Source organism: Carassius carassius, chromosome 31 (assembly GCF_963082965.1).
Source record: "Carassius carassius chromosome 31, fCarCar2.1, whole genome shotgun sequence".
In the NCBI taxonomy this organism is placed as follows: Eukaryota; Metazoa; Chordata; class Actinopteri; order Cypriniformes; family Cyprinidae; genus Carassius; species Carassius carassius.
In genome coordinates, this window is record NC_081785.1 from 9,377,555 (window position 1) to 9,509,216 (window position 131,662).

Genomic DNA, 131,662 nt, shown 5'->3' on the forward strand with positions numbered 1-131,662 from the left:
TATGCTGCTGGAAGGAACACGGAGCCGAGGGATAAACAAAACAAGGATTTATTAAATAAAACATAAACAAGGCGAGTCGTAAATAACAGGTGGCAAGAGGCAAGTAACAGGTGACAAGTTGACAAGTTGACATTTAGACGAGTAGACCCGACAAAACAGAACTGCAAGGACAAGGCTTAAGTAGAAGGGATAATTGGGGAAACACAGGTGGATGGCATGACTAAATTAACAGGGACATGGAACACATGGGGAAATGAAGAGACACACCTGGAAACTAATCAAACCAGACACGGAAGACAGAAACTGGGTCACAGGGGCAAAAACACACAAAATGAGTCCAGGTGTGTGACAGTACTCCCCCCTCCCGGTAGGTGCGTCCTCGCACCGTAGAAACAACAAAGGGAGGCATGGGTGGGAACTTGGGAGGAGGTTCCGGTGGAGGACAGCCTCCCAGGAGGGGGCCAGCAGACAGGGACTACAGAGGAAGGAGCCAGGGAGGAGATGACGGAGGGAGGAGCCAGGGAGGAGACAGGAAGGATGTGAAGCAGGAGGTACCCAGCAGGACCCAGGCCACAGCCATAACGGCCCAAGGTGGGGCCGACGGTGGAAGGAGCCATGGAGGAGGAATGGTCACTGACTCCAGGGACTCGACCCACGGCAACGGAGCAAGTGGAGGAGGAGCCCGAGGCGGAGACGGAGAGCCGAAGAGCCAGGGTGACGGGGAGGAGCCGGAGGTCCTAGGCGGAACAGATGGCTCTGGTGACTGACGCGGCGATGTGGATCCGGAAGGCCGCGGTGAGGCCAGAGTGACCGAGGACTGAGGTGTAGCCGAGGGGATGAAGGAGCCTGACGGAGCCGGAGGGACGGAGGGATGAGGCGAAGCCGGAGGAGTGGAGTCCCGAGGCATAGGATGGACGACGCCAGACCAAGGCGGAGCCGGAGGGACGAGGGAGCCAGGCAGAGCCTGCGGACTGCCGGGCCACGGCGGAGAGGAAGGAGCTAGGAGCCATGGTGGAGCCGACGGGTCAACGGGCCGAGGCGGAGTCCAGGCCTCAGAGGCTGGAGGCGGGGGTGAGGGAGACGCCGCCCAAGGCGTCGCTGGAGGATGGCGGTCCCGCTGAGCTCGCACCACAATGATGGTAGGCTGAGGGCGAGCAGAGGGGCAGCCAGACGACAGCGGAGGAGGAGGCAGGAGTGGGTGGGAGGGTGGGAATTTTGGAGGAGCAGGCATTGGAGTAAGCTCTGGGGCTGGAGCCCTTCCTGGGCTTAACGGAGGATCAGGAGCCCGTCCTGGGCTTAACGGAGGATCAGGAGCCCGTCCTGGGCTTAACGGGGGTTCAGGAGACCGTCCTGGGCTTAACGGGGGTTCAGGAGACCGTCCTCGGCTTAACGGGGGATCAGGAGCCCGTCCTGGGCTTAAAGGAGGATCAGGAGCCCGTCCTGGGCTTAACGGGGGAACAGGAGCCCGTCCTGGGCTTAACGGGGGAACAGGAGCCCGTCCTGGGCTTAACGGGGGAACAGGAGCCCGTCCTGGGCTTAACGGGGGAACAGGAGCCCGTCCTGGGCTTAACGGGGGAACAGGAGCCCGTCCTGGGCTTAACGGGGAATCAGGAGCCCTTCCTGGGCTTAAAGGAGGATCAAGAGCCCGTCCTGGGCTTAACGGGGAATCAGGAGCCCTTCTTGGGCTAAACAGAGGATCAGGAGCCCGTCCTGGGCTTACAGGAGGATCAGGAGCCCGTCCTGGGCTTAACGGGGGAACAGGAGCCCGTCCTGGGCTTAACGGGGGATCAGGAGCCCTTCCTGGGCTTAAGAGGATCAGGAGCCCATCCTGGGCTTACAGGAGGATCAGGAGCCCGTCCTGGGCTTAACGGAAGATCAGGAGCCCTTCCTGGGCTTAACAGAGGATCTGGCATAGGTGAATTGGAACCCCCCTCATTTTGACCCATTTGGCGCTCCATATTTTGCTCCCTCGTGGTGGGCAGTGTCGCCGGCTCTCGCACCTGGTCTGACGGGATGCTCTCTGGCTCTCCGTCATCGGTGGGCTCGGGCTTATGCCTCGTACCGTGGGGAGATTGTAGGCTGGGCTCTGGGTCCAGAGTGGACCTGGCGAGATCCTCCATTGGGCCGACCGTGAGAGGGGACCCATTTCTCACCAGATTCCACTCTATAAATGCGGCGAAATCCTCCCGAGGACCATCTTCGGGCGACAACGCTCTGCACCTAGGGTTCAGGCTGGCGTGATAAAAGGTGCAGAGCGCGTGGTCCGGGTAGCTGGTGGCATTAGCTAGCCAGAGAAACCGTCTGGTATGGTCCTCGAGAGACAGTCCCTCCTGCTCCAGCAGGAGGAGGAGGTATTCGGGGCGATAGAGGGGATCCATGAAACACTACGGAAAGAAAAAAGACTGTGAAAAAAAAACGGAAAACAAAACGGAGGGAAAACACGCAGTTTTTAACTTTTTCAGGTCGGGTCTTCTGTCACGGCTTATGCTGCTGGAAGGAACACGGAGCCGAGGGATAAACAAAACAAGGATTTATTAAATAAAACATAAACAAGGTGAGTCGTAAATAACAGGTGGCAAGAGGCAAGTGGCAAGTAACAGGTGACAAGTTGACATTTAGACGAGTAGACCCGACAAAACAGAACTGCAAGGACAAGGCTTAAGTAGAAGGGATAATTGGGGAAACACAGGTGGATGGCATGACTAAATTAACAGGGACATGGAACACATGGGGAAATGAAGAGACACACCTGGAAACTAATCAAACCAGACACGGAAGACAGAAACTGGGTCACAGGGGCAAAAACACACAAAATGAGTCCAGGTGTGTGACAGTGCATATGTATTATTATTTTATTATTATTTATTATTCTTATTTTGTGATTTTTTTTTTTTTGATATTTCTGATCTCAGCATCATCAAATAAAGTAATATTTGGACTCTTTTTTTTTTCAAATCAAATGATGCGGCACTATGTGTAGTTATTATTAAAATTTACATAATTTCATTATTTATTTATTATTTTATATAATAATTATATAATGATATGTAAATATTACATTATATTAGGCTCCATCAACACTACATAGGACAAACAGATTGGAGAATGGAAGGGTATTATGTATTGTATTGTATTGTATTGTTCCATATCGTATCATACTGTATCTAATCGTATTGTATTAATACAATAGTAATTCACCCGTATATGAATAAATTCAATGAAAAATAAAAATAAAACCATGTAATAATATATATACGAATACGATATCTGTCATATGAGCATACATCTTATTGCAGTACCATAGTTTCCAGTGAAGATGTGATCTTTAATAATGGGAGGTTGAAGTTTGGGTTAGTATGTAAAGTTAAAGGATAGACTTGGATGATGTTAGTATAGGTTGCATTTTAATGGGACTGGGTTTAGGATTTATGCTTTGCAGCGATGACCAACATAGAATGCTGATCCAGTAACATGTCCTGCATGACTAACTTGTGTGCCTGGAGAGGACCCACTTCTGTCTGGATAACACGGTCAAAGCTAAATTGGTAGTTAAAGCTTTTTTGTAACACAGATTGGAACCAGACTATCTGAGTGATCGCTTGAACCACTGAAAATAATTACATTTTGTGAGCACCAAAGAGAGGGGTAGGCCTAAATAAAAAGGATTAATGTCCTTCTCTTCAGAAGAGAAGGACAGACAAATAAAACTAGTTTGGTCCACTCAGATGGCCCTCCTGGAGCAGAGACAGGACAGAAACTCACTAATTTTGAAAAGAAAAGAGATCATCCAATGCTGGAAACTCTGTCTCTATTCATCCTTGTCTCCTTTCTCCTCTTTGTGTGGAATCACTGGGACCGAGGCTTGAAATGTCCAAGTTAAAATGATCTATGAGTGCTTTGTTAGAGTAGAGGCCATTGGGACAGACAGCAGAAGACAGTTATCCAGAAAACAAGCTGGAATAATGTACTGTAAATGACGAGCTATTCAGCGGCTTGGAAACTTGAATATCTCTGACTTCATCTCTCTTTCTCTCACTCTTTCACTCCCTGAGGTTACATTTTAGTGAGTGATATGGGTTACTCACAGTGTCATGGTAACAGTAACCGTGGAGAGGAGTGGGAGGGGTCAGCTTTCTCTGATAAACAGGTACCACGTGTACGGGAACCAGGGGCAACCTTAGTCAAGGTCACAAACTGACTAACCAATCAAACGTGGTGTTTTAATGCTTCAGGCATTTACTAGACACACCTCCAAATTTTCTAAAACACTTTGCATTTCTTGCATGTAGCTTACCGGTTTGTTGTGATACACTCTCCAAAAGTGGGCCAGGAGGAGAAACCTCCTTATTGCTGCTTAACTTTTCTACCTCTTTAAATATCCACAAAAATAAAAAATAAAAAATTTGGCTGTGTCCGTCAGAAAAAATTGCAATTTAAAAGTTTGTTTGCAGACCAGTTTTAGTTAAGGTAACAGGACGTGTATGCGGATAATTCAAGTTCTAATTGGTGCAGCCAAGTTTGCTTGTTAGGTTAATGGACTATATTACATAGTATATGAATAATGTGGTTATAGCATAGCATAGCATAGTTCTGGTTCTTATATAAATTAAATATTTGATTTGTGTTGTTGCTGTTTTATAGAAACAGTAGGCCAGAGTTTTTACCTTTATTATATTTGTGTTATTTAAATATTTTCTATTACATTTTATATATACTTTGCTGTTCAAAAGTTTCGGGTCAGTTAAGGTTTTTTAAAATAAGTCTCTTATGCTCCCAGTCTGCATTTATTTGATAAAAAAATACAATAAAACAGTAATATTGTGAAATATTATTGCAATTTAAAACAACTGTTTTCTGTTCTAATATATTTCAAAATGTAATTTATTCCTGTGATGTCAAAGCTGATTTTTTTTAGAAGTCATTACAGCAGCATGTCTCACATGCTAGTGCTTCTACTCTTAAAGTTGGAAACAGTTAAGCTGATTCATATTTTTGTAGAATCCATACTTTTTTTTTTCTTTGATAAATAGTTCAAAAGAACAGCATTCATTAATTCATTGTAACCATTACAAATGTTTTTATTATCACATTTGATCAACTTAATGCATCCTAGCTGAATATATATATATAAAAAAAACAATACTACTATTTTTAATATTTAAATGATATTAAATATTTATTTGAATACTTAAAATATTTTTATATTTAATTATATGCTTAAAATGAGTAAAATTATCTAAATATTCCAAACAATATTCATATAATAATAATAATAAGAAGAAGAAGAAGAAGAAAACTATATATATAAACATTAAAAATATAAAAAAATGTGTAGTCACATTGGCTCTCAATTTTAGGGAGGTGTTTATATTATTATTTTGTGTGTGTGTGTGTGTGTGTGTTAGTGTGTGTGTGTGTATAAATTTGTGAGTGTATACATCAGTTAAAATAATTGTTTTAGTGCCCCAAGTCTTTTTTCTAGAGGCTAGACACACATGCACACACAAATGCATTCACACAGCGCCTGTCTCTCTTACTTAAGTGCTAAACACTACTTTACCCTCTGTATGGCTTCATAAACACGCATATTTAAAGAGCACAGCCTGGACATCTAAACTTCCCTGAAGGCTTAAGAACGAAATCAATGGATTCCCACAGATAGAGCTCATCGTCTTCTGCCCCTTAACACACATCCAGTTAATGGCGGCCAAACAGCCACCTGGAGTCTAACCTGGAGAGACACACACACACACTGATAGAAACACACCGTGCAGTGTGCACGGCTGCACTCAGTGATTATAGTTAATGCTCATGCTACTCTGTGGTCTGGCCTGGAGGAGGTGGACAGTTGTTTGATCAGAGAGAGACTTGGAAGAAAGAGATGGAAGCATGGGGGAATGGAAAAGAGTGAATGAGCAAGAATAATTGGATGAGCTCAGAGATGATGTGTAAGATTATACGTAATATTTGGGTATTTCAACAATTACATAACAACTATATTATGAGGTTTCCACATATTAAACCGAAGTGTCTTAGAAAGATGGAGGAAAAATGCAAAAAGTATTATTATGATGAATGGTTTTATTTTATATAATGTCATGACGTGTGCTTAATCATTTCATTATTGTTTTTACTCTTAATGTTGCTTTAGTTTGTTTTGCACTCATCTCTTTATCTTTTTATTTGCATATACATGAGATAATTATATATATTCATACACACACACACATGTACAGTATATGAAGAATTGTGCATGAATGTAACAATATTAATGAAGCATACTCAACACTATATATACAGTACAGACCAAAAGTTTGGACACACCTTCTCATTCAAAGAGTTTTCTTTATTTTCATGACTATGAAAATTGTAGAGTCACACTGAAGGCATCAAGGGCTATTTGACCAAGAAGGAGAGTGATGGGGTGCTGCGCCAGATGACCTGGCCTCCACAGTCACCGGACCTGAACACAATCGAGATGGTTTAGGGGTGAGCTGGACCGCAGACAGAAGGCAAAAGGGCCAACAAGTGCTAAGCATCTCTCGGGGAACTCCTTCAAGACTGTTGGAAGACCATTTCAGGTGACTACCTCTTGAAGCTCATCAAGAGAATGCCAAGAGTGTGCAGAGCAGTAATCAAAGCAAAAGGTGGCTACTTTGAAGAACATAGAATATGACATATTTTCAGCTGTTTCACACTTTTTTGTTATGTATATAATTCCATATATAATTCCACATGTGTTAATTCATAGTTTTGATGCCTTCAGTGTGAATCTACAATTTTCATAGTCATGAAAATAAAGAAAACTCTTTGAATGAGAAGGTGTGTCCAAACTTTTGGTCTGTACTATATATATATATAAATAAATAAATAAATAAATAAATATATATATATATATATATATATATATATATATATATATATATATATATATATATATATATATATATATATACTAATTTAAATGTATTATGTGTATGTTCTATATAATATATTTTGTATGTAAGTGCTGTACTTTGTTAATATTTGTGCCAATCGTTGATTCTGACTCTGAAATAGCACAGCGAGATTAGATGACAGCTCCACAGATGGTTTTCATTTGCTTGTGCATCAGGGTGTGTTATTGAGGCTGTTCTCATAAAAGGCATGACCTCCACTTTGTCATCAGCCATTATAGAGATATAAACCAAAGCAGAACTCCAAAACACTGCAGACCTTTTCTTTCCTCTTTGGCCACAGTAATGATGTGCTTTGCCCTATGTTTGCGGTGGAGCAGTGCCGAAAGGAGTTCTATTATTGCTGCGGTAATGATAAAACATGTAATAATATCATTGTGGTAATTGTGACGGTGTTGCTGTGGTAATAATTAGAAGTGTGATTACACAGTGTGTGCACTCTGTGTGTGTGTGTGTGTGTGTGTTTATCTTCTTAATACAGACACATTGTACAACAGCAGTGTCACAGCTGAATTCAAACATTGAAAGGCTCAACATGGATATTTCAATAGTACCTGTTCTATTTTTTCTTTATTATTTATATGTAGCCTACTGCAAATTCTTAAATTAATCGTCTTATACATTGATATAAAATACAATTTCCATAACATGGATCCCTTGTAAATTTTTCTATATTGAAAACACTGGATAAAAGGGATAGATAGATAGATAGATAGATAGATAGATAGATAGATAGATAGATAGATAGATAGATAGATAGATAGATAGATAGATAGATAGATAGATAGATAGATAGATAGATAGATTAAATAGATAGATCACCATTTGCTAGCATTATTAACTCAATTTCACGATTTTTAACCATTGCATTTAATGGCCATTCAAAGTCATTCTCAGAAAGCTAATGACATCATTAAGTAGAACCTGAAGGACACATGCATTACACAGCAGACAATACTTGACAACGCTGCTCTTCTGAGCCGCTCAATGAAATGTTTCACTCAATAAAACATTACAGACAAAGGAAGGAAGAATTATTGAGGCCTCAAAAGATTAAGCTCACAATGAATTCTGCAGGGCGATGGAGAACACATTACAGCAGCTCCTTAAATCTATCATATTTTAAACCTTATATATTTTAAAGGTCACCAGGTTTAGAGTCCACGGCTAGACGGAAACTGTTGACCTTGACACATTGAAACCGCACACAGACAGCTGATGCATAAACTCATATTATAATTTAAATATGATATGGCCCACCTACATGTGCCCTGTGAGACATTGAATACACAATTTCCTCGCCACACACACACACACATTTCCGCCATTCACACACTCCATTCGTGAAATATTACCTAAGCAGGTGATTCAGTATATTCCAGTGACTAACTGGTATTCACATCTTACCAGGCATTTTCCAGTGCTGTGAGAGAGAACCTGCAGAGCTGTCGTGAACATGGCAGGTGAGAATTATTTCACACACGTTTTACACTCCGAACGTGCGATTTTCCATCGATGCAGCAATATTTGCACTTTGAGTGACGTTTTATGTCTGTGTTCGCAAGTCCATTTAGCTGCTTCCAGTCAGGCTGTTTTAATGTCTGAAGAGAACAGTATTGTTCACCATATGGGACAGCACGAAGTTTATTCTCATTTTGTGTCACTGTTCCTGTTAAAAAAATTTTTTTTTAAAAACCCAAGCACCATATTGGTGCAGGAATCTTTTTTCATGTCTTCTACTGGGTTCATTAAAATGAGCTCGGCTCTGTGTCTCACTGCAGCAGCTGAGCGCTGACTGTTTAACTTCTGTTTTCTGCTTCTTTATAATGTCCTTCTCCTTTGGCTCCTTTCTTAGTCAGAGAAAAATCTAAGATAAAAATTAACTCCAAATCTGTGAACTGCATAGAAGTGTATAAATATGTATAAGTGTGTGTTTCTGCTTTTTTGGTCATTCTTAAAGTGCCCCATGCATGAAGTTGAATAACATACATATTTTTAGTAGTGTTTGTGTTGTTACATGTAGTTGAGTTTAAAATAATAGTTTGATAGTTTAAGAACCATCATGTTGTTCCAAACTGGTCTGGCTCTTTTTCTCATCTAGAATGGAAAAGGAGAAAAATGTATGATTTACAAACTCTTTTTTTTTTCTTCTGAAAGTGAATTGTGACTAAGGGCTGTCAATCTCAAATACATAGTGTCATAAAAGTGGCCTATATGACTCATGCACTATATTCTGATGTTATAACATTGCGTTGTGTAGAGAACAGGCTGAAATGCTTCATTATTTACTGAAATTCTTACCATAAATCGGGCTTGACATCTGTGGTCACCATTCACTTTCATTGTATAGAAAAAGAGCTTGGAAATTCACACATTTTTATGATTGCAGAAGGAATATGAAAGTGTGTCGGAGCTAGAAAGGAACGCAACAAATTTGACTCATTTAATGAATTTTTCACTAAAATCTTTACATTAACGACATCTCAGTCATGTCTGTTGGGCCCTGAAACAACATCCTGCCCCCGGAAATAATTTCTCAGGTGTCGCAATATTAATGTAAATTACTAAATTAAGTTAATTAAATAAATTAACTCATTAAATTAAGTGTTACATAAAGCCTCTTTTATTCAACTCCAAAGTGGAGCAATATTTTTTATTCCTCAAATTTCTTTTTTCAAACTGTAAAACACAGTTCCCCCTCAAGTCCAGCGCCATATTGTCACAGTAAGCTAATTTCAACATTTGCTGTAATTCTTGCTGTAACTTCTTTTACTGAAGCTGAAAGCAGTCAAGAGAGGACACGATTAGCACTTTAAAGTGGAGGGAAACCCTATGTGAATGAATATAAAAAAGTGCTGCCTGAGATGAGGAGACAGCCTCATTCACATCAACTCTGCTAAACAGCTAAGTGGGTTTTGTAAGACCAAACAGCTTGACATTGTACAGTTGTTTGTCAAAAGCAGATAAAGCTGAAAATTAGATATGCGCAAATTAGAGATGGTTTCATATCATTTATTGGCTGATATTAGAGATTTCTTGTTTGTTGATATTGGATATTTACTTGCACGTTCATTTAAATTATTTACATTTGTATGCCATTACCCAATCTTTAAAAATGCTAATAATTTTATAAATATAATCTTTAACTAATTTTTTCCATTATCTTTCTTTTTTTACAAAATATAGAATTCCCATATCTGCCATTTATTAGTAATCGGCCATAACATGAAAATAATGATCCGTTTATCGATTGAGCCAGAATTTTAATATTGATGCGCCCCCGAGTGCACTATGAAAAAGAAAAATCCTGTAGTTTTTACAGAAAAAAAAACAAAAAACTAGAACATGTTTGCCAGAATAAATATGTAAAAATACTGTAAAAATGTCAAAAATACTTACAGAACTACAAAAAAATCCAACAGCCACTATGTTAAATGATGGCCACCGTGTTACTAAAAAATAAATAACAAAATTTTACCTTAACATATTGACAGCCACTATAATAACACCGGTGGAATTCAACTGTCAGGGTTTGGCAAGGGAGGACCCAGATGCAGAATTAACAGGGGGGAACAGTTTATTAACAAGCGTGAAACACAGATGGTGCAGTAAGACAGTCCACAATAGGGCAGGACACACGACAGGAGAACAGGCTGGTCAGAAGGAGGTAGCTCTTGACTCTGTGGCAAAAGGAGACCTGGTAGCAAGTAGGACGGGCCTGACCCAGTTGAAGGAAACCCTTGTAGCGCCACAATGTCTGACAGGTCAGAAGAACCAGCAATCAGGGAGGACTCAGGAAGTAGGGCAGGAACCAACACAGACACAAAGACAAAAAACAACAGGAGAGACAAGAATTTGACATAAAAGTAAACTTACAAACCAATGCCTAGGGAGAAAAGAAAACTAAAAAGGAAGAAACTAAAAGTAATACTGTAGCTCAGTTGGTAGAGCATTGCGCTATCAAGCGCAAGGTTGGGGTTCGATTCCCCGGGAACACGATTAGAAACGAGGAGGCAGGACAAGGGGAGCACACGGCCAACATAAACAAAGACACAACCATGTGCTCAGGCACAAAATGAAAGACACACATTAAACAGAGATAGGACGGACAAGACTGTCAGGGCAGGATCCTGACATTTAACAGTATTTTACTGTAAACATATTTTGCAGTGTTTTTCGGTTTCACATTTTTTTTTACAGTGTATGAATGGAATATTGAACAATTTTGTGAAATTATCTTTATGAAGAGTGTCATTTTCCAAGCTTTTGAGCAGATGTCTTTCACATGTCCTGATGAGAAAGGTGTTGTTTTGATGCTTGGGTGTTCTGTTGTGTGGTCTGGTCAACGTGGTGCTGTTTCTTCTGAAATCACAGCTGCAGGCACAAGCTGTGACCCATTCACTCTCAGTCACAGGGAGGCAAATGTCCATGAGGAAACTTTGATATGTTAGCCCTTCAAAAGAAAGAGTGTATCAACAAAGACAGAGATACTTGCTGAAAAACAACATTGTGTATGATATCAGAGGTAACTGTAGTTTCTGTTTTTCCCACAAAATCCTAACTAGGCAAAATGTAACTGAAGAATCAGTTTCTTGGGAAAGGGTTAGCTGTTTGCCTCCACTCGTTTGAGAATTGATTGGCATAAAGACAGGGCAGAGCTGGTGATGAGCTGTAAGCATTGTTATTTCTGCTTCCATGACTTCTCATTCTGCATATTTTCCAGCTGAGAGTGTGCATGTATATGCATGAGAATATGTGCATGTGTGATTTGTAATATCAGAAGAGCTGCTAGGCTAATTTTCAATTCCTTTGATCTGACTGGAAGCCACTAAAAACTGGCGAGGACCATCTGGAAAGTACATGTATTTATGAGAGTATAACAAGAACTGAAATGCCCAAGTGGCTTGCTTTAAACATTAGTTCCTCCACGCATACATTTTGGAGATTTTTCAGCGTGTTTTTTTTTTAAATTCTTTTTTAACCTTTCAAAAACCAGCATACTTTCTAGCCCCGTAGTTGTTGAGTTTGGAGTGTAGTCCTACAGAGATAATGGAGGTAGTGCTGGGATAGGCTTCAGATTGGATGGGAGGCGCACTACAAATAATGTTTGGTGTAGAGTAAAAACACAGATCTGGCAACCCTGGCTTGAACTACAGATAATTCATAGGGTCAAAAATAGCCTGCTTTAATCTCTGTAATTTTAATTGTTAATGTTGTCATGTTAATTTGGACAGCCCTAAATTAAACAGAGAAATTTTTTTCACATACAGAATGAGTTGCAGTCTAACACATTTTCCTACAGCCTTTTGAATGGCAGGGTATAATCGGTCTTGATCACTGGCTGATTTTGATATAAATAGATTTTATCATATTTTATCGATACAGAGTATTGGACACTACATCTGTGCATCTCTAGTTAGAACCATGCTTTTTCCTCTTTAACAGAATTCACATTTCATACAAAAAGTCTCTTGCGTCTGTAGAATCTAAGATTTTTCATTAAGAGTTTATTTGATTGGCAGGAAAAGAGAGTCTACCCATGCTTATGCTCATAATTACTATGCTAATGACAGGGTGATATTCACAAGGAGGTGAAAGCGTAGGCTAGAGTCTCTCTTTGAGAGAGGCCGACACAGGTTAAGAACAAAAACTTCAGACGCCATTATAACACTCCTGCTGAGAGATCTATTCAATGTGTGTCTGCTTTCATTTGTATAACCACAGAATGTAGCCAGTATGTTAAATCACAGTCTTTGATTTCTGTTGAATAGCATGCATTAGGCCCTCAGTATATGTCCAGCCAGTTAGAGGTTACCTGACTGAACCAAGCTGGACTAAGGTTACTTTAGATCATCGTTAAAGAAAACCAAATAGTCTGTTCTTGATATCTTGACAATTGACCCACGACCTCTAATCATTCTTCATGTGATGAGCAATCAAACACAGGCAAATTTTTCCAAGAAATATGCTGGATTTCTGGTAAGCACTGCACCTTGATTGAAAGGCTTCCTGTGTCATGCTAAACGAGAGGGTTTCTGATAATTATAGTAATTACCTTTTAAGTAGCCGAGCCCAAGACCATTAAAAGTTCTTACATAAATATGAAGCGGCAGTGCAACGTGTGCTGCGTTTTTGTGCTGGGAGCTGACAGCTCCTGTGGTCCTGCATGCCCACTCAAACCTTTCTGCTCAACAAACCCCTGCACTTTATTCACACTTACATGTGCAGACAGTTGCACATAAATCTCTCCCTTCATCCCATCTTCCTCTCTCCTCTATTCATCTTTGGTCCCTTCTGCACATGACAGACCACAGCTGGCTTTGAGTTCTGTCCCCATTACTCCCCTTATTTTCTTTCTTTTTCTTTTGCATACACATGCTTACACACACACACACACACAGCAATTTTCAAAGGCAATGAGACAGATAGGTTGATGGATTGTCTATTATAAAGTTGCTGGAATAGAAAGACCTGAGTATGGGAGTATTTGCACGAGTGTTATGAGTTTCATCTTTCTGGACATTGTTGGGGAATGTTAATGGAGTTTTAAACAAATTATTTATTTTTCCATTTAATCCAGTCAATAGCAAAGCAAATCACATCAGGGGAGGGTGTTTTATCTCTCTCATGGAAAATGCGAACACATTACATTTAAAAAAAATGTGTAATTTTTAATGGAATTCTGTATTGATACCTTTTTTATTACCGTCTGCAGGCTGAGGCTATCACTGGTCCACTATTCTTTCATTCTTGCATTATGATGTGCTAGTAGATGTGTTTGTTGTTGTTGTTGTTGTATTAAAGTGGTTATATGGTGGTGTTATCTTTTTTTAAAGTATAATTTATTCCTTTGATGGCATAGCTGAATTTTAAGTAGCAATAACTTTATGCTTTGGGTCACACTCACATGATCCTTCAGAAATAATTCTAAAATGCTCATTTTGTGCTTTTCTTTTTATAATAAATAATAACCAATAATGAACCATGGTCCATTTTTTGGGGTGGGGGGGGGGGGGTTCTGTGATGAATAGAAATTTCAAAAGAACTACATTTATTTAAAAGAGAAATATTCTATAACATTGGAAGGTCTAGATTAAAATGTTCCACCTGATTTTTTAAATAATACTCTATTTTTTACTTTGAACAAGTGTTGGTCCCACTTACACAATTGTATGGTCCTCACAATGTAGACATGCTCTGTTGATTGCAGTGACAGTGATGTAGTTTTGTTGAATCATGTGGACTCTGTAGGTAAATGGGAATACATAATGGAGAAGAGAGAAGTGTACATGTCACAAGGTGACGATCTTTAGGGGCGGAACCAAAATTCGGGAAGTTTGGTTCCGCCCGGAAGTGTTTCCGCCCGGACCGGAAAAACAGAACACCGGAACTTCCGGTAGCGCCGTAAGAAGGAAAATCAGGGAATTCGATGCACCTGTGCCTAGTTAGGGACAGCGGTTGGTGATTGGAGGATACGCTGGACAAGGCAGTACTTAAGGCCAAGTTATTTCACAGTCTAGGAAGCTCTCTTTGGTGTGTGTGAAGCACTGGGTTGTGCCCGTCTTGGTACGCTGCTGGTAGCTGTCTAACTCTCTCTCTCCCTCAGGCTGGAATTGTATGATTGTGAAGACATCGCGAACCTTAAAGGTTGAGAAGTGAACAGATTATACGGCGAACTGAGACGACGTGAAAAAGGGGATTGGAAGTGGCATTGATGTGAGTACTAAGAGCCAGTCGAAAGTGCCCTGTATATTGACCTGGCGTTGTGTAGATCTCTCCAGGAGGAGGAGGGTGGCCCTACCCCTAATATAGTGTGGTGGGAGAGCCGAAGGAATACTTATTGAAGTAGTCGCAACGACGACATCACTAGCTAGGCCGCATATTCCATCGCCAGATCCGAACCAAGCGAAGTGAAGGAAGACGGGTGTCCTTTCCGTACACTGAGTGTGGTGGGTGAGTCTTCGTGCTGTGAAAACCTATAATTTTGACGTGGTGTTGTATATTGCTGTGGGCTGCTGTGTATTGCCGTGTGTCCTGTCAGATAAACCCCCGCCTTCACGCACTTCGGCGTGGGAGGACAAGGAGATTGCTGGTCCTGGCCTAGTTCAGTACAGTATATGTTGTGAGCGTGCTTCAGATCTCCGGAGATAGCACGGTACGCTGTGTCCAGCCCAGAGGTGAAAGCCATCCAAAGCAGAGTAACTGTGTTTTGTGTCTAAGTTGATACCTGTGGAGAGGAAAGGAAAGAGAGTGAGTAACACAAGGAGAAACAGAGGAAACCTGTACTTACAGTGCGCTGTGTTCAGCCCAGAGGTGAGAGCCATTCAAAGCAAACTAACGGTGCTATTGTGCCCAAGTTGATATCTGTGGAGAGAAAAGGAGAGAGAGGGAATAACACGAGGAGGAATAGAGCGAACCCTGTACTTACAGTACGCTGTGTCCAGCCCAGAGGTGAGAGCCATTCAAAGCAAACTAACTGTGCTATTGTGCCCAAGTTGATACCTGTGGAGAGAAAAGGAGAGAGAGTGAATAACACGAGGAGGAATAGAGCGAACCCTGTACTTACAGTACGCTGTGTCCAGCCCAGAGGTGAGAGCCATTCAAAGCAAACTAACTGTGCTATTGTGCCCAAGTTGATACCTGTGGAGAGGAAAGGAGAGAGAGAGTGAATAACACGAGGAGGAATAGAGCGAACCCTGTACTTACAGTACGCTGTGTCCAGCCCAGAGGTGAGAGCCATTCAAAGCAAACTAACTGTGCTATTGTGCCCAAGTTGATACCTGTGGAGAGAAAAGGAGAGAGAGTGGGTAACACGAGGAGAGACTGAGGGAACCTGTACTTACGCCGCTGCCTGTGGAGAAAGAGAAAGCGAGTGAGCACCCAAGGAACGAACTGTGTGAACCAGTACTTACTGTGAGCTGTAATCAGCGAAGAGGTGAGAGCAAAACCAAGCTGAACTAACTGTGCCTGTGTGTCCCAGCCGCTGCCTGTGGAGAAAGAGAAAGCGAGTGAGCACCCAAGGAACGAACTGTGTGAACCAGTACTTACTGTGAGCTGTAATCAGCAAAGAGGTGAGAGCAAAACCAAGCTGAACTAACTGTGCCTGTGTGTCCCAGCCGCTGCCTGTGGAGAAAGAGAAAGCGAGTGAGCACCCAAGGAACGAACTGTGTGAACCAGTACTTACTGTGAGCTGTAATCAGCGAAGAGGTGAGAGCAAAACCAAGCTGAACTAACTGTGCCTGTGTGTCCCAGCCGTTGCCTGTGGAGAAAGAGAAAGAGCGTGAGCACCCAAGGAACGAACTGGGTGAATCAGTACTTACTGTGAGCTGTAATCAGCGAAGAGCTGTTGCCTGTGGAGGAAGAGAAAGAGAGTGGGCACCTCGAGAACGAACTGAGTGAACCAGTACTTACCGTGAGCTGTATTCAGCGAAGAGGAGGAAGAAGGAGGGCGCTACGGATACCTAAGACTCAGGCCGGGGCCCGAGCCCCACGCTCCGGATCCCCGTGGCCCCCTTGCTCCCTGACCTCTTCCCGGCCATAGCCCATCTGGAGGGCCGAGTCAGAGTTTAGTTTTAATTGCCCTTTCCCTATTCCCTAAGCTATTTTTAAATATTTAAATAAAGATTGTTTTATCACTTACTTGTTCTCGTGTTGCTTGGCCATTGGGTCGGGTTTGGGGACCTCCTCGAGGTGGAAGTTGAGAAGGGGTGTGGCTTAGTTAAAGCATAGCCAGCCCCTGGGTGTGACAGATTTGGCGTAGTCGGCAGGGTTTCCACCTCGAGTTGAGTAACCAAGGTCGTCCAATGACCGACAACGCGGGGCTTTCAGCCCAACCCCGTGCCATGCCCGTTTTTATGGGGAACCCCTGGATTCAAAAATATGGGGGGACAGAATCCGAGGTACGATTGTCTGAATGGAAGGCTCAACTAGAGTACTTGGCCGACCTACAGGGCCTTAGTGCAGCCCAGCGGCTTCAATTTGTGTTAAACTCCCTGGATGGAGAAGCGCGGCGAGAGGTGCATGCCGCCCCCGAAGCCGTTAGAGCCAACGCCCAAACCGTGTTCCAGTTCCTCACTGAACAGTATGGTGACCACACCCCCGTAGCTGTCCTTCGCTCCCAGTTCTTCAATTGTAAGCAGGGCCCCCGCCAACCGATTAGAGCTTTCGCCCTGAGGTTGCGAGAGCAATTCGCCCGACTACAGACCCGTCGGGACCACGGGTTGGGAGATGGAGAGACTCTATTGCGGGACCAGTTTCTTCTGGGGTTGAAGGAGGGTCCGGTGAGACAGAGCCTACGTATCCAGTTTCGAAGGGACCCGGGTCTTACGTTCGAAGATCTGAAGAAAGAGGCACTGGCCCTGGAAGGTGATGAGACTGAGGTGAGTGGTTCCCCAGTGTGTGCGGTTGTCAGTGAAGTAGCACCAGCACAACCCGGAGGCCCTGACTGGAAGCAAGCACTGAAGGCTGAACTTTTGAAAGATGTCCGCGATCAGATGTCTGAACTGTCTAAAGCCCTCGTAGGAGAATTGCGCCAAGGACGGGCGCGGGAGGAACCACGGCCGGCGCCCCGAGACCGAGTGTACTCAGAGGGAGGCCGAGAGCCGTTCAGGCGCCCGAACCACTTTAACCGGCCCCGTTTCGAATGGGACGAGCAAGGGCGACCCATCTGCAACCGCTGTGGCAAACCAGGTCACTATAGCCGCCAGTGTGGGCCCCGCAGGGCGTCAGAAGGGGGTTTTTAGGTCGGCCGGCCACTGTGGGTCGTGTGGCCGGGACCCCTCGAGAAGACCCTGGAAGAGGATATGGCTCTAGGAGCCAGATGATTGGGCGTAGCCCCGTGGCGAAGGTGAGAGTGTGCGGCAAGGAGATTCAATGCCTGGTAGACACAGGCTCCCAAGTGACGTTGTTTGCTGAGAGTTTATCCGAAGAAGTGTTTGGGAAACAAGGGGCACCAGGGGCGGAGGCCCCCTGGCTTACTCTGAAGGGCGCAAACGGCCTCGACATCCCATATATTGGCTACCGATTGACGGACCTAGAGGTTCACGGAGTGATGGTCCCCCAGAAAGGTGTGATTATCGTGCAAGACCATTGTCTGGGTGCACATCGAGCCCTGTTGGGCATGAATGTCCTCGCTGATTGCTGGGAAGAGCTATTTCGGGCTAGGCCCGTATCGAAGATACCACCTGCAGAGAGGCCCAAGTGGGAGTGTGTGGTAGCTGACTGTCGAAGGGTGCAAATGAGCCAAGTCCGCAGGGAACAGGAAGAGGTAGGAAGAGTGATGTGTCGTTTTGCTTTGTCTGTCCCCGCAAAAAGTGAGGCTGTTGTGTGGGCGCGAGTACCGCCCCGAAGAGCGGGCCCAGAAGAGTGGGTGCTGGTGGAGCCCCATGTGGATTGTCCACAAGTGGAAGTGGCACGAGGACTATCGACGGTCCGGCGGGGGAGAGTCCCCGTGAGGATACGGAATGTACATCCATACGCGGTGCAACTACATCGGCACCAACGATTAGCCCGTCTGACAACGGTTACATCCCACCAAGTAAGGGAAGAGAGGGATATTAGTTTTCGTCAGGTGTGCCCCACTGTCATCGAGGTGGCCCTGACACAAGTAGACACCCCATGGGGTGGTATGGAGAGGAGTGTGCCGAGCCACCTGGCGGGTGAGTCGTTACAAGGGGAGGATTTAGAGCAGGCACAGACACAGAAGTTACAGGCCCTCCTTCGGAGATGGCAGCATGTGTTCGCCACCCACGATGAAGACTACGGATGCACCCAGGTGGTACAACATCATATACCTACCGGGGATGCAGGGCCCAGCCGGGAGAGGTATCGCCCAATTCCGCCCACTTTGTATACCGAGGTACGTACACTCCTGCAAGGCATGCTGAAGCAAGGAGTTGTTAGGGAAAGCAGCAGCCCGTGGGCGGCCCCCATAGTGCTGGTGCAAAAGAAGACGGGGGCTTGGAGATTCTGCGTGGACTACCGTAAGCTGAACCTCGTGACTAAGAAAGACGCTTTCCCTTTGCCACGGATCGAAGATTCGCTTGCCAGCCTCACGCAGTCGGCATGGTACTCTACCCTAGATTTGGCCAGTGGCTACTGGCAGGTGCAGGTGGCCGAAGCAGACCGGGAGAAGACTGCCTTTACAACCCCGTTTGGACTATTTGAATGGGACCGGATGCCTTTCGGGCTCTGTAACGCTCCGGCCACCTTCCAGCGGCTGATGCAGCGGTGCTTGGGAGGTCAGTTAATGGAGTCAGTATTAGTTTACCTGGATGATGTGATTGTCTACTCCCCAGATTTTGATTCACACCTGAGGCACCTCGAGGAAGTCTTTCGGGCCATGGAGAAGTACGGATTGAAACTACAGCCCAATAAGTGTCACTTACTACGGAGAGAAGTCAACTTTCTGGGCCACGTGGTCAGTGCGGCTGGAGTGTCCGTAGATCCTGGAAAGGTATCGGCCGTGAAGGACTGGAAGGCCCCGAGGACAGTGAGGCAAGTGCGATCCTTTTTAGGATTTGTGGGATACTATAGGCGTTTCATAAAGGACTTTTCAAAAATTGCTAAACCCCTTAATCAGTTGCTGGTTGGCACAGGTCGTAACCGGGGCCGGGGGTCGCCCAACGTAGACTGGGATGCAAATTGTGAGTCGGCGTTCCAGACATTGAAGCAGGAGCTGCTACAGGCCCCTATCTTGGCATACGCAGATTTCACAAAACCATTCCTTTTGTATACAGATGCCAGCAATCTCGGGCTGGGAGCGGTGTTGGCTCAACGGCAGGACGGAGTTGAGAGGGTCATCGCGTACGCCAGCCGGAGCCTCCACCCAGCCGAGAGGAACGATGTGAACTATAGTTCTTTCAAATTGGAGCTGCTGGCGTTGAAGTGGGCCCTAAGTGAGAAATTTAAAGACTACCTCTGGGGTGCCAAGGTGACGATCATTACAGACAATAACCCATTAGTACACTTACAGACGGCGAAGCTGGGAGCCGTGGAGCAGCGGTGGGTGGCCCAACTGGCCAACTTTGACTATCAACTACAGTACCGACCAGGGCGTGAACACATGAACGCGGACGTCCTCTCAAGGCTGCCCGAAGCGGAAAGCCCCGGAGGGGCCAGCCCGGAGGAGGGCTATATGGTAGGAGCAGTAGAGGCACCAGGCAGCAGACAAGAGGCCGTGCCTGAGAACTGGGGATGGGATCCCCGTCGGTGGAGGGAGAGACAGGCCAGGGATCAAGATGTGCGGCTGGTAAGAGAATGGCTGGAACAGGGCCGACGGCTGACGCCAGCGGAGAGGTTAGCCCAGACGGATACTGGGAGGAGGCTGCTGGGGCAATGGGACAGGCTGGAGCTGAGAGATGGCGTTTTGTGCAGAAGGGTCAGTGACCCGAAGTTGGGCGAAGAAGTACGCCAGATCGTGGTACCCGCAGATGAGGTAACGGCTTTAGTTTCGGCGTACCACAACCAGTTGGGGCATCAGGGACAGGAGAGGACCGTGTCCCTGCTTAGGAGATTCTTCTTTTGGCCCGGGCTAGAGGCATCGGTGCACGCCCTAATTCAAGCTTGCCCGAGATGCATATTGTTTAAGTCCAGACGGGAGGTCCGAGCGCCAATGGTACCCATCCATGCGAAGGCCCCCCTTCATATCATGGCTATGGACTTCTTGACACTGGGCCGACCACGAGATCGCTACCAGAACATCTTGGTAATAACGGATTTGTTCACAAAGTACGCTTGGGCTATCCCCACCCTCGATCAGACTGCAACCACCACCGCTACAGTTTTATGGCGGGCCGTCTTCCAGACGTTCGGATGCCCGGAGTTTCTGCACTCCGATCAAGGAGCCAACTTTGAGTCCAGGGTAATTAGAGAACTATGCCAGTTGTACGGTTGCACGAAAACTCACACCACTTCGTATCATCCTCAGGGGAACGGCGGCTGTGAGAGATTCAATCAGACCCTATTGGGGCTGCTGGGGACCTTGGACCAACAACGGCAGGACGATTGGGTGAGTGCCTTGCCAAACCTCCTACAGGCCTATAACAACAGTATACATAGTACTACGGGTTACGCTCCCACTTACCTGATGTTTGGCAGACACATACGAATGCCTACTGACCTGGTCCTAGGAGTGATAGCCGACCAAGAGGAAGCAAGTGTAACGGAGTGGGTGGGGCGCCATCACCAGCGCTTGCATTTCGCCTACGAGCAGGTGTCGAAAAGGATACAGACGGCAGGAGAGAAAAGTAAGCGGTTGTATGATCGGACTGCTAGAGAAGCCCCTCTACTGCCAGGAGAGAGGGTGTTGGTGAGAGATAATCGGCGGCAGGGGAAGGGGAAACTGAGTGACCGTTGGGAGGCCACCCCTTATGTAGTCTGCCGGCAGCAGAGGCCGGGGCAGCCGGTCTATACCATCCGGCCAGAAGGGAAGTCAGGCCCCGACCGTGTGGTGCACCGGAACATGATTCGCCCATGCCCTAACTACCCTGAAGCCGTGGAAGAAGTCCCCACGGAACCTGTACCAGCGGCCCCCTGGATTGAAGGTTGGGCTGTGGTACCAGGGAGACCCGTGGTGGCACCACCCCCGATCGCCCCGAGAGAACCAGAAGCAGCCCCTGAACAAGCTGAGCCCGATTCACCAGTGAGACGATCCCAGCGAGAGAACCGAGGCCGACCCCCTGCCCGCTATGGGGAGTGGACAGCCCGAGGACGTTCTAGGGACTAGAACGGATTGGCGGGGGAGGATGTCACAAGGTGACGATCTTTAGGGGCGGAACCAAAATTCGGGAAGTTTGGTTCCGCCCGGAAGTGTTTCCGCCCGGACCGGAAAAACAGAACACCGGAACTTCCGGTAGCGCCGTAAGAAGGAAAATCAGGGAATTCGATGCACCTGTGCCTAGTTAGGGACAGCGGTTGGTGATTGGAGGATACGCTGGACAAGGCAGTACTTAAGGCCAAGTTATTTCACAGTCTAGGAAGCTCTCTTTGGTGTGTGTGAAGCACTGGGTTGTGCCCGTCTTGGTACGCTGCTGGTAGCTGTCTAACTCTCTCTCTCCCTCAGGCTGGAATTGTATGATTGTGAAGACATCGCGAACCTTAAAGGTTGAGAAGTGAACAGATTATACGGCGAACTGAGACGACGTGAAAAAGGGGATTGGAAGTGGCATTGATGTGAGTACTAAGAGCCAGTCGAAAGTGCCCTGTATATTGACCTGGCGTTGTGTAGATCTCTCCAGGAGGAGGAGGGTGGCCCTACCCCTAATATAGTGTGGTGGGAGAGCCGAAGGAATACTTATTGAAGTAGTCGCAACGACGACATCACTAGCTAGGCCGCATATTCCATCGCCAGATCCGAACCAAGCGAAGTGAAGGAAGACGGGTGTCCTTTCCGTACACTGAGTGTGGTGGGTGAGTCTTCGTGCTGTGAAAACCTATAATTTTGACGTGGTGTTGTATATTGCTGTGGGCTGCTGTGTATTGCCGTGTGTCCTGTCAGATAAACCCCCGCCTTCACGCACTTCGGCGTGGGAGGACAAGGAGATTGCTGGTCCTGGCCTAGTTCAGTACAGTATATGTTGTGAGCGTGCTTCAGATCTCCGGAGATAGCACGGTACGCTGTGTCCAGCCCAGAGGTGAAAGCCATCCAAAGCAGAGTAACTGTGTTTTGTGTCTAAGTTGATACCTGTGGAGAGGAAAGGAAAGAGAGTGAGTAACACAAGGAGAAACAGAGGAAACCTGTACTTACAGTGCGCTGTGTTCAGCCCAGAGGTGAGAGCCATTCAAAGCAAACTAACGGTGCTATTGTGCCCAAGTTGATATCTGTGGAGAGAAAAGGAGAGAGAGGGAATAACACGAGGAGGAATAGAGCGAACCCTGTACTTACAGTACGCTGTGTCCAGCCCAGAGGTGAGAGCCATTCAAAGCAAACTAACTGTGCTATTGTGCCCAAGTTGATACCTGTGGAGAGAAAAGGAGAGAGAGTGAATAACACGAGGAGGAATAGAGCGAACCCTGTACTTACAGTACGCTGTGTCCAGCCCAGAGGTGAGAGCCATTCAAAGCAAACTAACTGTGCTATTGTGCCCAAGTTGATACCTGTGGAGAGGAAAGGAGAGAGAGAGTGAATAACACGAGGAGGAATAGAGCGAACCCTGTACTTACAGTACGCTGTGTCCAGCCCAGAGGTGAGAGCCATTCAAAGCAAACTAACTGTGCTATTGTGCCCAAGTTGATACCTGTGGAGAGAAAAGGAGAGAGAGTGGGTAACACGAGGAGAGACTGAGGGAACCTGTACTTACGCCGCTGCCTGTGGAGAAAGAGAAAGCGAGTGAGCACCCAAGGAACGAACTGTGTGAACCAGTACTTACTGTGAGCTGTAATCAGCGAAGAGGTGAGAGCAAAACCAAGCTGAACTAACTGTGCCTGTGTGTCCCAGCCGCTGCCTGTGGAGAAAGAGAAAGCGAGTGAGCACCCAAGGAACGAACTGTGTGAACCAGTACTTACTGTGAGCTGTAATCAGCAAAGAGGTGAGAGCAAAACCAAGCTGAACTAACTGTGCCTGTGTGTCCCAGCCGCTGCCTGTGGAGAAAGAGAAAGCGAGTGAGCACCCAAGGAACGAACTGTGTGAACCAGTACTTACTGTGAGCTGTAATCAGCGAAGAGGTGAGAGCAAAACCAAGCTGAACTAACTGTGCCTGTGTGTCCCAGCCGTTGCCTGTGGAGAAAGAGAAAGAGCGTGAGCACCCAAGGAACGAACTGGGTGAATCAGTACTTACTGTGAGCTGTAATCAGCGAAGAGCTGTTGCCTGTGGAGGAAGAGAAAGAGAGTGGGCACCTCGAGAACGAACTGAGTGAACCAGTACTTACCGTGAGCTGTATTCAGCGAAGAGGAGGAAGAAGGAGGGCGCTACGGATACCTAAGACTCAGGCCGGGGCCCGAGCCCCACGCTCCGGATCCCCGTGGCCCCCTTGCTCCCTGACCTCTTCCCGGCCATAGCCCATCTGGAGGGCCGAGTCAGAGTTTAGTTTTAATTGCCCTTTCCCTATTCCCTAAGCTATTTTTAAATATTTAAATAAAGATTGTTTTATCACTTACTTGTTCTCGTGTTGCTTGGCCATTGGGTCGGGTTTGGGGACCTCCTCGAGGTGGAAGTTGAGAAGGGGTGTGGCTTAGTTAAAGCATAGCCAGCCCCTGGGTGTGACATACAGTTATATCTGTTAGTAAATAAATTACACAAATATAAGCTTTATTACGTATAATGTATATTACGTATTTGAAAATATCTGCAAAAAGTGATCTGAATATGTTTCATGCACTACCATCAACATAGCTGATGACTAAGGTTAAAAACAGGGTTAAATTGTACAAGGAAGTCTTAATAATGCTTTCAAAAGTATTTAAATTTGGGTTGCCATACAGCTTAATGTGATGATTAAACTTCAAAAGAGAGTTTAATAGTTTACCATAGACTTTGCCCTACCCCACTCATATGGTATTAATTTTATTTGGGCAGGCCTTAAAAAAGGTCTTAAAAAGTTACATTTGAGCTTAAAAATTCTACAGCAATCCTGAAAAAGCAAAGGCAGCCATTTTTGGCTTAAACATGTAATGCACGGACAGATGAGCACACATACAATTTTTCTCTCACATTCATAGAGTCTGTTTCCTGAGCAGGTTCTTAGCATTTCTGTCACACAGAGAGGACAGGGAGGTCATCAGTGGTGGCGGGAGGTCATGCTGACTCACTCCTGAGGGTCAGTGTTTGGCTGGTTAGCATTGCCCTGTTATCCAGAACTACATCATCCATTTTTGTACAAGCAACATAAGGTTTTGTTATTGGCCAAATTTATTTTCAAATGTGCCTTTAAAAGCATGAAAGTAATGTTTTCTGTCTGCTGCCTTGACAGAAAAGCTCAAGATTGTTGCTAGTGGAGTGTTTGGTTATGTGTGCATTCTTGTGGTGCCATCAGCCAATCAGCACTGTCATTTCCACACTTTGGTTAAACCAATTTAGACATCTGATCTGATAAAAACCAAGTCTGTGTGTTTTGTTTGGTGTTTTGCAGTCACATTTGCATCGGTCAAAAGGTTGAAGCTACATGAAAAGAGCAAATAACCACATGCAATATCTCGAGTAAATATAAGTCAATACAGGTGTTTTTCATGTCTTGCAAAGTGGAGAGACTTCACTCACAGCCTTAGAAATGTTCTTGTGTTTAATAAGACCTGTCACTGACTCTCAAAGTAAGACCATGGAAAAGAATACTGTGAGGTTCACTTCTGCATGAGCTTATGCGCATCTGTTAGTCTGTATGTTTGTCATTGTAAACAATATGTTTGCAGAAGGCTGATTATCTACAAGTTAATTAACAAGAAATACATATGGAGACATAAATCAAGCTTTATGGTTGGTGACTGTTTGTAATTAGTAGATCATTGTCTAATGTATAACAATATCAGTGTCAGTGTGTAAAGATTTCTGAAATTTGGTATGCAAATTTATCACATATAAATTTGCTGTAATGACCAATTTCATTCTTTTAAGTATGCCAGTGTAGCAAAAATGACTCGAACCAGACAAATTAAAGAGTCGATCAGGGCTGTGGCTGAAACACGAGCCGAATTCCTCAGTAAGGCAACAGGAAGTCATAAAACATTCTGTGCAACAAGTCCCAAGCAAGATAACCAACCAACTCTTCCACAGAACAGCTTTCAACATTAACACCACTAGAACAATTATTGACAAGAGATTGTCAAATTTGGCGAAATTAATTGAAATGCAACGCTGGACATCACATGTAAACCCATGAGAGTTATACACCATATTCTTAAGCACTTCCCCCACCCAGCAGAACCAGACTGAAATTCCTAGGGGGGGGGCTTTGAACCTCTGGTCTCCACAGAAATCTTTGTCAAGAGAATGACAAAGAAACTGTCTTTTGTACATATATATGGACCAAAATGAACTCCAAAATGACTTCTAAATGAATATCAGTCCATCGCTTCACTCCATATTTATTTATGTGTAAGCCACACATTTGACTATCATGTTATAATCACTTATTGTGTATGTCTTTTAATAACTATGGGATAGCTTAAGGATACATATTCATGTCTAGTATCTATGTAATTGAATCTGCTTGCTTGAAATAGTCCTGACAATCAGTTATTTGTCAAATGTATCATATTCTTGTTATAGGAATCATGTCCAAAATTAGACCCTGCAAGAGCGGGAAAATTCGGACCACATGCTTGATAAGATAACATGATTTATGATACCCCCGAGCCAAGACAATATCTGTTTGGTCAAGACAACATTTGAGGTGTGGCCAACAGGCCAGTTTAAATACTTAGGACACCATAAAATCTTGCTTTTAGTTGTTAGCTTTGCTTCTGCTACTAGTCATGCCTGCTTTTAGTTTTTAGCTATGCTTTTAGCTTCTGCTATTGGTCATGCCTGCTTTTAGTTTGCTTTTAGCTTTGCTTCTTAGCTTTAGCTTTTAGCCATGCTGTTAGTCATCACTGTTCTTTGAGCGCGGTTCCAGCGTGCTTCGGCCTGCACGCCTGCTGCTACTTAGCCACGATGAGAAGAAACACCACCTAGTCTCGTCAAACTTTACTTCTTTTCTTTTCGGATTGAGAGTTTCGTGTTCTGAGTTAAGTTTTGTAACGCCGTGTCGGACCTTGACTGCCCGTTCAACTTCAACCAGCCACACAACTCTGCATCTTCAGCCAACGCCCAACCACTGGCTTCCCAAGATGTCACTTCAACGACTACTGAACTTCCAGCCAATCAGCGACATCGGGAAAAAAACCCTTTCAACGACAACTTAACACAGGAGACGCAAGTACTACCTCCAGACATTTGTACCGGTGTATCTAATATACTTCTAACCTCATTGAGGAACTCAATGCGAGGGCTAATTAAGTGATTGATGGTTGTTCATGTCTATGCAATTTAACGTATTGCTGTAAACTTGGGATTTCACATTTTCATAAACTCATCCTTCCCTAACTTTCGATCTTTCTGCAACTTGTGTGAATGTATGAGTGCGTGCGTTTATGTGTTAGATTAGTTTATATGTCTTAGATTTATCTTATTTTAAGCCTTGTTCATATTGAAAAGAGAAGTATCTTGTGTTTTGTGCTGACAAGTTAATGTCTTAAACTGCCGATCTTGTTACTGTGCTAATGGATAGTGTTTTCACTATACTTTGGATATTAATATCCAGCGCAGATTTGATGTTAAACGACTCGTTCAGTGAATGAGCGTTTTTCTGAATTTTTACTGGAAAACAAACTAAAAATAAAATTAATCATTTTTACAATGTTGGGTTTAGTGCAGGATTATTAATAGCTATTTGTGGCTGTATAGCTGTATTTGTAGCTGCAAGTGTTTTTACAGATTTGGTTACAGTAATGTTCAGATTGACAGTGATAAGAGCAGGCCCTTTGGGAACAAATTCTGGTGTGTTCTGGGAAATACTATGCTGTAAACCCACACATAGAAATGTAATATGTACAATACTTGCCTGCAGATTCTGTTTGACGTACCAGATTTGAAATATGATGTTTTCAGTTTATTATTTTAGCCTTTATCCTTTTTTGTAGGTTATTTGATAGTAGTAGAAAATACTTGTTTACTGTGCCACAACAGTCCTGGATGTTGTTTGGGTTTTTCAAATGGTGTTCCTACACTACAATAACATCTTGGGGTTCGTTGCAGTTTTAAAGACATTACACATGTAGTTATGATGATGATGATTTGACTCAGTATGTGATAAAAGACATCAGCAGTTATTAATCGTTACTGTTAGTCTTAATGTAACATATTATGGCAGAAAGCCTCACAGTCACAGCAGGGGTTCAAGTACAGATGTTAGGCACACACACACACACACACACACACATACAAAGACCCAGTAATTTGAATAATACTAAGTCCCATGACTCCACAGCTGATCTGAGCTCAAATTGCTTGCAGCTGAGTACACTCCTCCTGAATCAGTTTGGTTTGTGTTGCTGGCTTGTCTTTGGGTGTGCTTGAACAAACTCAATTCCTACTCAAATATTGACACAGCTAACTTTGAAAATCTGTTACGTTTTGATGAAATGGGAGTAATGAAATTTTTATAAACTGTTTGGATGCAAACCGCATGGCAAATAATCAAGTTGTTTCTGGAACATGTCCATGGATGTTTGTTATCTAATTGGTTCTCAAACATGCAAACAGTCATATATATGTATGATAATTAACTGATACCATTTGTGCACATGTGCAATTTATTATGTCACTGTCTGGAAAAAATTTGCAGAAATTATATTTACATTTTTTAAAGAAATTCAGCAAGGATGCATATAATTGATCAAACATGAGAATAAGAACTTTTTACATTGTTAAAAAAATATTATAAATATTTCAAATAAATGCTGTTCTTTGAACTTTTTATTAATCAAAAGTTGAGAGTAGTGAACAACACACACAACACACAAAATGTATTATTTTCACATACACTTTATTCTACACAACTCGTTATTCTCGTCAAAACGGTCTGTTGAGTTCCTGGTTCTATGAAGCTTCTCCCTCAGAAAAACGCAATGGGCTTTGATTGGTTAGTAGGCTCAGTATGTTGTGTGTTTCATCATAATCAAACACGCCTTTAACACAGCGTCATTAACGGGTTCTATGAATCACCGTTTGCCAGATCTGCAGTTTTTCCTTCGCCAAACATTATGTGTAATAGGTACACCTCCCATGTCCCATCCAATAATCACAAATTACTTTGTGGTTTATTACTTCTGATAAGAAATAAAGTATCAGTTTTCAAATCTTGTACATTTTATAACAAAATTAGAAAATTAGTTTTGATGCTTTTGTAATTGGTTAGATAGCTATAAAAGAACAGTATAGAGGGAGCTTATTTATTGTTAATTATATTTGTATGTTTGAATAAATCTGTCAAGACGTTTTTTTGAAAACTACCTTATGTGCAGTTGAGTTTATTTGAGTGTGATTATTATTTCTGAAAATAAATATAATTGAATATAAGTTTTGTTGTTAATTTTAACCTCTAATATTATGTATCAATTGAGAGGGTTCCCTGTATTGTTTACAGCATTAATTGGGAGGGATATTTTTCCTTAAGAAACTAAACTACCGGGTTTAGCATCAGTATCAGCTGATATTATTCTGAATAATTTGATTTGTAAAATAAAATGATTTCTGGGGAATCTTTTCATGCTGAAGATGATTTTAAATTGTAATAAAATGTAACTTTTTTTTCAGTGATGCCATGTGAACTGTAATGTCACAGTGTCTGGGTTGTGTTCCCTGGGTTTCCACTAGGTGTCCTCAGTTCCCACAGTGTTTATCATTTATCACTTCCTGTCTCCTTATTTGGTCACCTTCCTCCTTGTTTAGTTAATTGATTGTTCCCCACCTGTCTCCTGTTTCCCCATCACCCTTTTGTGAATTTATACCTGGTCTGTCTGAGTCTTAGTGACGGAGACCTTGTTTAATTTTGAGGTTATTTCATGTCCGTCATCTTGCCTTGCCTTGCCTTGCCTTGCCTTGCCTTGCCTTGCCTTGCCTTGCCTTGCCTTGCCTTGCCTTCGTGTCTTGTATGTTTGGATATTCTGGTTTTGACCCTGCCTGGACTGTTTACCCCTCTGGATTACCCTTTGAATAAATATCATACCCGCACTTGGTTCTCTCTCTCCTGTGTTCTCTGTAACACCGATCGTGACAGAAGGACTCCGTCACTGCAAGAGCCAGCGGTATGTCGGTTTATGTCTCCTCCCCAGCCACAGTGCGGGAGAGGAGTGGATTTGAAGGAAATCGCCTGGTGGTTTTCCGGGGAACCAGAGGAGGTCGCCGAGGAGGGAGGGGTCGAGAGGATACTCAGCACCGCTCTCAACCAGGGCCGCCCTTCGACCCGGGGCTCGTGTGGGATGGATTAGAGCCACCGTCTCACCATGGCGGACGGAGAGGAGAGAGGAAGCGCACGTCCGCCACAGTGGCGTCACTGCCCATGATGGCCGCTAGTCCAGCGCCACGAGGCAGGATGGACGCCAACACAGCACCACAACCCAAGGCGATCACGAGTCCAGCGCCACGGTGCAAGATGGCCGCCAGCTCAGCGCCAACGCCCAAGAGGGCCGCTGACTCATTCTTGGACTATTTCGCTACGCTGTCCAAGATCCTAGAGATTCCCAAGACGGTTGACGTCATGGCTGCTGAGCCAGCGCCACAGCACAAGATGGCTGCCAGCCCAGAGCCACAGCACAAGATGGCCGCCAGCCCAGAGCCACAGCACAAGATGGCCGCCAGCCAAGCGCCACAGCACAAGATGGCCGCCAGCCCAGCGCCACAGCACAAGATGGCCGCCAGCCCAGCGCCACAGCACAAGATGGCCGCCAGCTTGCAATTACAGCACAAGATGGCCGACTCAACGCCTGAGTCTCCAGACAAGGTGTCACCGACTCGCCAAAATAGAGGGCGGAGGAGGAGGAGACAGGCATCTACCGTTCCTCAAAGCCCAGAGGACGTTCCCGAGGCGGTGCCCGATGCTGTTCCGGAGACCGAGGCGGTGCCCGATGCTGTTCCGGAGGCCGAGGCGGTGCCCGATGCTGTTCCGGAGGCCGAGGCGGTGCCCGATGCCGAGGCGATGCCCGATGCTGTTCCGGAGGCCGAGGCGGTGCCCGATGCTGTTCCGGAGGCCGAGGCGGTGCCCGATGCTGTTCCGGAGGCCGAGGCGGTGCCCGATGCGGTTCCGGAGGCCAAGGCGGTGCCCGATGCCGAGGCGGTGCCCGATGCTGTTCCGGAGGCCGAGGCGGTGCCCGATGCCGAGGCGGTGCCCGATGCTGTTCCGGAGGCCGAGGCGGTGCCCGATGCCGAGGCGGTGCCCAATGCCGAGGCGGTGCCCGATGCCGAGGCGGTGCTCGATGCCGAGGCGGTGCCCGATGCTGTTCCGGAGGCCGAGGCGGTGCCCGATGCCGAGGTGGAGGCCATTCCCGATGCGGTGCCCGAGGCCGCTCCCGATGCGGTGCCCGAGGCCGCTCCCGAGGCCGTGACCGAGGCAGTGCCCGAGTCCGTTCCAGAGGCGGTGCCCGAAGCCGAGGCGTCTCAAGTCTCCACAGGCAGTCCAGAGTCGAGTCAGGTTCCAGTTGACCCTCCAGAGGCGAGTCAGGGGCCAGTGAACTCTCCAGAGTCGAGTCAGGTGCCAGTGACCTCTCCAGAGTCAGGGCCAGTCACCGTTGAACTTTGAACTTGAGTCAAGTCAAGTCACTGGGTGGTCTGCTGCTCCGCCCTGTTGGACTCCAGCATCAACCACAGGGGCGTGGTGGTCATCTGCTCCACCCTGGAGGACTCTGGCCTTGACCACAAGGGTGTGGTGGTCTTCTGCTCCGCCCTGGGGGGCTTCCGCTCTGACCACACGGACGTGGTGGTCTTCCGCTCCGCCCTGGGGGGCTTCCGCTCTGACCACACGGACGTGGTGGTCTTCCGTTCCGCCCTGGGGGGCGTTTGCCCTGACTACACGGTTGTGGTGGTCTTCCGCTCCGCCCTGGAGGACTCTGGCCTTGACCACAAGGGTGTGGTGGTCTTCTGCTCCGCCCTGGGGGGCTTCATGTTGTTTTTTTTCCTTTTGTTTTTGTGTTAATGTCGGTCCCTGTTCCTTTCTGTTAGTCTGGCCCTCCGTCCCTCCCCCTGAGCCTCCACCTGTCCGCCTCCCTCCTGGTCTCTGTTTTGTGTCTGTCTTGGAGCGTCTGGGAGCCGCTCCTTAGAAAGGGGGTACTGTCACAGTGTCTGGGTTGTGTTCCCTGGGTTTCCACTAGGTGTCCTCAGTTCCCACAGTGTTTATCATTTATCACTTCCTGTCTCCTTATTTGGTCACCTTCCTCCTTGTTTAGTTAATTGATTGTTCCCCACCTGTCTCCTGTTTCCCCATCATCCTTTTGTGTATTTATACCTGGTCTGTCTGAGTCTTAGTGACGGAGTCCTTGTTTAATGTTGAGGTTATTTCATGTCCGTCATCTTGCCTTGCCTTGCCTTGCCTTGTCTTCGTGTCTTGTATGTTTGGATATTCTGGTTTTGACCCTGCCTGGACTGTTTACCCCTCTGGATTACCCTTTGAATAAATATCATACCCGCACTTGGTTCTCTCTCTCCTGTGTTCTCTGTAACACCGATCGTGACATGTAATGTTTGTCCACATGATTCTCCTTTTCATTTGTCAGTTATCTTTCTGATGATTGTTGATTGAGAGGAGGAATAGTTAATAAGGTATAGGAACATAATCTGTGATATAAATATAAGGCAATATAAACCATCTTCTGATTATTAAAATACATCTACTTTCACACGCATGAGCATGTCCAGAATGAGCAGATTTCACTGTGGTGACTGCTGTCATGACCTCTGGCGATCTGTGCTGCCGACACGGTTTGGTCTCAAAAAGAGCAGCACACAATGCCCCTGAAGGCAAAGCCAGACCCACTGAACTTCAAACATGCACTAATAGCTGCAGTTGCGATTGTAATGATAGTTGACCCAAAAGAAAGAAAAGAAAGAGAAACTACAACATTCCGTCATGTGTGTTTAGAATGACTTGAGTCAATGATTACAATTTTCATTTTTTGTTTAAACAATCCTGTTTAAACCATAATTTGAGGTTTCACTTATTTCACTAAAACAAGCACAATGCAATATAACATACTGTAAGTTCTTGGTTTGGTAATGCTTTGGTGTATAAATATGCTATAATATAAGTGTTAATATCAAACAATCCTGTTCGGACATACTACTAGAGATATATACAGGTTTTTTCATCCATGAAGAGAACACACATGTACACACACAGAACATATTCACTGTCATCATGTCACCAACAGCACAGAAGACAAACAGGTTTTGTGTCGCATTCGGTCTGAGTGAGATGAAACGGCTGTGTGGGAAAGGTTGGAGAGTGAAGAGGACGGCTGAGAGCTATGAGACATGGCTGACAGGAAGAGCCTGGTTAAGTTATCAAATGTTATCAGAGAGACAGGAAATACTTCTGTTATGTTAAGCGATGAGAACACCAACCCCCCCACTCCCTGTTTAATTGAGTCTATCACAGATCAGGGTCCTGTTATGAGAGAATATGGCCTTATCATATGGCTAATATTTTATGAAAGAAAGAAACAGCTCTGCATTCTGACAGATTCTATAATGCGTTTTTCAGTTTGTCAACAAAATGTTACTGAGCAATTGTAATTATATTCAGTGGTTGGCCTTTTCACCCTTTGTTCAGTATGAATAAGCGTAAATTTTTGCAGAGATCCCTGTGGGGCCTAAAACAGAATTATACAATTACAGAATTAGCGGATTATATAATGTTAGATTCTAGTGTGCATTTGTGTCAGAAAATACCAGCTTCATTGATTTGCATGTCGGCTTGACTATACTTATGGCGTGGACACACTAGACTTTGAGCAGGAAAAATATCTATGGATACTGCGTCTTTTTAAACAAGCATAAATTCAACATATATCAAATATTAATAGATCCAAATGGTACAGATATACAATCTACCCAACTTTATTGCAGTGCATTCACATTTGCTTGTATTTCTGATCTCATGCAGTTGACATCAATGGGGGGGGGGGGGGGGGGGGTAGCATGTCCCCCCAAGTTTTTGAAAATGTCTTTAGAAATATAGTGAAACGTGTCAAAAACTTGTGATGGCATTGAAGTGCTTTGTACTGTTTGAATAGCTCATAATTCATGTTTGACTCCAGATCTAGTAATGTCAATGGGTTTGTCTGATGGTTTGGGCACTATAAATTGCCATTTAATTTGTATAAATGTCTTAGTATGAAAACTATTACGTCTGTTTGTGTGTGTGAAAAATAATGGTAGTTTAAACTGGCATTTTTACATTTCAGGCTTGCTTCAGCTGGCAGTAAACTGCTGGATTGACACTGGAGGATGAGACAGACTGTGAGGGCGAATGAGGGATGAGTAGAGAAGCAGTGAGAGAGAAGGAGAGAAAGAGAGAGAGAGACATCTCCCTCTGGCCAAAATGAACAAGAACTAGGCCACACTGTACCGCACCTGAGCAAAGCCAAAACTGCTGCTGCTTCTTTTTTAACTCACCTTTAGATTTATTGAGGAGAAAAAATAAAACAACTACTTTAACTTTATTTTTATATTAGTGGCAAAGCTCAACGTCCTCTACTCTGACCACAGTGGTGTCTAAGGAGCTGCAAGGACGTAACTTTTTGTGTGTGTGTGTGTGGCAGTGTGTTCAGCAGTTTAGGTTGCATCATTGTTGCTGAGCTTTACTGGGTGTCAGATGTAGCCTTATAAAACACACATCTGAGCCAAATACAGATGAAAGAAACAAATCGTTTTAAACGAAAGAGCCCAAGCAAATATTTGCACATGTCTGGCATTATTTGCCACACCTGTCTGATTCCACAGAGTAAAAATCAGTTGAGGTAAAATGCATGATTTGCCTCTGTTGTTTTATACGGTGCCCAGGAGACGACATGGTCGGTCACTTAGTTTTGTTGTGGCCACGACATAATAATTCGTAGGAACATGATAATATGACGTGGCCACGAGATATTAACTTGTGGGAACGTCATATTATGTCGTGGCCACAAAATAATTTTGTCGAGGTAACGACATCCTTATGTCGTGGCCTCGAGATGCTATGTTGAGGAAACGACATCCATTTCTCGTGGCCACGACTTCTTATGAAAACACAACATGCTCATTTATGATCATCAGATCATATCAAAACTTTATTGGCATAATTGTCAGATAAATGATAAATGAACCTGTTGTGTTTTCATTTACAAATGAAACTACGTGAATGATTAATTCCTCAACGAAACACTATAGTATTTATAATTATGGTCTATTAATTAGCCAAAATAAAATGAAATATATGCTTGATTTGCATAGGCTATTATTTACAAAAGTATTCAGAACGTTAAGTAAAGAAATTGAAATGAAGCAAAAAATGAATATAAATGAATATAAAATATAACCAATAATAATAGTCTAATAATAATATACAAATATTACGGGGAAATGCGATCAGTTAATGGACTTATAAGCCTGTAGGATGCATTTCTGATGGGGCTATAGGGAGCATGTCATAAAGTCTGGTAGCCAAGGCATATGGTTAATATAATAACTATAATAAATAATATAATAATTTCTTAATTTAAAATAAAATATTAATGAATAAATCTCTGAAAATCCTGGGTTGCTATGGTCACGCAGGTTTGTTTATGCATTAAACGTTCCCTCAACATAAGAAGTCATGGCCAAGAGAAATAGATGTCCTTCCCTCAACATAGCATCTCGAGGCCAGGACATAAGGATGTGGTTGTCTCTACAAAATTATCTCATGCCCACGACATATTATTACATTCCCACGAGTTAATATGACGTTCCCACAAATTAATATCTCGTGGCCACGACATATCACATTCCCACAAGTTATGTCATAGCCACAACAAAACTAAGTGAACCGACTATGTCATCTCCCAGGCACCGTAGTTTTAAACTGTTTTAATAGGTTTAATTCCATGAATTCATATGTTTTATTTGACTCAGAACTGAACGCTTGCTTATCCTTTATAATGATTTAACAGTTTGAGAGAGTAAGAGAAAATAGAAGGAATTCCCTAAAGACCACCAAAGGTGAAGTCACCTGTTCTGTAATCCAGAGCTTCATGCCTCTCTGGCGCCTCTGTTGGTGCAATGTGTTACTGCAGCCAAAAAGTAGGTAGCCAGTATTAAAGGTCCTGTTTTTTGTGCTTTTTTTTGAAGCTTTGATTGTGTTTACAGTGTGCAATATAACGTGTTCATGTTTCGCGTGTAAAAAAACAGTATTTTTCACACAATTCACCTATCTGTATACCGCTGTTTTTACTGTCATAAAAACGGGCTGATGACTTCCTTGTTCTATAAAGTCCCTCCTTCAGAAATACATTACGAGTTCTGATTGGGCCAGCGGTTCCTGTGTTGTGATTTGACAGCAGCTGAGCGCGCGCCGCCCTCCTCGAAACGCGATTGGACTAGTTTTGAGAAGCAAGTGGGCAGGAGCATGTGCTGGAGATGTACTTATAATCACAGGAGCGTTTTTACTGACAAGATGCACATGAAAATCGCATTTGTTTTTTTGCACAGCCCTAACATCTAGTTAACAAAGCTAAACAGCGTTGCCCTTTGTGTAATAAATTACAGAAACTGTTAAACGCACCAACTTAAATAATAAAACACACTTACAGGTTGTGGTCCATAAACAACGCCTTCTCCAGACAAAGAGGGAACTGCTCCATCTTTCAAGAATAATCTTTGTGCGAATCCGGCAATAAACTGATTGAGATTGAGGAAGTTGTCCTCAGCAAGCTGTCCTCAGCAAAATGTGCTGCACATAGTTTTACATGTGGATTATAATTTTCGGGAACCGAGTTAAACATAAATTGTAACCATTAATCTCCAAGTACTACAGCATCCCTGGGAAGGCCAAACAAAGATGACTGGACTCCGAGATGAAAATAACAGTGTTTCGACGACATGGCGACAAACACAAATGCAGCTCTTCCTCTTCTCCGTCGGAGCGCAACAAGACCACGCTCCCTTTTTGTGTATTCCTGTGGGCGGAGGTTAGTCAAACTGTTTTAGTGACGTCATTACTGCAGGAACTAGAGGGATGTAGTCCAAACGGGTCGTTTTTTGTAGGCGAATTCTGTTAAATAAAATATCTCGCTTGGCATTGACCTTTGAGCTTTAGAATTTTACAGATATTATTTATACTCTAACAACAACATTACACACTAACTAATGTTTAAATCATAGGATCACGCAGAACGGGACCTTTAAGCAAGAGACAAATTACTGAAAAATACTCTCCTTTTTTGATGCAGATATGTAATGCCATTTTGTTTCTAGATGATGCGCAGTAACATAAAAAAAACAATATCAGATTATTTATCTTGATAGCTAGATACATGTATGACTATCAGCCTCTTAGAAATAGTCATGTTGCACGTGGAATAATATAAAGAGAAAGGGGACTGCGTTTAGAAAAGGATGAAGATCAAAGGAATGTGCTTAGTTTTTAATAAAATGATGCAATTAAGATGTAAATTAGAGATTAAAGTGCATGCGCGCATTTATTGTTAGGTAGGTAGGCTATAGCCTGTGTGGGTGTGTGTATACACGCATACACACTGTTACTAAATTAATTTGACATGAAAATGTTAATCCATTATATATCGTTATTTTGAGTCGGATCATTCAGTGAGCACTTTTTAAATGATTCATATAGGACTAACTTTTGCAAGACACAAGTCAATAAATAACCGACCTACTGAATCGTCTCTTTCGGACGCCCTTTTTGTTAATCATTTGAAATATTTGTTGCGAATTAATTTTGCGAAAAGTTATTTTAATAGAACAGAAGAACAGAAATATTCCATATTAAACAAGCTGAACCGAAAGAACTGATTCGCTGAATGAGCAGGATTCCCCGCTTTATAGCCTACTTAAAGTGAAGTGAAGTGAAGTGAAGTGACATTCAGCCAAGTATGGTGACCCATACTCAGAATTTGTGCTCTGCATTTAACCCATCCGAAATGCACACACACAGAGCAGTGAACACACACACACTGTGAGCACACACCCGGAGCAGTGGGCAGCCATTTATGCTGCGGCGCCCGGGGAGCAGTTGGGGGTTCGATGCCTTGCTCAAGGGCACCTAAGTCGTGGTATTGAAGGTGGAGAGAGAACTGTACATGCACTCCCCCCACCCACAATTCCTGCCAGCCCGGGACTCGAACTCACAACCTTTCGATTGGGAGTCCGACTCTCTAACCATTCGGCCACGACTTCCCCAAAAGCTGGCTCGAGAGGTTGAAGTAGGGATGTATTACACCACAACAAATGAAACCGGTATTGTATCACGTGGTCACTGTCCTTGTTAGGGACTGGTAATTAATTCATTGATCATCAGTAATACGGATAAGGACCGTTTGCGTTCATACATGAAAAGGACAACAGGGAGGGGAGAAAAAGAGCAACGTTGAAACAGAATCTCTCTCTCTCTCTCTCTCTCTCTCTCTCTCTGTGGTGTGGGTGTGTGTGTGTGATTTTCTTCCCGAACGCAACGCGCCTATTTCCACTCGCAGATTGCGAGGCTCCGCGGCACGCTCGTACACGCTCGCTCACTCACACACTCACGTACCCAGTCACACACACTCTGAACCAGCCGAGAGAGGAAAGAATGAGGAAGAACTCGCACGCACATTTCAGCTCTCACAGATTTGCTGATAAAGCATCAGATTTTTGATAGCTACGTATGCCTATCTGTTTGGGGGGAAACACACGTGTATGGAAATCTAAGGGTGCATATAATACTCGCGTGGGTCTTACCTGCATTTCCTATATAAAAACCTTGACTAGCCTAATGCGAGCTGGGATACTACGGACGGCTTCCGACACGCACTGTCAGCGTTAAGACTCCTTCTGCCGTTTTCCCACAGATTGACTACTTCATTGGGCACCGTTACGGTAAGATATAACCTTCTTTATATAGCCTATGGGTTTACATGGAGCTTGGTGGTGACGGTATCGTTGCACGAGGGTTAATAGGGTGGAAGAGACACACCGGGTATCACATTCATTTGATCATTACAGAGAGTGACCCATTTGATAAAAAAGGTTCGCTGTCGTGGCCGTCCGGTGCGGTGTGGTCCGGTCCGCAGTGGCCCACGGATGAGGATTTAACCGGCCGTTCGCCTTCACCTCGTTTTACGGGATTCCGATGTGCACGTGAAAGTTGTATTAAACATGATCTGGTTACAAGATTATTTGTGAAAAAGCGAAAAAATCGCGCAAGGCAACCTTAGCCAACGTTTATCCAAAAAATAAGAGCAACCAAATAAGAAATGATGCGTGTCGCCTAGTACCAGGTTGTGGGAAAACCGTTGTTTCATCAGTGGATGGGGTAGAGGTGCTGAATGAGAGCAGTAGGTTGCGGTAGATGTGAATGAGGGTGAGCAAGATTTGAGCAGTGCTAAGTTAAAGCGCTTTGTATTCGGTTCTTTAACGTTTCAGATCGCTAAACCGAGGTGAAGTGATCGTTAAAGGCTACTGAAATTCGTATGATTAAATAATTATGTAGGCCTTTTAAAAGCTAAGTGGTTTTAGTTTCATATGAATATGTGAGTAACGTCTGCAAGCTTTTGCTATGCACTATGCCCATTGATGACTGCAGATATGAGTGTGTGTGTGAGAGAGAGAGACACTGTGGGTGTGTGTCCATGCATGTGTTTTGCACCATGATAAGTGTTTCTTCTTCTTGCCTCAGGGGCCGATTGAAACCCTTTATCTGAGGATGCATTTTGCATTGTTTGAAGTCAGGTCCGCTTGCTTGCAGTCAAGCACCAGTGTCCCAACCTGAACTTCATTGGTTTTTATTTTTTATTTTTTTTGAACCAAATGCTTTGGACTAATAGAGTTTTAAGAGGATAAATAATTAGCAAAATGTAATGTCATTGAGCACTGGGCTTAAGAGAGCATCTGGACTTGTTTATGCATTTTGTTGAAGTGAACCTGATGGTAGAATTGATAAACAAATTTGACAAATGAATAATCAAGTCCAGATGCTCCAGAATTATTATTATTATTATTATTATTATTATTATTTTACCTGACATTTTGGGAACATGCCTTTAAGCATATAGTGATGAAATGTTCCAAAAATGTCAGTGTCAGACACACCGTAAATAATGCAGTAGTTTTTGAGAACACGTGTGTCATTGCTTGTTGGTGATCAGTTTGCTGGTTTCATTTCAATAGTTGATTTTTTTTCTCTTCATCCCCCTTTCCTCTTTTTATTATAGCAGAAGTTTGTCGCCGAGTAAGGAACGATGAGGCACCGTGAGAACTCCCCACACCTCTTCCTGAGCTTTCGATGTCTAGTCATCATAGTGATAATGCTCTACAAAGTCCACCATGTGACAGCAGAACATGCTCCAGACCACAGCCAGGATTACAGTTCTCCTGCCAACAAGTCTTTAAATTGTGGTGGGACAGTTACATGTCTCTCAGGAGTAATCCTTCCAGTGTGGGAGCCCCCAAACCCTTCATTTGGGGACAAGGTAGCCCGGGCCACGGTTTACTTTGTGGCAATGGTTTACATGTTTCTGGGAGTTTCGATTATTGCTGACCGTTTCATGGCATCCATTGAGGTCATCACCTCTCAGGAGAAGGAGATCACCATTAAGAAACCAAATGGTGAAACGACCACTACGACTGTACGCATCTGGAACGAAACTGTGTCCAACCTCACTCTCATGGCTCTGGGGTCTTCTGCTCCTGAAATTCTGCTCTCAGTCATTGAAGTGTGCGGTCATAACTTTGAAGCTGGTGACCTCGGACCCTCTACCATCGTAGGCAGTGCAGCTTTTAACATGTTCGTCATTATAGGAATCTGCGTCTATGTGGTGCCCGATGGTGAGCATCGTAAAGTGAAACACCTGCGTGTTTTCTTTGTCACTGCCACTTGGAGCATCTTCGCCTACTTGTGGCTCTACCTGATCTTGGCTGTTATCTCGCCAGGCGTCGTCCAGTTGTGGGAGAGTCTTCTCACTCTTTTCTTCTTTCCCATTTGCGTGGTCTTTGCTTGGATCGCTGACCGCCGCCTCCTGTTTTACAAGTATGTTTACAAGCGTTACCGAGCTGGCAAGCACCGTGGCATGATCATCGAAATGGAGGGGGACCGTCCTCTGCCATCCAAGGTAGATATTGAGATGGACGGAAAGATGCTCAACTCTCATGCAGTGGACTTCTTGGATGGAACTCTGGCTTTGGAACTGGAGGACAAAGACCTAGATGAGGATGAAGCTAGACGTGAAATGGCGAAGATTCTGAAGGAACTGAAGCAGAAACATCCCGATAAAGAGATGGAGCAGTTGATTGAACTCGCTAATTACCAGGTGCTCAGCCAGCAGCAGAAGAGCCGTGCATTCTACCGATGCCAAGCGACCCGGTTAATGACCGGAGCAGGTAACATTCTGAAGAAGCATGCGGCAGACCAAGCTCGCAAAGCAGTGAGCATGCATGAGGTGCGCAGTGACACTGGAGAGAATGACCCGATTTCTAAGATCTTTTTTGACCCTGGCTCTTACCAGTGCCTAGAAAACTGTGGAACCACGGCGGTGAACGTAATTCGACGTGGAGGTGATGTCAACCAGACCGTGTCGGTGGAATTCCGCACCGAAGATGGGACCGCAAATGCCGGCTCAGATTATGAATTTACAGAAGGCACTATCGTTTTCAAGCCAGGCGAGACACAAAAGGAGATCAGAGTTGGAATTATTGATGATGACATCTTTGAAGAAGACGAGAACTTCCTCATCCACCTCAGCAATGTCCGTGTGCTTCATGAGGGTGATGAGCCAGATAACACTAAGGCCAGTCACATGGAAACCATCGCTACGCTCGGTGTGCCCTCCACAGCAACAGTTACCATCTTTGACGATGACCATGCTGGAATCTTCACATTTGAAGAGCCAGTCACCCATGTTAGTGAGAGTGTGGGTGTCATGGAAGTGAAGGTCCTGCGTACGTCTGGGGCTCGTGGAGTGGTGTCACTGCCATATAAAACCTTTGAGGGAACTGCACATGGAGGGGGAGAGGACTTTGAAGACACCCACGGTGTTCTGGAGTTCCAAAACGATGAAATCTTGTAAGTAATAGTCTTATTAACACTAAAATGTGTTTTTATTGGATTTAGGTTCCTTTCCTGATGGGTCACTCCTAAAAGATTACAGTTAAGAAGAAACAGATTTTCATTTGTGTTAGTATAGTGCCCTGTCAGAACGGGAATGTAATGCATGTAATATGTTTTGAATTGTATGTGTCTGTTGGAGCGGCATGCTTAATGCAAAGTATTTTGCTCTTTGACATCATTGTGATGTCACCGTGATATCCGAGGCATTGTGTGCAAATAGCAGCAGATGGAGGATGTCATCAAAAAGAAACTCCTCATATCTACTTCTCATCTTCTCTTCTTCTCCATCTTTGTATCTATCTTTCACTTCACAGTTTTCTCTCTCTTTATATTTCAGCCTCAAAGCCTGAGTCAGTGTGAATGATAATGATTATAATATTCTGTTTGGCAAATGTTTTGCCGTTTATTTAATGCTTCATTTATTTACTGCTTTGTGAAACCTTCGTGAATGTTTAAGTAGTGTCTTTTTTTCTTTTGACTCAAGCTTTTGACTCAAGTTTCTTGTTTCTGTAGATGATGCATGAATGCGTGTTGCTGATTTCATATTCCCTCTCAAAACAAAAAGAGAAAAAAAAGCTTCTTAGGCCAGACTGAGCTGGTCTTTCTTGTTTAGTCCTGGTCATACTGGCTTAGGGAGGTTTTGGACATTTTCCACCTGCTGACCCAGCTAAACACACTTAAACCAGCCAAGACCAGTAAGCCATGCTGCTTCAAACAAATTTTTCTTTCAACAGGGTCTGCACAGGTTCCTTGCCATGTGACCCATATATTTGCCATGCTGACATTATGACAGCACCAATATTCTAGGCTACAGATCATAGTGTTGAGTGTATTTTGTTGTTTACTGATAAGCTTGACATGAGAGGGAAGCCTCAAATCAATCTCAAACATGTCTCCTGCACCTAAGCAAAGATAATTGAAAGTGAATAATCAGCTCACTTGCATAAGACATATGGTAGAAAAGAAAATTGTCCATCTGCCCTGGTATACAAGGCATTAGGCAATTGTAACAGGCCGTGTATATTTTAACCAGACTCAAAGCAGATGTTGAGGGTCAGACTTTCAGGGGCCTGTTGGCCTGTTGCATATTTCCATAGAGCAAAGCTGTGTGTGCCTTAAGTGGATTCTAATAACACTCTTGTAATGAAATGATGAAGGGATGGGGTGTGTTGTGCTCTATACAGGACAGGATTTGGCCCGCTTGCAGCTCAACTCACATTCAAGAACCCTGTTGTCTCAATTTCCTTGGGATCTTAAAAATTTCCAGAACATATAATTAGAACATTATCTCAGCATTCTGGAATATGAATGTGGAACAAGGTTGGAATGCAGGGTTACCTCACTGTGCAGACCATGATTCATTGCACTTTCTGAGCCCTTCTGGAACCGTTTGGATGCTCTGTTTACTAAATACAGCCCTGTGAAAGTTTTTTCACTCCAAAACAGTGTTTGGCCATGCTTAGAAACATTCAGGTCATCAGTGAAAGAAGAATGCACTGCCAAAATCTCTCTCTAGAGCCGAACTGTTAACATCACGGATGTGCTTGCAGACACACAACTTTTTATTTTCCTTAAAGGATTGTGTGGTCTCACTGTCACACAGTAGATAATCTAGATTCAAACTCATGTGGTAAATATCAGTTCAATATGCCCTTTATTGTGGTGGCTTCTGGGTCTAATATTTGTGTTTTGGGGGTGTAGTGGTGTCATGGGATGTTAAGAAGTCCAGGTCAGATCTCATTGAGGGAGACAAGGCTGTGAAGCGCTATCGTGCTGCGATGCCCTTGAACACAACCCAGATGCGAGGCAGAATGAATTGCTCTGAAAAAGAGAGAGGAGGAAAAAATGAAAAAGGGACTGAGAAAATAGATGATCTACATCCCAGACCCAGAGGCAAACTCCACCCTAATTTCAGTGTCGCAGTTTGTACGAGAAAACACAGAACTAAAGTTTGAGCTCCTCACAGGCCTGGAGTTTCTTTACTCCCATTAGATTATTCCGAGAGTCAGGAGCGCTGGCATTAACTGATAAGCAGATTTCAGCAGAGCTAGAACACATGTCAATCACAAAGTCCAACACATCCCCTGATCCTTGTTTGTTTGTTCATTAAATATTTGGCTTATTGAAGATTCTTTTGGCTCCCTATACGTGTAGTACTGTAGTACCACAGATTTTCACCTAGAATGAGCATGGAAAATTCTGAAATATTTTACAGATTCTATCAGAGCCTGCTCAGATTTTAATATAAATTGATATGAGGTATAAAGATAAAGATAGTTTAATATGAGGTTGAAAATAGAATGTATAATTGTTATTAAAAAAAAATTATGGTAACAAAATGGATGTAAAATTAAAATGATTTGAAATTCGTACAGCCTAACTCTTAGACATATTTTGAATATTGGCTCGACAAAGGCTTGTTTTAAAGTTTTGAAAAAAAAATATTTTGTGGATTTGTGTAGGCCTTTATTTAGTTTATATATTTAATCTTATGTAACAAATTAAGTTTTGTGGATCTGAGTGGAAGAACAATTAATTTCCTTTATTCTTCTTCTTGTCATTCCAATTCCAATTCAGCTGTGTGGCTACTCAAATCAATTCTGAAAGGATTCCAATTATTCAACTCTGTATTTTGCACAACTCTGGTTTATATTAATTTTCACCAGATCCCTCTCTAAAAATATTTGCCAGACAAAACATATAGCACACACACAGTCACACTGCACACAGATTTGGAGTTCTGCTGCGTTATCAGCTCTACAAGGCATTTTGACATTTGTGTTCATGAAATGCAAGGGCAGTGGGTGGCAAGGAGAGTCATGCTAATGCTTGTATGTCTGTTATTTACAAGTTAGCACATGGTCATTCAGGTGTATCTGTAGGTCTATGTGTGTGTGTTGATGTAGTCTGTGATTTTGAAGCATTTATTGGTAAGATGTCCTTAAGATCAGTTTTGGATCAGATAACACAGCCATTTTTATGGGATTATGTGTGTGTAAATACAAAAACTATGCTGGTGTAAGTTATAAAACGGTATGACAAATTAAGTCTGTATCCGTATCTGACAACTTAATCATCAGACTATCTCACTGGACAGATTCAGAATGAGATGAAAGGAAGAAAGAAAGAAAGGGTAAGGATAAGGGAGAAAGAAATGTGTTGAGAACAAATTAGCTGATGAAATATAACCCATATGAGTTTAAAATCCTTTTGAGCTGCTTACATCGACAGCATTTTAGGCATCATAGACTATGATGTCCAATGAGTGCTGTCAAGGTAGACACCCTGCTAGGTTTTGAAACAACCAGCTCATGAATTTATATTTTGCATGAATTTTATTGTTTTTATAAATACATGTTGTAGAAATGCAATATATAGGCATATTTAATATTAATTTTGGAAATATCTAATAGTTTTTTTCTTGCATATTAGTTCAAGCTTTTCTATTTTATGTCACAACATTGTGTTTTGCAGAACAAAAAATGTTTTGAGGAGAAGTGAAAGTGACATGACATACAGCCAAATATGGTGACCCACACTCAGAATTCATGCTCTCCATTTAACCCATCCAAGTACACACACACACACACACACACAGCAGTGAACACACATACAGAGCACTGGGAAGCCATTTATGTTGCGGTGCACGGGAGCAGTTGGGGGTTCAGTGCCTTGCTCAAGGGCACCTTAGTCGTGGTATTGCCGGCCCGAGACTCAAACCCACAACCGCAGGGTTAGGAGTCAAACTCTCTAACCATTAGAGAGCCTGTTTTCCACCTGTTTTTATTCAAATCAAAGCGTAAATACATGTAGAAAATGTATCCTTGTGGCACGGATGACACAGTATAGCATTTGCAGTTTGTTTTCAGCTCATATTCTCCAAAATGCTGCTACGGGGATGTGGAGAGACACAGAGGAGAGGAATTGTTGAATAAAGTATTTTTGTTTTCTTCGTGTACAAAAAGTATTCTCGTCATGTCATAACATTACGGTTGAACCACTGATGGCAGATGTACTATTCTGATGATGCTTTTCATACTTTTCTGGACCTTGACAGTGTATTTTACTTGGTAGTCTATGGGAAAGTCACAAGCCTCCTGGTTTTCCTCCGAAATATCTTAAATTGTGTTCCTGAAGACGAACAAAGCTTTTACGTTTGGAACGACATGGGGGTAAGTCCCTTTAACATCCGTGAAGGTCATTCTTGCAGTTCGACTTCCATCTGGCCTAAAAGACTTTGCTAGCTAAATTGCAGGTAAATGTATTCACTTGCCAAATCCATTTATTACTTGGCAAGTGGTAATTTTTGTCAGTTAGTAAAGAAAAAGGAAAAGAGAGATGAACCGAGCAATAGATACAAAGAAAGAGAGAGAGAGAGAATTCTATAGATGGTGAGAAAGAGAAAGAGAGAGACACATGGTCAGGTTTGAAGTGTTAATCCGCTCTTTCTCATTAGAGCCAATAACAGCTGCAGGAAAAAGAATAACTAGAACATTCTCTCTCTCAAACACCACATGCATGTATTGTCATATAATTTTAAATGCTACACAGACAACATATACAGTATATTCACAAGATTCTAGATAGAGATTTTTGTTTAATGTTGGCTAATTTATTTTAAATATATATTTATGTGTTTTTTACAATTTAAATATACATATTTTTATATACAATATATGTTTTATTGTTATTTCTTTGATATATTGTGACTCAAATGCCACAATTGGCAAATTAACATCACTGACTTTCTGCAGTTATCAGTGATAATACTTTACAAACACGCGTGCATGATGTCCCATTGTTTTGTGAGCAAGGCTCCGAGATTTGCCACATGGCGTTTTTAACACGATGCATTCACTCACACACTTACAGACCTGCACAGATTATTATCACTTTTTAAATGCTCATAAAGGTTATTAGCTGTCGTATAATTGACCAAATAAGAGTGACATTATTCAATTAAATGTTGCAGGAAAAATATTTTTGTATTTTTTTTCCATAAATTAGTGAAGCAAATAAAAAAAATCTCATTTCACCTGGAAGTGTCAATCATTCATTTTAAAGCCATTATGATATTTATAAATAATGAGTGCAGCTGATTACCGCTCTTAATGATGTGTAAAGACTGTAATATGTTACTGTGTATAACAGCACTCCATTACATGCTAATAATAAACCCCAATATTAACCAAGGTTTCATATTGGTCTCCTCAGTTTCTTGCTTTTTTTAAGTCTCTCTCCTGTAGTCTGCTGGTGTCTGTCTCTCTTTCTCACTCTGACAGTGGCATGAAAAATGTTACATCCTGGGCAGAGACAGTGTGCCTGTAATGAGAGGGTTATTAACAGTGATGTTTCAATTAGTGCACGAGCTTCCTGTGCAGGTGGGAAGGGAGTCTTTCTGTCAGATCTCCTGGACCCTCACTCACCCGAGAGCTGAGTCAAGCCTCACTAATGAACACCGTGACATACTATCACTGTCACCCTCGCTCCTGTCCCCTTTCAGCTTTCTGCTCAAATTCCATTCTTCCTTGCTTGCTTTTCTATCACTCTTTCTAACTCTAATATTTAGGGGATTTAGGATTTGAACAAACACCTGTTCTTAAGAAATGAATGCCACATCTGGAGATCAGATACAGTATATAATGCAAGCATTTTATGAATTAACTTTTAAATTAACTTGATATTGATAATGGATACGTGTGTATGTATATATGTAAAATGTCAATATAATAGGTTAAAAGCTTTATAGTTTAATAACAATATATATCTGATAATTATAACAATAACTATATGATCTCTCTCTCTGCATATAAATATATATATATATATATATATATATATATATATATATATATATATATATATATATATGAATGATACTTTAGGTTAAAATGTACAGAAGTTAAATTTAGATATATTTTATAATGATGAAATATATGTGTAAAATAATGTACATATGTATTATATATAACAAAATACATACATTTTATATTATGTTATGATGTGATATAAATGTATATTGCATGTAATATATATGTAGATATCTGTGTATACTTATAGGTACAATATTATACATAATATATTACATAATACATTTTTATTATTTTATATTTTATTTAAGGGTTACACAAAGTTCAACTGAAGGAAAATATATTCATCATAGCAATCATCAATCATATCCGTATTATACAATATTATTAAATATATTTATATTTTAATATAAAATAATAACATAATTATTTCAAGAAAATACCTGTATGGCAAGTGGGCATGTCTGCTTCATTTCATATTTACAAAAAAATTTCATTATCATGTTTTTCTCACTTTTGTGTGAAAAGGTGATTGTTTGTGTGTGTGTATATATGTGACAAGGTGAATGTTTATTATCACTCTGATTCATGTTTCTCTGTCAGTGTGTGTTGGAGCTTGTGTGTGTGTTATGGGTCGCACTTGTGTGTGTTCTATCTCACAGAGGCAGGTGAAAAGGTAATAGGGCATTGGAGAAATGAGAAAGCAAGAGAAAATGAGAAGAGGAGAAGGCGGTGGAATGTTTTTTGTGTTTCAGCTTCCCTGACAGGCGCTAAGCTAACAGGTGGGGAATACTTCTGCCAAAACATTGCTATTACTATTTACTGTAACCATAGAACACACACATACTCGTTTGTGTCTGTGTGTGCATGCTTTTTTCCCCATAAAAAATGTTCTTCTTTTTGACCTGAAATATTACACACGGATACTAGCAGTAGCCCCACAGAACCATTGCACCTTTTTAAATCGGCTTCCTGTGCTTGAAGTGAATTGATTTGCAGAAGTAGTTTCATACTGGTTGGACATAATAGAGTAGGACCCAGTACACTTTCTGTTCCTCTCTCTGTTTCTCTTTCCTACCTGGGCCTTGTTGAGATGTTTTGTGTGTATACACGTCCAGGATTTACGCAGCTGCATTTTACAGAATCATGCAGGTATTTGCCCTAAATCGGTGCAGAGAATGTGGAAAAAGTCTGCAGATTGAGTCTGGGTCTGAATATGTGGGATAAATCACTCCTTCATTCAGTTACTCAGAATGAATGTGTCTGGATTAAAAAGGAAATGGTTAAAGGGTGCATATCATGGAAAACAGGCTTTTACTTGCTCTGGTGAAATTGAGTTTTTGATTTACTGCATAAAAATACACTAACGCTCTGTTTCTACAGGGCCAGTTTTCTTTCTTGAGGAGGTCAGGTAAATATGTATTGCCTGCATATTTTGTGATTTTAATCTAACATGTTTGTTTCTCACCTGCACAATCAAAAAAATTGTAGAGCAAATTAACTACTTTTTTTTTTTTTTTGGTTACTCTTGTACTTTGCTTACTTGAATGTACTCAATAATTTTTCACAGTGCTACTCATTTATTTGATCATTAACTGATGTAATAAATGCTCAATTTTTCATTACAGAATTAAATGCTTTGTAAACGTACTGTGTAGACAAAAAATAAAATAAAAAGATTATTCACCCAAAAATTTAATTTCTTTCATTGTATTGTCAAAAAAATAAATAATAAAATAATATATATATATGATCTGAATCTGAAATGAGTCAGTAAATGAGATGTTTTATTTTAATAATGATATTCTTTTCACATGCTAAGAAGTTAGCCAATCATAACAGAAGTCCTTTGGAAGTCTTAAAGGTACAGTACAAAAAACAGCCCGAGGATTGAAGTGAGTGGAAAATAGTCATGAAAACGAAATTATGGTGCAAAAAAGCTTCAGCAACCAATAGAAGTTAAAAAAATAATAAAATTCCACAAAAGCGTGAGATATGACCCCTTTATATTCAGAGCGGCGCAGTAATATAAGTATGTATAAGAGAGCTGAACTTACAAAAAGTCATCACTAAGCAACAGCCGTGATGGAGTGGCTGCCATTCTTCAAGTCACAAATGAGGAAAGAGAAACATCGGGGAGAAAATAGCACTGAGAGGGAGGCAGAAAGGGGGTGGTGCAGGCGGAAACATTGGCATTGGTTCTCTTTAAAGATTAGTGAAGAAAGGAAAATCCTGCCGCCGGTGGAGTCCGATCCCCCAGGATTAGATCGATTTTACACACCTTTACTAGACTTATGATACACGCACACTTAAGCGCACAAAGTCTAAGCTATCATCTTTCTTTTAAATTGGCCTTTCGCCTTCTGCAGCGGAACTTTTAAGCTGCTGATCTTTCTCTTGTGATGTTTTCACAGGATTAAATCTTACCACAATTATCTATGGCAGCCCACAGGTCCCGTTTCTTTCTGAACAAATCCAGGCACAGCTGGATGTTGCACTTTTTATGGCGAAGTTCCCCAAGTTGGGCTGAAAGTGAGGGCGATTCCTCTGGATGACACAAGTGATTTGCTGAATGTCAGTTCACACTCTGGCCTAGAGTGAATGAAGGAGCATTAATGCTTATTAGCTCTCTGAAAAGGAGGTTAAATGTCCCGGGTTCAGTAATGAGCTCAGCTTTAGATTCATGATGTTGAAACAAGCACAAGAAGCAGGGCTTAAAGTATTCCGGCACCATGCCGGATCTCCGGCGTGTGGCGGTGACGAAAAAAAAAAAAAAATTAGAGAGCCTGCGCATGCAGTTTAATATTTTCGAGCCAATTTATTTCTTATACCAATCATATGAGAGGAACGCAGCTTTAACTAACGTTACAAGCCTATCAGAAGCAGAGAAGGGCGAGTCCTTGCAACACAGGATGATTGACGCCCATATGTCAATGTCACGTTAGCGTTGTCGGAGAAAACAAAAATGGAGCGCAAGTTTATGAAGCCTGGAGATGATGTCCTAGACTCCTAGCAATAGATAAATAAATAAATGGCGCTTTTTGGCAGTTGGTGCAAGAAACTGAGAGAGCCCGGGGCTTGTTTCTGCATGATTTGCTCGAGGAAGCTACTGTATGCCAGCAGCGGTAAGAAAGTGCTTGCTCGTTATGATTTATGAACCTTAAACCTGTGAAAGTGCACTGGAATGGCAGTCAAACCCGTGACTTCCCACCTGTGAACTCGTACTAGATCGATGTACTCCGAGTTCTGACGTCACACAGCACGCGAAACAACAGCGCCTACCGAGATGCAACTATTAGCTGACACACCGTTGTCTATGACTGACCATGTCTGCGATTAAAAAATACGTGTGTGCACATTTATAGCAGAAAATTATTTGTCATTCAGATTTTCTCAGCCACTGGTCACCCTGTGTAGAAAACTGGCAGAAGACAAAAAAGCGTTAACTAGACTGTTGGTTTCAAATCAACATGCGAGTTACATCCTTGATTTCACTTCTAATCTTCAGTTTAGCAGTTCAGTTCTTTAGCTCTTTGAACACTTAATTATCTAAGCACTTGTTATTGTTTAGAAGAAAACACTTTATTTGACATAGTACTTTTAAATAAATGGTGCCAAACATTGAAGATATTCATGTCTATCTCTGTCTGTTTACCATTTTTTTTAAGCACTTTAAGCTCTTGTTACTGAATTTTTGTTACTATCGTCAATATTTGAATTAAGTCTGTCTGTGGAGTTTCTCTCCAAACACCCCAACCCCCCCGCAAACAAAAATGTACAGGCTCAGGATTTTTTTCCACTTTAACCCTTGCAAGAAGAGATTCATCCTCATTATAGAAGAAGAAAGGGGGGGGGGGCTGAGAGGGGTAGGAGTAACCGAGAGAGAATGGCAGAATGTTTAGATTCTAATTCATATTTAATATTACACCTTTTTTGGTTGGATTTCAGCTTTTGTTAGTTAGTTTCATAAATCTTTTAGCAATGTCAAGAACGCTCACACAGTGCAGCTTGTGGGTGATTTTTCAATTCAGGCGCTTTATACTTTTATCTATGTAGAAATCTGGATATTTTGTTTGTGAGATTGCAAGGATTTTTGATATTGTGTTTGCTGGTAATGATATGTAATAACTGACATTCTCACTTTAAAAAAAATGCACGATAAACCTTGGACTTGCTGACACAACTAGTTAGCTAATAGTCAATTCCCTTTATAAGATTTTTTAGTTTTATCTCTTAATATATTCTAATAATTGCAATTTATTCCTGTGATGGTAAATCTGAAATTTTTTAGCAGCTATTACTCCAGTCTTCAGTGTCACTTGATTCTTTAGAAATCACTGTATTATGCTGATTTGGTACTCAGGAATCATTACTTTGTTATTATCAAACAGTTGTTCCGTTTAATATTCTTGTGTAAACCATGATACATTTCTTCACAATTTTTTGATGAATAGAAAGTTCAAAAGAACAGCATTTATTTAAAAAAACAATTTTTTTGTCTTTTGATCAGTTTCATGCATTCTTGCTGAATAAAAGTATAAATTTATTTAATAAAACCCAAATTTTTGAACAGTACTGTATACTGTAAGGATATAATTGTACAGGGTCTTAGGACAGAGTGCAAAATATAATTTTCATGACAATTTGTATACAATTTGAAAGTTAAAAAGTCTGGCAAGGCGCATAACAGTGGCTTTCTGTCCACTTTAACATTAAAAAAAATTAATTAGGCCTCTTACAAATGAGGAAAAGGCTATTAAAGTTACACAATAAAAAGTTAAACACTGTTATAATCTATACATTATGACCGTATTTATTTTTTGTCATCTTTAACATAAAGAATCCCCCCCCCTCAAAGTTTCCTTCCCCAAGTGAAGAATTACCCATATATAGAAGAATAATGGAGGGACAGAAAGAGCGATGAACCAGTGTGAATGTGTGTGTGAGGTGACATCTGATTATCTCCTAATCCTGCTGAGTCATGTTATGAGGGCAGTTTTGCTTGTAATCCGTTGACAGGAAGTTGGCCTCTCGGAGGTCTAGCTATCCCATACCGCCCCTCTTGTTTATGTCGTTATGTTGTTCGTGTGTCCCCTCTTCAGGATGCATAATTTCAAAGATAACATATGGAGACGTGCTGGGATGATCTTTTTCTTCGCAGCACAAAAGACTTCATTGGTCAGCTCGATCAAGTTCCTGGGAGGCAGAGATAATGACACTCATCCCATTTATCAGTGCTGTGCTGAGAGAGAAATCGATCACACACACCGTTTAAATTAATCAAACTCTTTTCATCTGATGTATTCCATTTTATGAAAAGTCAGCGTGTTCCTATCTGTCAGCTTGCTTATTGGTGGTTTTTCTGTGGTCAAATTAATCTTTTTTTTTTTTTCAATATCTCCGTGTGTGTCTAGAGATGTACAGTATTTTGTGTACTGTTTTAAAAAGGAATGTTTTATATCTGTGTGCATGCACATTAAAAATACATATGGGGCAAACTACCAAAATTGCTCTTTTTTTTCACGCTGTGTTTCAGTGAAAAAACCTGCATCTTATTCACTCATTACCTGCAATCCAGGTTAACCATGCCTAAAATGCACACTGATATTTCAGTTAAGTTATTATAATTCAGTAGTCTGGAACTTCGCTGTGGACTGATATGCCGAGTTGCTGCATTCTCCACAAACCAGCACTCAGAACTGATCAGCACAATGTGTACTTGTGCTGTACATATCACAGCACATTTTAGGTTTATACTGTTGCCAAAGTTGCATAACTCCTTAGTGTTTTTGTGAATTCCTCCAAAATATACATAAACGCTTACCGTATGCATCTGTGTTTTGAGTACATTCACTGAACGGGACATGAATCTTTATTCAGTTTTCATTTTAATTTAACTTAAGTAATTTTATTTCCTATTTTTAATAAAATATTTCTGTGGTAGTCCTAAAGTAGTGTTTAAAATGTCTTCAGTTTATTTTTGTGATTTTACATATTTACATACAGCTATATTTTAGAGACAGTATAGTCCTCAGAAGTTAAAGTGCCCCATTACCTTTTATTATTACTATTATTTCGAATATTGCCTTTCAATAAGTGTGTGTTGTAAAGCTGAAAGTGCACAATAAATGAAGTTATTGGGCATCATTTATCAATCTAACGTATAAACGAGCACAGATCCGTGCACACAAATCAACTTACAACAGAGTTTGCGTGTGATTCAGGAAAACATTTGTATGCAGCCAATCTCATCTTTACAAATGATCGCACGTTGATAAATGTGATGGCAGAAAACAATCTTCATTTAAATATCACTCATATCGCACATATAAAGCTAAAGCCCTGAATAAAACAAAACAACAAAAGACATTCTAATCTTACTGTACAGTGATAGAAAAATGGGCTTTGTTTGTCGATCAGGAAAATAACCTAAATGAACAAAATGCTGTCATTCTACATATCTCCACCAGATTTATATGCTGCACATTCAGGCTAAAAAAACTTGTGGCCTGAGATATGATCGGAGCCACCATTCACATCCATATTGATAAATTTCAATCTGTGACCGTAATTTTGTAAATGAGGCCCAAAGAAGGAATTGACTCTGAACAGCCTATATCAGGCTGATGCTGGTGTGAACGGCGCGGCCGTACTTTTAGCCAATCACTAGTGATCTACAGACACACCTGATGATTCATGAGCAATAACGGATCTAATTTTAAATGTATGAACTGTATGAGTGATCATAATGCCTAAATATATGTTACATGGTAAAGAGTGGGAGAGTGTTTTAACACTCAAAACGTGAATTACACCTGTTGAGGGAAAGATGACACCAAGACTCTAATATTACTGCAACTCCTAAAATAGAGCACAGTTAAATTATTTAATTTATAACATAATCTATTTATATCTAATCTATATCTAAACGATCTTGTCTTTTATCTTTTAAACAGTACAGATTGGTATATCTTCTTAGTTTTGACTGTGCAAATGTAATGTTCTACCATATGAACTTCACAAAAGACTAAAGCCCCTATTAGGGCGGTATTGTTTCTCATGTGGACAGCTGTGAAAATAAATTTACATACCACCTCAGTGATAAACTCATGGATTCGGATGGCGATTATTATTGTTGTTGTTGTTAATTTTCATACAGTATTTATCAATGAATGACAACACAGTTTTGACTGTTATATGTGTGCATAAACAAAGGGTGTAATACCTAATTACGTTGCTTTTTCCTATCACTTATACTGGACACTTATGCATTTAAATTCTGACTGTTGACATTGAAAATGATGCATATGTTTTTTCGAGGGTATCGGTAAATCAATTGTAAATCAATCAAATGTTTTGATGGTGACTGCTTGCATAACCTATTTTAATCATATTCGGTAATTGTCTTTAATGTATTTGCCACCATTTGATCCATGGGAAATTTATCTAACGTTATTATTTAGTTTTAAGGAGTTAAAATGGCTCTTAACTCTTTTTAATGTTGTATCACATTATTTTGTTAGTTAAAGTTTTGGGCGGTTTTTTGTTGGAGTGGGTGGGTTTTTGTGAGCTTTTGGGCTGGAAATCGTCCATCCAATCTGGCAACACTGTCTCTGTTCTCCATTCACTGCTCATATAGCTTTGGTGGAGTTTTCTAAAAGGATTAGACAGAAAGATTCACCCTGTTTTGACAGAACATCATCACATATCTCCCATTGGAAACGTGTGTATCTCTCTAACACACATATACACAAACACACCAGGTTAAAATTTAAATATATGCCCTAAGTATGATTAGCAGTGACACATAGAAGTTGTCAAAGCAAATATTCTGTTTTTAACTGTCGTTCTCTCATGACGTTTCATATTTTTTAATTTGAGTACATACATATATGGTAATCAAACAGCAGCTGAGCAAAAAACTTGCATACTGTCAGTTCATACTGATGTGGATGGCTTTTTACAGAAGCAGGAAAGGCTTTTATAGCACCACTTTTTCTGTTGTCTGAAAGGTTAACATGAAGACACAGCAATCATCCTGTCCTTCAGTCAACGTGCACACACACACACATACACACACAGTTGCAATCAGTGAGTTGTAGAGTTGAAACATGTCAGGGTGCCACTGTGGTCTGTCTGCCATCCTTTAGTGTCTTTTGGTACGGACTCTCCAGTACTGGTGTGGATTAGAGAGGGAGAGAGCAAGAGTGTGTGTGTGTGTGTGTCTGTGTGTGGGTTAGTTGTTAGTGAATTCTGGGAGCACATGCCCTGATAGTGTCTTACTCTGTTTTGTAATCGTTAAGAGCTTTTTAGCTCCACTAAAATGCCAGATGTCGTTTCTGCTGCCATTTTCATAAGAGGTTTTGCTTTTGCTTTAATTTTGGTACAGTTTATGTCTATTGGTTAACCCAGATGAAAATTGTATTGCTCAGTGGATGTTCTTTCAAAACTCTGGAAATTGAATGGACTTCTCAGTCATGGTTTGGTTTTTGTTTTTTTAAACCCAACCCAAAAATGAAAACACGTGATTTACTCACTCTTAAGTCTTTTAAACCTGGACGACTTTCTTTTTTCTTCCTAATGAGATTTGAGAGCTGCAGTTGAGGGCAAGATGCTGAGTTTGGAAATGCAGTTTGAGTTTAGAAACACTGTTAACATGGTAAGACTATAAAACTACAGGACTGATAGAATGGAATAAAATAATATAATAAATAATAATTGAGTCTTGAAATAATCTGATAAGAAAATTTATGATGGATAAATGAGCATAGATTGAGGAATTGTTGAAAAATTTCAGTAAATATACAATATGCAGATTGTTGTTTTTTTACTTTTGTTTTGTGAAACTCCTATTCATGACCTGCTTATTAATATCTCATGTCATGAATAAGTTGGTCATGCTAACATTGCTAGGTAACATCCCTGGACCTCCCAATCCTGTGAACTAATTAATATCCATAAGCCAAGTCTTTATCATAGTAGTATTAGCAGTAAATTTATGTGATATTTCCTTTCCCTAAATTCAGAAGTTCAAATGAACAACTTAATCTGTGAAACTTCCAGAATTTACAAACTTAAATGTAGATTTTACTTTTGTATGTTATTTTAGTCGTGGCCGAATGGTTAGAGAGTCGGACTCCCAATCGAAAGGTTGTGAGTTTGAGTCCCGGGCCGGCAGGAATTGTGGGTGGGGGGAGTGCATGTACAGTTCTCTCTCCACCACGACTGAGGTGCCCTTGAGCAAGGCATCGAACCCCCAACTGCTCCCCGGGCGCCGCAGCATAAATGGCTGCCCACTGCTCCGGGTGTGTGCTCACAGTGTGTGTGTGTGTGTTCACTGCTCTGTGTGTGTGCACTTCGGATGGGTTAAATGCAGAGCATGAATTCTGAGTATGGGTCACCATACTTGGCTGAATGTCACTTCACTTTTTTTTATTTTTTTGTATCTTCTAAATGCTACTCCATCTTATGTACTCTATCAGGAAAGCTCAGTAAAATGGACAAAAAGAGGGCAGATTTCAGTCATGATGACTTGCAAATCATGTACTTTGTACATTAGAGGTTTAAATGCAACCGTCAGGTGTAAAAGGTATATTCTGTTTCAGTATCACTTTATTAAAGTAGAAATTCTTCAAAATGATACTTAAGTATATTGCTCATTTACTTGGTTTAGAGGACTAAAATTGGAGGGGCTGTGTCCCAATTATGTCTTTAAGAAAAAATTGCGTTATGAAAGACGTATCATTTATGATGTTTTTATTCCCTGAATAGAAATGTGATGTTTTATATAAAGAAGTTCCTATCTTTCTCTTTTTGTTAGTCCTGTCTTTGTTTTAATCTTTCTTTTTTAGTCCTGGCTCAGCGGAGGTTGCCCTGCTTCATTTCCCTATTTCCGCTTTGGCCTGGTTCACAAACGTATTTATAGATGTCTCCTCAGGCCCCTGGCAACACACACGTGTTCTCCTGGTTTTTGTCTTAGATGCACCATCTCCTGATTCAGTAACGTGTAAAGCAGGGTTGGATCTGTTTACGACTTGCCATGACGCGGTGAATGTTCTCTGCATCAGATTTGTGCACTTTCAGTTGTTTTGTACTAGTGATGCTGTATCGTACTGGAGTGTTATATAAGAGCCCCGACAGGTGCAGCCGAGTTTCTTATATTAGAGTGAGAAAGAAAGAGAGGACGAAAGAGAGCGAGAGAGGATATCATGCTGTGCACAGAAATGCGATAAGTGCCAAACATTCTGTGATAGAACACAAGGTAATTATGAAAACACAGATGCACTGTACGGTGTGCATGGGAGTTGAGTGCTTACGCGACCGTCAAAAGCAGTTTATGGAATAAATCTGCTAATGTGTGATTCTGTTTTATTTAGTAGAGCCTATGGAATCCAAAGTGCTTTGTTTGGAGAGGCAACAATACAAAAATTTTAATTTTCTTATTAATGTTAAACAATGTCCCTGTTTTTTTGTTAAAATCTGAAATACACTTTAAATCAATACTTTTGATTCAGTAAGGAATAATTAAATGAAAAATTTAAATTGAAAGTAAAAATGATTTTTTACTTAATGATTATTTTATCATGGTATCCACAAAAATAGCACAGAACTTTGTTAAAATTTGATAATAATTATAATAATAATAATAAAATTATTTAATGTGATCACGTGACACTGAAGACTGGAGTAATGGCTGCTGAAAATTTAGCTTTCTCATCACAGGAATAAATTGTGTTATATATCCAAATATCCATTGTATAAATACAATGTACAAACTCTTTAACAATAATATAGAACCTTTCAAGTCAGTCATATAATGATCTCCAGTATTGTTAAATGACGATATATGCTTAAGCAGAAGCCATAAGTGTGATTTCAGTTTTATTCCTTTAAAAAAATAATGTATCTGATTTGAATCGAAGAACTTTAGTACCAACAATCCTGAAATGGAAACGATAAATCTAACAAATAGAGCAGTTGCTGTTAGCATAAAAACAAGAAAAGCATCGAAACCAGGGAACTGCTAAAGCATAGCAAATTATATGTAATCACATTTGTTAATATATTGTTTTTTATTCTAAGAAATAATCAATTTTTTCTTTGATTACGTCATTCACAACGCTTAATGGGCTGAGTAATTTATTGTTTTATGAAAGATATTAGTTACTCACGATATTTCACTTTTTCACTTTAGAGATGTTGCCTTAGAGCACTAAGACTAATTGAAGACTTTTTCTCTGTGGAGAATATAAATGGGAAAAATACTTATGGAAAAGTGGGTGGTGACTGCTTCACTGTATTGTACATTTAAATATAAAGTATCTTCCTATTGACACGCTAATCACATTCAGCCCAGACACAAAATTTGCCTTTTTCTGGAAACATATCAACACTGTGTTAACAAATCATTTATGTCAGAGCTGTGACCTGAAAGCTAGCTTGGCCACATTGAACCCTTTGGGAATGTATAACAATTTGGTATGTATAACCTGTGTGAATTTTTTTACTGAGAATTCTTTCTTTTTTTTGCGAAAAAAAAAATCTAGTGGCTGAGTTCAGCTTGCTGAAGACTTTAGGATTGGTGATGCATGCTGGGAAGCCAGAGCATAGTTTATTCCTCTTCCACTCTTGAAATGAACGACTGCAAGCAAATAGATATCCCAGAGACTTTTTCTCTCTCGTTCACTCTTTCTTTTGTTTCTAATATCTGGCTTATATTTTTCACACTTTCTGTCATTCTCACCTTATTCTGCCTGTTCCGTTTTTTTTTTTTTTTTTTTTTTTTTTGAGGGAGAGAGAGAAACTAGGGAGAACATGTCTTAAATAATGAAACAGGTTGAAGAGCGGCCTCGGTTATCTGGGCAGACAACCCAGCCCCTCAGGATTTCAAACACACATGCATGCACTCAAACACACATACATACACACACACACACATACGCTAGTAGAAACATTGACCATGAAAGAGAGAGACACTGTAGGGGTTCATGTCTGTTTCCTTTAAATCAAGTAGACGGTTGCTGTAGATTGTATGTACAAGGCCAGAATGAATATCATTGTTGTCCCATATTTACTGAATAATGTCTTGAAAATCTAAAAATGCAGAAGGTTTCTATGAAGGTTAGATACTGTAGAAGTGTATGTACAGTATATCAGTTTAAAAACAATAAAAGTTCATAGAAAGTTCCCACCGTGATGGAAAAACAAACATTTGCGACTGCATTGAAATCATGTTAATTGTATTAGATGTAACACAGCAACATTAACTGATAAGAACATGAAACAATCATAACCATTAAAGAAGAACCATAAAAACTGACTAGTGATGCAGAAGACAGATCCTGATTGAGCAAGCGAAACCCAACAAAGCAACCTGGCTCTTTTCTTTTTTTAGAAGAGCATCAGTGGAGAGGCGCTAACTGTTGTTTGTCCTGGCTGGTGTTCACGTCACTTCTAATTGTATCATTGACCTTCAGTCATTAGTGTTGGAAGGGTTATTCATCGGATCTTCAGCTGCCTACGGCTAATGTCAATTAATATAATCAATCATATTCTGCCGCACAGAATAAGCCAGGTGTCAGCTGCACATCGGTTGAGCTGTGGTTTAACATGGATGTTATTTTATTGAATGTGACTCTGTTTTGCTTATATAATTGCACGTGTTGTGAAGCTTCCTGTTATTTCCATAAATTTTCAAGCAGGTTTAGGATGACTAGCTAGCTGGTTTAATGCTGGTGTTGAACCAGTAGAACTAATGGGCAAGGTGGTTGGACTAGCATGGTCTTTGGTGAAGCTAGTCTAGCAGGGAAATTTTGTTGGTTAATCGTCTATAGGAGATTATTTTAATAAAAACTGTTAAATAATTGCTGTTAATACATTTTAAACATATGTAAATGACACATTGATAGTTTTGAGCACAGTAAATGTGAGTTTTCAAATTGTCACTTTAAGGGCCATATTTACTAGACAGGAGCACAAATTACAAAAAAAGTGCTAATAGAAGTGGAAATTTCTGCTGGTGATTTACTGACAATGCACAAAAATTACAAGAACAGCGCAAATTACCGTCTACTTTTTAAAACATGCTTTTTTGGAGCATTAAATAATGGCGCAAATACCAGTAATGTGATGAACAGAAACATTAGTTAGTTAATTGCGTTGTGTGATCTTGTACAAATGCATGTTCAATAAGGTCAGGCGCAAAAATAACAGTGTCCATGCCTTTTCAGCTCTGATTATTTACTGCACGTCTTTAGTAAATCCTGACAGTAATATTTTAATGCCAAAAGACGGTTTGCACTGGCTTAAGCTGTTAGTAAATCTGGCCCTAAATGTGTATATATATATATATATATATATATATATATATATATATATATATATAATTTCTTTATGAATATACTCAATATTTTATCATGACGTTTAATTAATGTTACTAACATTTAACTAAATTCAAGTTTACTTGTGCATTCACATCATTGTCTCATGTTTACTAGGATATGTTTGAGAGAGTTCATTAATGAGCTAGCAAAGTTTTGCCACTGTTCAACACTAGGGGACAAACAAGCACACCAGCATGCCATGAGAACCAGTAATGCTGGTACATTCTGCAAAGCTTGTGCCATTTTGCAGGATTTTGTCTTTCTTGCAGCTTTATAATCTTTCACTAAATCTTACTTCCATTACTGATCTAAGGCCAGACAACCATCAGTGTTGCTGTATAATTACAGGGAAGAACTGCTGCGTCTTTTTACTGTTCAATAACACCATTAGACTGAAAAAGTGCTTTCATTAATTTTAAGCGTACTCTGACCGAACTCACTTACGCTGCTGCGCTAGATCAGTTGTAATGCCTCTGATTAAACCTTTGTGAAATTCTGGGGGATCGTTTTGAAATTTGATTATTTGAACAGATTTGGGGAATGTGAGGATTTCATGCATGAAGTCTAGAGTCAGATATGTGTGGTGAAGAGATTACAACAGCAGGAGGAAAAGTGTCATTTCTTTTATAGCTGTCTGTCCCTTTAGCTTCCGTGTAATTGCTAATAAAATGCTATCTTTAGCTAGTTCTATTATCTTGAGGTGCCATAAAATGGCTGCATCGATGTTTATGGGTATAAAGAACATTTTGGTGTTAAATTGAATCTTTCTGGTGTGCTGCGGGAGGGGGGGAGGGGGGTGTAGGGGTTGAGATAAATGTGATGGGAAGATCCTTTCAGTTTAAGTGAGGTTTATTTAATGCAGTTGACCTTTCCTTAAACTTTCTTTGATTTGTGTTGCTAACTCAATACGAATGTACTGAAAACAGGGTTATTTAGTCAAATGAGCTCAGACAAAAGTAGCAAAAAATTTATTTGATTATCGTTAAATTATAAAGCATTTTTCTTTCCTTTTAATGTAAAGAAATTGTTAAATTATGCAGTAACAGGATTAAAAGTCTAAGAGACAGTAAATCTGAATCAAGGTAAGCAATTATCATAGTCATTTGAATAGAAAAAAGCTTAATTTGAAAGCGATTACAAATGATAACATCAGTTTAAGTGAACACAGCTTTTTCTTTGGCAGTGTGAACTCTTTAGTTACTGTCAAAACTACAACCTGAATCAGTTCGTATGTGAATCTGCATTTAATAATTCAAATGAATATACCTCGGAGTAAATGTAGATGCTGTTAATGAATGTTCTGCATGTTCATTAAGAAATAAGGGCACCAGCATGTGCTTCTCAACATCTGTTTAAATTATTGAAAAATAAACCCATCTTTTCTGGGTACCTTGTTGAAATAATGTTTTTTTTTTTTTTTCAGAAATCAGAAAGCGGCGTGCCTAGCGTTTTCCACGTGTTTTTAGACGCGATATGTGAACGGCCCCTTACAGTATGAAAACTCCTGCTTAATACAAAGAGTGACGATGGCGGAGACAGCAAAACGTTCCAAAGTGTGGTTATACTTCACTAGAGTTGATGCAGACAACGCTGGTTGTCATAAGTGCAACAAATTTTTTCATTTAAGGGCGGAAACACAAGCAATTTGTCAAAGCATCTTTCAAAAGTGCATTATTTGCAGACAGAGAAATGCAAAGTTTCGACTGCCTAACACAACACAAAGTACCGATAAGAATACCGTTAAAGTACTGGACCGTTAAGCAGTATCGGTAAGAGTAGTAATACCGTTAAAACCTTAACGATACCCATCCCTACTGGGGATGGTATAACATGAAAAGAGCAACACTCTGACTGTGTTTGTTGTTGTTGTTGTTGTTGTGTGTGTGTGTGTGTAGACAGCTCTGCTCCTTTTATAACTCATTCCCTGCAGGGTGTAGCCAGGACAGGCAAGGACAATCACCCGCTACACACACACACATTGTGCTCAGGGTCTTATGTCTGTGTGATCTGAATACTGTCATGATGGGTTGAGAACTTCAGTCACTCAAACTTGATCTCAGTCACTTGCTCTGAGTCAAAAAGCATTCAATGACATAGACCTTCCTCCTCTCTCTCCTTGCTTCATCTCTATCTGGTTCTCTCTTACTTTGTTTGCTGAGGGCAATTTGTCCAGTCCGCTAAGAGGACAGAGACACTGATAAGTGTGTGTATCTCCATTTTCGTGTGTCCTTCCCTGTAGTCTGAGGTCTATGTCCAGTTGTCTCAGCTGATGCTCAGACCATCTTTAGTTTGTTTAGGCTTCAGTCCTGCACTGTGAGTAAAATTTGACTTAAGCTTTGATGCAATAATTAAAGAGCAAAGGAAGTTTTAGTTTTGTCTTGGTTTTCAGTAAAAGTAAGTAATTTTAAAACAAGATACATTTACTTGAAGCAAAATTGTATCTGCAAGATGTTAGGAGTTTTACATAGAAATACAAAATATATTGTTTCATTATTAGTCATCTTGGATACAGTATGTATCAGCTGATATAAGATATTTAATTATGCATACTAATTTCTACATTTAGATTACCTTTGCCATCATCTAATGGTCTTACATTGTTTTGTTTTTAATTTATCTTAAGTAAATAGTGTGGAATTTAGAATTTTATTATAGGCAATAATATTAGTATTGGATAAAATTGTATATATATATATATATATATATATATATATATATATATATATATATATATATATATATATATATATATATATATATATATATATATAGATAGATAGATAGATAGATAGATATAAATATATATATATATTCTTAATCAGTTTTTCTTTTTTCTTTTTTTTATAGAAAAAAGATAATGCTAAATATTGCAGAGGTCACCACTTTTCATAAACCATGATGGTCACATCACACCAAGAAAAAAGATAAATTAACTTATTAAAAAATCAAGTCCCAACCTGCATGTTTTTCTCAATCAGTATCCAAGTAAACTCGGGAATACGTCATATTAAAGAAGATAATTTGTTGAGAATGCTGTTTAGACTTTAAAATGTCACATTAATATTGCTGCTTTTCAGATCTGAGCACATTTTCCCATCTGTGGTTACTGGAGTTGACTCAGACCTTCATCAGTCCTTCCATTATTCCTTTCTTTCTTTCTCTCTCTCCCTCCTTCTTGTGTGAGAAAACGGATTTATAGCTCCCACACTAATGAGTGTGAACTGCAGTAAGAGCAGGCCACAGCAGGGGGGAACTGGGGGAGAAGAAAAGAAACTAAGTAGGAGTCAGGGAATAAAAAAGAGAGATGGAGAATTAGCATATCCATCTTCGTTTTTTGATATTAGTGCTGCTGTTGTTAGTAAGTTTAATGGCCTTGACTCTGAATGCAAAAGACTCCTGCTGTCGATTTCTTTGTTGGACTGATTTTGGCAAGCAAACAAAAGGCAAACAGCTCTGGTTCTATCCAAAATTGTCACAAGAGCAGAGTCAGCGCTTACTGTCAAGCTAGTCGAGCTGTTTTTGAACAGTAGGTTGTCCAGCTCAATCAGGTCTCCTCCGGTTTAGTCAAGGTGTTTTTCCACCTCTACCTGGAGATAGTTTAGAAGGTCAAATTGTGTTTTGGAACATAGTTGGGTCCCTGTCATCCTAAGGGTGGAATACATTACACCACTTATACCCAGGTTTATGCCTTGGTTTGCTGTTTGAATAAGTAGATGCTAGCTGCCGAAAGTCAGAGCCAGTCTACAGATTTTGGCAAGTCAGAGTTGACAGATTATTTTGTAAATCGTGTAGTATATGAGGGGCACATACTCAGAGTTTAACTTCAGACTATGATTCCACCCAGTTGGAAGATATCAAACATTTTTGATATATTGAGCCAATTTTAGAACACATATTGTTTTAATGTGCCATTTGTCTCCTAGCAACAGTTTTTCTCTTTACCATTTATAAAGTCGGCAAGTGTATGTTGCCTAGTGTTTTAAAATCTGTTCAGATTTGAAAAGTTGTGCAATGTATTCAAGCCTTTAGTCAACGTCGTCTATAATCAGGTTGACCAAGATGGCCTTCTATCTAGTATTCCAGTTGATCATTTAATTAAGCCACTTTGGACCAAACGGATCAGCTACAAACCACAAGAAACCATGTAAAACCAGCTACCACACCTGCATTTTCCACCTCAACACTTCCACAGTCAAGGTTGTTACAGTGTTTCGGATGGAAAACAGTGCAATATAACTCTTCCATCTGGATCTTCTGATGATTGGCTTCTCTTTTTTCACTGTTTGGATGACGTTTCACAGAGAAAATGGTGAGGGAGGGCTTGATAAATGAAAAACAAGAAGGATGCCAGGTGACGCTGAGGGAGGTGAGCGCGATTGCCGTAAATTGTCAGTGAATTGTTGTAGTCATATTCCAGTCCGTCCTCTCCAAATAAGCACTCTCAGTGTGTGTGTGTGTGTGTATGTGAGCATGTGTGATCTTTTGGAGTGCGTCATTGCAGCTCTCTGCAATGATATTACCCAAGGCACAGCTCACATCCCAGAATCCTTTGGTGTTCTGCTTAAGCAACTGTCTTTTCCGAGCCCTTTCGCGCACACACATTTACATATGTACATATGTGATGTCAGTCTGTGTTAAATTCCCTTGTTTCTCTCTCTCTCGTATTCCGAAGCCAATTAAACCACAGAAGAGCTGTAACACACTCCACTGAACTGATCTCTTAATTCATCTGTGTCTTTTAAAAATTAGTCTTTTATTAGTTAACTTTGTTTCAAACAAGCCCTTGACAAAAGACTTGAACTCTTACAAATCAAATGATGTTCATTAGTGCTAGTGCTAGAAATAAACCACCCTTAGATGTACTGCGCTTGGTTAGTCTGTCAGACTTACTCCTCTAAGGCTCCACACATGAAAATTATATGACATGTTATGCTCTGTCATGATGCACGGTATATGGACAGCATTTAGCGTGTTGAGTTGTTCAGTGTGAGATGAGAGTGCATTAAAATGCACCCATATTTATTTTTGCACCCCTATTTCTGCTTTGCTCTATGACACACACGTGCCTCGTCCGTCTGTCTCCAGAAGCAAAGTGTTCTGGTGGGTGGGCAGAGAGGCTGTTGTTGCTGTAGAAACGCTGTGTAATTGACAGGAAGTCAGAATGTGTAAGATTGCTGTTGTCCGTTCTGTTGGGTTTATTTTGGCAGGCGGTTGAGATGAACAGCCTGGCTCTTCTCAAAGGGGTCCTGGGAGAAGGATGTTCATGGTGAAGTTTTATGGTGGTAAATCAGTTTTTTAAAAACATTATTATTAATTATTACACAGCTCTGAGGAATACTTGATTCTGATTGCTCAGTCGCGACATTCCGAGATATGTTATCCCTCGATAACAACCTGTAAAAGCTAATAACACAGGCTCATCCGGGTAACAGCAGTCGGCGCTGTATTCGTGCTTGAACTATTTTTTTCTTGGTGGAAGCTTTGTGTATATTTAGCTTATAAAATATTAAAACTTGATTCAAAATGGTGTACGATTGTTTAATTATGTCATATTGGTACCGCAAACTCGCGTTTCATACAAACGCCGCTGCCATTTTGCCCACGATTGTTTTGTACACTGTAATGGATTATAAGAGAACTAACAAACTGGTAAGGTTTAAAACATTTTCGTCTTAATTCTTTTATTGCCTTAATTATTTTGTGGTGAAGTGTTGTGTAATACGTGATTTGACTGCACCGTTTCCCTTAAATAAAGTAATTCCTACGTAGAGGAATCTTACACCCACATGCGAAATTCCGGACGGCTTGGATCCTTATTGAATTGACTGGATTTCAAGTCAACAAGCTGGTAGAATATTTTTTATATATATATAATTCACAGACACCTTCGTGTGGTTTTGTTATTTTCTAGTAGTAAATGTGAAATCACACCAACTTTGATTTTATATGTATAAAATTTAATAACACATTTAATAAATAACGATACATTTATTTTTATTTATAATATTAAATCTATCTAAAACTAACCTAAAAACAAATCTACAATGGTTACAAGGGTCTAAAGTGACATGGTTGCACTTAGCTCAAACTATACCAGCTAATCTGTTTTCTAGTCAATGATAAATTTATATTTCCCATCTTAAAGAAAAATATTTATTTAATCTTTTATTATTATTGTTACAATAATTCTGGTATTGCAGCTGATCCATCAACTAAATCACCGCGGACCAGCTGGAAACTATGTAAAATCTACTGTGACTAGAATCTTGTTTTATCTGTTTTTTTAGCAAGGGACTTCCAACACTTCTGAGAGCAGATCAGCAGATCTTAAATGTGCAGTCAAGGTCACGACAGTGTTTTGAATGAAGAACGGAGCAATTTGGTGGATTAGATGTTTGATTGTAATGGACAAAAATCCCCTGTCGATTGTACCTTAGAATGTCACAAACACACCCACACACACAATAATCATAGGTACATGTCATCATAAATGCCATGGTCGTTATGGTGAAGCTTAGATGTGCGCATCACATTTGCAATCTTTTATGTCTTCTTTCTCTCCCTCCTTCCCTTTTCCTTTTATCTGCAGTGGTTCTTTTCCAGTCGTACTCTCTCTCTCTCTCTCTCTTTCTGCCTGTAAGAAGAATGATTTCACACTGAGAAGAAAGAATATTCCCGAAAGTCACTAAGAAATCTAAACCAGTCAAAAAGATAATGGACTTGTTTGTTTGCCCTTGCAAGTCTGTCTCTTTCTTAGAATCGAGGAAAAAAAATGTCCTGAAAGTAAACAAAAAAAAAAAAAAAGCCTTTTCAACAAATGGTTAGTGAAAATATTTCTTTGGAGTCAAGATTTTGAATGTTGCATATTTTGAAATGGAGGAAAATTCAGTAGCAGTGGGGCAGCAATAAATCTAAATTAAATTGAGTACAACTAATGGTTTATTTACTAATTTTCATTATAAACAACAGTATTTCTGACCCTTTTTTTATAATTATTATGTATATTATGTATTATTACAGTTATGTATAACAATTATGTATAATCTTGTATGATTTTGTACGCACATTCGATACAACACTTTGCTTAAATTGCCATCTAATCATCACTGTGAAGTGTCCATACACTCAGTTGGAACAAAAGGAGAGGAAATGTAATATTTCACTTTCTCCTACAGCAGAGTTATGAATCAGATCCGATCTGCCCTCTGATATTAGTTTATCTTCCAGTCTTAAGGGAATCCCGAAGAGGCACCAAAAATCCTATGTGTCAGTGTTTCGGCTTTAGGAGGTCAATAAAACTTTGTTTACTTGTTAGTTTTTTTCTCGCATTGAAGAAGTGAAATGAAAAACACAAAATATAGATGTTTTGTGTGCCTATGAGAAACAGACATATCTGAACATTAAATTGATGGTGAACTGCACCATGCAAATTATGTTCATCGTGAATTGTTGCCATGTTACTTGATTTGCATAATTATTTTAGTGAATTGGGTGCTTATTCAATGGAGATGGTATGTGGAAATGAATTTTCAATAATTTCCCTATCAGTATGAAGGCCATTTTGCCTGACCCTGTATTACATTTTTAACGTTTATCTTTAAAATTGAATTTAAATAATTTAAGTGTTAGGAAATGCATATGGGCACTCAAATCCCATTTCTCACTAACATCCCCTGCGTGTGGAAAGATTTATTTGATTGCTAAACAAATTCTGTTGATACATTATTTAGACTTGTGTTTCAGGGACTGATTACATTTGTGCTGGTAGCTGAATTAGCCGTTGCTCCGGTCTCATGGAAAAGAGTCTGGGACATTCTGAGAGGGAATGGAAAATGTCAGAATCCCCTAGGAATGCCCAGACATCCCCTAAACACACACACACACACACACACACACACAGTTCTCAACAGCAAAAAAATCGTGTTGTGTCCATTTTGTTTGTGTTTTAAATTTTCTTGACTGAATTCAGTGTTCATTCAAAAATTACATAATTTCATAAGCTAAACGAGATCAGTAATCTTCACCATCATTGGTATTCACCAAAATGTTTAAAGATGACTAACCCTGATTAATCTCTCTCTCTCTTTCTCTCTCTCTTTCTCTCTCTCTCTCTCTCTCTCTCTCTCTCTCTCTCTATCTCGCTCTGCGTCTCAGAGTCTCTTGCTGGCACAGCTTCTTGTTTTGAAAAGCTACATAAACTTCAGCATTTTTTCCATGACTTCAGTCTTTTTTGTACACACTCACTCACTCACTCACTCACTCACGCTCACTCTCTCTCAAACACACACACACACGCACACACACACAAACACACACTTACAGCCCCACTGTGAAACTTTTTTGTCTGGTGTTGCCCAGAGTGCATGAGCTGAAATAATGGGGCAATGTCACCCGGCCACATACCCCCAGAGCCATGTGTCCATTCTCTGACCAGTGTTTTTGCCTTATGAAACATGAAATTCAATGTCCTTGAATGTATATATTTGTTTGCATGCATGTGTGTGTGTGTGTGTGTTTGTGTGTGTGTATGTGTGTGTGTGTGTGTGTGTGTGTGTGTGTGTGTGTGTGTGTGTGTGTGTGTGTGTGTGTGTGTATTATAGTCATACATTTTAGACAAAAAAGTACCATCTTCTGTATATGAACAAAGCACACAAATGGCTCCCGTTTCTTAAATATGTTTGAAAAGCTAAACCATTTCTAACCTCATTTCAGTGGTTCCTAAATGATTGTTTAATGATTAAATGTAAATGTAATGTTCCCTAAAATGACATCAATGAAATCACACAGCTTTTACATGCCAATACTGGGGAACACTTGTGTGTGTGTCTGTGTGTGTGGCACAGGTTTGCCATTTAATTTAATCAGGTGATGTAGGAGCAGGAGAGATGACAAGACTATTAAAATAGGGCGAGGACGAGAGAGAAAATCCAGTATAAGAAACAATAGCAGCGGGAGAGGTGGACAGGTATGGTGTTATGATACGTTCGTTATGACATTTCTGTTATCTCAGAAATGATACCCTTCCATGGAAGACCAGCAGAGAAAACAAACGCTACAACCCCCCCCCCCCCCCACACACACACACGCACACACCACATGAAGATGGGATCGAGGCGTTTCGTTGAAGTCCATATCAGGCAAAGTCTCTCTCTCTGTATCCTCCAGTTATCTATTTGTAGACTATTTTCATTCCTCTCCCTCTAGTGAACTTCCAGCCAGACTCTCTATGTGGGTCCATGTCAGGAGGATGATGATTTTTTGTGTGTGTTTTTCTGTAAATGCAAAACTGGCAGACTCATAGTAGGTTTTCTGAGAGCGTGAGACCAATCTAACGTTGGGAACTTAAAGAAATCCCCCATGAGAAATGATCAGAATAACTATTCACACACGCAGACCCATACAAGTTTTGCAGAAATATTGATCATCTCATCATGTCTATTTTTGTACTTCATGTACTGTTTGTAGTTTTACGAGTTCATCTGGTCGTGTACTCAAGAGGGCTGACAAGAAGGATATAGTGGGTTGAGTTACTGTAGGTAAAGGAGCTGTTCAGGCATAAGACTCGAGACCCTCCAGAAGTCAAAAGTACACCCTTTCTAGCTTAGTTTGTAGTCCAACCATGGCATACAATTTGCTAGGATCAAATTGTGCAATGTGGAAACAAATTTAGTATAAAATGCTGCAGAAACTAAGTTTTGAGTGATATGGAAATCTGTTTTATTTATTTATTTATTTTTACTGATTGCTCATCAAAGGGTTAATAGCAGACAAGTACAAGGTTTCTAATAATAAATGGAATGTTAATCAAAAAAAAATTACAGAATAGAAAAAGAACAAAACCATTCTGTATATTGACAAATACTCATGTAGACATTACAATAAAATATCAACATGAATGTGGTTAGCATAGTTAAGTATAAGTATTAGCATAGTGTGTTTATTTATTAAGTTATTTATTGTGAGGGGGGGGGGTTATTTTGTGTGCCTGGGATTCAGAATTTTTTATTATTTAGCAGGAATGATGCACAACAGAACCTATTGGCTGTTGCCATGGAGAAAGGAGGCAGGGCTACAAAGAACAGTCCTCATAGGTTATCCTCTCAGCAAGATTAGTTAGAAAGGTTTCGACTGATCCGTTGGTCATGTTATTAATGTTTTGTGCTGCGCTTTTGTTAGTAATGTCTGAGAAGTTTTAGCTTCGAATATGAGGAGGAAAGTCCCAGAAGCAGTCCCTATTTATCTGAAGATATTCCATAGACTTATATGGTTTTATATAAAGATTTGCTCCATAACCTAAACCTAAAAGAAATTTCTAGATTTACTATAAACATGATTTATTTTTTTAGCCATGTAAAATAACCTTTCATACTGGAATTGTTCAGGGCCTCCCTACCGTAAATGTTTCCAAAGAAAAGTCAGAATTGTTAGATTAACAAATAAACAATTGCGAGTTTATAACTTGCAGTTCTGTGAACAAAAGTCGGAATTGTGATCGCAATTAATTTCGCAAATCGCAATTAACTTCTTTCATTTTGTAAGTCATTTTGTACCCCTTGGCGGAAACAAAAAACTGAATTGCAGTATATAAATTCAGAATTGTGAGATATATAAACAAAAAGATAAGAATTGTGAGATAAGAAAGTAGCACTTTTTGATATTTTTATTCCATTGTGGAAACATTTCTTCCTTTCTCCTGCTCTCTTTTTTATTTTTATATTTGGTCATTCCTGCGCTTTCGCTTTTTGGGACTGTGCTCACTCTTGAAGACGTGTTTCACAAGTATGCATACTAGCTGCAAGTGTTCTAGCAGAGTGTTTTTGAATACTACATCTCAAAAGATCAAATATAATGAGCTTGAGTCGTTGAGTGTGCTCTTCGCTTTGGAAAAGCCATGCACAACTGTGTTATGATTCATTCTAAACTAAACAGCTAAATGTCAACAGTGATCACTCAAGATCAGCGCAAAACAACAGAACAGATTCGCATAATTACACATCGTGAAACACAGACTTACATAAATTACAGCAACCCACAAAAACATGAAAGTATCTGATTTGACAATCCCAGCTCTCTCAGAGCTGTCAATCCCTGCAGCTGGGCCGTGATTGGCATGACAGCTCCTCCCATTTATCCTCTCTGCTGCCATTGGTGCTGTCACACCAACGAGCCACATGGGAAATCTCAGCATCTGAGGAAGTCTGAGGGGTGGTTGCAGGGGAATGCAGCTGCAGAGTAATGACGTGAGCAACAGCAATGAACGGATCTTCATTTTGTCTAGTTACATTGTGGGGATTTTTTTGTCCCTGATTTACTTTTCTCATATCCAGCATGTGTTTTAAATTGACAGGGGTGTCGTGGACTCACTCAGGGTGGCATGTGAGCAATTTGTGTGTACATGAGGCTCTGAGAGAGCAATGCATCTGACATCCGGTTTAGTGGAACTTTAAAGTGCCTGACTGCTTGAAGGACTTTGGGATGAAGTTGATCAATGACTTCACACATTAATGTCACACCGACACACGCTCACTCACCGGGGTAGATGCTCCATATCATTCCACAACCATTTCGGTGTTAAATGAGGAAATGTTGAGTGTGTGCATGTGGGTGTGGGTGTGGGTGTTTGAGATGATATACTGGTTTATTTTCATGAGTTCTCTGTGCCTGGAGCTCTACTGTTGGAGTCAGAGAAGAAAAATAAGAAATGAAATGAAAAGGTCAAGGCGATGCGTAGAGAGCGAGAGAGAGTTAGCAGACAGTCCTGGTGAATAATATGGGTTAGAATGAGAGCATCTTGTCTCTGGTTAATCCTTAATCTGGCTGCACAAGAGCAGAACTCACAGCCACTTCCTTATCTGTCATAATCGCTCACCAGCTTCATATGATCCCATTATATTGAGAATAATCCAGCTGCCTACCGGATCACTGTCTGACCTGTTATTGAGTCTGAACTATAGTTTCAGGATATACCATGTATGGCTATGTGAATATTTATCTGTTAGTGCGGGGGTTTTAAAAGATTTGTTGCCATGGGTCACCTTACATTTTATAGTTGCATCCATATGCATTATAAGAAATGTCAGGGTACTGTTGTTTAAAAGTTTGCGACGAGTAAGCTTTTTTATTTTTCTTATTTAAAGAAATCAATACTTTTATTCACCAAGGGTGCATTAAATTGATGTAAAGACATTTCTAATATAATTTATGATTTCTGTTCCTCCAAGAATCCTGTTTTAAAAATATATGTCACAGTTTCCACAAAAATATTAAGCAACACAACTGTTTTCAACATTGATAATAATAAGAAAGGTTTTATTGAGAAGCAAATCAGCATATTAGAAGGGTTTCTGTAATGCAACACTGAAGACTAAAGTAATGGCTGTTGAAAATTATTTTTGCCATCACAGGAATAAATTTAAATATATTAAAAGAAAACATTATTATATATATTGTTGATATATAGAGTACCTTTTATTTTATTTTATTTTATTTTAACAAAAATACACTACTTTTCTTTTAACTATTATACAGATCCCCACGGACCCTAGTTCATGTGAGGGTTTTGCTCTTTTTTTAAATGGATGGTTTACCAAAAACCTCAGTTACCTCAGTTTTCTAAACCTGTTTCCTATTTCATTGTAAAAAAATAAAATCAGCCTGACATTCTGCTAAACACAATTTGTGTTCAATGAAAAAAAAAATCATATAGGTTTTCAAAGGGTGAGTAAATGATGACAGAACCTTAATTCTTAGGTAAACTATCCCTTGAACTTCACATTTGTAGAGGTGGTTCTGTAAATCAAACCGATGGGTCAAAAAACATGAGAATTATTCAACAGGGACTAGCTGTTAGTTTGTTTTAGTAGACAAATTCACACAGAATCACAGCAAGCTCTATCAGTCTTACTAAACGTTCCTTTCCCCCTGCTCCGCCTCTACACAGACACACACACACAGACACATATACACACACACACTCCATAACTCTCTGTGGTATTGTTCATCTCTGCCTGGTTCAATTAAAATGCTGACAGCAGCCACAAAGGAGTGAATTGAATGCTCCAAAAGGTCTTTTTACTATACCGCCTGAGACACAGTGAGAGATTGAGAGGGAGAGAGAGTCACCAGAAGAAAACAAATGCAAACAGAATGATAGTGTTCCTCCACAACCAGCCTGATCTCCACTTCATATCGCTTATTGCAGCCATGCTAATGCTAATGCTCTCTTGAGTGATTACATAAAGAATGAAATAGAAACTGTGTGATTTGTGAATCTGTGTTGAAGTGTTTGTGACATTCCCTCGTTCCTTTTAGCGGTTCTGACTCGAGATTGAATGTGGGTCGCTTTGGGACTTTTGACCTGACATTAACCTTTTCTAACATCTAACTCTTAATGCATTCGGAGTTGATATACAGGTAATAACATCTAATAAATGTGTCACTCTCAGCTGTAAATCAGTGGTGTGTGTGAATGCATCAAAGCAGCTGTTCGACTGGTCATCATCGTGTGTGTGGGTGTGTGTGTGTGTGTGTGTGTGTGTTGTTGTTGTTGTGTTCATTTAAAAACACCCAGGTAGCATTGATATGGAAATGCACTGCACAGTCGGTCTGTTTTCCATTTTCATTCTTTCTCTGTTCATTTTATGTTCGCAGTACAGTAACAATTTGCATGATTAGATCATTCAGATTATTATGAAAGCCAAAGGAAATATGAGAAGGTGTTAGCCTCTCTGCACCGGTGAGATACACATACATCGGCTCAACATGATAAATAAAAACATGTGTACCTACACCCCTCCCCCTCACACACAAGCGTGAGTTTTCATGTGTGTCTGGTTTGCAACAGTCGAGGTTCATCTTTTGATTCCCAGAGAGTCTGTGAATTTGTGCAGAAAGCACCAAACAGAGTAGTGGTCATCGTCATAAAGATACAGCGTGCCAAAAAATTCTATTCTGTCATTCAGTTATCCATACAGTATGTTGATCCAAACATCTATGACTTTCTTCTTTCTTTGGAACACAAAAGGAGATGTTTTTGCTGAATGTCATAATTGTACTTTATAACCTAGCATTGTGCAAAGTCATTTAAATGCCTAAACGGTTCATTCAGCAAAACCAAAAAATTATTCTTCATCATTTTGAATTTTTTCTTACGTTGTTTATAGAATGAGCTGATTTAATTTTGATAATGATCTGGGCAGCTACAGCACAATTGTTGCAGGTTTACATCCAACCATGGTTGACAAAGAAAGTGGGACACAGTCTCTCTCAATCATCTTTGTGATTTGGAGCAAGGCACTTAGCTAGCTCCAGAGGAATTGAAAGTCCTGTCAATTATGGTACTGTAGGTCTGTTTGGAATGAAAAAAGAGCACAGCAGGAGGGAGAACGAAATAAATATTGACCATAAATGACCATAATAATGTAAGTGGTTGAGAGATGTCCTCACCGTAGGAGAACTCAATAGAACAGAGAACAGCAAAACGGTGAACAAGGTCAACCAGAGGTCAGTTATCATCCACATATTTTTGAATTGCCATTTTCAGATGAGGCCAAAGTTCAACCTCATTTCTTTTTTACATGCAAACACAGGAACCGCACGCATGGCAGCCATAGTTCTTTCATTTATTATCTCCGTCTTTCTAATGGAACTTTAGGTAATAAAATTAATTGCTTATGTGTAAAATATGATTTCTACAAGATGTTCACCAAGACTGCATTTATTTGATAAAAAATACAGTTAAAAACAGTATTACTGGGAAATAGTAGGGTTGTGACGAGACACTAACTAAATAGTTAAATTAAATTGTATTAAATAAATAGCATGTCTAATTAATTAAAACTATGAAACTTATACTTTTCACATCAATTTACATGTATTAAAAGTTTAACAAAAATGACATGTTTAGGGCCCTATGAAATATTTAATTTTTTCTCACCATATGATTTATATTTTTTATTGTTACCAAATTCTGTGTTTTAGCATGTCTTATTATTTGAATGCATAAAACAATTTCATTTATACATTTCTTGCCTTATGAAATTCTGAATTCTGTTTTGTGTTTTTACATTTTTCTGGTTATCAAATAAAGGCATAAAACATTAATTGAATTTATCATTTAACTTTTAAATATTGAAAATTAAGCAAACAAGATTTTTTTGGGCAAAAGGGAATTTTAACTATTAAAATTAAAACATGGAAGAAACGTTTTTTGTGATTATTTCTTAAAAAATAATGTTTGTTTCATTTTAATAGTAGTAGTAGGTTGTATACATTCTACTGAAAATTATAGTTATTAGTTATAGGCACAGTGTCTTCAAATTGGACTATTATTTTGTCGGCTTGCCGTGAATACCTTTACAGTTCTGTGTATATGATATAACACTAGTTTTAGTTGAATCAAATGGTAAAATGCACATGAAGTGACTCTCAGAGCATTCCTTTGAATTCTGTTTTTATGACTGGATAAAGACTTCAGTGTGTAATTTTCCTGCTTATCATGCAGCCACTTGCCTGATTTGAACAAAATATCTTACATACTACTACTAATGAACAAGCCAGTGTAATGCAAATATATCTTAAAGGTTTGCACAGGTTTGTCACATTCTCGTGAGACCAGTCAGATTTCGCGAGACACGTCGAATCTCGCAAGATCTCGTACCACGAGAAATATATATATATATAATTTTGTGTGTGTGTGTATGCTAGCATGGCGGTGTTCTTTCCCCTTCCTCCCTCTCATCTCTCTTGCTCTCTCTCTCTTTCTCTCTCTCTATATGCATATCCACTGATTATACTGCACACACTTCATCTTACATACATACTGCTTCAGTGGCTCATTTGGTAGAAAAGAGCAGAATGAAGGAGAGATGTGGTGTATTGTAAGAACAGATGGAGGAATGAGTGGAGGATAATTGTGGCCTCTGTAACCAAGCGGAAAAGAGAAGTAGTTTGGCCTAACGAAACTCACACACATCTACTGTGTGTTTCTTACTGCTCATCATAGCTATCTGAGAATCTTTGGCCTTTAAAAGGCATTTACTCAGAATATAGCATGAATCATCTTTAGGGCTGTAGGATGTTTAATATTTGTGATATTGGCAAAAATTTTGCTGGTGATATAAGACGAACATGTGATGAATCATGAATGTCCCAGGGTTTTTAATTAAGGTTTTTTTGTTGTTGTTGTTGTTGTTGTTTTGCCTGTTAAAAAATTAGCTTCATGATTTTGTAGCGACTTTTGAATATGTGAGCTTTAGACAGAGTTTTTTTTTTATAGTCTTTAATATCTAATAGGCTTTTGTTATATCACAGCCATGACATTTGTTGTTTTCATTTTGTAAAGTATTTTTACTGGATTAAAAAAATCTGTTGGATAGGATTATCATTAAAATCCATCATTAACCTGTTAACTGTCACTCACATTTTTGAACATAGACTTGAAAGTGCATGATCCAAACCTACATTTTGATAATTCATGACTGAAAACATTTTGTATCATGACTTTTTTATGTACCATTTTCATGATAATGCAGTGTTTGATTTTAAAATGGGTTTCAAATGATGAATTTTGAGATTTTAAATTTTGAAGTGATATATCATTTCTGATGATTTCTAAAGTGTGATAGAGAAAAAGGCAACAAAGAAGACTTTTTTGACAAAGGTCAGAACTCCTGACAGATAGACTATTCATTCCTACATCTTTAATGAAGGCTATATCTCGAACGGCATCCAGAGGAATGGTCACGATCTAACACTTTCCTAACCCTGCGAAAAAGTTTTTTTTTTTTTTTTTATGTCTCAGCTGTTTCGATCGCGGCGGAGCCTGGTGCACACATATATTCTAGCTATCAAACTTACATCGCAGTATGTTCAGTATCAAAATAAAATACAGTCAACTAAACATTTAAAAGGTTAGTTTATTTAAACATTTAAAACTGGTCAGTTTAAATAGACTGTAGTGTACCGGTTCACTCTGCTGTTATGCCAATGACGAAGAGGATCATCTTTTCAGTCTATGTGCGAATGTGTAAGTAGTTTACATTATAAATTATAGTTTAACATTCAAATACATTACGAATATGGAAACATTTGGATTTGTGCCGAATGAGTCATGAGCAGTAATCTCCAAATAAATCTAGCCAAAGCCGCCCGCGCTCGCTCGTCCTCGTATGCACGCACACACTGTCATGATCTAATGCACTGTATGCCAGATTTTTAAAAACAAATAGGCTAGGCCTACCGTAACGCAAAAATTCAAAATCGGACATTTTCTAGAACATATCAAATGAATGTGAGCACCAGTGTTTTGCTGCAGCAGCGCCGATGAAAGCAGTTCACAAGCAGTCACACGCGCGCCACAGTTACGTTTGGGATCATTTTATTTTAAATGCCATAATGTCAGTTAAAATCATTGCAATTGTGTTTTAAAATATAACAACGAGCACCACGAAACCATTTAAAGAGGCGCGTTCAGCGTTCTCCGTGCCAGAAAACAGGCAACAAAGTAAATGACCTCAAACGTATGACACACTCTCTTCATTTTATCAAATGATCATAATCACATTTATTCATTTTATAATCCTGTTACTAGCATTTTATTCAGACTAAAACCCCATTAATTCAAGTGAGAAAGTGTTTTGTGTGTGTGTGGCTTTTGCACATCCTGTCATGCCGGTGACTGTGTGCATGCAATAGATGGAGCCTGTCCTCCAATAAAAAACGACCATATAGGTCGTTTGTACAAGCACCTTATTACGACCCATATTTACATTTAAAAGTTAAGCGCCATCTAGCGGGCGTAAAAATAATGTAAGTATCGCGTTGCGTCTGTCGTCATGAAATGACGTTTCACGTCATTACCAATCAAAACGCACGTTTATTTAAATGCAATGTGTGGGTTTTTTACACCGATCTCACAGTATTTCCTACATATTTTACTAGGTTGCTTATTCGTTCGCATGACCACACCTAACCCCACCCCTAAACCTAACCCTCACAGAAATCATGCTAAATTATGATTTATTGAGCATATACATTTTCGTAAACGTCCATTCCCTGGGATCGAACCCATGATAGCATGATTACATATCAAGGTACAGCGCAATAATCTACCAACTGAGCTACACGAAACACAAACCAGAGTGCAAATAAAAGAGTACAAAACATTAATATGAAAACGTCATTTTGCCGATAGGGTTGCAATTGTAGGATACGCTCTGATGGGTCGTATTTCAGGGATTTGGACTAACGACCTATACGAGCGTATTGGTTGGAGGACAGGTTGAATAGATGCATTTTGCAACATTATGGTTAACAATTAATCGATTAATTGATCGATAATTTAAACGACAATCGATTATGGATTTAATCGATATTTTACATCCCTACTGTGAATCAGTTCAAAATGTCGATTTTAATGATTCAATTATGAAATCTGATTCAACCATTTGTTGCCAAGGAGTCTCCATGTGGCAGTTTTCATGTATTTATGTTTTATTAAATATATGCATGGAAGTAATGCTGTTTATTAATATAAAATTATATATTGGTTCACATAGATGATTAGCTAAGTATCATTATTTTACTTATTTAGTAAAAAAAAACCATGTTTATATTTAACTAGATTTTTACAGTTTTTTATGTGTGTGTGTTTTCTAATGAATTAATTTATTTAGGTCATGTTAAACATTTTAAATCTACTAAAATAGATGTTTTCAATCTAATGGTTCCTCTCATCGTCCTTTTTAGACATTTCAGAGCAAATATTAAGAAATGTTGGAAATACAAGCATACAAGGTACATCAAATGTTGTCAAAAAAAGATATTTTTGCTTTATTTCAAAGTGCGAAAGAGATGCTTTAATCAGACTTTAAATGATCCTCATTTATTAACCAGCCTCAAATCTTAGATGCCATCATGTAACTAAGACAGCTAACAAATGTTGCTAAAACATAACATTGTATTTATCAAACGGACTAACAAGCTAGTTTTTAATTAATTAGCCACAGTATAAAATGCCAGTCCATGACAAACCTGACAGATGGCACAGTTACATGCTCAGCGTGTGACTGAAGAATTTCAGGTTTGATAGGATACAGTCTGTGAGTGTGCAGTTGTTCCATGCGCCCCCACAACCAGCTGTCAGAGCTAATTCTCATTCAGACTGGACGGTGGAGGTGAAGAGGTGAATTCACTGCTCGCTGCATCCAAGTGGGATAAGTGCAGTGTTTTTCTCTGTCTGTGAAGCATAATGTTTGTGAATTTGAACATATTCTGCTCTTAAAAGGGGGCTTTAGGTCCGCGTGTAGCTGTCATGTGCATGGACAGTGGGATTGTGGGCTGCATGTAATCGATACTGTAAGCTTATACTATGGAAGATTATGATTAGTGTGATTATATGAAAATGGCAGATTTTGCAGATTGGATCTTTAAGATATGGATCCGTATGTGCTTTTTGGGCTAATATAACCCACAATTCTTTTTGCTTTGAGAGAGAAGACATTTGCATTGCTATTTTTTCAACTTTTTGTATTGTAAAACAAATGTATGTTTAAGAGTTTAACCCCAAATATTAAAAGGTAGTCTATGTAATAAATATGTTATATCATATTACATATATTTTAACTTTTAATGTATCTTTTAAATGAGTTTATGAAACTAAATGTTACTTTGTTGATTGATTTAACTTAGTATTGACGCTTACTTGCAAAAGCACATAACAAATGTGGTATGAAAATGTAATTTCATGATGTAGTACCATGCCGCAATTCTTGCAACCGTATTAAAACTACTCAAAACTACTAAAAATACTCATTGTATACTCGAACAGTACAGTGCACTAGAAAAGCATGTGTTTTGAGATGCAGCCATGGTCTTGGGTGGAAGTGAGGTGAAAGCGTGGACAGAAGTAGAAATTAACAAGTACTCATGGATGTTGGACTGAGGACAGTAAGATGGACAGACACAGAGAGAGACACTAATCAGTCCTAAAGGGTTTGTGTGCCAAAAACGATACTCTCACCCATGGACTACACACAGCTGAGCTTACACAAGTAAAGGGGATGTTGCCACCGGAAAGCTGACCTGAGCCATCTGTCAATCATCTTAGAGAGTAGCTTAACTTGAACACACTGGGAAACGAGTGAAGCACTTCACTCACTTGGGCGTGTGGATGGTTGCTATAATGATGACTGGCCTGTGTTAAATACATCCTGCCATTTTGGGGTGTTTAAGAATTACATTCATGTTTGTGCATCTGTATGTGTGTATGTTTGGATGTCTGCTCACACTAACATATGTGTTTATGCTATTCTAGCTGTGGTTGATCAATGGTAACCCATGTAGAGTAGCTGTGCAGTCAACCTGAGAGTGTTTATGTAAAACCGTGTTTATGTCAAAAAGTTTAGTTAGAGTTCAAGCATAAAAAACAGATGCCTTTCTCTTCTGAATGACTCCTGAATTCACGTCATACAATAAGATGTTCTATAGGTTACGGGTCCATGTGTACACACACACACACACACACACTAATGTCAAATGTAGCCTAGTGTGATATATGTGGCCTAAATGGTTTCTGGGGGATTGATTGGACCTTTAATGGAGCTCTAAAGAAAAGGCCAAACAGCTTCAGAGGTTTCATTTTCCTGCAGAGCACCTTCCTTTTACCTTTATTCCTTCTTTCTTCTTTTCTTCCTCTTTGAAAGCCTGCTCCTGTGAAGCCTTCTACCTCCTACGGTTATTACAGTACCTTGCTCCCTCTATTTTTTTCTCTCTCTCATCCATATTTTGGCTTATTCCATGGGCTGGTGCCACTAGATCAGTGTGCAAGTGAAAAAAAAACAGGTGTTGAATAGAGTGTCAAATGTCATGAATTACCTGAAAATCTCTGGAGCTGTCATTCATTTTGCATAGAGAAGGAGAGAAGAAGCATCAGATGCCTGACACTGGTGGTGATTTGACCTTTAAAATGGAAGTTTTGTGTAGCTCGAAGAGTCATTTAGGAGCTGGATGGAGGTGGTCATTACGTAATCAATATTTCAATCTTTTAATTTATTGAACAATAATCCATCCTTGACCCATCAGCATCTTTGAACCCAGAGTAGGAAGTTGATTAATGAAAAACCGTGCTTGTATTGCTGTTTTTCTTTCTTTCTTTCTTTCTTTCTTTCTTTCTTTCTTTCTTTCTTTCTTTCTTTTTTCTTTCTTTCTTTCTTTCTTTACCAGTGGTTTGCTCCTATGTTTTCCAAACCTATATAGCTTACTTTCTTTCATATAACACAAAAGCTTAAGCTCAAGCTCAAGAAATGTTCAAGCTGCTTTTTTTTCATAAAATGATAGTGAAGAGGACTGGGGCAGTTAAGTTTAAAATATGCTTTTAAAAAATCATAAGTGTAGTATATATATGTTGTGCACTATTCCAAATCTTCTGAAGTATTATGATACTTTGTGTGGAAAACACACAAGTAGGCATGAAGTGAAAATTCACCATCTATTTTCTAAATGCATGTTGACTATTTTAAATGATTCACCCAATTATGTTTCATGTTTGAACATTTTTTAAACATATTTTTTTTAAATCAAAATATTACAATTCAATCCTAATGTGAAAATGTCAGACTTCTATGTGGGGACGTTTATTGGATTCCAGTCATTTCGCCTGCATTTCGCCACTTTCTTAATCAATTGCTCGTTCACATTCACATCTGCCATCTAATCAACAATCAATCGATTGAATCAAGTTCCCAGCCTTGCTTTTTTTTTTTTTTCTATAATCCGTTTCATAACTTCTTTTCTTTTGTTTGAGTTTGAGTCTGAGTTTGTTCGCGTACTTGGCCTGCAGAGATTGTATCCCATTTTTCAACTATTGGAAATCTCTGTTCATTTCTGTCACTCTTCATCATGCCTGCTGCGAGCCTTCACTGTGTCTACTGGTCTGCCCGCTGGACGCCACTGTCACTGTTCCACTCTCTCTGCTGAACTGTCTTGTTAGTTTGGCCTTTCCTACTGACCCTTAAAACACTGCTGATTGAGTTAGTCTCTACTTTCTCTGCTGCCTGAATCATTGTTTGCAGATGGTGTTGTTGCTCCTTTGGTGTTTGTTAACTGAGTTGGTAGGTGTGTTCATGAGTGAAAGTGACAATGGCCAAGAAGTTTGCTTTTCTTTCGTCATCATTAGTCTCATGTACAGTATGTCATTAATGTACACGGCAAATGGATTAAGGACCCTGAACTGCCACCTGCATCTCAACTCTGGGATTTACAAGTTGTCGCTCGCTCTGAATTCTCTGCTGTCCATGCTTTCATTCATCATTGATTCGTCGCTCACAGGATTACATCTTCGGATCATCCGAGAAGCACTGCTTCATTAAGATCCGTGGCCATGGAGGACCGGCACCTCTGTGACATGAAAATACCATCTAGTTTGTCCCGAAACTTTTCACTTCTAAACTGGCATTCATGGACAGAAAAAGCTTCATTCCTCCTTGACTTAATTACTAATACAAAATTAGATGTGTTGCATCTCACAGAAACCTGTCATATACCAAATGACTACTTTCATTTAAACCTCCTCACTCCCTCTGGATTTAAGTACCTGTCTATAGAGATGTTATGAAAACTGTCATTACTGAATTGATGTGAAATTACTGTCATTCATGAATGTGAAATCTTTTGAATACATGGCTTTCAAAGTTCTTGCTCATACCACTCTTCTGATCATATTAATATATCGTCCTCATAAGCCTTTGTCTGACGTTTTCCCTGAACTCAATGAACTACTCACTCTGGCCTATGCTGTATCCCAGGGATAGGCAACATCGTTCCTGGAGTGCCGCTTTTCTGCAGAGTTTAGCTCTAACCCTAATCAAACACACCTGAACAAGCTAATCAAGGTCTTCAGGATTACTAAGGCCATGTCCACACTAATACATTTTCGTTTGAAAACGCATATCTTTCTGTCCATTTTTGCCTTCCGTCCACACTGAGATGGTATTTTTGTCAAGGACAACTGAGCTGTTTGAAAACACTCTCCAAAGTGGATAAATTTGAAAACGCTGTTTTCACTTTGTAGTGTGGACAGTGAAAACGGAGGCTTTTGAAAACGATGACGCAAGTTTAGTCATGTGACGCATATTATACCAGTATAGATATCCGTGTTTATACTAGTATTGTGCCGGTTTATGTGCTATGCACTTTCACACTATTGCTATAGATGTGTTACTTTGTACACTCTTCTTATCACAGTCCTGCAAAGATGAAAGCAAATTTTCTCGCGATCGCTATTTGCGGCAAAACATGAGGGCAGTTGTGTTATAGATCAGACATACAGTTGTGATTGTGTGCAACCTGGATGCATCAGTGAATAGTGAGTGAATTCTTTTCATAAATAAAATAATGAAATTTCCTGTCAGAAAAACTGCATGAAAAAGTCTCATGTCTGTTCCATGTATATTATCTACAGTGAGCGTTTTTGAGGCTTTACTCATGCGCAGAAAGCGAATTTAACGTTTTCTGATGTTTCTGTGTGGATGAGACACCTTTGGAAAACGCTTGAAAACACTAGTCAAAACAAAAACACCGTTTTTGAGAACCTCCTCACAAAACTGTTATTATTGCAAAGTTAAATCTGTTGATTTTCATTAATGAATCTTCTTTGTCTGCATACTCAGATTTTTCCTGTCCAAGCGCTATCCTCTCTGTCAAGAATACTGCTATATCTGAAAGCCTTGGACAAATATGCCCCTATGGTAACTAAGGTGGTACCTTCATCTTACGTGTCCCATTGGTATACAGTACATCTGAACTCCTTGTGCTTAAACAAACTGGCAGACGTCTTGAGCGCAGGTATAGGAAAAGCATGGAGAAAGCCTGCAGGTGAGGTTTCCACCTCAGCCCATTGAACACATGCTGTCAAGCTTTACTCTCACCATCCTCTGTTTTAATTGCTCAAGCAAGCACATCTACTTGTCCGTTAGATCCAGCACCTATCTCACTTCTTAAAATCTATCTTTTAGTAATAGCATTTCCTATTACTCACTTGATCAACTGTTCTATTTCTTCCATGTCTGTCCCACAATCATTAAAAAATGGCAGCAGTAACTCCTATCTTAAAGAAACTTGAACCAGATTCAACTTTTTTGAATAACTTCAGACCTATATCTAATCTCCCCTTTGTTTATATACTGCTTGAAAATGTAGTTGTGTTGCAGCTACAAGCACATCTCTATGCCAACAGTCTTCTCGATCCCGATCAGTCTGGTTTTCAATCAGGACTTTGTGCCATAGCATTGAAACAGCACTGCTGAAAACTACTAATGAACTTTTGGTATCTGCTGATTCTGCTTGTCCTACTGTTCTTATCTTGCTTGATTTAAGAGCAGCTTTTGACACCGTATCTCATCATATACTACTCACTTTTCAGCTATCAACTACTGGCATCACAGGTCTTGGTTATCATGTCTTGGTTTATATCTCTTGGATGGACAATATTTTATTAGCTTTCAAAACTTTGTCGTCTTGTTCTCTCGTCTTGTTCTTTCTCAAGGTGTCCCTCAAGGCTCTGTATTTGGACCTCTTCTGTTCAACATTTATCTGCTTCCTCTTGGTCATATTATCCATAGCTATGGTCTCAGCTATCATTGCTATGCCGATGACATGCAAATTTACAAATTAGATTGCTCCGTTTATGCTCTTCCACTTAACTCTCTGAATGCCTGTATTGTTGACATTAAAATCTGGTTACATACCAACTTCCTAAAATTAAACAATGATAAAACTGAGCTTATTGTATCTGATCCACCATCTCTTTTAAAAAAGTCTGAACTGAGTATATCCATCGACGAATGGTATGTTAACACCATCTCATACCATTAGAAATCTGGGTGTAATATTTGACTCGTCACTTATATTTCAATCTCACATTAGCTCTATTACCAAGACTTCATTTTACAACCTCCACAATATTGCCCATCTGAGTCCTACTCTTAGCACCAAAGACACTGAAGCTCTCATTGACGGTTTCATAACCTCTCGTCTTGACTATAGTAACTCGCTTCTTATTAGACTGCCAACTATTACTAGGTTACAGTATGTTTAAAAATCTGCCATTATATTCATGAATCAAGACAAAAAAGTCTGAACACATTAACCCTTTGCTTTATAATCTATATTGGTTGCCTGTTTCTCTTCGCATTGAGTTTAAAATGATTTTGTTATTTTAAATGTCTTCATGCACTTGCTCCCCATTATTTATTTGTACTGCTGTGCTATTAGTCACCTTCTCGCTTTCTTCGGTCATCTGACTTAAACCTGCTTACTGTACCTTGTTTTCATCTCACATCAATGGATGTTAAAACTTTCAGTGCTGTAGCTCTGAAACTCTGGAATAATCTTCCACTTTGTGACACCTCTACTATATCATCATTCACATCTCAACTAAAAAGTAAAAGCTAAATTAAACAAAAAATATTTTCTTACAGTATTTCCAGCCTTCTTTTGACTAATGTTTTGCTGTTAAACTACTGGGTATCTGTGTTTTGTGTTCTGGTTTTGCTGTCCACTGAGTCACTGTGTATTTATATGTATGCATGTGTATATGAATGTACTGTATACTATCGCATGTATACTATTAATTCAAGCTGTGTTTATGTATTTTATCCTTGTACAGCGACCTTGAGCTTGGGAATGGCGCTTTGGAAAGGGATGGGGGGTTGACATTTTAAGTTCCTAATATTTCTGTCTTCTTCCTAAAATATAAAAATACCTAATATTTCTGTCATGTTTTTGCACAAAGCTATTGCCTGGTTTTAGGAAACATTTACAGTTTTTTTCGATTGCTAAACGACAGTGATCACAACTGGAGCCACATGTGCAAAACTCTAACTACAGTCTGCACAGCAGCAGTTCATGTGGACCAAACTCTAGTTCGTTTTTCATTGCTTGAACACAGTTTTCAAAACTCTACACACTTATCCCATGACTTTAACCAGAACCTGCACAACACTGTGGATTTACAGCACTTTGTTCAAATGCTAACACACTGCTGTCAAAACTGTGAACCACACATTCAAAACAGAATGGATTTCAAACACTGCTGATTGCAATTTCAGAATTAGCCCCTCAATTATTTGTTCGAATTACAGTATGTACTTTTAGTTTGTACCTTTTTTTTCTCATTACTGTAATTCAGTAAATTACTGCAGACTATTGAAGCAAACTGCTCATTTCATTTACCTTAAAGAATTGTTATGTTCTAAAAATGTAAATAAATCATGTGAAAGAATGTCCCTCCTTTCTTTGAAGAAAATATTACTTTGTATGAAGTCACTGAAATTGTTCAAACTGCAAAGATTAAAAGTTAGTATTTTCTGTATTGGTGTTTGATGCTAGTGTTTTTCCTCTCAGTGTGTTCTGAGTGACAGTGTGTGTTATCTCATTGAGGGGTGTGTGTAGTGTTTGGCTGCACTGAGCCTGTTTTGAGCCGTGTGTTAAGAGTTGTGTTGCTTGGAATGAGTTTTGCAGGTGATGTGAACTGTTTAGCTCAGGTGACTGTTGCTAGTGCAGACTGTAGTTAGAGTTTTGCACATGGAGCTTCAGTTGTGCTCACTGTCGTTTAGCAATCGAAAAAAACTGTAATATACTGAACTAAACTTATTAACTTATTTTAAAACCGAGCTTGTTAAACACGTTTTTTGGGGCACAACAGCCATAATACCCATTCATTGGTATTAAATAGAATAGTACATCCTGGAAATTTGACCTTCTTCAAAAAAAAAAAAAAAAACCTAGGGAACAACAAGATGTGCATTTTTGGGTAATGTTAATTCTATATTTATGTTTGTTATTCCAGAAATGTGTGAATGAATAAGTGTGTGTGAATGAATAAGTGTGTGTGTGTGTGTGTGTGTGTGTGTGTGTGTGTGTGTGTGTGTGTGTGTGTGTGCGTGTGCGTGTGCGTGTGTGTGTGGTTGTGTGTTTGTGTGTTTGTGAATGTGTGTGAATGTTTGTGTAAGTGTTTGCACAGACACAGGTTAGGAGCCATGTCTTTTTGCAGTTGCTATTGAAATACAGGTCTTTTTTTTGTCATCTGTTTTTGCCTTTAATTTTTTTCTGCTAGTTTTTGTCTCCTGAGAGCTTCTTTGGCTTTGCAGACAGCCTTTTGAAATGAAAAAACTGACACAAGCTTTTATAATGCATTTGTGTGTGTGTGTATTTCTCTGAGTAATAGCGATGTGCGTGTGTGTGTGTGTTGCTCTATGAGTAATAGCTATGTGTGTCTGTGTGTGCATGTGTGGGCGGGTGGTACAGTAACAGATGCAGACTCGAAAGACACTCACAGTAAAGGAGTGATGGACAAAGGAGAAGAAAAGGAAAGAGTTACTGAAAACTGCCAGTAAGGAAGGACTATAGACAAGAGAGAGCATTACAAGTTTTCCATTGAAAACTTGGAGTGGCAACGTTTTTAAGTTCCCCCTGTGACCTCGGAAATTCAGTTTCTATGACTTCACTGAACCTCCGGAAACAAACAGCTAAATGACATCAGTGTAGTAGAATGGATACGAATTGGCTCTGATTTGATTCATGTTGATAAATCCCGCCCCACACCACAGTTCTTTGGTTCACAAAGACCAATTTTTCACTCAATGTACTGCATCCTTCTCTAAAAGTGAGGAGATAGAGGGGGTCAGAGTTCCGCTAACAGGTAACATTTATTGAGTGGTTTGTGCAGAGAAATAGACAGTATGAGAAATGTGGACCTGATTAGCATAACCTTTTAATTATGCATTAAATGGGTTAGTATGTGCTTAGGAGATGCTTTTACCAAAAGCACATTACAGTACATTAAATGCATGGACAGTCTCTATGACAGAGCTTCTGCAGTTTGCCCCTGCTGGTAGATGCCAGAACTACTGTAAACCACTGTAGGGGGAAAAAGCATGCTTTTCCATTTACAGACATTGCAAAGCAGCCATGTATTCTAATGAAATAACATTTTTGCCAGCCAAAAATAACACTCTCCAAGTAATTTAGACTTCCTTAGACCTATAGACCTTAGACCTGGGGTTTTGATTCATCTGTTAGTCAAATCTTTTGAGTCTATTAAAAAAAAATTGCTCTGATTCATTTTGCAATTCATTTAGTGACTTTTTGTAGGTTGCGTCATTATGCCGGTATCAGTGTTTTAAAAATATTTAGTAAATCCTTGAGTCATTCACTTCACATCATTCACTCACTCAAAATCAAGTTGTCTGTGACCAAAGCAATCTTATTATTTTTCATTAAAAGTTGCATGCCTGTTTGATCTACTAAGAGACTTATTTACACTCTTATGCCCTGCCCAACTGAATGAACAACATTCATCCCATTGGTTTATTGTGGTTCATAATAATTAACAAGTAAGATGTTTGATTCAGTGCATCAAACTTGGTTCACTGAAGTGGCATATTTGTTCAGTATCTTTGACCAATTGATTACAGTTTTTGCACCTTGCTTGAACACTATAGACCCATGCTTAGACTAAAGTAACACAACTTGAAGCTTTTGTTACCATACCTCAAACACATGTACCCATACCTTAAACAAAAGCGCTACTTTGCACTCTAGTTGCAATTCTGCAACACACTTACTCCTTTATGCAACACACATGGTCCTGCATACTACACTCTATTTCATACATAAGACACTTCGTTCAAAAATGAAATCTCAGAGTGCCGTTTGGAAAACACATGTATCCAAAATACAATACACATCGGGTAATTGCTACCACTCAAATACACAACTGAAGGCACTTACTTGCAAAACTGAACACCAATCAGCCAGCTACAAAAAGCCCTCAGTTTAGCCATTTCAAGAACTTTGCAAGCATGGATGGAGGGAGAGCAAGAGGAAGAGCAAGAGGAAGGGGAAGAGGAGGAGGAGGAGGAAGAGGAGGTCGAAGAGGCCATGCAAGGACCCCTATTTCGGATGATATAAGAGCAACTTTGGTGGACCATGTCATCAACCATGGCCTGACTGTGAGGGAAGCTGGGCAGAGAGTCCACCCACACGCCCGCATGTCTCTTCTGCAGGCAATGGAACAGACCTGTGACGACATTCAGGTGACAACAATCCATGGATGGTTTCGACATGCAAGGGGATATTTTCCCCTCTGCCTAGCGGGAGAAGACATTGCTTGCGATGTCGATGAGGCCAACAGACGGCGGGATCCATGAGCCCACAAATGCACAATTGCCATGATTTTCTGTGTTTACAGTATAGTGTTTTTTATATTATTTTCTTTTTTTTTTTGGTGTATCTGAATTCATGTTACTGCAATCTACAGTGCTACAATGTACAATATTGAGTAGGCCTATTTGCTTTTTTGGTTGTTTGAAAATGTGCCTCCTGAAAATATGCCTTCTGAATAAACAGTGAAAATCAAAGACTGCAATGTTTTATATAAAGTAGACTAGAGTGTTCCCCCTGATCTGAAAGTGTATGCATATGATGCAAGTATGTGTCCTTTTGTCATCAGAGTTACATTTTGACAAAGGAATGTTAGTTTTTGATATCAGAGTGCCAATTTGACACCGATGTGAATGGTATATTTCCCAGTGTTGTGTCATGTTTACTTGTGTGCAGAGTTTTGGCACAATGAGCAAAGTTTTGCAAAATGTGTTCAAGCAACGGGCAAAAACTGTAAAAGCTTGCCTGTTTGCTCTTATCTCTGATGTGTCTGTGCTATAGTCAGTCTTTGAAGGCAAGTACACACTTTGGAGACTTATGATTCAGTGCATGGTAGTTAATTATTTGTACACTTAAAAGATTTGATCAAAAACAATTGTTCAGGGCCCGAAACATCACTTTCAGCCACATACTGAACTGTAAAGGCTGATTTATACTCAACGCGTCTGCAAGTTCGCTTGGGTGCATGCAGAAAATATGACGTCATTGCGGTATTGCCAGAAGTTCACTTTAAATGCCCATGAACTCATTTCGTGTGGCAGTGTGAACGGCTTTTTTTGTAACTTTCCGCAAATTTCCTCATCCTAAGATTCATGAGTTCAGGGTGATTCTAGCCGAACATGCAGGTCTGTGCCAGTGTTTGTGTAAAACAGAGGCAGTTTCATGTGAAGTTCAAACTACATCAGATGTTTTTTGAAGGAAAACAATGCATTTTTTTTTTTTTTTTAATTTGTATAGTTTGTCCAAGGCTTTTTATTTGAAGTATGTTTTATTTTTATAGTATAAAAATAGAATTAGAATTCATTAGATACTTGTTATACACTATTTGCTTAAAGTTGTCTTGTATTTGATGCAAAATAAAGCTAATAGTTTAAGATTGTTTTGAGTTTGTACAAAGCGGAGCCAGGTGATTAAATCCAGCTTAAAGCTCCGTCGGTGGACAGTCCCCAAAGAACAAATTGAAGTTAAGTGTATTGCTCAAGAGAATGATGACTCAGAATCACTGAAAATCTCTGGTTCATTGGTTTACTGTCTCACTTTCATAACAGACATAGGTTTATTCTTAACATGATAGATTTCCACAAGATTCCTCAGGATCTATAAGTATTTTTCTTCTTGCTTGTTTCTTTTCCCTCTGTGTTTCTTCATTGATGTAAATCTCCCTCCCTCTGTGCTATATTCCTGCCCAAGCATGACTTCATTATACGGAGATTTTAATTACCTTGTTGCATGCTATTTGCATATACTGTGGGGTGATGAGTATGCTCTCCTTCTGCGGCTCTCACTGTTTGACCTTTGACATCAGTCAGGCTGAAAATCCATGAGAGGAGTGGCATTGTAAGAGGTTGGTTGATCTCAGCTCTCTTGTATTCCAGTTAGAAGGAAGGATAACATTTTCATTTCATTTCCAAAGAACACACACACACACAAATATTATCTGCATTTTTATTTTATTAATAAAATAATTATTAGATTTTATATTTAGTTCATAAAAAAAAATATATATTTATTTTATATTTAGTTCATCAATAAAATATATATATAAGAATCCTATCCCTCTGGGTATGGGTACTCTATAGAGTGCACTACAGTTTACACTACACTAGTTTTTTTTATATTTTTGTAAAATATTATTACTTTGTTGAATATATTAAAATACCTTTTTTCTATTTTAATATATTTTAAAATCTAATTTATAATATATTTTAAAATGCAGTTTATGTCAATTTCTCAACCAATGGCGTGGGTTTTGCAGGACTAGTGAGCTGTCAGATGGTGGAAGGTGCAATTGGAGTGTTTGTAGAAACCTGTTTATTATAGTACAGAAAGACTCATTCCTCTCTCAATTACATTATTGGCTCTATCAGTAGAATGGTGCAAATGCCCTCAGGGTCTCCAGGCCTGTCAGTCTATTCCTGTTTGTCATTGTTATCAAACTAATGAGTAGAATTTTATCTTAAGCAGTTGTGCTTGCCTTGCACTCATCCAACGAATCAGTTCATTTATCTTTCCCCCAATTCACACAGACATTACTTCCCGTGGCAGAAGTGTTACTGCCACATTTATCTGATGCTGACATGGCTTGAGGTGAACATGAGGATCAACTAAACAAGCTGCTGGGTATCTCTGGTGCTAACAGGAGCAGCAGGGTGGAACGGGGCCTCCGTAACACGTCTGAGGGGCTGCGGGCTAGAGCTGATGGGCCTCATCTGCTCTCGATCTGTGCAGAATTGTTTGGAAATTAGGTAGATAATGATCTGGTGGGATGGGGCTCTGCTCCGTCTGATATGTGTCTTGTCAGTTTGTCTTGAACTCGCCTCTGTGGTTAGCCAAGTCTCTGCTGAATGTCCAGTAGCTGCCAGGGTCTCGGTTAAGAGTGTGTGTGTGTGTGTGTGTGTGTGTGTATGTGTGAGAGAGAGAGAGAGAGAGAGAGTCATTTGTGTGGAATATGCAACTCCATAGTAGACGGTAACCCGAGGAAAAGTGGATATCGCTGTTCTTCCCAGAAAAGAAATCCAGACTGAGTGCTGGAACAAGAGAAAGAGACGACCAAGAGAGAGAGAGTGCTGTTATTTGACCTCTAGTAAATATATGATGACTTTTTTTTCTAGGATGTAGGAGTATGAGTGTGTGTAATAAAGCAGCAAAACAGAATTGGAAACCTCTGAAAATCCCTCAGTAACCTGATCTAGAGACACATGATAAGGAGGATCAAACACACACACATACACGCACACACATATCAAGAATCTCCATATGTATGGTAAGCAGATAATGGAGTCAGTTCTGAAGCTCTTACTCTGGGGGGGGGGGGGGTACACACTGTTGCTACGGTGACAGTAGAGCTGATGTATGTGGGATCTTTAGAGGAGGAGAGGTCAAGGGGTCAGAGCTGAGAAATGCATCCTTATATGGACATCCAGAGAACCCAGCAGAGAAAAAGACTACAGCACTATGAGTGTGTGAGATGAAAATCTGAGTATCTGTCTGTCTGTACTGTATATTGGATATTTTGTAATTCGTTTTAATTTATATTTTTGCGGTATCTTGCTGAATAGCCCAGCCTTTGTGAAATGTCATTGGTCCAAAATCCCACTCATAATTGTAACATAACATTGCTTGGTTCTTGACATGAAATATGCTCTGACTCTGATCATGTCATGTTGCTCAACGTTTTGTAATAAAATGGACTCCATAAAATTGTGTTAAATGAGGAACACAAGATCATAGCAACATCTAAGCAAGCAGCCTAGCAACCACCTAGTAATACCCTAATAATGACCCTAAACACTGGCAGTTGCCCTTAGTAGGACATTTAAAAGTGATCTTTCTTTCTTTGTTTCCTTTGTGGTTTCTTTCAGTTTTTTTTCTGTCATTTCTGGACAGGTCTGAATGTCTTGTTGTGTTTCTAGACAGGTGAACTAGATTGAAGGCCGCTGAAACTCATAAACACATGCAGACTCTTAGCTATTGTTCATTACAGAGAAATGGCAGACAGGATTGTTGCAATTCTTCTGTTGGAGAAAAGTGCACAGAGAGAGATGACAGAGAGACCTGCGCAGGGCTGTAAATGAACAGAGAAAAGACAAGAGACACTATGAAGGTCATGAAGGCAAATTATATTGCAGCTTTTTGTTCCACTGCCTGGTGTCTCTGTGTGTGTGTGTGTGTGTGTGTGTGTGTGTGTGTGTGTGTGTGTGTGTGTGTGTGTGTGTGTGTGTGGAAGACATGGATGTGTGTTGTGCTGTCTGCTGTAAGGACTATCAACACACACTGCCATATTGAACTGTGTCTGCACCCTCCCATCTGAACATACTCCAGCTTTTTCAATTAATACATTATTAATGATTAGCAAAACAAAGCTCATGAATATCGAAATGCTTTTATCACTAAGGAGTTTAAAAAGTTATTTCAAATTATCAAAACACAAAAACACATTGCATATACGCACACACAAGCATTAGTCTCCTGAGGCACATAGCCAGTTACCATTAATCTAATTAACTGTCTCACTTAAGACCTGCCCATCAAAACCCACCCGAGAGAGGAAGACACTGAGAAGAGAGAGAACAAGAGAAAGAGGGGCAGGGTGAGCCAGATATCAGCAGACAGAAGCAAAGGAGGTTTTCAAGTGCTGTGGTTCTGAAATTGGGTCTTCTTGTCATTTCAGTCTCTTGTGACAGTTCAGATTTGAGAAATTGTGTCAAGAACAAAAATCTTTCATTTAGTTTGGATTCACCTTGACCTGGAACAGAGAACTCAGAGAGAGCCGAAAAAGTGAACAGGACCAAAAGATAGAAAAGATACAAGATACATCCTCCAAATTAAGTTAATGGAATGCAGGTTTCCCAGTAAATTAAGTTACAATAGAAACATAAACTGACACTCACATGAAAAAATGGTAAGAAAAATCAACTCTTTCGGAGTGCATGTAGTCTAATTGTGTACAAATCTGTATTAAATGTGTCATGAAAAAGTACAATTGGATAAAAAAAAACATATTAAGCATATAATTATACATAATATATGTGTTTATTTCATTTTTGTTGTTCCATTCATATACAGTATATATATGTCTGTGTGTGTGTGTGTGTGTGTTTCCTGTGAGGGTTAGGGTTAAGTGTAGGGTTGGTGTAGGAAAATAGAATATACAGTTTATACAGTATAAAAACCATTACGCCTATGGGATGTCCCCACTTTTCACAAAAACAAATGTGTGTGTGTGTGTGTGTGCGCTCTTGTTTTTGTGACATAAAGTTCGTAGTCATGGGAAAAAGGAGGCGGAAACGGGCAAACATTTAAACATAACTTTAATAATAAAATATACACAAAACTGAAATTAGCGGGACAGCCCCTCACGGACGACTGCCGTGCACAAAACAAAAAAAAAACATTAAGTCCAGCCCTGGTTCTCTCTTGTCTTGCACTGTCGTCACTCCTCCTTTTATCCTTACAGAGCTCCTCAATGAGACTCGAGACTGGTGAGTTGCACAGGTGTAGCTCATCATTATTTACTCCTTCAGTCTCGTTCCCACGGCTCTAAGCCCGGCCCCACTCATCACAATATATATATATTCACTTTCACTTTCTCCCTGGCAACAGGCCCATCTAAAACATCTACATTAATGATAAATAATCAGTTGTTGACTTGTAATGTCAACAAATTCGAATCATTAAAGTACTGAAAATCACATGTAAGATGAAGTTTGTGCTTCAGCGCCTTGTAATGCATCTATTGAAGGCATATACGTTTGTCTTCTCAGTTTTCCATCCCTGTTTTTCTCTTCCTCTCTCTTCCCATCTATCTCCTTCCATTATTCACTTGCAGGTCTCTGCAGTAGGCTCTCATTTAACCCCACTACACCACAATCAGTACCTCCACTGTGTGGTGGGGTGTTACATACAGTAGGCTTAAGTGAGCATCAAACAGGTCATAAGATTTTTGCATGCATATTTGCATCTTGATTGCAGTACAGAATATATCAAAAGGAGAGATTGCAGTTTCCTACATTATTTTATGCATTAACTTGCACTTCTGGTCCTGTTCAAAAGAGTTTCATTTGGCGTTTGAGACACACAATCGTGCACAGACACACACTTAGGGTGCTTTCACATCTCTAGATTGGTTCAGTTGGTCCGAACCAAGGGCAAACAATTATACATTGTAGCATTTTTCAGCTTTTATGGTTCCTTTTCACACCACACTGATTGCTTTGGTCCGAACCAGTCGAAACTAACCAAAATGCAGTCACATGACAACATCCACATCACTCATTGGCCATGACGTATTTCCTAAACTGCTTTTCGATTGGTCATAATTTACGTGTGGGAATATTCCAACATAAGAGGGAAAGCCAGCAAACAACACGGAGACAACACAACTATGGAGAGACGACTTCACGGGCTGGTTTTGTCCCTGGCCATAATCTAGTACATTGTTTGTATACACCACAATATGCAAACAATAAATTTCTATAATGAAGTGCGGATGCGGCTTGAAAACAACGTTCTAATGCACTGCAAACAACGAGCGGGCATCGCTCGTAACTTCAAGCGGAGGCGTGCATTAATTCTTCTTAACTCTGACATGCTCATGGTCATCTGACCAAATTTCTATGAGGCTCCTTACCTTGCTCTTCTGGTCATGTTGGAAAATGGTTGCATTCGGCATAAACACAATCTGAGTAGAAAAGCATGTTTTATTTCAGTTCATAAACCTGCATCTTAACCATAAGATGTATAAGTTTTGTTTTAAAAAATATAAAATGTGTTATTCAAATTAAATTTCTACAAATAATAATACATTAATCATAATATTTATCATATTTATATTAAGGCAACTCTTGTCTCACACAGTCTAAATGCTATACATTCTATGATTTGCCCTTTTACCTGATTTGCATAATTCCTGCAGTGAATCGGCTGCTAAAATAATATTGTTAATTTGCACAGCATGTGCAAATAAGCAACAGCATCAGCAGAAGCAAATCTTTCTTAGTGAATCTCTGCCCTCTGTCTTACCATGGCACATGTAAAAGACTTAATATCCATATATTTATTCTATATTCCTTCTAAACATGCTCACATCCATACCCGTACTCACACATAAATACACAAGTCAGCTCATATTGATTTGGTGTGGATCTTCCTCGTGTTAAGGAGCAGACATGATCTGAATTTCAAAGAGGTTACATTACCCTCTCTCTCTCTCTCTCTCTCTCTCTCTCTCTCTCTCTTTCTCTCTCTCTCTCTCTCTCTCTCTCTCTCTCTCTCTCTCTTTTACATGCGGTGTAATCTGGCCTTTGATAAATCACACTTGAAAAGTGGCTCTATTTTGGCTCTTTCCCGGTTGCTAAGCACAGATCTAATTGCTGGCAAATGTTTCTGGATGCTGTTAGTTAAGCTGTGTGTGTACTGTATGTGTGGTTTTGGCTTATAAATTTAGCTAATAGGTCTGGATCTCATTCCAGTCCAGCTGCACTGACTTATACCTGAACATGAAGTGGATGATGGATCAGACCCAAAGGTGTGTTCCAGTCACTGCAGTTGCTAATTCACTGTAATGCAGCAGCGACAAGCAATCAACTACAAGCACTGCAGCAAGAGTGTGTGAGTTTAAGATTCCTGACTGTCCCACAGCTGGTCTATAAAACCTGTCTGCGGATCCTCTAGAAGCATCGATCCAATGACAATTTCAACCAGGAAGTGGTTGATGAACTGCATGAGCTATATATGTATTTAAAGGAGTTGTTTGAAAGAGAATTTGAATTATGTTGTTGGTGTGTGTGTGTGTCAGGGGCTCTTCCGATCAAGGCTACTGCAATGCAGATATCCTAATGAACAAATAATGTCATATCATTTGTGTGTGCTGCATTTTTCCCCTCTGTCTTTCATAAGCGAGAGTGTGTGATCTTGTGTGGCAGTGCTTGGTCAGGCATGAATTGGAGCAGCTTTATGTAACACCCTGATCAGAGATTCAAGACCCTGAACATATCCCATAAAACCCTTGCCCATTTGGCTTAATCTAAAGCACGCTTTGATTTCCTGCAGGCTCAAATTTGAGCTGCTAAAGAGAGACAGGCACTCTCAGAGGGGAACGTGGTATACGCACATAAAGCCACTGTCATCTACTGTAATGGAAAACAAGGAGAGAATACTGTATTGAATTTAAGAGGCTTGTGTTCATTTTGATCATATTAAGTGTCCTGTTTGTGTGTGTACATGTTTGTTTGTGTGTTCAGGTTGTGTTTGTGTGTGTGTATATATATATATATATATATATATATATATATATATATATATATATAAATTTGCTTGTCGCTGCTGCATTATATAGATAGATAGATTTGATAGATAGATTTAATGAGATAATAAATAAATGTATATATAAGTTCAGAACTATTTAAGTCCACCATGATAGAACATTTTAATTACAATTATTAAATAATTTATTGAAAAAAAAACTTTACTTAAACACTATTTGAACAACCTGTCAGTAAAGATTTTTTTTTATTATTACAAATATTAAACCATTTATTGCAATTTTTTTTTTTGAAAATGCATAACTTTACCATCAACTGAACAACCTGTCAGTGAATATACTAAACACAAACCAATCAAAACTTGCTTAATTTCACTTAACTTTACTGCAATTAATAACTTGCTGTTTATTGACAGCTTCGATTCAATGAGTTCATTCAGTGAATGATTTGTCAGATTGAGAGTCGTTTGCTTGTGTATCAGCTCACAGGAGTCATTCATTTGTGAAACAGATGACACGTGTTTGCGTGCAGCTTGATAAATGCGTTTTGTCATCATTCAAAAACAGAGACTTTCGAAAACGCTGCAGACGGCGTTGCGTTTCAGCGTAAACTGACCAAAACTGAGACTTTTAAAAATGACCATATTCGCTCTCTGTATCCTTGACGACCGTCTAAAGTTTAAACAATAACATCATGCTCAAGTTTTGTACCTGCATGAATGGTCATGTGACATGCATTTTCGGTTGTGTAGTGTGGACGTAGACGAATGACTGCATTTCCGTGTCAATCCATGTTAATTTTTCCCGCGAACAATGCGCTTTCACTTTATATCAGCGCCTGCAGCACAGCAAAAATAGACTTGGTACGTAAACGATCACTGCACTGCTGCAGACGCACCGCTCCTTGAACGCACTGACAGACCGCAACACCGCACTGCAGACGGAGTATGTGTGAAACAGGCGTTATAACGTAACACCAGAGCACTACTGTGTTTACCCTCACCACGCCTCGCAGTCGCTGCTTAGAAGTGCAACATTGTAAAGGGTCCGTCTGAAACAGTGGCGCAGCATATTGTTTGTTCTGAACATTGAGTAATTAAATACATCGGTATGGCGGTATATTCAAAATTAAAATCGTAATGAAAATATACACCGGTGTTTGGTATGAACCGGTATACCACCCAGCACTACTGCAAAGTGTCTGAAATTTGTGGTCTTTTACTTGATATTAAATAACAACCTATCACGATAGCTGTTGATACTAAACTTAACGCTAATGCATGCTGTACCTAATTGACCCCTCCCATAATGTCAGTTGTTAATGGGCCACTTATAGGCACCTTTTTTTTCTTAGGTTTTTAATGTTTATTTTTCAGTGTTAATGAAAGTGACGCTGGGAGATAAAAACAGGAATATCATTAGGAAATCCTTGGGGGGGGCTGAGCAAGTTTCTGTTGGGGCTATAGCCCCATTAAGCCCTGCCCTAGTGCCGCCACTGGTGTGAATAAGCTGACAGTGTGTTTAGCAGGTGACTGTGTCACATGGTCAAACTTTGTCTCATCCAGACCACAAACTGTTAACATGTTTTAACTGGGTTGTGATATGCTGAATGCTTGTGAAACACCAGCCGTTGTGCTCAGTCTTTTCAATGATAAAACTTCTGCTGCTATTCATGGAGTTAAGAATATTTCTAATTAACATCTCATCTACAGCACGTACACTTACAAAATCACTTTTTTTCTGTCAGATTCAATAGCCATTGTCTAATACAGTTATAAATGTGATACATCATTTGAAATGGGAGAGGGAGATATTAGAGGAGTAATTAAATAAAGCAGGTGTCCAGTAACTACAGATGACAGATTTCACAACAGATATCAAAGACACTTGACAAGAACAAAAGGTAAGAAGAATAAATATAAAAACAACCCCACTTATACACACACACACATACTAAAATGTGTTGTCATTTTTAAAACCTTTGTGTGCATGTAAAAGCAGTGCTATGACTTATTGATGTAGCATTAGAGTGCTGTTGTGACCTCAGCTGAACCTAACCCACATTCAGATGAGAAGTGAAAAGGGTCATTCCCTCACACCATTTCACGCACACACAACCACAGATACATACATACACATATACAAATTACTGCACCTGACAGTGTGGATCTGGAACCAATCTAACTCTATGTTTCTGTGACAACCAATGGAATGGCAGGAAAATGATGTTTTGTAACAATAAAATTTTACCTAGCGAAAATGATTTTTCATAATCACTCTCCTTCAGTCATCACAATCTTCAGAGCTTCATCACATTATTTTCCTCTAAAGATTATTTACATTTTAAATAACAATTAATGAAACATTGCTACAATGTCAGCAACACATCATCCTTGCGTTAAAGTCAAATCAAATGAAGAAGTAAATTCACAGTCCATTTATGTAAATTATTTTAGAGGGAAATATGATATTTGTTGTGGAAAAAAGTAGTCCAAGAGTGGATTTAGACTTCCTTGTTGACTTTGATCATGACATCAGGTGAATGTGACATGGTTGGTTGTGGGAATTTTATGGTTGTAATGTTGCGCTGCGGTTGCTCTTGGAGAAAGGTCATGTGGTCTGAATGTGTGTATGAAGGATTTTGTTTCTGGTTCTGATGATGGGGTTGTTAGCTTGGAAGTGGAGGTTTTTATTCAGTGTTCCCTCTAAGCACACTCGGTCAGATGTGTGGATATGGAAGAATTCAGGCAGGCCAAAAAGAGTCCATCCTCATATTCACTGATTTTATTTAATATGTAACTGAAGCTGTTATAAATCTTGTAAATATGCAGCGCTGACTAATGACTGCATCCTAGAACAGTACAGAGATTGTGGATTCATACACAAGCCATTAGAAGCCACGCATTATTTTTATATTTCCACAAAATCTCGAGTTCTTCTTTTTGTGAATAGGATGATAGCCTCTAGATAACCATTTATCATTAGTCAAACAATATATTGACTTGTAAAAGCATTTTGTGAAGTTTATTCAATGTCTTTGAATTATGATTTGATTTTTCAATTTGGCTTTCCTAATTGATTTGTCTTTCCAAATAAATATTGATTTATGTGATGGATTTGCTTATAAAATAAATATAATGTAATTAGAATTTTGAAGTGATTGAGCCCTATTTATTTACCAAATGTTACAGTAAATTAGTGTATGAGGCATTTAAAAAATATTTATTTATATAGTAAATTAAGGATACGTGGAGCAAGTGGAAAATTTAGAGGGAATATTGACTGCATCTGTGTTTGTGAGTGTGTATTTAAAGTCAGACTTGGTGAGGCTGCTCTCTCTCTCTCTCTTTCTCTCTCTCTCTCTTGCATCATCCTCTTATTCTGATGGTCTGTCTGTGCATGACTGCATGCCATTTATCTTTCTTCTTTTTCCCTTGGCCTGGCTTTTCCTCACTCTTTTCTTCCTCTCCCTCTTTCTCTTTCTCTCCCCCTCTCTCCAGCAAAACAATAAAAGTCAGGATAATTGATGACGAAGAATACGAGAAGAACAAGAGCTTCTTCCTGGAGATCGGAGAACCCCAGCTCGTAGAGACCAATGAGAAGAGAGGTGGGGGGCATGGCCTGAGCTTGCAGAGGAAATCACACACACACACACACTTAACACCGGTCAACTCTGAACCCTCTCTGCTCTGGATCATCATCAGGATCAACTACAGGCTAAACTCCACCACCACCAGCCCTCCAGCCAGGCCCTCGCGTGTGCTTGTTTGTGTGTATGTGTGCGTGTGTTTCATGCATGCATTATTCCAACCCCCCTCCTGTTGTCTTGTTTCTGCAGGAAGACGATATCAGTCAGGGTTCTCAATCGAGAGGAATACAATAAGCAATGCAGCTTTTACATAGAGCTACAGACGCCCATTTGGAGAAGGAGAGGATGGACAGTATACAGAGGTTTCTTTCCCTCTCACAGTGTCTCCTTTGCTTTTTACTCTTCTCTTCCTCTGGGCAGAGTCTCACCTTCTCTCTTTCTCTCCTGGTGTCGTTGTGCTGTCTTACTAATTTAATGACAATTAGTTGCTTTCCTTAATTTTACAAGTACTTGCACAATAACATACATTACACATACGTTGAAGGAGCCTAATTCTGCTTGTTTTAATGTTAGTCAAGGATTATTGCTCCAAAACTGGCATAATTTAGACCCAGTTAACACAATTGTGAAGTGAACAGAGCTAAAATCAAATGTAAATAAAGGTAATGTATCAGCTAACCTATTTTTATGTGTCCAGTGAGGGAGCTCCTACTCATCTGTCAATCAGTCATTGCTCTAAAAGAAGAGATTACAAATTTGCTGGTTATGTGCGGCTTTTAAAGATTTTTTTCTTCTTTTTTTGAATTTTAGCATAGCCTTGCCAGAATCAGGACAACATTTTGGTACACTTTCTCCATACTCTTGTCTTTTAATTAGTTAAAGTAATAGTATCTTCTGGTGTTTGGGAGCAATTGCATCTACCATAAAAGGAACTCTTAATATTTAAATGTGCACATATTAATGTGCTCATGAACATTTCAGAGCAAGTATTCTATGCAGCTTGATTTCAGTATAGACAGAGTCTGAGTTGTTGTTTTTTCTGTTTTTGAAGGATATCTTATACTAACAAAGGATTCATTTTGTGGATTAAGCATACAACAAAAACAATAATATTTTGAAATATTATTACAATATGAAATAATTGTTTTGCATTTTAATATATTTTGAAATGTAATTTATTATAACAATTTTATTAATTTATGATAGCAAAACTGAATTTTCAACAGCCATTACTCCAGTCTTCAGTGTCATCTCTTATTATCAGTACAGTTTCATAATTTGTATGCTAAATGTTTTTGTGGAAACCGTGATTACAATAAGATTTTTTTATGATATGACCCTTCATTTATAGTCATAATCATCTCTTACAAAATCCTTGTGTAGTTTACCATATAAGGTTTGCTTCAGGTTCAGAAAGAAAACTTCAAAGTGAATTGTTTAATTTGGTTTCCTTGCAATAATCTCATAAATAGACACAAAGGAAACATCAAATGAGCAAGCTCAGAAGCTGGGCTGTAAATCATGAGGAGAGATTAGGGCAGCTAAAAAGACTCCGAGCTCAAGATTGTGAGCTGTCTTTAAAGCCAAATCTGTTTGAGTGTGTTTCATCTCACATTTAGATAAACATTTATTTTCCAGGAAACAATACAGCTCTTTTTCCCAGCACACATGTTTTGATGTGTATCAAATGCTTTTATCATATTTTTATCTTTTTTTCTTGATATTCATTTAGTTTTGGTTGATGCCATGTTTTAGCATGATTAATATCGCGATATTAAGATACAATAAAAAGAGATCCAGAGATTAAGACTTGGAAAATAAAAAGAGAGAAACATCAGGTAGAGTTCAAATCAAGCACAGCTGTTTTTGGTTATGAATTTTTTGATGATGTTTTTGCCAACAGCTTCATCAGTGATTAACAAAAAACCTGATTAAAACACTCAGATGAGTGGTGAAACGTCTTCAAAATAATTAATAATCAAGTCCAGTTGCCTTTGATTAGCTTCATTTGTAAGATGATTCAACAAGATGAACAAATGAAAAGAAACTAGAAAAATAAAGGACAGTAGAAGAATGGTTGGAGGAGAATGAAAGCAATGGATGGCTGGATGGACTGTGTGTGTGTGTGTGTGTGTGTGTGTGTGTGTGTGTGTGTGTGTGTGTGTGTGTGTGTGTGTGTGTGTGTGTGTGCGCGCGTGCGTTCGTTCGTGCGTGCATGTAAGATGTGCAGCGCCAAGCTGCCGATTGAAAATGTTAGCTCTGTTTTCAAGGACAAAACAAGGAATAGAGACCCTTAGCCTGTAAAATCAATATCAGTTAACACACGCATGCAAACCCGACTCACAATCTTCATGTTGTGTTTCAAATCTACGGACAAAAGAAAAAATATGCAGAATCTCATTCAATTACCAAAAACTATCAAAATGTAACCAATTTTTCTTTTATTGCCCATACTTTATTACACCTAAGATTTTAAGCAATAGGTTTATATATATACAGTACAGACCAAAAGTTTGGAAACATTACTATTTTTAATGTTTTTGAAAGAAGTTTCTTCTGCTCATCAAGCCTGCATTTATTTGATCAAAAATACAGAAAAAAAATGTAATATTGTGATATATTATTACAATTTAAAATAATTGTTTTTAAATTTATTATACTTTAAATTATAATTTATTTCTGTGATGCAAAGCTGAATTTTTAGGATCATTATCACATGATCCTTTAGAAATCATTCTAATATGATGATTCATTATCAAAGTTGGAAACAGTTCTGCTGCTTAATATTTTTTCAGAACATGTGATACTTTTTTAGGATACTTTGATGAATAAAAAGTAAAAAAAAGAAGCTATGTTTTTAAAATATAAATATTTTGTAATAACAATATACACTACTGGTCAGTAATTTGGGGTCAGTAATTGTTTTTTTTTTCTTTCTTCTTTTTAAATAAAATCAATACTTTTATTCAGCAAGGATGTGTTAAATTGATAAAAAGTGATAGTAAAGAAAATGTATTATTAGAATATATATTATTAGATTTTTTTTTTTTTTATGAATGCAGTTCTTTTTCAACTTTTATTCATCAAATATATTAGACAGCAGAACTGTTTCAACACTCATAATAAATCAGAATATTAGAATGATTTCTAAATGATCATGTGATAGACTGGACGTTACATGTGACACTGAAGGCTGGAGTAATGATGCTGAAAATTCAGCTTTGCATCACAGGAATAAATTATTTTTTTAAAGTATATTCAAATAGAAAACTTTTATTTTAAGTTGTAATAATATTTCACAATATTACTGTTTTTTCTGTATTTTTGATCAAATAAATGCAGGCTTGATGAGCAGAAGAAACTTCTTTCAAAAACATTAAAAATAGTAATGTTTCCAAACTTTTGGTCTGTACTGTATATATATATATATATATATATATATATATATATATATATATATATATATATATATATATATATATATAATCTCAACCTTATAAATAATTTTTTATAATTATTATTATAATTATTTTTTATTTTTTATTTTTATATATATATATATATATATATATATATATATATAATCTCAGCCTTTTGAAAAAAAGATAAAGTTAATGTTTGTATTTTGTTACCTCACAAATCAACAGGCAGAAAAGCTTGGAAAAGTGTTTAGGCTACAGGGACGAGTTGCTGTGCCATTAATCTGACAGTGAATCTTGTGCTGGAATGCCTCAGGGGTCATTTGTGGCTCGAGATTTATTTGTTTCATTAGATTTTTCATTCGTTTATAAAGCCGTTTCTGCATATGAGGCTCATGTTTGTGTTGATCTTGGGAATGTAGTCGTCATAACATTGTTTTATGACTATTGCTGTTGTTGGTGTTGCGGTTATGCCAGCTGAGCTCATGAACTGAGAGAGAAATATGAAAGAAATGAGACAGAAAGAGAAAATGACAGAGAGAATATATGTGATAGGACTTGAAAAATTAGGTTTCCACTGGACAAAGAATTTTCATTTTCTCCTTTCCCAGGTCTTCCCTTTTGTCTGTCCACATCAGTGTCTCCACTGTAACATAATTGTTTTCCTTTCCAAACATACCTCTGTGCCTTTAGGTCTGCATCTGCTGCTTGCCTTTGATGCTCTCATTTCATTGTGTGTGTGTGTGGATGTGGGTGATTGATTGGGATAAACCCAGTCACACGATCAGGGGTTGCTTATATCACACACTTATTAACCAGAATCCCATTGGGCCCATAGAAGCTTCATCGCATGTAACAAATGAAGGAAAAACCCTACCCCTGACATATTTCTCATATACCGGGTCACAGTGGTCTGTGTGTATTCTATAATAAAAATATGTTTCGTGAAATGGACCCAATTTTCTAAATTTATCTGTGATTTTGACCTTTTAAAGGATTTTTTCTCCACAGAGCCAAATTCTTGTGTTCACTGTAGCATTTTGACAGAAATGTATTTACACACAATCCAGTTTATCCACAGAAGCCTATTGATCCACTAACAATAATTTGAACATATAAGGTGGCTGGTTTGGCTTGTTCGTCCTCTCTGACTGGAGCTTCTGTTTTCAGAGGAGGAGAAAGAGCCGGTGCAGGAAGAGGAGGAGCCTCTGACAGGTGAAGAAGAACAACGCATTGCTGACATGGGGAAGCCAATGCTAGGAGATCACCCCAAACTGGAGGTTGTCATTGAGGAATCCTATGAATTCAAGGTGCACTATTTTAGCTACATGTTTACCATTTATTCATAATCACATTAAAGCAACTTCCACCCGAAAATTTAGATAACACAAAAATGAAAGTCAAGAGGGTCGGATGTAGTTTTGCACCCCATTGGCTTTGATTGTTTGGACAAAAACGGTTCTTCAAAATATTTTATGTTCTGCTGAGTGAATAACAATTTTTTTTACATTGCAATTACATGTATATAGTGCATAAATATTTAAAGGGCATAAATTTACCAGTTTAGCCAATTATAATATCAGTTATAAAATCTATAAAGTAAGATATTTACTGCACTATGCTTTAAACTTACTTTTTTATTATTATTTGTGGATAATTTTCATTGACTAAAGTTGTTCATGTTTACAATGCGAAACCATGACACTGGGTTGCTACATTTAGGATTGACTAACTTATCTTTTAGGTCACTTATGAATCAGACCACAAATCTGTAGATGCCCATTTTTTTCTGTAGAAAAAAGTTTTTCTTGTTGCTAATGGAAACAAGACACTATCGTTCTGTCAGGGAAGTTCAGAGATCTTAAACACTGACGTCTCATCGATCGCCTCCACATACTTCAGCACGATCCACATGTGCACTTTAGCCCACACGCACTCTGCGTGCTGAAACATACACACACTCCGATCCCACACACACTTCACAGCGGGGCAGACCAGAGAGCGTTCAGAAGCACTCAGTGAACTGTGGTCTGCCTCATCTGAAGTGTATGTGTTTGTTTATTCCGGTCAAGTTGCTCTGGACTATAATGAAGCGGTCATTCATTTTCGTTGTGCGCTCTCTCTCTTTCCCCTATAGAATACAGTTGATAAATTGATTAAAAAGACAAACTTGGCTCTTCTGGTTGGCACCAACAGCTGGAGGGACCAGTTCATCGAGGCCATCACAGTCAGCGCTGGTAAGTATTTCAGTTTGGTCTGATTTAGTGATTCATTAAAAAAAAGAACATCTCGTTCCAGATGATAATCACTCATAAGTGCCTGAAAGGCTTTTTCGTTATTATTGTTGTCATAAAATACATTTTTAGTTAAATAACTACTATTTAGCACTTTGTTTTCGACTGGGTTATCAGGGGTGTCCGATCCTGCTCCTGGGGGGCCACCTTCCTCTAGAGTTCAGCCTGCTCTTCTACACCTGCCTGGAAGTTTCTAGTAACCCTACAGAGTTTGATTAACTGGTTCAAGTGTGTTTAATTAGGTTTAAAGCTAAGCTCTGCTGGAAGGTGGCCTTCCAGGAGCAGGATAAGACATCCCTGGGTTATATAGATTGCATCAAATGTTGCAATTATTGTTTCAATTTGAAATTTCAAAAGCATGGAACTCCCTGCTGGAAAGCGCCCCCTGGTGGCTGCTGTTTTACAAAAGAAATTCAGTTTTACAGCCTCACCTCTCTCAGACACTTAGGGATGCGCAAAGGAGTCTTTATTCTCTGTGTAAAGGAGAGAACGAATGTAGATAGAGGGGGAGAAAGAGAAAAATGAGAGGGAATTTTTTTCAGTTTGTTTTCTCTGAAGTAATTAGCACTCGCAGCATGACCTCAGAGAGACGATGATCATAGAGGCTGCTGCTCCCGAAGTGTATATATGTGTGTGTGTGTGTGTGTGTGTGTGTGTGTGTTTGTGTGGATCAGCTGTTGGTGACTTAGTGATTCACACTTGAACACCTTTCAGTGTGCCAATTTGTGCTCTGGGGCAAAGCAAGGTTAAAAGCCTTTGTGTGTGTGTGTGTGTGTGTGTGTGTGTGTGTGTTGCTGCTGTCTGCTGTCAGAACTGACCTGTAATCACCAGTGCAAAACTGCTAGGCATAGACTTCTGTCAGACCAAGTCTTTTCATACAGCATCTACAGTAGTTATGTGGGTTGGTTTCAAAATAGCTTTTTTTCATGTAAAAAATCTTTAATATATGTAGAGGAATTTAAAGGGATATTCCACACATAAATGTAATTCTGTCATTTATGCACCATCTTGTCATTCCTTACCCATATTACTTATATCTGAAGTATCTGATTGAAGTATGAATTTTTCTTTTCAATGAATCAGTTGGATGATTCAGTAGTCTTTGCCTCCGCTACACCTCTAAAATCACATTCAGATTTACTTAGATTTGTTGTGTCAAACTATGTCGGGCCAAGTTGTCAGTAATGGTAAATGTCATTGGTTCTTGTATGTCTTTTAAAAAATCATTTTAACAAATCATTTGTTTGTCATTTTTTGGACCTTGGCAGCCCCTGGCCACCATTCGGCTTCATTGTGGAAAAAAGCAGCGTGAACATCCTGCATTAATCATTGCCAACACTGACAGATAACAAATGGAAAACTGGTTTATTTTTTTTTTAATCTAATGCCACTGAGTACAGAACAGAGATTTCTCCCTGACTTTTTATCAGGACATGCAGACACACATATACGCAAATGCACACAGAAAGGGACAAAGAAGTGGAAAAGGTCTGCAGCTAATGGCACTAAATTGAAGAGTTTAAAATATAAAAGCTTTGCTAAATGTCAGACTCTGCAGCACAGCGAGATGATTTATATCGAAAGATAAGGAGAAGGTAAACACAACATGAGCACGAGCGTGTGGGCGTTTACTTATCTATCGATGGACATTAAATTGGCCCCAGAAGTTAGCTACATGTGGCACAAACCAAATGATCTTCGAGGGCTAAGATAATTGTTGTTATTATATAAAAATCCTTTTCAGTAATTGTAATAAAGGTGAAATAAAATGCAATCTAAATATCAGAAAAAAAACTGAAAACACACTTATATATGACAAAAAAAAGCCCATAGCAAAATTACAAATTATTAAAATTTAAACTAAAATTAAAATTGAATCAGAAAATGTTAAAATTAAAGCTACAATTCAGAATATTAATATAGTATAATTATATAGAAATAATACTAATATCATTATTTAAAAATGTGTATTTAAAAACAATGTAAGTCTATGGTATGTTTTTTTATTTAGGGGAAAAGCATTGCCAAATATATTTGACTAAACCTCTCTTTGATGACAGTTGTGAAATTCTGTGAAGGTCAGTCTGTAGAAACTATGTTTAGATTTATATAAAACAGTATACAGTAAACTTACACAACTTTGCAAGTCAATTGATCTTATTTAAAGGTTTTTATTTATTTATTTATTTATTACATTGTCAATGATATTACGGTGACTGTGGTCTGAAAGCAAACTGATGGTCTTTTTTATGAGGCGTTTACTCCCTTCAGACACACTGATGGACAGCACATAAAGCATCACTTTGACCTTCCCTGTTCTTTAGCACAGATGTGTGCATATTTACACACATGCTGCAGTGACAGCAGACATCATCTTGACCTTCACATACTCTTGGGCTGTGATGAAACACACATGTACACTCGTGTAGATCAGCTGACATTTCTGTTTGAATCTTTAAAAGCAATTTTTTGTGTGTATTTTTAATGATCAGTGTGTGAATGTTCTGTCTAAGTGTATGTGTGTGTGTGTGTGTGTGTGTGTGTGTGTGTTCCAGCCTAAGCATCTACATTATTAATAATCCTTTTAATCACAGTGTGCAGTCAGGTTTTTGTCTGTGAACAGAATTAATAGAATATGTTTGCTCTCAGCTGCTGCTGTGAATATGTGAGATTTCTGAACATCCTGTAGCATCTAATCACACTTTAAAGGAACAGCCTCACCTGTCAGAGAGCACTGTGTGGGCGCCTGGAAGCTGCTCTCTTTATGCTCTCAAGGAAACGCAGCACCATCAGAATATCAAACAGATTACAACCTTCCTGAACACACACACATGCTCGCTGTGTGCTCTACATACAATAAAGGCTGTGTGTGTAGGTACAAAATATATATTTTTTATATTTTCTGCAGAAAAGTGTTGCCTTGTCTGTGCAAAACTCACTGCTACAATTATGTTTTTTTGTAAGGAGTTGCCAGGTTGCTGCTGTGTGGTTGCTAAGGACTTCTGAGTGATTTTAAGTGCATTCCTATAAAGCTTACAGGATGTTGAGGTTCTGGGTGGTTAATGGGGTTTGCTGAGGTTTTCTGACTAGTTCTGAGTGATTTTTAGAGACATTCCTATGCAGTTGCAATAGTGTTTTGGTGGGTTGCTGTGGTATTCTGGGTGGTTGCTAGATTGTTATGGATGGTTGCCAGGCAGTTTCTTATTAGCCCAAGAGAAAACTGGCCACTCTGGTCCCTAGAAATGGGTCGGGTCCCTGCTTCAATGTATATCTAAAAGTTTTTGCTTGTTTTATTGCCTGCCATGTGAACATTGTAGGTCAGTTTGCTTAGAAAAGTTGCAAAATTGAGATAAATAACACTTTTTTTGGAAGTCAACTTTAGTTATTCTGCTGAATAAGCAACTTTGCAACTACATGTCAACTATTAGAATATTAGTAGACAGTCTGATTACTATACAGATATTCTACTAACGTTAAGTAACTCATGTCAACTTATTGTACTAACCAAACAGGCGATTTTTATGATTTTCACTCAACTTTGATGGCCTCCAGTATATTTTGCATATACAACAAAATAAAGGGCAGAGCCTCTACTTAAAAAATTCTAGCTTAAAGCATTCTTTTTTTTATCAACACTTGAATATAGGTAAGTTTCATAAAAATGCCTGATTTTGAGCAAAACGTTAAGAAAATCGAATTTTTATCAAAAACTACATCAGGATAATATTCAGTACAATAATCAAAGCACGAATCCAGTAAATTGCTTCCATCAATACCTCCAAAGCTTGCACAGACATAAATCACTTCCTGGATCAACATTTTACTCTGTACTCGGTGACGTTATGCAGTTTTCATTTAAATGCTGTCTGTTGCTGATGATCACATTATTTTTTATATGCATCTGTTTACATAAGAGATCACAGAATTTTTGTACTCATTCATAATAGCGCCCCCCAGTGTATAACAGTGAAAACATGAAAAGCGGTAAAAACTTGTTAATGGAGTGGAAAGAGTTAATATTCTGCTAATAGTCTAATGAAAGTTAGTTGACATGTAGTTGCAAAGTTAATTATAGTTAGTAGAATATCCAAAGTGGATCATCAAAATAAAATTTAACCTTGAGATATCGTTAATTTCCATATAGCATTAATGGTACAGTACAAGTCAGTACTTGAAGGTTTATTAACCTTCTATAAGGTCATATTGAATTATTTCTCATTATTTTCTTGCAGGTGAGGACGATGATGATGAAGAATGTGGAGAGGAGAAGCTTCCCTCCTGCTTTGATTACGTCATGCATTTCCTCACTGTCTTCTGGAAAGTTCTCTTTGCCTTTGTCCCGCCCACCGACTACTGGAATGGATGGGCATGTTTCGTGGTGTCGATCATTATGATTGGCGTCCTGACGGCTTTCATCGGAGACCTGGCATCACACTTCGGATGCACCGTCGGACTCAAAGACTCAGTCACAGCAGTGGTGTTTGTGGCGCTGGGAACTTCAGTCCCAGGTGAGAGAGAGAGAGAGAGGGCAGTGGGTTACATAAAAACATATGTGTCTCTGATTTTTGTGTTTCAGACACCCATGTTTGTATTTACATACAGTAATTTATCATAAAATGAGGATGTGCAAACACTAGTGTGTGTGTGTGTGTGTGTGTGTGTGTGTGTGTGTGTGTGTGTGTGTGTGTGTGTGCTGGGCTATGATTATGATATATCATATAATTATGCATAGTAATGCCGCTTGCTACATTGCACCTCCATATATTACTTGAATTAGTCCTGATAACTGTTATTTAAAACAGGAGACACACACACATACTGCTTTGTTCATGTACAGAACACACACAAACACACACACAGCCGTTAAAGAGACTGGGTCTGCTGGAAGAGCAGTGCATGTTCACCATGTTTAGTATTCCAGACACACTGGACTGCTCATAGAGAAAACGCTGAGAGGGCAGAAAGCAAAAGCATTCCCATCTCCCTCTCTAATGCTGTCCCTTTCCCGCTTTACCTCACTCACACCATATATTTTATTTTCATCCTCCATTTCTCGCTCTGTTTTGATCTTCTCATCTCACTGTAGAAAATCATTTTCTTGAATTTTTGTCTTGCTTTTATATATATATATATATATATATATATATATATATATATATATATATATATATATATATATATATATAATATATATAATTTTTTTTTTTTTTTACATTCTCAAAAGGACAGTTTACCTCCGAAAAATTATATTATTGTCATTATTAATTCACTCTCAAGTCAGTCCAAACCTGTGTGACTTTCTTTACTCTGTGGAACAAAAGAATATTCTTCGAATAGCGTTGTTTGCCCATATACAATAAAAGTCAGTGAGTCCAAAACAACAATGTACCCCCCTAACATTTATTATATGGAAACAAATAATATCTTTGTGTTTAACAAAATAAAAATTCATGAATATATGAAACAATATGAGGTTGAGTATATTGTGACAGAACAACATTTTTGGGGCGAACTATCTTTTTAACAAAAGGATACATTTCCTTCAGAATATCTTTTTTTCTAAATTAATTAAATATTGATTGAGTAGCACAGTTTGTGTAAAAGGTAATTTTGAAGAACTTCTGCAAACAGTGTCCCATTTTCATATTTATTTAAATAACTTTTAGCATTTCATAATTCTATTTTATAATAAATGTCTATATTGTCCTGTTCTGGCAACAAATCCATTTCTCTGCATTTATGCAAAACTATTTGTGGAAGTTAGATGTGTCGCAGTATACCAGTATTGATAATAACTGTGATATTTAAGAAATAAAATATTAATATCATGTTAATAGGGTTTCCACAATTTACCTGTATTGGCAATAAGCATGGCATTTAAAAATGTAAATAGGCCTGCCATCAAACAGGATGTCATGTTAATACTGTAATAATAATGTTGGATTAATTTTTCAAAGGTAATTGTGTAGTGAAAATATAATGTCCTGACAGCCTTATTGGAAGTATTACTGTTTAGAGAAGTGCTGTAGTGTTTTTTTGTTTTAGAACAAAATTACATCCAAGCGGCTTTTATCTCAGTGGGCCTTCAGGCACTAAAAATAATTTACAATTTACATTATCTGCTAAAATCACTTTGCTAACTTTTTACCCATTTACATCTGTGTGTGTGTCTGGTTCAAGTGGCAAAAACAATGGGGCACTTACACATTTAACCGGTCAAAAATCGAAGTCAACTCTTTTTTGACTCTTTATATATATATATATATATATATATATATATATATATATATATATATATATATATATATATATATATATATATATATATATATATATATATATATATATTCAAGTATTATATTCAATATTCAAAATGGCATAATAGGGGCATATAATAGGGGAGTTAATAATTAGCTCACTTCATTTAAAATGGAAATGGCTTTGATGACTGACATGCATCTTTTAAAAGATGTCCCACTTTTGTGTGGTGATATAAAAGGTTAACTATAATAATTTTTCTCTGTCTGGTCTAATGTTATTTAGTATTTATACATTAGGCTGTTTGGCTGAGCCACAGAGACGTTTGTAGTTGATAAAATACTTAAAATGTGTGGGTTTTTTTTTTTTAAATACAAATTTGTGTCCATGTGCAAACATAAGCAGTTTGAGGTTTATAACAGTTTCAAAGTCTGTAACAGTCTGGAACACTGATCGGTTTAACTCTGTAATGATTAACTGCTCCCGAGCGTCTTTCTGGGATGAAGCTTTTCATCACCATGACACCCACATTAGCAGCAGTTGTCGTCCGCATGCTGCCAGGCTCTTTGGCAGGACTTTACACCAGACTGGGTGTTAGTTGAGCCTTAACTGAGAATTTCCATAGTAATGCCATGGAAACGGCTCCATCCATGCTGTTGTTTACTGCAACATAACAGGACAGTAATGAACAACGAGAAGGAAAATGTTATTTTACAGTAAACCCAGCTTTGACTTCATAATGCTGAGTCTTTGAGATGTTGTTGAGTCCATTTTGGTCTCTTAAGCCTTTAAATGGCTGATGTTGCTCTCAGATACTGTCTGATTTGCCAGGAAAGTTTCTAACCTTCACTCTTAGATAGATGTTGAGTGCTGCTGTCATGTCGCGCTGGAATTACCATAATTACAAGATAACAACTTTGAGCTGCTCACATCCTTGGACTCAAAAATTATACATTTATGTGGGACCATAATTGTTAATTTCAGAAAAATGCCTCATGGTGATGTTAAAACAACTCCTTAAGGTCTTGAAGTAAAAGCACACTACATTACATTATGTATAATAAAATGGCATTTTAATCATATTTTAAAATTAGTTTCTTCTGCTCACTAAAGCTGTATTATTTGATCAAAAATACAATTTAAATGAAAATTATGCAACATTATTGTTACTTTTTAAAATAACCCCTTTTCGTTTTAATTAATAATTAATATATTCTGTGTCACATGATCCTTCAGACATCATTCTAATATGCTGATTTGATGCTGAAGAAGAATTTCTTATTATTATCAGTTTTGAACATTTGCTGCTTAATATTTCGGGGGAAACCAAAATGTTTTTAAATAAAGTATGATAGTATATATTATTTTCTTTTGTTTTTGTTTTTTTGGTTTGATGGAATGTTGAGTGATAAATTATTTTTGGAGATTTTTTTCACTCGAGAGACACTGCAGGAACACAAACATGTAAATATGAATGTGTGAATATTTAAGTGTATATCCACAGGGTAGCGAAACCTTTAAATCAGGATAATGGCTCTGTGTGACCACAGGCAGCAAAGAGTAATGTCAACTTATCCAGAGCAGTTCAGCAGGGTTATGTGTTATGTACTATATTAGTACAACGAAAGAGAGAGAGGAAGATTAAAAAGACAGAGAGGTATAAAGAGTTAGAAAGGGAGTGTACAGTCGTGGCCAAAAGTTTTGAGAATTACATAAATATTAGTTTTCAAAACCTTTGCTGCTAAACTGCTTTTAGATCTTTGTTTCAGTTGTTTCTGTGATGTACTGAAATATAATTACAAGCACTTCGTACGTTTCAAAGGCTTTTATCGACAATTACATGACATTTATGCAAAGAGTCAGTATTTGCAGTGTTGGCCCTTCTTTTTCAGGACCCCTGCAAATTGCCTGGGCATGCTCTCAATCAACTTCTGGGCCAAATCCTGACTGATAGCAACCTATTCTTTCATAATCACTTCTTGGAGTTTGTCAGAATTAGTGGGTTTTTGTTTGTCCACCCGCCTCCTGAGGATTGACCACAAGTTCTCATTGGGATTAAGATCTGGGGAGTTTCCAGGCCATGGACCCAAAATTTCAACATTCTGGTCCCCGAGCCACTTAGTTATCACTTTTGCCTTATGGCACGGTGCTCCATCGTGCTGGAAAATGCATTGTTCTTCACCAAACTGTTGTTGGATTGTTGGAAGAAGTTGCTGTTGGAGGGTGTTTTGGTACCATTCTTTATTCATGGCTGTGTTTTTGGGCAGAATTGTGAGTGAGCCCACTCCCTTGGATGAGAAGCAACCCCACACATGAATGGTGTCAGGATGCTTTACTGTTGGCATGACACAGGACTGATGGTAGCGCTCACCTTTTCTTCTCCGGACAAGCCTTTTTCCAGATGCCCCAAACAATCGGAAAGGGGCTTCATCTGAGAATATGACTTTGCCCCAGTCCTCAGCAGTCCATTCACTATACTTTCTGCAGAGGATCGATCTGTCCCTGATGTTTTTTTTGGAGAGAAGTGGCATCTTTGCTGCCCTTCTTGACACCAGGCCATCTTCCAAAAGTCTTCGCCTCACTGTGCGTGCAGATGCGCTCACACCTGCCTGCTGCCATTCCTGAGCAAGCTCTGCACTGGTGGCACTCCGATCCCGCAGCTGAATCCTCTTTAGGAGACGATCCTGGCACTTGCTGGACTTTCTTGGACACCCTGAAGCCTTCTTTACAAGAATTGAACCTCTTTCCTTGAAGTTCTTGATGATCCTATAAATTGTTGATTTAGGTGCAATCTTAGTAGCCACAATATCCTTGCCTGTGAAGCCATTTTTATGCAACGCAATGATGGCTGCACGCGTTTCTTTGCAGGTCACCATGGTTAACAATGGAAGAACAATGATTTCAAGCATCTCCCTCCTTTTAACATGTCATGTCTGCCATTCTGACCCAATCAGCCTGACATAATGATCTCCAGCCTTGTGCTCATCAACATTCTCACCTGAGTTAACAAGACGATTACTGAAATGATCTCAGCAGGTCCTTTTATGACAGCAATGAAATGCAGTGGAAAGGTTTTTTGGGGATTAAGTTCATTTTCATGGCAAAGAAGGACTATGCAATTCATCTTATCACTCTTCATAACATTCTGGAGTATATGCAAATTGCTATTGTAAAAACTTAAGCAGTAACTTTTCCAATTTCCAATATTTATGTAATTCTCAAAACTTTTGGCCACGACTGTATGTGCATCTAGGATTATTTCGAGGTCTTTCCAGACAGAAGGCACAATCAGCATCCTCATGGTTTCTCAGCCTCTGCAGTAGATCACCCTGTAAGCATGCAGCCGTCTCTGAGAAACCACACTCTTTAAACAGCAGACAGCCCTTTGATTTCATCTCAAATCAGAGGTTAACCAGGCTGTTATTACAAAATTACATCCTCACCAAAAAAGGAGAAGCAAGCGAGAGAGAGGAGCTGAGTACTGTGTGCATATGTGTGCTCCGCGCACAAAAAAAAAAAAAAAGAATATGAATTTTCTTTTATTTTTTCTACTATTATTTTTGTTTTATTTTATGGAGAGAAAAAAAATGACTGTTTTAATTATTTGTTCATTTTAGTTACTTGATTTCATATTTCTTTTCAGAAAATATATCTTGATTTTTTTATTTTTTCATTCTTGTTTTAAGCATAAACCTCACAAAATGTTGTTACATTTATGCATTTTTGTTACGTTAATGCTTTTTGTAATACATTTTAAAAACTTTATTTATTATATTACTTTATTTAAGTATAATGTGTGAGTTACATTATTAAACTGTCACAATATTTATGAAATATTGATAGAATATTTCAGAAATATTGCTTGATAAACTTGCTCAGATACACTTAGTCACTCATCTATGTATTCTAGTTACATTAATGCTCTTTATGATTTATGGTTTACTTAGTTGTCCTTTTGGGGCAAAAATTGTCCTCAGAAATGTTCAAAATCTTTCCAAATCAAGTAAAATAAAGAAATGCATGCATATTTTTTATTCATTTTAAGAGATTTCATTTGTTTGTATGTTTATTTATTTTCCCTTATTTTTAAAGTTCCTACTTTTATTAATCTACCAGAATTTCTCATGATAACTATTGAAAGAAGTGTTTTACTTTACTAACACCTCTCTTTCTCCTAACTCTATCTCGTTTCTTCCTCTCAGACACCTTTGCCAGTAAAGTGGCAGCGATACAGGATCAGTACGCCGACGCGTCCATTGGAAACGTAACAGGCAGCAACGCCGTGAACGTCTTCTTGGGCATCGGAGTGGCCTGGTCCATCGCCGCCATCTACCACAACTCAAAGGGCCACGATTTCAAGGTGGACCCGGGTAGCCTGGCCTTCTCTGTCACCCTCTTCACCATTTTCGCCCTTATCTGCGTGGCAGTGCTCATGTACCGTCGCCGGCCCGACATCAATGGCGAGCTGGGGGGTCCGCGGACTGCTAAAGTGCTGACCACCATGCTTTTCGTCAGCCTCTGGCTCCTTTACATCCTGTTCTCCTCTCTGGAGGCTTACTGCCACATCAAGGGCTTCTAAACACACATACAAGCGCTCACACATGCATACACACGCAGAACTACACACCTTCACACAGTGACACACACATCATACATTCTGTGGAAAATACGCAAATACTAAAGGGAAAAGACTAAAGACTGCAGAGGATGGCAACAGCGGAGGACTCGGTTTCGGGTTCATGTGGATAATCGTTTTCCGCAGACCATCGGCCTGTTCTTCTGTTCTCTCAACACGCCACTCCTTCATCCTCATCTTCCTCTGTTGTGTGACTGCATCTGATTGGACGGGGTGTGACCACAGTGTTCAAACATCAAATCTAGACTATGAAAAGCTACTGTTGCTACCTTTAACTACTGTAGTTGTGCTTTTTTTAACCTAAACCAGTATAAATGCCAAGTGGGACTGTGGAATCTGTAAGCTCCCTTCATAGTGCCATGGAACTCTGGATAATGTGGCTATGTGTTATAGGTTTGTTATCTTAATGTTGACCAAGCGGTACTGTAATTTTGCTTGGGTGATTTTTCAGACACATTACTTTATGTGTCTTCAAATAATGTAATCGGAGCGGTCCTAACTGAAAGGGGGCAACTTTTGCCATTCGTGCACAGCTCAGACATCCTCCTAAACCGCTTTTGCTGTTCTTGAGCAGCTTGTAGTTCCTGTGAAGGCCAGTTTTTATCCTGCTCTTGCGCTGGTGCAGTTCATTTCAGTTCAGAAAGAGAATAACAATAAGGAGAGTGCAGAACGCCAGCTCTAATCTCTCCCGGCGCTGAGGCTTTAGAGACCAGAGGTGCACTAGTGCAAGACTTTGATTTAAAAGCCTTGATCTGATGCTCTCAAAGATCGTAAAGTGCTATTGAAGAACTCGGGTTAAGGAACATCCTGAATTTTTTAATATAAATATACCACAGTTTGTTACTGATTCGATTATTAATTTATGCAATCGATGGACCGTGTGTGAGGTCAGTCTAGTGAAGATAATCCAGCATGTGACATGCTTTTGCCAACATCACATTGAGAGTTTACAATTATGACTGTTACTTTCTGTCCAAACCCACATTCGTACATTTACACACACATAATTTCAACATTTTGTTCTCAGACACAATTTACAGTCTTACACATGCAAGCATGTATAATTGGTAGACTTTTGCTTGATAAACTTGCTCATACAGATATAGTCAGTCACTCATCTATGTGGCGTTTACGAGGGCACGCTTTCCCTCCAACCCTGCTGAGATTGCTTCTTTGTACTGTGTAGATTCGCTGCTTATGGAGCTGTAAGGTAAAGCTCATAGAGTAGTCACGGTTTTAGACGTAGGTCGATTTTAAAAGCAGAAATTGTAGAATCTGAATTTGACTCTTAACACCTTTAGGATAGCATGGTTTAACACAAACAAACTGGGAAAAAAAACATTCTGGAAATGCAATTGCAGGATTTTTCACTCTCCAAAGTTTGATTTCCAGTCTTAATGGGGAATTAAAAATATACTGAGCACAGTAGTTCGGATGTAGTTATTTTGGATCTATTGTGTAGTTTGCGCCAAATTTCTAAAGGGAAAATCTCTTCTAATGGAGAACTGCAGTGTGCCACACAGCCCCTGAACTCGGTTTTCTATTTCAAATCGTACATTTTTTTACCCACACCAAAAATGTCCATGCAAGGATAAAGAGGCCATGGTGACATTTCTTATAGGTGTTTGTACTGAAGGGATCCAACCATCCAACCTACAGCTCTTTTACTGCATCTGAAGACCTTTTCTTGTAATGAAAGTGTGCTTTTAAAGGGGTTCTGTGTTGGGGTTTGTAGTTTCAGTTGCTTGATTTTGAAAGAAAAGAAACATTTAGCTTGAATAGCAGTTTATTCTTTCTTTTTTGTTGTGTTGGTTTTATTTTGGCTTTACATTTTTAATGAAAGGAAAGAATATTGTACCAGCTCCAGGGCATTTCTGTAGGAAAACTTTGATTACCTTTAATCGCTGATGAAGATGATCCGCTGTTGATTGCTAATTCTAAGATACACAAGAAAGACACTACAAACAAAGAAGGACAAAACCAACAACAATAAAAAATGACTTTTTCCTGAAGCTTATTATATATTTAACCAATAAACAAGCAGATGGAGGTGAAGTGAAGTTGGTGAAACCACGTGAATTACAGCCATACTAAGTTTTGCTGAGAAGACTTTCACGGCTTGCTAGCCGTCAAACCAACCGACCGCAGGTGCGCCTCTCCGTATGGGGCGTTCAAACTGTACATGGTCTCTATGGTTTATACTGTATATGTATTTGCTTTGGCAGAGCAGGGAACAGCAATTGTGCATCTGTGCTCTGTGGTCTATAAATCAGGGCGTGGCTGCATTGGAACCGCCCCCCTGTGGAACCCAGCCCCTCCCCTTACCCCGACCCCTTGTTTGCCTTGTCCATATTCGGAACGTTAATGTGCTTCGTGTTGACAATGCATGGATGCTAACCTGTCTGTATATAGTACGCAGAATCACCTTCATTAATGTAGTCGCCAGAGGTTTGAAAGCTGTAGAGATTTTCAGACTTTTGTTTCGTGTGCTTGTTCTTTTGAGTTCCCTGTCCGTAAGTTTCATTTGAATGTGTTTTTCTTTACTTGCACATGTATATTAAAAAGGCAGTATCTGTCGTTTGGTGCAGGAGCACATGTCCGAACGAAGGAAGCAGTATATCAAGGCCCTTTGCTTGGCTGTTGCAATAGTTGTATTATTTAACAGTATGAAATATTTTATCACTGAAGCATTTAGGTGTGTATGTATATACTGTACAGTAGAATGGAGACAGAGTCACCACTCTGCCATTATCACAGAGAGAGTGCAACATATTTATTTGAGACTTCTGAATGACAAATATTGCCTTTTGGATTGATTGTTGCATTGAGCTTGTTTTGTCCTAGTAACTTCTCTGAGCAGTGTGCGCGCGATGTGTGTTTTTGTGTTTGTTTGGTCGATCTGGGGCAGCCTGTGATATTTGTAAGAATTAAAGGAACATATAATCCGTTATTTATCTGCTCTGAGTCTGTAAACCATCTGGAAAATGTCTATAAAACATTAGGAGAATGTGTGTGAAGCGTCAGGGTTGTGTATGTCTTACATTCCTAAACCTCCTCTCTCTTCCTCACTGCTCAGATGGACTCTAGTCTTTCAGGGGTTTAATACTAATATTTGATAATATAATTTCCTCCTCCCCCTCGCTCTATCACTCTCTCTCTCTCTCATCCAAGGCCTCACTAGCATCTTGCATTAATGTGTCCAGTGAAATTCTGTAGGCTGGATGTTGTAAACAATCGTGGTGTTTATGTGTAAAGATGTTCCTGCTATTCCTGAACAGTGCGTGTATGTGTGTAAATGACTACATTTCACTTATTTTTAGTGTATAAATTTAGAGTATAAAGGTGTGCATAATCACTTATACTGCAGAGAATATTGATCTTAACTAGTCATTTTGTCTTGTTTTCTTGTAAGAAATACCTAAGAATCTATAAATCAAGATAGATTTATGTAAGATATTTAGACTTGTTTTAAAAGAATACATCTCGAATACATCTCATCTTGTTGTTGTTTCAAGCATAAATCTAACAATTTAATGTGAAAGGTGAAAATTAAATATTAAAAAAGAGAATATTTATACAGGAAAACAAGACAAAACACTCTCATGCCAAAGCAGGATTGAATGTATTTTATGTAACGTAATAACTGGTCTAAATGAAGGCTGTAAGTTTTATTATCTTATCTGTCTTGTACAGATCGAGCAAATCATTGTGTGTGTTTGATCGCTGTAAGCTAACGCTGATAGTCATGTTAATGCAAGTGTGTGTGGCCTTGTGGCATAGTGTGTCTTACTCGGTCCTCTTGTCATGGGTCCTCTTGTCAAAGCTGACTCTATTTTTCTCCCCTCTCTCTCTTATCTCTTCTTTCTCTCTTGCACTTTTTGCTTTATGTCACGCTTTTTTGTTTTGATCGTTAGGTTGTTTTAATTTCAATCTGAATAATTAAATATAAGATTGTTTTTGTTTTGATTTATTTTTGTGTTGCACTCAATCTAATAAGATGGACGTCCACTAACTGTGATTGCTCCCCTAGTACACCTCTACACAGGAAATAAAGTTTGGGATATCCTGTTTAGAGCCAAGTGGCTGCATTGTCTCTTTTTATGATTGTGGTTCTGAATAAGTGCGCGCACACACACACACACATTACTGATGTCCAGCAGACAGAAGGTGTCATCTTTAATGGTGTTGTGCAAACTGGCAAGATGCATCATTTAAGGTAGTTACTAACAAATATAACTACATGATTTAAAAGTGCTCTCAGTTTTTGAATTTTTTTGATGATCATGACCTTATATGTAGCCATATTTACCTCTGCAAAATTTAGCAGGCGAAATTTAATAATTTCAATAGAAATCCATGCTGTTATGCTTGAGGGAGGAAAAGTCATGCAGAAAAGCGATTAGCTTGTGACAGTTGTGCTTCATGCATCACTACTGACAACGGGCAATGGACCGTTTTTCTAATAAATTACAACTAGCTCACCAAGCAGGTATATCAGCAACATTTTTAACTGGATGAAAAATGACTGCGTGTGCATTTAAGAGGACAATATAAATATATCTAAAAATCAAGATGATGCAATAGATCATTTATCCGACAGAAACACATTTTGGTGATGGCATAACAGAAATGATGGTAAAAAATATAGCAACCCATTTAGCTTCAACAAAACAGATGCAAGGTTTAAAATGAATCAGAGAATCATTTGATCAGTCTTATTAACAAAAAAACATATTAAGAAACCGATTTGCTAAAATGAGCCTGACTTCTCATTGCTACATGTGAGAAAGAGAACTGATCTATTTGACAGTTGTAACTATAAATTAGCTGTATGGTCATAATTATATAAATATGTACCTTGAATGAACTGTCGCTTTTCAGTATCCAAGACATTGTAAATAGTTGAGTTTGAATGTGATGTAGAGTGTGTGCCTGTCTCACAAAATAATACAGATTTCATGTTGCACATTCAATAACTGCTTAAATATTTTTTTGCCTCCTGTTATTCTTTCAGTTGAAAAAAGGGGTCAAGAAGCTGAGTTAGTTAGAAGTGACGCAGAAGCAGTCACAGAGGCCTGTGGGCCTTTTCCAATGCCCACGCTCGCGGTCTCCGGCATCTTGAGAGTGCAACACTAATGCCACTTCAGGGCTAAATCATGTTGAGGAGTTCTGATCCCCCAAAACTGAGAGATTATTTTAATTAGGTATCACATAATTTGTATAAAATGTAAAGTGTTGCACATTTTATTACTATGGAGATGGGTATGCGTATTTTCTAAAACATTTGCAACTGCTTTTTATCATTTAATAAGTAGCACCACAAATTAATTGCTGTTCACAGGTACTACAGAACAGAAATGTAGAAGTTGATTTTGAAGTGTAAAGTATTATATGTACAAAATGTGTAAATAAAGCTTTGTAAAAATATTACTTGCATGTTTACACTATGTTGTGTATTCCATTGGTTAAACTAACATTGCATTTTAAAGGGGTGGTTCGGGATTTTTAAGTCAGCCTGGTTGTTATTCATCAGTGGAGACATTTTTTTTTAAATTATCCAGTCTTTATATTTGGATAGATAGCCGATGCTAGGCTAGCGCGAGTCAATGGGTATATGTTAGCCAGCCATTAAAAACCGTTTTACCCGCTCCACAGTGCACCTAACGCAAATCAATTATAACACTAGACTATCGATGCAAATGTCCGTTGATAGAATAATGTTAGAAATCAAACTTACCTTTCATCACATTCACATTGCATTAGTTATAATTTGTTCCCTGTAATCATAAGCCTTGTCGACAGCAGCAGCTGAGTGATATTGATTACCTAGGCAACCGAGTGAGACGGTTAGCTGGATGTAACGACTGTAGTGCGCTTCTGTTCTGTGTTTACTTTTTGCCCCATTACTAACCGGAGCAAAGTAAAATTCCGCAGCGGCTGAGAAACTAGTTCCTTTAGGATCATTGAGATGAAAGGTAAGTTTGATTTCTAACATTATTCTCTCAACGGACATTTGCATCGATAGTCTAGTGTTATAATTGATTTGCGTTTGGTGCACTGTGGAGTGGGTAAAACGGTTTTTAATGGCTGGCTAACATATACCCATTGACTCGCGCTAGCCTAGCATCGGCCAACTATCCAAATATAAGGACTGGATAATTTTAAAAAAAAAAAAATGTCTCCACTGATGAATAACAACCAGGCTGACCTAAAAATGAGGTCCGATGTCAAAAATCCCGAACCACCCCTTTAACGCCCAAATGAACATTTAAAATACAGGAAATACATAATTTAAGGAAACAAGAAAGCCCCCATCATTTCTCCCACAAGTTTCACAACATGCTAATGTTTACGTCAAACATGACAGTGGCCAGAAGTGATGGGTCATAGTCATGACCTGGATTATATTTGTAAAGTTTTCTGTGTTCAGTTCATCTGAAGAAGGTAAATCACATGAGGCTTGAGGGTAAGAAATTAATTCTTTTTGGGCGGACTGTCCTTCTAAGAAGGTAGTGCAGGGCAGGCATTTGACACTTGGGAGTGAGAATGCTTGATTAACCTATTCACGCTCATTGTAACTTCCGATTTTTAATACTGAAAATGCGAAGAACATATTATTTTTATTTTTTAAAAGGACATTTAATCACCTTAATGTTTAAAAAAAAAATTAATTTATTGTTTGTGAAGGAGCAAGAGCCAAATATTATCAAAACATCTAATTTTATCTTCCACATAAGGTCCTACAGTTTCGAACTACATGAAGGCGAGAAAACATTTTATTCTAAAACAAGCTATAAAGTAGGACTAATCCAAGTCTCGCATATACTAAAACAAATAAATTATAAGGGTTGGTCAGTGTTCGTTGTATTGAAAATATTAACAGGTTGACTAATACCCACATACAGGTTTTATAATTTTACATGTATAATATCTTAAAGTTATCACTAAGAAAAAAGTCCATCACAATGAAGAAAACAGCAACGAAAAAACACTGCAACCAAATTTAGTGTTACTTCAATCCATAACTGAGACGCAAGATGGCGGTTTAAACGCGGTCGAGGTTTGAGTTACCTGGATGAGCTGTGTAATAGAGGAGCCCTGAAATATCATGATGTCTAGTAAGCACTATATTTGATTTGAAACTTACTTTGTGATCATTAAAATTACAGAGCATGAATATACTAGGTAGCATGAATGAAATTAGGACATACTACAGATACAACTACATCCCTAAAAAAAAGGATGTCACATCACCTACCAGTCAGTTGTGTAATTTCAAAATTTTGAGCACTGAGATTATTAAATTTCATCATTAAATTCAAGACAAAAAGCACCTGTATTTGAAAGCCCCCGAGGCTGTGCGCTGGGTTTCCATCAGCTTTAGCTGGTGTGAAATGCACTGCAGTGTAACGTATGTGACAGAAGGACAGATTAAAGACTGTAGAACTTCATATTCATCCATCATCCAGCACACACAAGTGTCAGCTGCGTTTCTGCTCTTATGTTTCAAAAACCTACAGAATCTGTATGTAGTGTTTTAGTCATTTAGGCCAAATGCTGCTGTATGAGCGGCAGAATATTCCAAAAATTCACCACACGCACACATCCACAAAGTCTGCCTCAATGCTTTTCATTAAAGTTTATAATTATGAAAATTATGTCAGAATCAAACATAATCAGCTGTTTTCAGACCGAAATGCTCTTTATTAAAGAGCATCTGCCAGCTAGCAGAAACATCATTTTATTATATTCAATCTCTTTTTTTTCTCTCATTCTCTCTTGTTATTTTTTTTCTCTACATTTCTCTCATCTTACAGCTTTAAAGAGCTTTCCCTCTATTATTTGGCATTTGAATGAATCAGCAGAGATGATGTTGAATAATATTACAAGCCATTCAGTATTGTGTTATGCTTGGATGTATGCATTTCTAAACAAATATCATTCAGATAGGACGTCTTGGACTGCATAAAGAGTCTTTAAATGTCACATAAATGGCAGAGCAGGGGTCCCTGAGCCCTTAAGTGTGTGTGTGTGTGAGAATGTTCCACACAATGTTAGAGGGCTAATCCAAGTCTCGCATATACTAAAACAAATAAATTATAAGGGTTGGTCAGTGTAATGAATTAAACCTTGCTAATCATCGGGAAGAAGGAGGCGGGAACCGGCGGTCAATCAAACGAAGACTTTAATGACAAAATAAACACAAAACAGCGCACCAGCCCCTCACGGACGACTGGTGCGCACAAAATAAAAACCAAAACACAACTAAAAGCCCAGGCCTGGTCCTCTCTCGTCCTTCACTGTCGTCGCTCCAGTTTTATATCCTTCCATCTCCTACGTGGGACTCGAGACCGGCGGTGGGTCGCAGGTGACACTGATTTGCCCAATCATTGCCGGCCTCCCTCCTTGTTCCCACGTCCCTCGGCCCCGCCCCACTCGCCACATACCCCCATCGCCCCTCGCAGGCCGGGGAGTACCCTCGAGACTGCGCTCTACCCCCCCCCTCCCTCCGGGGGGGACCGCTCACGGGGACCTGCGGGAACCTGGGGGTAGGACAGACGAGGCGAGAGAAAAGGAGATGGAAGGAGGAGCGACAGAGACGAGAGAGGAGAGAGAGAAAAAAAAAAAAAAAATGCCGGTTCCCAGACGCACTGCTGCTCGGCCCTCCACCAACTGGGCGATCTCCTCCGCGGTGCCTGGCGGTGGCACTGGACGGCCCTCGGCAGACAGCACGACACCCCTCCGCTGCCCGGTGGACGACGACGGCTCCTCCGATTTTGGGCAGCCGGCAGGAGTCCCCCGTTCCCTTCTCCTCCGGATACCTTCACGGAGGCAGCAGGCTCCGGCCCCCTGGCGAACGGCGCCGACTCCTCCACTCCCTCACGGATGGTAGCCGCCCCTCCATATCGTGGGCTCGCCCGTCCCCGGTAACTCGCTCCAGTCCACCGCCTTGAGCGTCCATTGCGGCATCCTCCTCGCCTGCTCCATGGATCTTCAGCAGCGCGTCCCTCCTTCTCCCGGGTTTCGGCACCACTGTAATGAATTAAAACCTTGCTAATCATCGGGAAGAAGGAGGCGGGAACCGGCGGTCAATCAAAAACATTTTAATAATACAAAATAAACACAAAACAGTGCACCAGCCCCTCACGGACGACTGGTGCGCACAAAATAAAAACACAACTAAAAGCCCAGGCCTGGTCCTCTCTAGTCCTTCACTGTCGTCGCTCCAGTTTTATATCCTTCCATCTCCTACGTGGGACTCGAGACCGGCGGTGGGTCGCAGGTGACACTGATTTGCCCAATCATTGCCGGCCTCACTCCTGGTTCCCACGTCCCTCGGCCCCGCCCCACTCGCCACAGTCAGTGTTCGTTGTATTGAAAATTTGAACAGGTTGACTAATGTGTGTGTGTGTGTGAGAATGTTCCAAACAATGTTAAAGGGCCAGCCACAGTGATTTAGCAGCAAAGATGACACATACACTCATACAAAATGCTAATCCTGAATAGTTTAAAGCATTCTGGCCTGGCAATGCTTTTATGTTTTATGCTATGTTGTTATTTTCTTAAGCAGTTGTTATTTAGGAGAGGAGTATTCATTATGTTTTAAGAGTTATTGGATGAGGTTGTCCTTTTTCTGGGCAATTATTCAGCTTGTTATGGAGACTTTTATGCAGTCTGTGGAGGCACCTCAAAGGAATTTTAACTGCAAATGGAAGTAATAGAAACTAAGTGTCCTTATCCACTTATGCTAATAACAACAGCTTTTATTTCATTCCAGAGGATATCTCAGCTCTGAGCATGTCTGAAACTATTTGGAAAAGCAGAAGCTTCTTATGACACTCTCAAAACCATCTCTAATTCTTTTCTAAATGTCTAATTGACCAATAATTGTTTCCTTGCATCCCACGAAGAGGCATCAAGCAATTTACTTATAGTTTATTTGTCGTGGGGAGACACCATTCCCAATTATGGTTCAGTTCTTTGCTTAGGTGACTATAAGACATAACAGAAAAAAAAAGACCACTGCAAGTGTAAGATGTCTGGTGAGGATGTATATTTTGTGTACCACGTAAGTTTAATAACTTATTTTTTGTTGGGAGAAAGTTTTGATAACCATGAGACAAAACATTTGTTTACATACAACTTCATCATTAACTTCATCATTAGCATAATTGTATTATTACCATCCATTACATCATCTTACAATATTAAAGATGTAACACCACAAACTTTGATTTCAAATAAACTTTATCCATCCAATCCTCCTTTTGTAATGCTGTTTTTTTTATTTAACAGCAATTCTCTATTTATTTATTTAGTACATTGAATTCATTTATACAATTTGATGTGTGATTTATTGTTATGGTCAGGATGTCTTGTGCTTACATAGATACTCTGCAGTAACTCTCTCCCACTAAAATATTAAGAAAAACACATAAATAAGGCATGATTGGAGACAGTAATTAGCCCTGCTGAGGTGCTAAATTTCATTACCACAAGATTAACAGTAGGGTGGCGCTTTTCATTTAGGTTGCCCCTCTTCTCGAGCCCTCTGTTTTTTAACGGACCATATCAGGAACGAAAACTGCCCATTGCAAGGCTGTATTTCATACCATGGCCTGTCATTTTAAACAATGGAGCATTTAGTACATAGTGAGCAGCTAATTATTCTGGTTGCCGCTTTCCAAGAAGTGTATTAATGTTCTCTTTCTATGTGGATACATCTAATACTTCACCTAAATGAAGTGAAGCCAACATTAACATAGATGGAATAATAAAATGAGCTTGAAAACAATCAGGAAACTATTACTCATTAATGCTGAGATCCTTTTTAACCACAAAATGTTGTCTTTCTTTCACTCTTCTGTATATAGATCACTAGCATCCTGTTCTATCACTGTTCTTTAGGTAGAACACTACTGTACTCTGTCACTATCAGTAGCCTAAATGGAACACTATTGTGTTCTATAATTATTCTACAAATGGAGCACTATTCTGTCACACCATGTCTATGAGTGGCGCGACAAAAGTCAATAGAACCTATTATAATCAGAGATTCTTTCAACATTAAATGTACTGTCACCGACAGTAAAGTGATGGTCCATTCAATTTCTGACAAACGGCAGCGCTACATCTGACAGGAAGGATAACGGGAATTGCAACAGTCACTTTGGCACATCCAGTGTAGACAACCTGAAGATGTTATGGTGCGATGTGGTCGTGCACAGTGTAGACATAGTGTCACTATTCAGCAAATAGAACACATACCGATCTGCCACTAATTTATAGATAGAACCCAATTCTGTCACTATTCTACACTACTGTGCTCTATCAATGTTTAACACATAGAACACTATTCTACTTTGTCACTGTTCTGTAATGTCACTGTTCTGTATGGAGGACCACGAGTGCCACTTAAAAATAAAATGAAGAATCAATTTATCAATTTAATAATTCAAACATAAAAATGTATATAAATAAATCACTTTTAAATGGACAAATTAATAGACATTTTTAAAGTTGTTTATTTTATTCATGTTTTAAAATGTATTTTAATAATACCATAAAACAATAAATTAAAAAAAAAAACATTTTAAATGTATGAATAAATAAACACATTTAAACTGTTTATTTAATTCATGTTTTTAAACGTGGATTAATAAAACAATAAAAAGTACATTAATAAATATTTAAATGCACAAGTTAAATTGCTTTTTTTTTTTAAAAAAAGCATTTGGCAAACCTTTTCTCTCTCTATTTGCCAGATGCTTTTCTTTGCCGTTTTGCCAAATGCTTTTCTTTATCCATTTGTCAATCGAGTTAAAAAAAAAATGCCATTGGACAGTACACACGTGGGAGCAACCAATCAACTGTCGCCTCAATTTGAAGCGCCAAACTGTCATTGGACAGTTCGAGATCAAGGCTTTATCCCGCTTTCTCTGTGGGCTTCTGAGGCGCCATTCTTGAACGTTATAATTGTTGTGCAAAAATGTCCGGTGGATCTGATCGTGTTTGGAGAGGGATTGTGGATGATTTGCTAGCTTTAGCTGATTTCTGCGAAAGAAATTCTCCTCTCGATTATCATTTTGTATATAGGAGAGTTTCACAGTTGAGGGAAGACGTTGCAAACGCAGCGGATAATTGTGGCTGTACAATAAATGGAAGGATTTGGGCCACGTTTGATGAGGCACAGAGTGTCATTCAACGACTGAGTCCCTCGGACTGTAGCAGCCGTCACGCTATTGCAGTTCCAAGCATTCTTGAACAACACCAGTCGTTGGATGTACCAGCAGAAGAAACGGCAAGATGTATCGGTGTGTCGCTAAGGACAGTCCGACGAAAACTTGCACGTGATGGCTTAAGGTATGTAACATAAAAGAAAATGTTGTATCAATGTTGTTTCCAGAAAGAATATGCCTGCTCGCGTTTAACTACAGCGGTCAATCGCATGACTGACTTTATGTAAGGGATACAATCGTTTTTAAATCAATAAACTCCCTTTTAAATCAATATTTTGTGTCAAATTGTGAATACAACCCCTTCAGTCTGATTCAAGACCCCTCCGCTTTCGCTATAACAACCGCCTCGCTCTATATTATCCCTTACTTATAATGTTACAGCATTACAACAAACATTAGGCTGGATATTTACTACAGTTAAGTTGGTTACGTGAAGAGGAGGGGGGGGGGGCTCTCGAATGTATGTGAGTGCTTTAAAGGGCAGTGAAGTCGGAATTTGTTAAAATATTATAATATAATTGTATTATGTAAAACTTGTGTGTGTAATGCCTTACTATAATTAAAACATGCTTTGTTTTTAGGAAACTTGACTTGTACACCTCCATTACGAATGAGGAGTTGGATAGAATAGTGGAGGAAATACACCACAGATACCCCAATTCTGGCTACAAGATGATCTTGGGACATAAGATCCAGGAAACTTCATATTCAAAGTAGGAAATGTAGCAAATATTAACATTTTATGTCTAATGACATTTCTAATGTATCATCCAAGTTTGAAATTAACAGATATTTTCGGCCTTTTTTCTTTTGGCTAAAAATCAATACATTTTGGTGCATCCCTACCATTGGCTTTTTCCATTCACACCTTTACCAAATTCCTTTTTGTATGTTTTGGGCATTATTCCTATTTGGGCAGGCAAATGTGGTTTAAAAAATTACAGTGGCGAGTGACACTGTCAAATCACTAGCCAAGTTATGTTTCACTTTACTGGGAAGATTAAATCAAACCAGCACAATTACTCAATGTGTGAGTCATATACTGTTTGTTTTAAATACAGTCTAATTACACTTCATC

At 39.3% G+C, this 131,662-nt stretch overlaps 1 protein-coding gene across 3 annotated transcripts; it reads left to right on the top strand.

Annotated features, from left to right (window-relative positions):
* The first annotated feature begins 38,156 nt into the window (after nt 1-38,156).
* LOC132111485 (sodium/calcium exchanger 1-like) lies at nt 38,157-119,706 on the top strand. Of its 3 annotated transcripts, none has more exons than XM_059518829.1 (7): nt 38,157-38,530; nt 39,865-41,711; nt 101,988-102,100; nt 106,328-106,467; nt 107,295-107,394; nt 111,684-111,959; nt 117,912-119,706. In XM_059518829.1, the coding sequence occupies exons 2-7, from the start codon at nt 39,892-39,894 to the stop codon at nt 118,286-118,288; spliced, it is 2,826 nt and encodes a 941-aa protein (XP_059374812.1). In that variant the 5' UTR covers nt 38,157-38,530; nt 39,865-39,891; the 3' UTR covers nt 118,289-119,706. The 3 variants fall into 3 exon arrangements, with proteins under 3 accessions (XP_059374812.1, XP_059374813.1, XP_059374811.1); XM_059518830.1 differs by lacking the exon at nt 101,988-102,100 and adding an exon at nt 101,650-101,756 and having other exon boundaries at nt 39,868-41,711; XM_059518828.1 differs by having other exon boundaries at nt 39,868-41,711.
* Nucleotides 119,707-131,662: the final 11,956 nt, after the last annotated feature.

Bases quoted from the DNA above. Each gene is read 5' to 3' on its own strand.
- LOC132111485 (XM_059518829.1), top strand. From the start codon at position 39,892: ATGAGGCACCGTGAGAACTCCCCACACCTCTTCCTGAGCTTTCGATGT. The intron at 102,101-106,327 runs GTTTCTTTCCCT...TTCTGTTTTCAG, and splicing joins AGGATGGACAGTATACAGAG to AGGAGGAGAAAGAGCCGGTG. The intron at 107,395-111,683 runs GTAAGTATTTCA...ATTTTCTTGCAG, and splicing joins GGCCATCACAGTCAGCGCTG to GTGAGGACGATGATGATGAA.